The sequence below is a fragment of the Hypanus sabinus genome, unplaced genomic scaffold (genome assembly GCF_030144855.1).
Source record: "Hypanus sabinus isolate sHypSab1 unplaced genomic scaffold, sHypSab1.hap1 scaffold_1096, whole genome shotgun sequence".
Classification (NCBI taxonomy): Eukaryota; Metazoa; Chordata; class Chondrichthyes; order Myliobatiformes; family Dasyatidae; genus Hypanus; species Hypanus sabinus.
The window spans coordinates 16988-147973 of NW_026779153.1; the positions used below are offsets into that span (position 1 = coordinate 16988).

Here is a 130986-nt window from a genome sequence, read left to right on the forward strand (position 1 = left end):
GCGATGTTATTGAGGGGAATGGCCGCCAATTCCCTTTCCCTCTGACAGCCATCTAGGTACCTGTCCCCGACAACTTAGAGTGACTACCTCTCTCTGTTTCATATCTATCACCTCCTCATTCTCCCGTATGAGCCAAAGATATCAAGCTGCAGCTCCCGTTCCTTAACACAGCCTCTTGGTGAACTTTGTGCAAATGTAGGTATCATACGACAGGAAGTCCCATATCTCACAAGGAACGTACCACTACCTCTGGATGTGTGATTAGCATACTGGCTATGTACTAACAGAAAAGAAAATTTACTAGAAATTTTCTTACTTGCTTACTTACCCCCACCCCGGCTTGCCCAAGCTAGACCACTCTAACAATGCCCCTCTCCAACAATGGCCACTCTGCTCACACTTCCGTGCTGAAAAGGAGCTAAAAGCTCCAGAACTCTTTTTACACCTTGTGCTGTGTCACGAACAAACAATTTCTTGCACTGATTTCAGCCAGTGAAAAAGAAACTGAAAGCTCCCGAGCTCTTTTAAAGCCTCAAGCTGGTTCACCAACGACCAAACTCACTGATGAACCCTCCCCATCAAGCTGGTAATTCCAGAGCTCTTTTAAAGCCTCAAGCTGGTTCACTAAAGAACAACTTCCCGTGCTGATTTCAGCTTTCTGAGGAGGCGGGCTCCAGATCAGGCCCCAGTGCAAGGCAACGGCCAGTGAGAGTAGGTCTGGTTGCCAGGATTGGAGCAGGAACAGCCATTGAAACGTCATTCATTTCAGCACTCAAGGCTTAACCGTTAGGGAGGGTGAACACGATGCGCTTTGCATCTGGGCACTGAGGGAAGGCCGGGACTGGTAGCTCAGTGTTCGACTGTACGGTGTGGGTCAGCAAGAAGGGGCAGTTGCCCTCTTACATAGAGAGGATGTAACGGTGGTGCTTAGGGTCAATGTTCCCAGGGAAATCGTTCAGTGACGCCACATGGGCAGAACTAACACACAAGCAGGGGAGGGTCTCTGATGAGAGGTGTCACAGTAGTCAGAGTACATCGAATACTACTGTCCAGTACATGTTGTGCCAACCCTCCAACCTACTCCAAAATCATTCTAACCCCTGCCTCCATTTTTCTATCATCTACATGCCCATCTAAGAGTCTCTTAAATGTCCCTGGTGAGTCTATGTCAACTCCAGTCCTGGCAGCACATTCCATGCACCCATCTCGCCTAGACATCTGCCTAGATCTTCCTCCAATCACCCTCAAATTCATTTCCACCCTGGGAAAATGTCTCTCCCTGTCCACTCGATCTATGTCTCTTATTATGCTGTGCACCTTATCAAGTCACTTCTCGTCCTCCTTCGCTCCAGAGAAAAGCCCAGCTCCCCCATCCTTTCCTCATAAGTCGTTCTCCTTAATCCAGGCAGATGCTGCCGACTCGCCTCTGCAACCTCTCTAAGGCTTCCACGTCCATCCGATAATGAGGCGACCAGAACTAAACACAATACTCCAAGTGTGATCTGCCAGGGCTTTATAGAGCTGTAACGTTACCTCACAGCTCTTGAATTCAATCCCCTGACGAATGAAGGCCAACACATCATACTCCTTAACAGCCCCATCAACGTGTGTGGTAGCTTTGAGAGATCTATGGATGTGGACCCCAAGACACTAATTAAGAGTAAAAGGATGGTCATGGAGAGAGCAGGGTCCTGTCAAGGGATCAGCAGAGCTACCGATGTTTTGAGCTAAAGGTGAACGTTTTGCCTCTGAGTTTAGTGAGGAAAAAACCTCAGTTGCTCAGTCGATGAGGGGAAGATGATTTGGAGGACACTCATATTACCCCAGAGGAGGTATGTGCAGCATTAAAGTGGCCAGGGCCTGACTGAGTGCACCCTTGGATGTTGGGAGGCTGAAGAAGGAATTGTGGAGCCCCGTGCATAGACCTTGGCTTCACTGCCAGCCCCTGAAGACCGGAAGGTGGTTGGTGTTGTTCTATGTTTAGCAAGTGTAGCAAGAACAAACCAGATCAGTCAGATCGACCTCAATGGTGAAGAAGTTACAGAGGGAATTCTATGGAACAGGATCTAGCAGCCTTTGGGTGGACGACTTCCCACACGCAAAGCCATGCTGACTCCTGCTAATGAGATCAGAATGCTGAATCCATCTGGGTCGGGATTAGGAATAGTACAGGGAAATAAAATCACTGATGGGAGTTGTGTGTCGGCCACTGAATAATAACATTATAGTGGCACAGGCATTAATCAGAGAAATATCTGAGGCATGTAAGAATGGAACAGCAGTTATCGTGGGGGACTTTAAGTTGCACATAGATTGGGTGAATCAAGTTGGTTGAAGCAGTCTTGAGGAAGACTTAATAGAATGCATCCGTGATGGCTTTCCTGAACAGCCTGTTACTGAACCTACAAGGGAACGTGCTATCGTAGATCTGGTCCTGTGCAATGAGGCAGGTAAAATCAGCAATCTGGTCATTGGGGATCCTCTTGGGAAGAGTGACCATGATTTCTCATACAATTGAAGGGTGCAATAGTTCGAACTAAACCCTTCTTCTTCCACTGTCCGTCGATTTTCGATGATGACTGAGGCCGCCTGGGCAAGGTTTATGGAAGACTGGCAGTTGCCCATGCTGCAAGTCTCCCCTCTCCACGCCACCGATGTTGTCCAAGGGAAGGGCACTAGGCCAATACAGCTTGGCACCAGTGTCGTCGCAGAGCAATGTGTGGTTAAGTGCCTTGCTGAGGCTTGAACTAGCGACTTTCAGATCACTAGGCCAACGCCTTAACCATTTGGCCACGTGCCAAGTGGGTCTAAAACCAGTGTGTTATGTATAAAAAATGGAGACTACAATGGGATGAGGGAGGATTGGCTAATGTAGACTGGGAACACGGGCTATATGGTGGTGCAGTTGAGGAACAGTAGAAGAGATTTTTCACGGTGCTCAACAAAAGTATATTCCAGTTAAAAGCAGGGACAGTAAGGGTGGGGAGAGCCAGCCATCGACAACCAAGGAAATAAAGGAAGGCATCAAACTAAAAGCTCGTGCGTACAAAGTCGCCAAGAGTAGTGGGAAACTTGAAGATTGAGAAAACTTTAAGAAGTAACAAAGAACCACTACTAAAGAAAGGGAAGACAGATTATGAAAATAAACTAGCACAAATATAAAAATGAATTTGAAAAGTTTTTATCATTACATAAAGCAGAAAAGGGCGGCCAAAGTGAATGTAGGTCTCTTGGAGGATGACAAGCGGGAATTGATATTGGATTCAGAAAAGGATGTAGGCAAAAGGCAGGTAACTATAGGCCAGTTAGTTTAACATCTGTAGTTGGGAAAATGCTTGAAGCTATCATTAAAGAAGAAATAATGAGGCATCTGGAAAGAAATAGACCCATCAAGCAGATGCAGATGGACTCAGCAAAGGCAAACTTACTGGAGTTCTTTGAGGACATAAGGAGCACAGTGCATACAGGGGAACAGATGTACATTGTTTACTTCGATTTCCAGAAGGCGTTTGATAAGTTGCCACATAAAAGACTTATTCATAGAAAGGGTTGCACAGATTTGGCGGTGATGTATTCACACGGATAGAGGATTGGTTAACCAATAGAAAGCAGAGAGTTGGGGTGATGTATTAGCATGGATAGAGGATTGGTTAACCAATAGAAAGCAGAGAGTTGGGGTGATGTATTAGCATGGATAGAGGACTGGTTAACCAATAGAAAGCAGAGAGTTGGGGTGATGTATTCACACGGATAGAGGATTGGTTAACCAATAGAAAGCAGAGAGTTGGGGTGATGTATTAGCATGGATAGAGGACTGGTTAACCAATAGAAAGCAGAGAGTTGGGGTGATGTATTCACACGGATAGAGGATTGGTTAACCAATAGAAAGCAGAGAGTTGGGGTGATGTATTAGCATGGATAGAGGATTGGTTAACCAATAGAAAGCAGAGAGTTGGGGTGATGTATTCACACGGATAGAGGATTGGTTAACCAATAGAAAGCAGAGAGTTGGGGTGATGTATTAGCATGGATAGAGGATTGGTTAACCAATAGAAAGCAGAGAGTTGGGGTGATGTATTAGCATGGATAGAGGACTGGTTAACCAATAGAAAGCAGAGAGTTGGGGTGATGTATTCACACGGATAGAGGATTGGTTAACCAATAGAAAGCAGAGAGTTGAGGTGATGTATTAGCATGGATAGAGGACTGGTTAACCAATAGAAAGCAGAGAGTTGAGGTGATGTATTAGCATGGATAGAGGATTGGTTAACCAATAGAAAGCAGAGAGTTGGGGTGATGTATTAGCATGGATAGAGGACTGGTTAACCAATAGAAAGCAGAGAGTTGGGGTGATGTATTAGCATGGATAGAGGACTGGTTAACCAATAGAAAGCAGAGAGTTGGGGTGATGTATTAGCATGGATAGAGGATTGGTTAACCAATAGAAAGCAGAGAGTTGGGGTGATGAATTAGCATGGATAGAGGACTGGTTAACCAATAGAAAGCAGAGAGTTGGGGTGATGTATTAGCATGGATAGAGGGATTGGTTAACCAATAGAAAGCAGAGAGTTGGGGTGATGTATTAGCATGGATAGAGGACTGGTTAACCAATAGAAAGCAGAGAGTTGGGGTGATGTATTAGCATGGATAGAGGACTGGTTAACCAATAGAAAGCAGAGAGTTGGGATACATGGGTGTTTCTCTGGTTGGCAATCAGTGGTGAGTGGTGTGTCACAGGGGTCGGAGCTGGGCCTGCAACTGCTCACGATACTCATTAACGATCTGAAAGAGGGGACTGAGTGTACTGTATTTAAGTTTACTGATGATACTAAATTGAGAGGAAATTGTGCAGAAGATACGGAGAGTTTGCAAAGAGGTAGGTTAAGAGAATGGCAAAGGTCTGACAGATTGAGTACAATGTTGGTAAATGCAAAATCATCCACTCTGGAGGGAAAAATGGAAGATGATTATTATTTAAATGGTGAAAGACTGCAGCATGCTGCTGTGCAGAGGGACTTGTGCATGAATTACAGAAGTTTGGTTTGCGGGTGCAGCGGGTTATCAAGAAGACAAATGGGACATTGGCCTTCATTGCTGGGGGAGATTGAATTCAAGAGCAGGGAGGTCATGCTGCAACTATACAGGGTACTGGTGAGGCCGCACCTGGAGTACTGTGTGCAGTTCCGGTCTCCGTACTAGAGGAGGGATATACTGGCTTTGGAGGCGGTGCAGAGGAGGCTCACCAGGTTGATTCCAGGGATGAAGGGGTTAGACTATGAGGAGAGATTGAGTTGCCTGGGACTGTACTCACTGGAATTCAGAAGAAGCAGAGGGCATCTTATAGAAAAGTATAAAGTTATGAAAGGGTTATAAGATTAAGGCAGGAAAGTTGTTTCCACTGGTGGGTGAGACGAACTGGGGGACATGGCCTCAGGATTTGGGGGAGCAGATTTAGGATGGAGATGAGGAGGAACTGCTTTTCCCAGAGAGTGGTGACTCTGTGGAATTCTCTGTCTAACCAATCAGTGGAGGCTAAACTCATAAAATCTTAGCTAGAGTTTGCCAGAAGGCGTGTGGGAGACTCAAGTCAGCTGGAAGAAGGTTCTATGCTCTGATGAAACCAAAATTGAGCTTTCTGGCCATCGGACTAAATGCTATGTTTGGTGTAAGCCAAGCACCACACATCAGCAAAAACACCAACCCCTACTGTGAAGCACGGTGGTGTCTGCATCATGCTGTGGGGATGCTTCACTCTAGCTGGCCCTGGAAGAGGGTAAAATGAATTCAGCAAAGTACAGGGAAATCCTGGAGGAAAACCTGATGCAGTCGGCAGGAGAACTGCGAATTGAGAGAAGATTACTTTTCCAGGAAGACAATTACCCCAAGCATAAAGCCAAAGCTACACAGGAATGGCTTAAAAACAACAAAATTAATGTCCTGGAGTGCCCAAGTCAGAGACCAGACCTCAATCCAATTGAGAATTTGTGGTTGGACTTGAAAAGGGCTGTTCACTCACGATCCCCAAGCAACCTGACAGAACTTGGGCAGTTTTGTAAAGAAGAATGGGGAAAATTTCAGTGTCCAGATTTGCAAAGCTGGGAGAGACCTATCCACACAATCTCAAGGAATCAATTATTTTATGTTTTAGATTTGTAATTAATTTAGATCACTTTGTAAAGATCTGTTTTCACTTTGACATGGAAGAGTATGTTCCTGTTGATCAGTGTCAAAAAAAGCCAAATTAAATCTGTTGTGATTCAATGTTTTAAAACAATAAAACGTGAAAACTTCCAAGGCGGGGTGTGGGTGTGGGGGGGGAATGAATAAGCTTTGTGGGCACTGTATATGGCTGATAAAGCTGTTTAGTATACTGGTGTCCTTCTACTCCAGTGGTCAACAACCCGTCGATCGCAATCGACTGGTCCATCTTTGAGACTTTCCCAGTAGATCCCGAGAAAAAAAAGAAAAATAAATACACAAATACCGTTGAGAGATTGTTTCCGGGTTGTGGAGTTTTGCTTCAGGTCTTTTCAGCCCCGGTGCGCATGCGTGTAACTAACCGATCTGGGGTCGATCTCGCCTTTCACTAAGGCCGAGGTAGGGGATCTTGGGCTTAAAATGGTTGGTGACCACTACACTACTCTGGTCCCAGACTCTCTCACGATAGGAGACATCGTCTCCACATCGGCATAGGAGTTATACTGTGAATGTAACCAGCAATGTCAGCACAATTGGTCGACAAAGCTCTGGTTTGAGCCTTGATGCAGGGGCAGGGGAGAACCAGAGGGAGATGCATAACAGGCAGAGTGATGGGCAGAGAGAAAAAAAGATACATCATATATATTGGTGAGACCCGACGCAGACTGGGAGACCGTTTCGCTGAACACCAACGCTCGGTCCGCCAGAGAAAGCAGGATCTCCCAGTGGCCACACATTTTAATTCCACATCCTATTCCCATTCTGATTTGTCTATCCATGGCCTCCTGTACTGTCAAGATGAAGCCACACTCAGGTTGGAGGAACAACACCTTATATACCGGCTGGGTAGCCTCCAAACTGATGGCATGAACATTGACTTGTCTAACTTCCATTAATGCCCCTCCTCCCGCTCTTACCCCATCCCATATGGATGAAGATTCCCATATTGAAAGTTGATGAGAGTGACGTAAGAGAAGGCTGAGACTGTGCAATGGGAAATGGGGCTTGGACTGAGGGGAGAACGGGGTTCGACTGGGTGGGAGATCAGCGCTCGAGGGAAGGAACATCGAGCACAGAACAGCACAGGAACAGGCCCTTCCGACCAGCATGAAACTGCTGACCAGGATGCCAGACTGACCGATGGCAGCTGCCCACACACTCTCCATTTTCCTCAACACCAGCTTTGACATGGACCTGTCGAAATGTTTTATACACTGACGTCGTAACTGCTGACACAACCTCCCCTGGCAGTGGTTTCCAGGCAGCCACCACTGTCTGCATGAAATAACCTTCCTGATAAATCTCCTCTACACATTCGCCTCCAGTGCCCTGTGGTATTTGACATTTCCATCCTGGGAAAAACACTCTGAACCATCTGCCCTGTCCGTGCCTCGAATCAGTGGATGAATCTACTTCAGGTCTCCCCCAAGCAACATTCCTCTAGTGCAATGGCCACTTTGCTTTATTTTTGCCTTGACCACGTTCCTAATCACCTGCAGCCTGTCGAATGACTGGCCCCACTGGCTTTTTCAAAACTGCCGCTAACATCCACAGGCCAACGGATCTGCTGACTTCAGTAGGGCCGAGAAGGTTAAACATGCTTGAGTTGCTCCCAGACAGCATCAGATTCTGAGGGGAGACTTACACCATCCGACAAGCGAGCAGATTTAGGCCATTTGGCACATCGAGTCGGATCTGACATTCGCATGGCTGATTAATTATCTTAATCAACTGCATTCTGCCTTCTCCTCGACATCCTGATTGATCAAGAACCTATGAAACTCTGCTTCAAATATCCCCGATCACTTGGCCTCCGCATCCACTCGTGTAAACGAATTCCACAGATCCACCACGTACTTGCTGATAAATATTCTTCCTCATCTGTAAAGAGATGACCTTCTATTCTGAGGATGTGCCCTCGGTGGTAATTCCCTTAACCTCCCAGTCTCACCCCAATATCCCCTCACGTTTTCATAGTCTACATCTATCCTGGTGAAGCTCAATCCAAAAATCCCAACCCGGCAACGGGACAGGGCCTCTAATTGCTGGGAGCGAGGGAAATGCTCCTCCACCCTTTAACCGTTCAGACTCTGCAGGGATTTGGACAGCCTGCACTACAATCCGACTCTCTCCCAGCACCTGCAGCTGGACCTGACAACCAGGAACCACGGAGGATCAGGACCTTGAGAAGGACAGTGATGCAGTCAGGGCAACAATCTGCTCAACACTGGAGTTCACTCAATAGCACAGCAGAGGTTTCAGTGTAAAGCACACACTCGCTGCCCACCCACACTTACCTGTGCAGGAGACGCCAGCGTCCTGTGCGTGGGAGCAGTTATTCACCCCCCATGGGCTGGCCGGGCACTGGTCGAGAGCAGGCTCTGTTCCTTTACACTTCACCCCATCCAGCCAGATCTTCCCAGTGCCCTCTCCGTAGGAGGCATCTGTTGTTACCGACTCAGATGTCCCACAGTTCAAAATCCTGCAGACCACGTCCGCTTCACTCCTATTCCAGCTCCTGCCACAGACGGTGCCCCAGGTAGAGTTATGATAGACCTCGACTCTCCCAGAGCACATGTTGTTCCCGTTCACCAGCCGGACGGGGACCGGGCCTGAAACAGATCGGGGAGAGGGGAGGGTGGTGTGGGGGAGGGGATTCCAGTTAGTTCACTCCTGGTAATGTACCTATTTTGCCTCAGGGTGGCCACTCGGTTCCCTCGAACAAACAATATTACAGCACACTTCACACACTTGGCCCATAATGTTAAGCTCCTCCAAGATCAATCTCACGTAACCCTCCATTTTTCAGTCATTCCTGTGAAGTCCCTAATGTGTCTGTCTCTACCACCACCTCTGACAGCACATTCTAGACATCCTCCACTCTCTGTGTAAAACCTGACCTCTGACTACACCCCAGCCCACCCCAATACCCACCCTGTACCCTCCTCCATCACCTTAAAATTATTCCCTCACGTGAGCCACTTCTGTCCTGGGACTGTTGCCTCCCCCGGAGGGTCGTTCCTCCCATTACAGCCCGCACCAGTATCCAAGGCGGAATGCTTATTATTTAACGGGACAACCACAGTGGTACACTCACTGTCTACCTACTCCCTTTCCCTCTCCTCACAGACACCCAGGTACCTGCCTCCTGCAACTTAGGGGCTTCTATCCATCATCTCCTCATTCTCCCGTACACACCAAAGGCCATCCAGATTCAACTCCAGTTCTTCAACGCACGACTCTGAGGAGCTGACACTCAGAGCCCGTATACTTATCAGAGAGACTGCAGGTCTCCCAAAGTTCCCACATCTCCCATGAAGAACCCTGGCCCCATTCTCACTGTAATACTCGACAGAAATAGACCAAGAGAAAAGGAAATTCACCTCGGCCTCCACCTCTACTTACTGATTCTCATGGCAGACAGACAGACAGACATACTTTATTGATCCCGAGGGAAATTGGGTTTTGTTACAGCCGCACCAAGAACAGTGAAGAAATATAGCAATATAAAACCATAAATAATTAAACCATAATAAGTTATTCATGCCAAGTGGAAGTGAGTAAGTGCATCCAACTATGGCAGAGTAATCAGAAAACTTCCGAAGAAGGCAAGACTCTGTGTTGTAGTTGAGGAACTCGAGAAGGACAGAGATGCAGTCAGGGGAACAATCCGTTCAACATCGGAGTTCACTTAATTGCACACCGAAGGTTTCAGTGTAAAGCACACACTCGCTGCCCACCCACACTCACCTGTGCAGGAGACTCCAGCGTCCTCTGCGTGGGAGCAGTTATTCACCCCCCATGGGCTGGCAGGGCACTGGTCGAGAGCAGGCTCTGTCCCGTTACACTTCACCCCATCCAGCCAGATCTTCCCAGTCCCCTCTCCGTAGGAGGCATCTGTTGTTACCGACTCAGATGTCCCACAGTTCAAAATCCTGCAGACCACGTCCGCTTCACTCCTATTCCAGCTCCTGTCACAGACGGTGCCCCAGGTAGAGTTATGATAGACCTCGACTCTCCCAGAGCAAATGTTGTTCCCGTTCACCAGCCGGATGGGGACCGGGCCTGGAACCGAGAAGGGAATGAGGTTAAAATGAGGATTCCCATATTGAAAGTTGATGAGAGTGACATGAGAGAAGGCTGAGACTCTGCAATGTGAAACGGGGATTGGACTGAGGGGCAATGGGGTTAGACTGGGTGGGGTATGAATGATTGAGGGAAGGAACATCGAGCTCAGAGAACAGACAGGAACAGGCCCTTCGGACCAACCTGATTCTGCTGACCAGGATGCCAGAGGGTCTAATGCCAGCTGCCCAGACTCTGTCCATTTACCTCCGTACCCGCCAGTGAAATGTTAGTCTTTGATACCTGGTTTTTAAACACTGATCCTGTGATTACTGACACAACCTCCCCTGAAATTGTTTTAAGACACCACTGTCTGTATGAAAGAACTTGCCCCATAAATCTCCTCTACACATTCCCCCTCCAGTGCCCTGTGGTATTTGACATTTCCATCTTGGGAAAAACACTCTGAAGCATCTGCCCTGTCCGTGCCTCAAATCAGTGGATGAATTTATTTCAGGTCTCCCCCAAGCAACATTCCTCTCCTGCAATGGCCACTTTGCTTTATTTTTGCCTTGACCACGTTCCTAATCACCTGCAGCCTGTCGAATGACTGGCCCCACTGGCTTTTTCAAAACTGCCGCTAACATCCACAGGCCAACGGATCTGCTGACTGAAGTAGGGCCGAGAAGGTTAAACATGCTTGAATCGTTCCCCGACATAACCAGAGGCTGAGAGGAGACTTACACCATCAGACAAACGAGCAGATTTAGGCCATTTGGCACATCGAGTCAGATCTGACATTCGCATGGCTGATTAATTATCTTAATCAACTGCATTCTGCCTTCTCCTCGACATCCTGATTGATCAAGAACCTATGAAACTCTGCTTCAAATATCCCCGATCACTTGGCCTCCGCATCCACTCGTGTAAACGAATTCCACAGATCCACCACGTACTTGCTGATAAATATTCTTCCTCATCTGTAAAGAGATGACCTTCTATTCTGTGGTTGTGCCCTCGGTGGTAATTCCATTAACCTCCCAGTCTCACTCCACTATCCCCTCACGTTTTCACAGTCTACCTCCTCTATCCTGGTGAAGCTCAAACCAAAAATCCCAACTGGGCAACGGGACAGGGCCTCTAATTGCTGGGAGCGAGGGAAATGCTCCTCCACCCTTTAACCGTTCAGACTCTGCAGTGATTTGGACAGCCTGCACTACAATCCGACTCTCTCCCAGCACCTGCAGCTGGACCTGACAACCAGGAACCATGGAGGATCAGGACCTTGAGAAGGACAGTGATGCAGTCAGGGCAACAATCTGCTCAACACTGGAGTTCACTCAATAGCACAGCAGATGTTTCAGTGTAAAGCACACACTCGCTGCCCACACACACTCACCTGTGCAGGAGACTCCAGCGTCCTCTGTGTGGGAGCAGTTATTCACCCCCCATGGGCTGGCAGGGCACTGGTTGAGAGCAGGCTCTGTCCCCTTACACTTCACCCCATCCAGCCAGATCTTCCCAGTGCCCTCTCCGTAGGAGGCATCTGTTGTTACCGACTCAGATGTCCCACAGTTCAACATCCTGCAGACCACGTCCGCTTCACTCCTATTCCAGCTCCTTCCACAGACGGTGCCCCAGGTAGAGTTATGATAGACCTCGACTCTCCCAGAGCACATGCTGTTCCCGTTCACCAGCCGGACGGGGACCGGGCCTGGAACAGATCAGAGAGAGGGGAGGGTGGTGTGGGGGAGGTGGGGGGTTCCAGTTAGTTCAATCCTGGTAATGTACCTATTTTGCCTCAGAGTGGAGACTCGTTTCCCTCGAACAAACAATATTACAGCACACTACACACACTTGGCCCATGATGTTAACATCTTACAAGATCAATCCCACATCAATCTCCATTTTTCGGTCATTCCTGTGAAGTCCCTAATGTGTCTGTCTCGGCCACCACCCCTGACAGCACATTCTATACATCCTCCACTCTCAGTGTAAAACCTGACCTCTGACTACACCCCAGCCCACCCCAATACCCACCCTGTATCCTCATCCATCACCTTAAAATTATTCCCTCATGTGAGTCATTTCTGTCCTGGGACTGTTGCCTCCCCCGGAGGGTCGTTCCTCCCATTAGAGCCCGCACCAGAATCCAAGGCGGAATGCTTATTATTTAACGGGACAACCACAGTGGTACACTCACTGTCTACCTATTCCCTTTCCCTCTCCTCACAGACACCCAGGTACCTGCCTCCTGCAACTTAGGGGCTTCTATCCATCATCTCCTCATTCTCCCGTACGCACCAAAGGCCATCCAGATCCAACTCCAGTTCTTCAACGCACGACTCTCAGGAGCTGACACTCAGAGCCCGTATAGTTATCAGAGAGACTGCAGGTCTCCCAAAGTTCCCACATCTCCCATGAAGAACCCTGGCCCCATTCTCACTGTAATACTCGACAAAAATAGACCAAGAGAAAAGGAAATTTACCTCGGCCTCCACCTCTACTTACTGATTCTCATGGCAGACAGACAGACAGACATACTTTATTGATCCCGAGGGAAATTGGGTATTGTTACAGCCGCAACAAGAACAGAAAGAAATAGAGCAATATAAAACCATAAATGATCAAATAATAATAAGTTAATCATGCCAAGTGGAAGTGAGTAAGTGCATCCAACTATGGCAGAGTCATCAGAAAACTTCCGAAGAAGGCAAGACTCTGTGTTGTAGTTGAGGAACTCGAGAAGGACAGAGATGCAGTCAGGTGACCAATCCGTTCAACATCGGAGTTCACTTAATTGCACACCGAAGGTTTCAGTGTAAAGCACACACTCGCTGCCCACCCACACTCACCTGTGCAGGAGACTCCAGCGTCCTCTGCGTGGGAGCAGTTATTCACCCCCCATGGGCTGGCAGGGCACTGGTCGAGAGCAGGCTCTGTCCCGTTACACTTCACCCCATCCAGCCAGATCTTCCCAGTGCCCTCTCCGTAGGAGGCATCTGTTGTTACCGACTCAGATGTCCCACAGTTCAAAATCCTGCAGACCACGTCCGCTTCACTCCTATTCCAGCTCCTGCCACAGACGGTGCCCCAGGTAGAGTTATGATAGACCTCGACTCTCCCAGAGCAAATGTTGTTCCCGTTCACCAGCCGGACGGGGACCGGGCCTGGAACCGAGAAGGGAATGAGGTGAAAATGAGGATTCCCATATAGAAAGTTGAAGAGAGTGACATGAGAGAAGGCTGAGACTCTGTAATGTGAAACGGGGATTGGACTGAGGGGCAATGGGGTTAGACTGGGTGGGGTATGAATGATTGAGAGAAGGAACATCGAGCTCAGAGAACAGCACAGGAACAGGCCCTTCGGACCAACCTGTTTCTGCTGACCAGGATGCCAGAGGGTCTAATGCCAGCTGCCCACACACTGTCCATTTACCTCCATACCTGCCAGTAAAATGTTAGTATTTGATACCTGGTTTTTAAACATTGATGCTGTGATTACTGACACAACCTCCCCTGAAAGTGGTTTCCAGACACCACTAGCTGCATGAAAGAACTTGCCCCATAAATCTCCTCTACACATTCCCCCTCCAGTGCCCTGTGGTATTTGACATTTCCATCCTGGGAAAAACACTCTGAAGCATCTGCCCTGTCCGTGCCTCGAATCAGTGGATGAATTTACTTCAGGTCTCCCCCAAGCAACATTCCTCTCCTGCAATGGCCACTTTGCTTTATTTTTGCCTTGACCACGTTCCTAATCACCTGCAACCTGTCGAATGACTGGCCCCACTGGCTTTTTCAAAACTTCGCTAACATCCACAGGCCAACGGATCTGCTGACTGTAATATGGCCGAGAAGGTTAAATATTCTTGAGATAGATAGATAGATAGATAGATACTTTATTCATCCCCAAGGGGAAATTCAACATTTTTCCAGTGTCCCATACAGTTATTGTAGCAAAACTAATTACATACAGTATCTAACTCAGTATAAATATGATATGCATCTAAAATCACCCTCTCAAAAAGCATTAATAAATAGCTTTTAAAGTGTTCTTAAATAGTTTACTACAGTGCATTGAGTGGTAACTTAAGCTCAGTCCTAACCCCGGCACTTGAACATGTCTTGCCCCTGGTGGTTGAATTGTAGAGCCGAATGGCGTCGGGGAGTAATGATCTCTTCATCCTGTCTGAGGAGCATTGCATTGACAGCAACCTGCCGCTGAAGCTGCTTCTCTGTCTCTGGATGGTGCTGTGCAGAGGATGTTCAGGGTTTTCCATGATTGACCGTAGCCTACTCAGCACCCTCCGCTCTGCCACCGATGTCATACTCTCCAGTTCTGTGCCCACGACAGAGGCAGCCTTCATTACCAGCTTATTAAGACGTGAGGCGTCCCTCTTCTTAATGCTGCCTCCCCAGCACGCCACCACAAAGAAGAGGGTGCTCTCCACAACTGACCGATAGAACATCTTCAGCATCTCACTACAAACATTGAATGACGCCAGCCTTCTGAGGAAGTACAGTCGACTCTGTGCTTTCCTGCACAGGGCATCTGTGTTGGCAGTCCAGTCTAGCTTCTCGTCTAACTGCACTCCCAGATACTTGTAGGTCTTAACCTGCTCCGCACATTCTCCATTAATGATCACTGGCTCCATATGAGGCCTAGATCTCCTACAGTCTACCACCATCTCCTTGGTCTTGGTGATATTGAGACGCAGGTAGTTTGAGTTGCACCATATCACAAAGTCCTGTATCAGTTTCCTATACTCTTCCTCCTGACCATTCCTGACACACCCCACTATGGCCGTGTCATCAGCGAACTTCTGCACATGGCAGGACTCCCAGACAGCAAAAGACTCTGAGGGGAGACTTACACCATCAATCAAACGAGCAGATTTAGGCCATTTGGCACTTCGAGTCAGATCTGACATTTGCAAGGCTGGTTATCTTAATCAACCCCATTCTGCCTCCTCCCTGTAATCTTTGACATCCTGATTGATCAAGAACCTATGAAACTCTGCTTCAAATATCCCCGATCACTTGGCCTCCGCATCCACTCGTGGAAATGAATTCCACAGATTCACCACGTACTTGCTGATAAATATTCTTCCTCATCTGTAAAGAGAAGACCTTCTATCCTGAGGATGTGCCCTCGGTGGTAATTCCATTAACCTCCCAGTCTCACCCCAATATCCCCTCACGTTTTCACAGTCTACATCTATCCTGGTGAAGCTCAATCCAAAAATCCCAACCGGGCAACGGGACAGGGCCTCTAATTGCTGGGAGCGAGGGAAATGCTCCTCCACCCTTTAACCGTTCGGACTCTGCAGTGATTTGGACAGCCTGCACTACAATCCGACTCTCTCCCAGCACCTGCAGCTGGACCTGACAACCAGGAACCACGGAGGATCAGGACCTTGAGAAGGACAGTGATGCAGTCAGGGCAACAATCTGCTCAACACTGGAGTTCACTCAATAGCACAGCAGAGGTTTCAGTGTAAAGCACACACTCGCTGCCCACCCACACTCACCTGTGCAGGAGACTCCAGCGTCCTCTGCGTGGGAGCAGTTATTCACCCCCCATGGGCTGGCTGGGCACTGGTCGAGAGCAGGCTCTGTCCCCTTACACTTCACCCCATCCAGCCAGATCTTCCCAGTGCCCTCTCTGTAGGAGGCATCTGTTGTTACCGACTCAGATGTCCCACAGTTCAAAATCCTGCAGACCACGTCCGCTTCACTCCTATTCCAGCTCCTGCCACAGACGGTACCCCAGGTAGAGTTATGATAGACCTCGACTCTCCCAGAGCAGATGTTGTTCCCGTTCACCAGCCGGATGGGGACCGGGCCTGGAAACGAGAAGGGAATGAGGATAAAATGAGGATTCCCATATTGAAAGTTGGTGAGAGTGACGTGAGAGAAGGCTGAGACAGTGCAATGTGAAACGGGGATTGGACTGAGGGGCAATGGGGTTAGACTGGGTGGGGTATGAATGACTGAGGGAAGGAACATCGAGCTCAGAGAACAGCACAGGAACAGGCCCTTCGGACCAACCTGATTCTGCTGACCAGGATGCCAGAGGGACTAATGCCAGCTGCCCAGCCTCTGTCCATTTACCTCCATACCTGCCAGTAAAATGTTAGTGTTTGATACCTGGTTTTTAAACATTGATGCTGTGATTACTGACACAACCTCCCCTGAAAGTGGTTTCCAGACACCACTAGCTGCATGAAAGAACTTGCCCCATAAATCTCCTTTACACATTCCCCCTCCAGTGCCCTGTGGTATTTGACATTTCCATCCTGGGAAAAACACTCTGAACCATCTGCCCTGTCCGTGCCTCGAATCAGTGGATGAATTTACTTCAGGTCTCCCCCAAGCAACATTCCTCTCCTGCAATGGCCACTTTGCTTTATTTTTGCCTTGACCACGTTCCTAATCACCTGCAGCCTGTCGAATGACTGGCCCCACTGGCTTTTTCAAAACTGCCACACAGATCCACAGGCCAACAGATCTGCCGACTGTAATCGGCCGAGAAGGTTAAACATGCTTGAGTTGCTCCCAGACAGCATCAGATTCTGAGGGGAGACTTACACCATCCGACAAACGAGCAGATTTAGGCCATTTGGCACATCGAGTCGGATCGAACATTCGCATGGCTGATTAATTATCTTAATCAACTGCATTCTGCCTTCTCCTCGACATCCTGATTGATCAAGAACCTATGAAACTCTGCTTCAAATATCCCCGATCACTTGGCCTCCGCATCCACCCGTGGAAATGAATTCCACAGATTCACCACGTACTTGCTGATAAATATTCTTCCTCATCTGTAAAGAAATGTCCTTCTATTCTGAGGATGTGCCCTCGGTGGTAATTCCCTTAACCTCCCAGTCTCACCCCAATATCCCGTCACGTTTTCACAGTCTACATCTATCCTGGTGAAGCTCAATCCAAAAATCCCAACCCGGCAACGGGACAGGGCCTCTAATTGCTGGGAGCGAGGGAAATGCTCCTCCACCCTTTAACCGTTCGGACTCTGCAGTGATTTGGACAGCCTGCACTACAATCCGACTCTCTCCCAGCACCTGCAGCTGGACCTGACAACCAGGAACCACGGAGGATCAGGACCTTGAGAAGGACAGTGATGCAGTCAGGGCAACAATCTGCTCAACACTGGAGTTCACTCAATAGCACAGCAGAGGTTTCAGTGTAAAGCACACACTCGCTGCCCACACACACTCACCTGTGCAGGAGACTCCAGCGTCCTCTGCGTGGGAGCAGTTATTCACCCCCCATGGGCTGGCCGGGCACTGGTCGAGAGCAGGCTCTGTCCCCTTACACTTCACCCCATCCAGCCAGATCTTCCCAGTGCCCTCTCCGTAGGAGGCATCTGTTGTTACCGACTCAGATGTCCCACAGTTCAAAATCCTGCAGACCACGTCCGCTTCACTCCTATTCCAGCTCCTGCCACAGACGGTACCCCAGGTAGAGTTATGATAGACCTCGACTCTCCCAGAGCAAATGTTGTTCCCGTTCACCAGCCGGATGGGGACCGGGCCTGGAACCGAGAAGGGAATGAGGATTAAATGAGGATTCCCATATTGAAAGTTGATGAGAGTGACGTGCCAGAAGGCTGAGACTCTACAATGTGAAACGGGGATTGGACTGAGGGGCAATGGGGTTAGACTGGGTGGGGTATGAATGACTGAGGGAAGGAACATCGAGCTCAGAGAACAGCACAGGAACAGGCCCTTCGGACCAACCTGATTCTGCTGACCAGGATGCCAGAGGGACTAATGCCAGCTGCCCAGACTCTGTCCATTTACCTCCATACCTGCCAGTAAAATGTTAGTGTTTGATACCTGGTTTTTAAACATTGATGCTGTGATTACTGACACAACCTCCCCTGAAAGTGGTTTCCAGACACCACTAGCTGCATGAAAGAACTTGCCCCATAAATCTCTTTTTACACATTCGCCCTCCAGTGCCCTGTGGTATTTGACATTTCCATCCTGGGAAAAACACTCTGAACCATCTGCCCTGTCCGTGCCTCGAATCAGTGGATGAATTTGCTTCAGGTCTCCCCCAAGCAACATTCCTCTCCTGCAATGGCCACTTTGCTTTATTTTTGTCTTGACCACGTTCCTAATCACCTGCAGCCTGTCGAATGACTGGCCCCACTGGCTTTTTCAAAACTGCCACACAGATCCACAGGCCAACAGATCTGCCGACTGTAATCGGCCGAGAAGGTTAAACATGCTTGAGTTGCTCCCAGACAGCATCAGATTCTGAGGGGAGACTTACACCAACAGACAAACGAGCAGATTTAGGCCATTTGGCACATCGAGTCGGATCGAACATTCGCATGGCTGATTAATTATCTTAATCAACTGCATTCTGCCTTCTCCTCGACATCCTGATTGATCAAGAACCTATGAAACTCTGCTTCAAATATCCCCGATCACTTGGCCTCCGCATCCACCCGTGGAAATGAATTCCACAGATTCACCACGTACTTGCTGATAAATATTCTTCCTCATCTGTAAAGAAATGTCCTTCTATTCTGAGGATGTGCCCTCGGTGGTAATTCCCTTAACCTCCCAGTCTCACCCCAATATCCCGTCACGTTTTCACAGTCTACATCTATCCTGGTGAAGCTCAATCCAAAAATCCCAACCCGGCAACGGGACAGGGCCTCTAATTGCTGGGAGCGAGGGAAATGCTCCTCCACCCTTTAACCGTTCAGACTCTGCAGTGATTTGGACAGCCTGCACTACAATCCGACTCTCTCCCAGCACCTGCAGCTGGACCTGACAACCAGGAACCACGGAGGATCAGGACCTTGAGAAGGACAGTGATGCAGTCAGGGCAACAATCTGCTCAACACTGGAGTTCACTCAATAGCACAGCAGAGGTTTCAGTGTAAAGCACACACTCGCTGCCCACACACACTCACCTGTGCAGGAGACTCCAGCGTCCTCTGCGTGGGAGCAGTTATTCACCCCCCATGGGCTGGCAGGGCACTGGTCGAGAGCAGGCTCTGTCCCCTTACACTTCACCCCATCCAGCCAGATCTTCCCAGTGCCCTCTCCGTAGGAGGCATCTGTTGTTACCGACTCAGATGTCCCACAGTTCAAAATCCTGCAGACCACGTCTGCCGCCATCTTATTCCAGCTCCTGCCACAGACGGTGCCCCAGGTAGAGTTATGATAGACCTCGACTCTCCCAGAGCACATGTTGTTCCCGTTCACCAGCCGGACGGGGACTGGGCCTGAAACAGATCGGGGAGAGGGGAGGGTGGTGTGGGGGGGGGTTCCAGTTAGTTCACTCCTGGTAATGTACCTATTTTGCCTCAGATTGGCCATTCGATTCCCTAGAATAAATAATATTACAGCACATTAAACACACTTGGCCCATGATGTTAATCTCTTCCAAGATCAATCTCACGTAACCCTCCATTTTTCGGTCATTCCTGTGAAGTCCCTAATGTGTCTGTCTCGACCACCACCTCTGACAGCACATTCTATACATCCTCCACTCTCTGTGTAAAACCTGACCTCTGACTACACCCCAGCCCACACCAATACCCACCCTGTAGACTCCTCCATCACCTTAAAATTATTCCCTCATGTGAGTCATTTCTGTCCTGGGACTGTTGCCTCCCCCGGAGGGTCGTTCCTCCCATTACAGCCCGCACCAGTATCCAAGGCGGAATGCTTATTATTTAACGGGACAACCACAGTGGTACACTCACTGTCTACCTATTCCCTTTCCCTCTCCTCACAGACACCCAGGTACCTGCCTCCTGTAACTTAGGGGCTTCTATCCATCATCTCCTCATTCTCCCGTACGCACCAAAGGTCATCCAGATTCAACTCCAGTTCTTCAACGCACGACTCTGAGGAGCTGACACTCAGAGCCCGTATAGTTATCAGAGAGACTGCAGGTCTCCCAAAGTTCCCACATCTCCCATGAAGAACACACCACTGACCCTGGCCCCATTCTCATTGTAATACTCGACAGAAATAGACCAAGAGAAAAGGAAATTTACCTCGGCCTCCACCTCTACTTACTGATTCTCATGGCAGACAGACAGACAGACATACATACTTTATTGATCCCGAGGGAAATTGGGTATTGTTACAGCCGCAACAAGAACAGAAAGAAATAGAGCAATATAAAACCATAAATGATCAAATAATAATAAGTTAATCATGCCAAGTGGAAGTGAGTAAGTGCATCCAACTATGGCAGAGTCATCAGAAAACTTCCGAAGAAGGCAAGACTCTGTGTTGTAGTTGAGGAACTCGAGAAGGACAGAGATGCAGTCAGGTGACCAATCCGTTCAACATCGGAGTTCACTTAATTGCACACCGAAGGTTTCAGTGTAAAGCACACACTCGCTGCCCACACACACTCACCTGTGCAGGAGACTCCAGCGTCCTCTGCGTGGGAACAGTTATTCACATCCCATGGGCTGGCAGGGCACTGGTCGAGAGCAGGCTCTGTCCCCTTACACTTCACCCCATCCAGCCAGATCTTCCCAGTGCCCTCTCCGTAGGAGGCATCTGTTGTTACCGACTCAGATGTCCCACAGTTCAAAATCCTGCAGACCACGTCCGCTTCATTCTTATTCCAGTTCCTGCCACAGACGGTGCCCCAGGTAGAGTTATGATAGACCTCGACTCTCCCAGAGCACACGTTCCCGTTCACCAGCCGGACAGGGACCGGGCCTGGAACCGAGAAGGGAATGAGGTGAAAATGAGGATTCCCATATAGAAAGTTGAAGAGAGTGACATGAGAGAAGGCTGAGACTCTGTAATGTGAAACGGGGATTGGACTGAGGGGCAATGGGGTTAGACTGGGTGGGGTATGAATGATTGAGAGAAGGAACATCGAGCTCAGAGAACAGCACAGGAACAGGCCCTTCGGACCAACCTGATTCTGCTGACCAGGATGCCAGAGGGACTAATGCCAGCTGCCCACACACTGTCCATTTACCTCCGTACCTGCCAGTGAAATGTTAGTGTTTGATACCTGGTTTTTAAACATTGATGCTGTGATTACTGACACAACCTCCCCTGAAAGTGGTTTCCAGACACCACTAGCTGCATGAAAGAACTTGCCCCATAAATCTCCTTTACACATTCCCCCTCCAGTGCCCTGTGGTATTTGACATTTCCATCCTGGGAAAAACACTCGGAACCATCTGCCCTGTCCGTGCCTTGAATCAGTGGATGAATTTACTTCAGGTCTCCCCCAAGCAACATTCCTCTCCGGCAATGGCCACTTTGCTTTATTTTTGCCTTGACCACGTTCCTAATCACCTGCAGCCTGTCGAATGACTGGCCCCACTGGCTTTTTCAAAACTGCCACACAGATCCACAGGCCAACAGATCTGCTGACTGTAATCAGCCGAGAAGGTTAAACATGCTTGAGTTGCTCCCAGACAGCATCAGATTCTGAGGGGAGACATACACCATCTGACAAACAAGCAGATTTAGGCCATTTGGCACATCGAGTCGGATCTGACATTCGCATGGCTGATTAATTATCTTAATCAACTCCATTCTGCCTTCTCCTCGACATCCTGATTGATCAAGAACCTATGAAACTCTGCTTCAAATATCCCCGATCACTTGGCCTCCGCATCCACTCGTGTAAATGAATTCCACAGATCCACCACGTACTTGCTGATAAATATTCTTCCTCATCTGTAAAGAGATGACCTTCTATTCTGTGGTTGTGCCCTCGGTGGTAATTCCCTTAACCTCCCAGTCTCACCCCAATATCCCCTCACGTTTTCACAGTCTACATCTATCCTGGTGAAGCTCAAACCAAAAATCCCAACCGGGCAACGGGACAGGGCCTCTAATTGCTGGGAGCGAGGGAAATGCTCCTCCACCCTTTAACCGTTCGGACTCTGCAGTGATTTGGACAGCCTGCACTACAATCCGACTCTCTCCCAGCACCTGCAGCTGGACCTGACAACCAGGAACCACGGAGGATCAGGACCTTGAGAAGGACAGTGATGCAGTCAGGGCAACAATCTGCTCAACACTGGAGTTCACTCAATAGCACAGCAGAGGTTTCAGCGTAAAGCACACACTCGCTGCCCACCCACACTCACCTGTGCAGGAGACTCCAGCGTCCTCTGCGTGGGAACAGTTATTCACCCCCCATGGGCTGGCCGGGCACTGGTCGAGAGCAGGCTCTGTCCCCTTACACTTCACCCCATCCAGCCAGATCTTCCCAGTGCCCTCTCCGTAGGAGGCATCTGTTGTTACCGACTCAGATGTCCCACAGTTCAAAATCCTGCAGACCACGTCCGCTTCACTCCTATTCCAGCTCCTGCCACAGACGGTGCCCCAGGTAGAGTTATGATAGAGCTCGACTCTCCCAGAGCACATGTTGTTCCCGTTCACCAGCCGGACGGGGACTGGGCCTGGAACCGAGAAGGGAATGAGGTTAAAACAGGGATTCTCATATTGAAAGTTGATGAGAGTGACGTGCGAGAAGGCTGCGACTCTCCAATGTGAAACGGGGATTGGACTGAGGGGCAATGGGGTTACACTGGGTGGGGTATGAATGACTGAGGGAAGGAACATCGAGCTCAGAGAACAGCACAGGAACAGGCCTTTCGGACCAACCTGATTCTGCTGACCAGGATGCCAGAGGGACTAATGCCAGCTGCCCACACACTGTCCATTTACCACCATACCTGCCAGTGAAATGTTAGTGTTTGATACCTGGTTTTTAAACATTGATGCTGTGATTACTGACACAACCTCCCCTGAAAGTGGTTTCCAGACACCACTAGCTGCATGAAAGAACTTGCCCCATAAATCTCCTCTACGCATTCCCTCTCAAGTGCTCTGTGGTATTTGACATTTCCATCCTGGGAAAAACACTCTGAACCATCTGCCCTGTCCGTGCCTCGAATCAGTGGATGAATTTACTTCAGGTCTTCCCCAAGCAACATTCCTCTCCTGCAATGGCCACTTTGCTTTATTTTTGCCTTGACCACGTTCCTAATCACCTGCAGCCTGTCGAATGACTGGCCCCACTGGCTTTTTCAAAACTGCCACACAGATCCACAGGCCAACAGATCTGCCGACTGTAATCGGCCGAGAAGGTTAAACATGCTTGAGTTGCTCCCAGACAGCATCAGATTCTGAGGGGAGACTTACACCATCCGACAAACGAGCAGATTTAGGCCATTTGGCACATCGAGTCGGATCGAACATTCGCATGGCTGATTCATTATCTTAATCAACTGCATTCTGCCTTCTCCTCGACATCCTGATTGATCAAGAACCTATGAAACTCTGCTTCAAATATCCCCGATCACTTGGCCTCCGCATCCACCCGTGGAAATGAATTCCACAGATTCACCACGTACTTGCTGATAAATATTCTTCCTCATCTGTAAAGAAATGTCCTTCTATTCTGAGGATGTGCCCTCGGTGGTAATTCCCATAACCTCCCAGTCTCACCCCAATATCCTGTCACGTTTTCACAGTCTACATCTATCCTGGTGAAGCTCAAACCAAAAATCCCAACCGGGCAACGGGACAGGGCCTCTAATTGCTGGGAGCGAGGGAAATGCTCCTCCACCCTTTAACCGTTCGGACTCTGCAGTGATTTGGACAGCCTGCACTACAATCCGACTCTCTCCCAGCACCTGCAGCTGGACCTGACAACCAGGAACCACGGAGGATCAGGACCTTGAGAAGGACAGTGATGCAGTCAGGGCAACAATCCGTTCAACACTGGAGTTCACTTAATTGCACACCGAAGGTTTCAGTGTAAAGCACACACTCGCTGCCCACCCACACTCACCTGTGCAGGAGACTCCAGCGTCCTCTGCGTGGGAACAGTTATTCACCCCCCATGGGCTGGCCGGGCACTGGTCGAGAGCAGGCTCTGTCCCCTTACACTTCACCCCATCCAGCCAGATCTTCCCAGTGCCCTCTCCGTAGGAGGCATCTGTTGTTACCGACTCAGATGTCCCACAGTTCAAAATCCTGCAGACCACGTCCGCTTCACTCCTATTCCAGCTCCTGCCACAGACGGTGCCCCAGGTAGAGTTATGATAGACCTCGACTCTCCCAGAGCACATGTTGTTCCCGTTCACCAGCCGGACGGGGACCGGGCCTGAAACAGATCAGGGAGAGGGGAGGGTGGTGTGGGGGGAGGGGGGGTTCCAGTTAGTTCACTCCTGGTAATGTCCCTATTTTGCCTCAGAGTGGCCACTCGGTTCCCTCGAATAAACAATATTACAGCACACTTCACACACTTGGCCCATGATGTTAATCTCTTCCAAGATCAATCTCACGTAAACCTCCATTTTTCGGTCATTCCTGTGAAGTCCCTAATGTGTCTGTCTCGGCCACCACCTCTGACAGCACATTCTAGACTTCCTCCACTCTCTGTGTAAAACCTGACCTCTGACTACACCCCAGCCCACCCCAATACCCACCCTGTACCCTCCTCCATCACCTTAAAATTATTCCCTCATGTGAGTCATTTCTGTCCTGGGACTGATGCCTCCCCCGGAGGGTCGTTCCTCCCATTACAGCCCGCACCAGTATCCAAGGCGGAATGCTTATTATTTAACGGGACAACCACAGTGGTACACTCACTGTCTACCTATTCCCTTTCCCTCTCCTCACAGACACGCAGGTACCTGCCTCCTGTAACTTAGGGGCTTCTATCCATCATCTCCTCATTCTCCCGTACGCACCAAAGGCCATCCAGATCCAACTCCAGTTCTTCAACGCACGACTCTCAGGAGCTGACACTCAGAGCCCGTATAGTTATCAGAGAGACTGCAGGTCTCCCAAAGTTCCCACATCTCCCATGAAGAACACACCACTGACCCTGGCCCCATTCTCACTGTAATACTCGACAGAAATAGACCAAGAGAAAAGGAAATTTACCTCGGCCTCCACCTCTACTTACTGATTCTCATGGCAGACAGACAGACAGACATACTTTATTGATCCCGAGGGAAATTGGGTATTGTTACAGCCGCAACAAGAACAGAAAGAAATAGAGCAATATAAAACCATAAATGATTAAATAATAATAAGTTAATCATGCCAAGTGGAAGTGAGTACGTGCATCCAACTATGGCAGAGTCATCAGAAAACTTCCGAAGAAGGCAAGACTCTGTGTTGTAGTTGAGGAACTCGAGAAGGACAGAGATGCAGTCAGGTGAACAATCCGTTTAACATCGGAGTTCACTTAATTGCACACCGAAGGTTTCAGTGTAAAGCACACACTCACTGCCCACCCACACTCACCTGTGCAGGAGACTCCAGCGTCCTCTGCGTGGGAGCAGTTATTCACCCCCCATGGGCTGGCAGGGCACTGGTCGAGAGCAGGCTCTGTCCCCTTACACTTCACCCCATCCAGCCAGATCTTCCCAGTGCCCTCTCTGTAGGAGGCATCTGTTGTTACCGACTCAGATGTCCCACAGTTCAAAATCCTGCAGACCACGTCCGCTTCACTCTTATTCCAGTTCCTGCCACAGACGGTGCCCCAGGTAGAGTTATGATAGACCTCGACTCTCCCAGAGCACACGTTCCCGTTCACCAGCCGGACGGGGACCGGGCCTGGAACCGAGAAGGGAATGAGGTGAAAATGAGGTGAAAGTTGAAGAGAGTGACATGAGAGAAGGCTCAGACTCTGTAATGTGAAACGGGGATTGGACTGAGGGTCAATGGGGTTAGACTGGGTGGGGTATGAATGATTGAGAGAAGGAACATCGAGCTCAGAGAACAGCACAGGAACAGGCTCTTCGGACCAACCTGATTCTGCTGACCAGGATGCCAGAGGGACTAATGTCAGCTGCCCACACACTGTCCATTTACCACCATACCTGCCAGTGAAATGTTAGTGTTTGATACCTGGTTTTTAAACACTGATCCTGTGATTACTGACACAACCTCCCCTGAAAGTGGTTTCCAGACACCACTAGCTGCATGAAAGAACTTGCCCCATAAATCTCCTTTACACATTCCCCCTCCAGTGCCCTGTGGTATTTGACATTTCCATCCTGGGAAAAACACTCTGAACCATCTGCCCTGTCCGTGCCTCGAATCAGTGGATGAATTTACTTCAGGACTCCCCCAAGCAACATTCCTCTCCTGCAATGGCCACTTTGCTTTATTTTTGTCTTGACCACGTTCCTAATCACCTGCAGCCTGTCGAATGACTGGCCCCACTGGCTTTTTCAAAACTGCCACACAGATCCACAGGCCAACAGATCTGCCGACTGTAATCGGCCGAGAGGGTTAAACATGCTTGAGTTGCTCCCAGACAGCATCAGATTCTGAGGGGAGACTTACACCAACAGACAAACGAGCAGATTTAGGCCATTTGGCACATCGAGTCGGATCTGACATTCGCATGGCTGATTAATTATCTTAATCAACTCCATTCTGCCTTCTCCTCGACATCCTGATTGATCAAGAACCTATGAAACTCTGCTTCAAATATCCCCGATCACTTGGCCTCCGCATCCACTCGTGTAAATGAATTCCACAGATCCACCACGTACTTGCTGATAAATATTCTTCCTCATCTGTAAAGAGATGACCTTCTATTCTGTGGTTGTGCCCTCGGTGGTAATTCCCTTAACCTCCCAGTCTCACCCCACTATCCCCTCACGTTTTCACAGTCTACATCTATCCTGGTGAAGCTCAAACCAAAAATCCCAACCCGGCAACGGGACAGGGCCTCTAATTGCTGGGAGCGAGGGATCTACTCCTCCACCCTTTAAACATTCGGACTCTGCAGGGATTTGGACAGCCTGCACTACAATCCGACTCTCTCCCAGCACCTGCAGCTGGACCTGACAACCAGGAACCACGGAGGATCAGGACCTTGAGAAGGACAGTGATGCAGTCAGGGCAACAATCTGCTCAACACTGGAGTTCACTCAATAGCACAGCAGAGGTTTCAGCGTAAAGCACACACTCGCTGCCCACCCACACTCACCTGTGCAGGAGACTCCAGCGTCCTCTGCGTGGGAACAGTTATTCACCCCCCATGGGCTGGCAGGGCACTGGTCGAGAGCAGGCTCTGTCCCGTTACACTTCACCCCATCCAGCCAGATCTTCCCAGTGCCCTCTCCGTAGGAGGCATCTGTTGTTACCGACTCAGATGTCCCACAGTTCAAAATCCTGCAGACCACGTCTGCCGCCATCTTATTCCAGCTCCTGCCACAGACGGTGCCCCAGGTAGAGTTATGATAGACCTCGACTCTCCCAGAGCACATGTTGTTCCCGTTCACCAGCCGGACGGGGACTGGGCCTGAAACAGATCGGGGAGAGGGGAGGGTGGTGTGGGGGGGGGGGGTTCCAGTTAGTTCACTCCTGGTAATGTACCTATTTTGCCTCAGATTGGCCATTCGATTCCCTAGAATAAATAATATTACAGCACATTAAACACACTTGGCCCATGATGTTAATCTCTTCCAAGATCAATCTCACGTAACCCTCCATTTTTCGGTCATTCCTGTGAAGTCCCTAATGTGTCTGTCTCGACCACCACCTCTGACAGCACATTCTATACATCCTCCACTCTCTGTGTAAAACCTGACCTCTGACTACACCCCAGCCCACACCAATACCCACCCTGTACCCTCCTCCATCACATTAAAATTATTCCCTCATGTGAGTCATTTCTGTTCTGTGACTTTTGCCTCCCCCGGAGGGTCGTTCCTCCCATTACAGCCCGCACCAAAATCCAAGGCGGAATGCTTATTATTTAACGGGACAACCACAGTGATACACTCACTGTCTACCTATTCCCTTTCCCTCTCCTCACAGACACCCAGGTACCTGCCTCCTGTAACTTAGGGGCTTCTATCCATCATCTCCTCATTCTCCCGTACGCACCAAAGGCCATCCAGATTCAACTCCAGTTCTTCAACGCACGACTCTGAGGAGCTGACACTCAGAGCCCGTCTAGTTATCAGAGAGACTGCAGGTCTCCCAAAGTTCCCACATCTCCCATGAAGAACACACCACTGACCCTGGCCCCATTCTCATTGTAATACTCGACAGAAATAGACCAAGAGAAAAGGAAATTTACCTCGGCCTCCACCTCTACTTACTGATTCTCATGGCAGACAGACAGACAGACATACTTTATTGATCCCGAGGGAAATTGGGTATTGTTACAGCCGCAACAAGAACAGAAAGAAATATAGCAATATAAAACCAGAAATGATCAAATAATAATAAGTTAATCATGCCAAGTGGAAGTGAGTAAGTGCATCCAACTATGGCAGAGTCATCAGAAAACTTCCGAAGAAGGCAAGACTCTGTGTTGTAGTTGAGGAACTCGAGAAGGACAGAGATGCAGTCAGGTGACCAATCCGTTCAACATCGGAGTTCACTTAATTGCACACCGAAGGTTTCAGTGTAAAGCACACACTCGCTGCCCACACACACTCACCTGTGCAGGAGACTCCAGCGTCCTCTGCGTGGGAGCAGTTATTCACCCCCCATGGGCTGGCAGGGCACTGGTCGAGAGCAGGCTCTGTCCCGTTACACTTCACCCCATCCAGCCAGATCTTCCCAGTGCCCTCTCCGTAGGAGGCATCTGTTGTTACCGACTCAGATGTCCCACAGTTCAAAATCCTGCAGACCACGTCTGCCGCCATCTTATTCCAGCTCCTGCCACAGACAGTGCCCCAGGTAGAGTTATGATAGACCTCGACTCTCCCAGAGCACATGTTGTTCCCCTTCACCAGCCGGACGGGGACTGGGCCTGAAACAGATCGGGGAGAGGGGAGGGTGGTGTGGGGGGGAGGGTTCCAGTTAGTTCACTCCTGGTAATGTACCTATTTTGCCTCAGATTGGCCATTCGATTCCCTAGAATAAATAATATTACAGCACATTAAACACACTTGGCCCATGATGTTAATCTCTTCCAAGATCAATCTCACGTAACCCTCCATTTTTCGGTCATTCCTGTGAAGTCCCTAATGTGTCTGTCTCGACCACCACCTCTGACAGCACATTCTATACATCCTCCACTCTCTGTGTAAAACCTGACCTCTGACTACACCCCAGCCCACACCAATACCCACCCTGTACCCTCCTCCATCACATTAAAATTATTCCCTCATGTGAGTCATTTCTGTTCTGTGACTTTTGCCTCCCCCGGAGGGTCGTTCCTCCCATTACAGCCCGCACCAAAATCCAAGGCGGAATGCTTATTATTTAACGGGACAACCACAGTGATACACTCACTGTCTACCTATTCCCTTTCCCTCTCCTCACAGACACCCAGGTACCTGCCTCCTGTAACTTAGGGGCTTCTATCCATCATCTCCTCATTCTCCCGTACGCACCAAAGGCCATCCAGATTCAACTCCAGTTCTTCAACGCACGACTCTGAGGAGCTGACACTCAGAGCCCGTCTAGTTATCAGAGAGACTGCAGGTCTCCCAAAGTTCCCACATCTCCCATGAAGAACACACCACTGACCCTGGCCCCATTCTCATTGTAATACTCGACAGAAATAGACCAAGAGAAAAGGAAATTTACCTCGGCCTCCACCTCTACTTACTGATTCTCATGGCAGACAGACAGACAGACATACTTTATTGATCCCGAGGGAAATTGGGTATTGTTACAGCCGCAACAAGAACAGAAAGAAATATAGCAATATAAAACCAGAAATGATCAAATAATAATAAGTTAATCATGCCAAGTGGAAGTGAGTAAGTGCATCCAACTATGGCAGAGTCATCAGAAAACTTCCGAAGAAGGCAAGACTCTGTGTTGTAGTTGAGGAACTCGAGAAGGACAGAGATGCAGTCAGGTGACCAATCCGTTCAACATCGGAGTTCACTTAATTGCACACCGAAGGTTTCAGTGTAAAGCACACACTCGCTGCCCACACACACTCACCTGTGCAGGAGACTCCAGCGTCCTCTGCGTGGGAGCAGTTATTCACCCCCCATGGGCTGGCAGGGCACTGGTCGAGAGCAGGCTCTGTCCCGTTACACTTCACCCCATCCAGCCAGATCTTCCCAGTGCCCTCTCCGTAGGAGGCATCTGTTGTTACCGACTCAGATGTCCCACAGTTCAAAATCCTGCAGACCACATCCGCTTCACTCCTATTCCAGCTCCTGCCACAGACGGTGCCCCAGGTAGAGTTATGATAGACCTCGACTCTCCCAGAGCACATGTTGTTCCCGTTCACCAGCCGGACGGGGACCGGGCCTGGAAACGAGAAGGGAATGAGGTTAAAATGAGGATTCCCATATTGAAAGTTGATGAGAGTGACGTGAGAGAAGGCTGAGACTCTGCAATGTGAAACGGGGATTGGACTGGGGGGCAATGGGGTTAGACTGAGTGGGGTATGAATGACTGAGGGAAGGAACATCGAGCTCAGAGAACAGCACAGGAACAGGCCCTTCGGACCAACCTGATTCTGCTGACCAGGATGCCAGAGGGACTAATGCCAGCTGCCCACACACTGTCCATTTACCTCCATACCTGCCAGTGAAATGTTAGTGTTTGATACCTGGTTTTTAAACATTGATGCTGTGATTACTGACACAACCTCCCCTGAAAGTGGTTTACAGACACCACTGTCTGTATGAAAGAACTTGCCCCATAAATCTCCTCTACACATTCCCCCTCCAGTGCCCTGTGGTATTTGACATTTCCATCCTGGGAAAAACACTCTGAACCATCTGCCCTGTCCGTGCCTCGAATCAGTGGATGAATTTACTTCAGGTCTCCCCCAAGCAACATTCCTCTCCTGCAATGGCCACTTTGCTTTATTTTTGCCTTGACCACGTTCCTAATCACCTGCAGCCTGTCGAATGACTGGCCCCACTGGCTTTTTCAAAACTGCCACACAGATCCACAGGCCAACAGATCTGCTGACTGAAGTAGGGCCGAGAAGGTTAAACATGCTTGAGTTGCTCCCAGACAGCATCAGATTCTGAGGGGAGACTTACACCATCCGATAAACGAGCAGATTTAGGCCATTTGGCACATCGAGTCGGATCTGACATTCGCATGGCTGATTAATTATCTTAATCAACTGCATTCTGCCTTCTCCTCGACATCCTGATTGATCAAGAACCTATGAAACTCTGCTTCAAATATCCCCGATCACTTGGCCTCCGCATCCACTCGTGTAAATGAATTCCACAGATTCACCACGTACTTGCTGATAAATATTCTTCATCTGTAAAGAGATGTCCTTCTATTCTGAGGATGTGCCCTCGGTGGTAATTCCCTTAACCTCCCAGTCTCACTCCACTATCCCCTCACGTTTTCACAGTCTACATCTATCCTGGTGAAGCTCAATCCAAAAATCCCAACCCGGCAACGGGACAGGGCCTCTAATTGCTGGGAGCGAGGGAAATGCTCCTCCGCCCTTTAACCGTTCGGACTCTGCAGTGATTTGGACAGCCTGCACTACAATCCGACTCTCTCCCAGCACCTGCAGCTGGACCTGACAACCAGGAACCACGGAGGATCAGGACCTTGAGAAGGACAGTGATGCAGTCAGGGCAACAATCCGTTCAACATCGGAGTTCACTTAATTGCACACCGAAGGTTTCAGTGTAAAGCACACACTCGCTGCCCACCCACACTCACCTGTGCAGGAGACTCCAGCGTCCTCTGCGTGGGAGCAGTTATTCACCCCCCATGGGCTGGCAGGGCACTGGTCGAGAGCAGGCTCTGTCCCCTTACACTTCACCCCATCCAGCCAGATCTTCCCAGTGCCCTCTCCGTAGGAGGCATCTGTTGTTACCGACTCAGATGTCCCACAGTTCAAAATCCTGCAGACCACGTCCGCTTCACTCCTATTCCAGCTCCTGCCACAGACGGTGCCCCAGGTAGAGTTATGATAGACCTCGACTCTCCCAGAGCACATGTTGTTCCCGTTCACCAGCCGGACGGGGACTGGGCCTGGAACAGATCGGGGAGAGGGGAGGGTGGTGTGGGGGGGGGGGGGTCCAGTTAGTTCACTCCTGGTAATGTCCCTATTTTGCCTCAGAGTGGCCACTCGGTTCCCTCGAATAAACAATATTACAGCACACTTCACACACTTGGCCCATGATGTTAATCTCTTCCAAGATCAATCTCACGTAAACCTCCATTTTTCGGTCATTCCTGTGAAGTCCCTAATGTGTCTGTCTCAACCACCACCTCTGACAGCACATTCTAGACATCCTCCACTCTCTGAGTAAAACCTGACCTCTGACTACACCCCAGCCCACCCCAATACCCACCCTGTACACTCCTCCATCACCTTAAAATTATTCCCTCATGTGAGTCATTTCTGTCCTGGGACTGTTGCCTCCCCCGGAGGGTCGTTCCTCCCATTACAGCCCGCACCAGTATCCAAGGCGGAATGCTTATTATTTAACGGGACAACCACAGTGGTACACTCACTGTCTACCTATTCCCTTTCCCTCTCCTCACAGACACCCAGGTACCTGCCTCCTGTAACTTAGGGGCTTCTATCCATCATCTCCTCATTCTCCCGTACGCACCAAAGGTCATCCAGATTCAACTCCAGTTCTTCAACGCACGACTCTGAGGAGCTGACACTCAGAGCCCGTATAGTTATCAGAGAGACTGCAGGTCTCCCAAAGTTCCCACATCTCCCATGAAGAACACACCACTGACCCTGGCCCCATTCTCACTGTAATACTCGACAGAAATAGACCAAGAGAAAAGGAAATTTACCTCGGCCTCCACCTCTACTTACTGATTCTCATGGCAGACAGACAGACAGACATACATACTTTATTGATCCCGAGGGAAATTGGGTATTGTTACAGCCGCAACAAGAACAGAAAGAAATAGAGCAATATAAAACCATAAATGATCAAATAATAATAAGTTAATCATGCCAAGTGGAAGTGAGTAAGTGCATCCAACTATGGCAGAGTCATCAGAAAACTTCCGAAGAAGGCAAGACTCTGTGTTGTAGTTGAGGAACTCGAGAAGGACAGAGATGCAGTCAGGTGAACAATCCGTTCAACATCGGAGTTCACTTAATTGCACACCGAAGGTTTCAGTGTAAAGCACACACTCACTGCCCACCCACACTCACCTGTGCAGGAGACTCCAGCGTCCTCTGCGTGGGAGCAGTTATTCACCCCCCATGGGCTGGCAGGGCACTGGTCGAGAGCAGGCTCTGTCCCCTTACACTTCACCCCATCCAGCCAGATCTTCCCAGTGCCCTCTCCGTAGGAGGCATCTGTTGTTACCGACTCAGATGTCCCACAGTTCAAAATCCTGCAGACCACGTCCGCTTCACTCTTATTCCAGCTACTGCCACAGACGGTGCCCCAGGTAGAGTTATGATAGACCTCGACTCTCCCAGAGCACACGTTCCCGTTCACCAGCCGGACGGGGACCGGGCCTGGAACCGAGAAGGGAATGAGGTGAAAATGAGGATTCCCATATAGAAAGTTGAAGAGAGTGACATGAGAGAAGGCTGAGACTCTGTAATGTGAAACGGGGATTGGACTGAGGGGCAATGGGGTTAGACTGGGTGGGGTATGAATGATTGAGAGAAGGAACATCGAGCTCAGAGAACAGCACAGGAACAGGCCCTTCGGACCAACCTGTTTCTGCTGACCAGGATGCCAGAGGGTCTAATGCCAGCTGCCCACACACTGTCCATTTACCTCCATACCTGCCAGTAAAATGTTAGTATTTGATACCTGGTTTTTAAACATTGATGCTGTGATTACTGACACAACCTCCCCTGAAAGTGGTTTCCAGACACCACTCGCTGCATGAAAGAACTTGCCCCATAAATCTCCTCTACACATTCCCCCTCCAGTGCCCTGTGGTATTTGACATTTCCATCCTGGGAAAAACACTCTGAAGCATCTGCCCTGTCCGTGCCTCGAATCAGTGGATGAATTTACTTCAGGTCTCCCTCAAGCAACATTCCTCTCCTGCAATGGCCACTTTGCTTTATTTTTGCCTTGACCACGTTCCTAATCACCTGCAACCTGTCGAATGACTGGCCCCACTGGCTTTTTCAAAACTTCGCTAACATCCACAGGCCAACGGATCTGCTGACTGTAATATGGCCGAGAAGGTTAAATATTCTTGAGATAGATAGATAGATAGATAGATACTTTATTCATCCCCAAGGGGAAATTCAACATTTTTCCAGTGTCCCATACAGTTATTGTAGCAAAACTAATTACATACAGTATTTAACTCAGTATAAATATGATATGCATCTAAAATCACCCTCTCAAAAAGCATTAATAAATAGCTTTTAAAGTGTTCTTAAATAGTTTACTACAGTGCATTGAGTGGTAACTTAAGCTCAGTCCTAACCCCGGCACTTGAACATGTCTTGCCCCTGGTGGTTGAATTGTAGAGCCGAATGGCGTCGGGGAGTAATGATCTCTTCATCCTGTCTGAGGAGCATTGCATTGACAGCAACCTGCCGCTGAAGCTGCTTCTCTGTCTCTGGATGGTGCTGTGCAGAGGATGTTCAGGGTTTTCCATGATTGACCGTAGCCTACTCAGCACCCTCCGCTCTGCCACCGATGTCATACTCTCCAGTTCTGTGCCCACGACAGAGGCAGCCTTCATTACCAGCTTATTAAGACGTGAGGCGTCCCTCTTCTTAATGCTGCCTCCCCAGCACGCCACCACAAAGAAGAGGGTGCTCTCCACAACTGACCGATAGAACATCTTCAGCATCTCACTACAAACATTGAATGACGCCAGCCTTCTGAGGAAGTACAGTCGACTCTGTGCTTTCCTGCACAGGGCATCTGTGTTGGCAGTCCAGTCTAGCTTCTCGTCTAACTGCACTCCCAGATACTTGTAGGTCTTAACCTGCTCCGCACATTCTCCATTAATGATCACTGGCTCCATATGAGGCCTAGATCTCCTACAGTCTACCACCATCTCCTTGGTCTTGGTGATATTGAGACGCAGGTAGTTTGAGTTGCACCATATCACAAAGTCCTGTATCAGTTTCCTATACTCTTCCTCCTGACCATTCCTGACACACCCCACTATGGCCGTGTCATCAGCGAACTTCTGCACATGGCAGGACTCCCAGACAGCAAAAGACTCTGAGGGGAGACTTACACCATCAATCAAACGAGCAGATTTAGGCCATTTGGCACTTCGAGTCAGATCTGACATTTGCAAGGCTGGTTATCTTAATCAACCCCATTCTGCCTCCTCCCTGTAATCTTTGACATCCTGATTGATCAAGAACCTATGAAACTCTGCTTCAAATATCCCCGATCACTTGGCCTCCGCATCCACTCGTGGAAATGAATTCCACAGATTCACCACGTACTTGCTGATAAATATTCTTCCTCATCTGTAAAGAGAAGACCTTCTATCCTGAGGATGTGCCCTCGGTGGTAATTCCCTTAACCTCCCAGTCTCACCCCACTATCCCCTCACGTTTTCACAGTCTACATCTATCCTGGTGAAGTTCAATCCAAAAATCCCAACCCGGCAACGGGACAGGGCCTCTAATTGCTGGGAGCGAGGGAAATGCTCCTCCACCCTTTAACCGTTCAGACTCTGCAGGGATTTGGACAGCCTGCACTACAATCCGACTCTCTCCCAGCACCTGCAGCTGGACCTGACAACCAGGAACCACGGAGGATCAGGACCTTGAGAAGGACAGTGATGCAGTCAGGGCAACAATCTGCTCAACACTGGAGTTCACTCAATAGCACAGCAGAGGTTTCAGTGTAAAGCACACACTCGCTGCCCACCCACACTTACCTGTGCAGGAGACGCCAGCGTCCTGTGCGTGGGAGCAGTTATTCACCCCCCATGGGCTGGCCGGGCACTGGTCGAGAGCAGGCTCTGTTCCTTTACACTTCACCCCATCCAGCCAGATCTTCCCAGTGCCCTCTCCGTAGGAGGCATCTGTTGTTACCGACTCAGATGTCCCACAGTTCAAAATCCTGCAGACCACGTCCGCTTCACTCCTATTCCAGCTCCTGCCACAGACGGTGCCCCAGGTAGAGTTATGATAGACCTCGACTCTCCCAGAGCACATGTTGTTCCCGTTCACCAGCCGGACGGGGACCGGGCCTGAAACAGATCGGGGAGAGGGGAGGGTGGTGTGGGGGAGGGGATTCCAGTTAGTTCACTCCTGGTAATGTACCTATTTTGCCTCAGGGTGGCCACTCGGTTCCCTCGAACAAACAATATTACAGCACACTTCACACACTTGGCCCATAATGTTAAGCTCCTCCAAGATCAATCTCACGTAACCCTCCATTTTTCAGTCATTCCTGTGAAGTCCCTAATGTGTCTGTCTCTACCACCACCTCTGACAGCACATTCTAGACATCCTCCACTCTCTGTGTAAAACCTGACCTCTGACTACACCCCAGCCCACCCCAATACCCACCCTGTACCCTCCTCCATCACCTTAAAATTATTCCCTCACGTGAGCCACTTCTGTCCTGGGACTGTTGCCTCCCCCGGAGGGTCGTTCCTCCCATTACAGCCCGCACCAGTATCCAAGGCGGAATGCTTATTATTTAACGGGACAACCACAGTGGTACACTCACTGTCTACCTACTCCCTTTCCCTCTCCTCACAGACACCCAGGTACCTGCCTCCTGCAACTTAGGGGCTTCTATCCATCATCTCCTCATTCTCCCGTACACACCAAAGGCCATCCAGATTCAACTCCAGTTCTTCAACGCACGACTCTGAGGAGCTGACACTCAGAGCCCGTATACTTATCAGAGAGACTGCAGGTCTCCCAAAGTTCCCACATCTCCCATGAAGAACCCTGGCCCCATTCTCACTGTAATACTCGACAGAAATAGACCAAGAGAAAAGGAAATTCACCTCGGCCTCCACCTCTACTTACTGATTCTCATGGCAGACAGACAGACAGACATACTTTATTGATCCCGAGGGAAATTGGGTTTTGTTACAGCCGCACCAAGAACAGTGAAGAAATATAGCAATATAAAACCATAAATAATTAAACCATAATAAGTTATTCATGCCAAGTGGAAGTGAGTAAGTGCATCCAACTATGGCAGAGTAATCAGAAAACTTCCGAAGAAGGCAAGACTCTGTGTTGTAGTTGAGGAACTCGAGAAGGACAGAGATGCAGTCAGGGGAACAATCCGTTCAACATCGGAGTTCACTTAATTGCACACCGAAGGTTTCAGTGTAAAGCACACACTCGCTGCCCACCCACACTCACCTGTGCAGGAGACTCCAGCGTCCTCTGCGTGGGAGCAGTTATTCACCCCCCATGGGCTGGCAGGGCACTGGTCGAGAGCAGGCTCTGTCCCGTTACACTTCACCCCATCCAGCCAGATCTTCCCAGTCCCCTCTCCGTAGGAGGCATCTGTTGTTACCGACTCAGATGTCCCACAGTTCAAAATCCTGCAGACCACGTCCGCTTCACTCCTATTCCAGCTCCTGTCACAGACGGTGCCCCAGGTAGAGTTATGATAGACCTCGACTCTCCCAGAGCAAATGTTGTTCCCGTTCACCAGCCGGATGGGGACCGGGCCTGGAACCGAGAAGGGAATGAGGTTAAAATGAGGATTCCCATATTGAAAGTTGATGAGAGTGACATGAGAGAAGGCTGAGACTCTGCAATGTGAAACGGGGATTGGACTGAGGGGCAATGGGGTTAGACTGGGTGGGGTATGAATGATTGAGGGAAGGAACATCGAGCTCAGAGAACAGACAGGAACAGGCCCTTCGGACCAACCTGATTCTGCTGACCAGGATGCCAGAGGGTCTAATGCCAGCTGCCCAGACTCTGTCCATTTACCTCCGTACCCGCCAGTGAAATGTTAGTCTTTGATACCTGGTTTTTAAACACTGATCCTGTGATTACTGACACAACCTCCCCTGAAATTGTTTTAAGACACCACTGTCTGTATGAAAGAACTTGCCCCATAAATCTCCTCTACACATTCCCCCTCCAGTGCCCTGTGGTATTTGACATTTCCATCTTGGGAAAAACACTCTGAAGCATCTGCCCTGTCCGTGCCTCAAATCAGTGGATGAATTTATTTCAGGTCTCCCCCAAGCAACATTCCTCTCCTGCAATGGCCACTTTGCTTTATTTTTGCCTTGACCACGTTCCTAATCACCTGCAGCCTGTCGAATGACTGGCCCCACTGGCTTTTTCAAAACTGCCGCTAACATCCACAGGCCAACGGATCTGCTGACTGAAGTAGGGCCGAGAAGGTTAAACATGCTTGAATCGTTCCCCGACATAACCAGAGGCTGAGAGGAGACTTACACCATCAGACAAACGAGCAGATTTAGGCCATTTGGCACATCGAGTCAGATCTGACATTCGCATGGCTGATTAATTATCTTAATCAACTGCATTCTGCCTTCTCCTCGACATCCTGATTGATCAAGAACCTATGAAACTCTGCTTCAAATATCCCCGATCACTTGGCCTCCGCATCCACTCGTGTAAACGAATTCCACAGATCCACCACGTACTTGCTGATAAATATTCTTCCTCATCTGTAAAGAGATGACCTTCTATTCTGTGGTTGTGCCCTCGGTGGTAATTCCATTAACCTCCCAGTCTCACTCCACTATCCCCTCACGTTTTCACAGTCTACCTCCTCTATCCTGGTGAAGCTCAAACCAAAAATCCCAACTGGGCAACGGGACAGGGCCTCTAATTGCTGGGAGCGAGGGAAATGCTCCTCCACCCTTTAACCGTTCAGACTCTGCAGTGATTTGGACAGCCTGCACTACAATCCGACTCTCTCCCAGCACCTGCAGCTGGACCTGACAACCAGGAACCATGGAGGATCAGGACCTTGAGAAGGACAGTGATGCAGTCAGGGCAACAATCTGCTCAACACTGGAGTTCACTCAATAGCACAGCAGATGTTTCAGTGTAAAGCACACACTCGCTGCCCACACACACTCACCTGTGCAGGAGACTCCAGCGTCCTCTGTGTGGGAGCAGTTATTCACCCCCCATGGGCTGGCAGGGCACTGGTTGAGAGCAGGCTCTGTCCCCTTACACTTCACCCCATCCAGCCAGATCTTCCCAGTGCCCTCTCCGTAGGAGGCATCTGTTGTTACCGACTCAGATGTCCCACAGTTCAACATCCTGCAGACCACGTCCGCTTCACTCCTATTCCAGCTCCTTCCACAGACGGTGCCCCAGGTAGAGTTATGATAGACCTCGACTCTCCCAGAGCACATGCTGTTCCCGTTCACCAGCCGGACGGGGACCGGGCCTGGAACAGATCAGAGAGAGGGGAGGGTGGTGTGGGGGAGGTGGGGGGTTCCAGTTAGTTCAATCCTGGTAATGTACCTATTTTGCCTCAGAGTGGAGACTCGTTTCCCTCGAACAAACAATATTACAGCACACCACACACACTTGGCCCATGATGTTAACATCTTACAAGATCAATCCCACATCAATCTCCATTTTTCGGTCATTCCTGTGAAGTCCCTAATGTGTCTGTCTCGGCCACCACCCCTGACAGCACATTCTATACATCCTCCACTCTCAGTGTAAAACCTGACCTCTGACTACACCCCAGCCCACCCCAATACCCACCCTGTATCCTCATCCATCACCTTAAAATTATTCCCTCATGTGAGTCATTTCTGTCCTGGGACTGTTGCCTCCCCCGGAGGGTCGTTCCTCCCATTAGAGCCCGCACCAGAATCCAAGGCGGAATGCTTATTATTTAACGGGACAACCACAGTGGTACACTCACTGTCTACCTATTCCCTTTCCCTCTCCTCACAGACACCCAGGTACCTGCCTCCTGCAACTTAGGGGCTTCTATCCATCATCTCCTCATTCTCCCGTACGCACCAAAGGCCATCCAGATCCAACTCCAGTTCTTCAACGCACGACTCTCAGGAGCTGACACTCAGAGCCCGTATAGTTATCAGAGAGACTGCAGGTCTCCCAAAGTTCCCACATCTCCCATGAAGAACCCTGGCCCCATTCTCACTGTAATACTCGACAAAAATAGACCAAGAGAAAAGGAAATTTACCTCGGCCTCCACCTCTACTTACTGATTCTCATGGCAGACAGACAGACAGACATACTTTATTGATCCCGAGGGAAATTGGGTATTGTTACAGCCGCAACAAGAACAGAAAGAAATAGAGCAATATAAAACCATAAATGATCAAATAATAATAAGTTAATCATGCCAAGTGGAAGTGAGTAAGTGCATCCAACTATGGCAGAGTCATCAGAAAACTTCCGAAGAAGGCAAGACTCTGTGTTGTAGTTGAGGAACTCGAGAAGGACAGAGATGCAGTCAGGTGACCAATCCGTTCAACATCGGAGTTCACTTAATTGCACACCGAAGGTTTCAGTGTAAAGCACACACTCGCTGCCCACCCACACTCACCTGTGCAGGAGACTCCAGCGTCCTCTGCGTGGGAGCAGTTATTCACCCCCCATGGGCTGGCAGGGCACTGGTCGAGAGCAGGCTCTGTCCCGTTACACTTCACCCCATCCAGCCAGATCTTCCCAGTGCCCTCTCCGTAGGAGGCATCTGTTGTTACCGACTCAGATGTCCCACAGTTCAAAATCCTGCAGACCACGTCCGCTTCACTCCTATTCCAGCTCCTGCCACAGACGGTGCCCCAGGTAGAGTTATGATAGACCTCGACTCTCCCAGAGCAAATGTTGTTCCCGTTCACCAGCCGGATGGGGACTGGGCCTGGAAACGGGAAGGGAATGAGGTTAAAATGAGGATTCCCATATTGAAAGTTGATGAGAGTGACATGAGAGAAGGCTGAGACAGTGCAATGTGAAACGGGGATTGGACTGAGGGGCAATGGGGTTAGACTGGGTGGGGTATGAATGACTGAGGGAAGGAACATCGAGCTCAGAGAACAGCACAGGAACAGGCCATTCGGACCAACCTGATTCTGCTGACCAGGATGCCAGAGGGACTAATGCCAGCTGCCCACACAGAGTCCATTTACCTCCATACCTGCCAGTAAAATGTTAGTGTTTGATACCTGGTTTTTAAACATTGATGCTGTGATTACTGACACAACCTCCCCTGAAAGTGGTTTCCAGACACCACTAGCTGCATGAAAGAACTTGCCCCATAAATCTCCTTTACACATTCCCCCTCCAGTGCCCTGTGGTATTTGACATTTCCATCCTGGGAAAAACACTCTGAACCATCCGCCCTGTCCGTGCCTCGAATCAGTGGATGAATTTGCTTCAGGTCTCCCCCAAGCAAAATTCCTCTCCTGCAATGGCCACTTTGCTTTATTTTTGCCTTGACCACGTTCCTAATCACCCGCAGCCTGTCGAATGACTGGCCCCACTGGCTTTTTCAAAACTGCCACACAGATCCACAGGCCAACAGATCTGCCGACTGTAATCGGCCGAGAAGGTTAAACATGCTTGAGTTGCTCCCAGACAGCATCAGATTCTGAGGGGAGACATACACCATCCGACAAGCGAGCAGATTTAGGCCATTTGGCACATCGAGTCGGATCTGACATTCGCATGGCTGATTAATTATCTTAATCAACTGCATTCTGCCTTCTCCTCGACATCCTGATTGATCAAGAACCTATGAAACTCTGCTTCAAATATCCCCGATCACTTGGCCTCCGCATCCACTCGTGTAAATGAATTCCACAGATTCACCACGTACTTGCTGATAAATAATCTTCCTCATCTGTAAAGAGAAGACCTTCTATTCTGTGGTTGTGCCCTCGGTGGTAATTCCCATAACCTCCCAGTCTCACCCCAATATCCCCTCACGTTTTCACAGTCCACATCTATCCTGGTGAAGCTCAAACCAAAAATCCCAACCGGGCAACGGGACAGGGCCTCTAATTGCTGGGAGCGAGGGAAATGCTCCTCCACCCTTTAACCGCTCGGACTCTGCAGTGATTTGGACAGCCTGCACTACAATCCGACTCTCTCCCAGCACCTGCAGCTGGACCTGACAACCAGGAACCACGGAGGATCAGGACCTTGAGAAGGACAGTGATGCAGTCAGGGCAACAATCTGCTCAACACTGGAGTTCACTCAATAGCACAGCAGAGGTTTCAGTGTAAAGCACACACTCGCTGCCCAGACACACTAACCTGTGCAGGAGACTCCAGCGTCCTCTGCGTGGGAGCAGTTATTCACCCCCCATGGGTTGGCCGGGCACTGGTCGAGAGCAGGCTCTGTCCCCTTACACTTCACCCCATCCAGCCAGATCTTCCCAGTGCCCTCTCCGTAGGAGGCATCTGTTGTTACCGACTCAGATGTCCCACAGTTCAACATCCTGCAGACCACGTCCGCTTCACTCCTATTCCAGCTCCTTCCACAGACGGTGCCCCAGGTAGAGTTATGATAGACCTCGACTCTCCCAGAGCACATGTTGTTCCCGTTCACCAGCCGGACGGGGACCGGGCCTGGAACAGAGAAGGGAGAGGGGAGGGTGGTGTGGGGGAGGGGATTCCAGTTAGTTCACTCCTGGTAATGTACCTATTGTGCCTCAGAGTGGAGACTCGTTTCCCTCGAACAAACAATATTACAGCACACTACACACACTTGGCCCATGATGTTAACATCTTACAAGATCAATCCCACATCAATCTCCATTCTTCGGTCATTCCTGTGAAGTCCCTAATGTGTCTGTCTCGACCACCACCTCTGACAGCACATTCTATACATCCTCCACTCTCTGTGTGAAACCTGACCTCTGACAACACCCCAGCCCACCCCAATACCCACCCTGTACCCTCCTCCATCACCTTAAAATTATTCCCTCATGTGAGTCATTTCTGTCCTGGGACTGTTGCCTCCCCCGGAGGGTCGTTCCTCCCATTACAGCCCGCACCAGAATCCAAGGCGGAATGCTTATTATTTAACGGGACAACCACAGTGGTACACTCACTGTCTACCTATTCCCTTTCCCTCTCCTCACAGACAAGCAGGTACCTGCCTCCTGCAACTTAGGGGCTTCTATCCATCATCTCCTCATTCTCCCGTACGCACCAAAGGCCATCCAGATCCAACTCCAGTTCTTCAACGCACGACTCTCAGGAGCTGACACTCAGAGCCCGTCTAGTTATCAGAGAGACTGCAGGTCTCCCAAAGTTCCCACATCTCCCATGAAGAACCCTGGCCCCATTCTCACTGTAATACTCGACAGAAATAGACCAAGAGAAAAGGAAATTTACCTCGGCCTCCACCTCTACTTACTGATTCTCATGGCAGACAGACAGACAGACATACTTTATTGATCCCGAGGGAAATTGGGTATTGTTACAGCCGCAACAAGAACAGAGAAGAAATAGAGCAATATAAAACCATAAATGATTAAATAATAATAAGTTAATCATGCCAAGTGGAAGTGAGTAAGTGCATCCAACTATGGCAGAGTCATCAGAAAACTTCCGAAGAAGGCAAGACTCTGTGTTGTAGTTGAGGAACTCGAGAAGGACAGAGATGCAGTCAGGTGACCAATCCGTTCAACATCGGAGTTCACTTAATTGCACACCGAAGGTTTCAGTGTAAAGCACACACTCGCTGCCCACACACACTCACCTGTGCAGGAGACTCCAGCGTCCTCTGCGTGGGAGCAGTTATTCACCCCCCATGGGCTGGCAGGGCACTGGTCGAGAGCAGGCTCTGTCCCGTTACACTTCACCCCATCCAGCCAGATCTTCCCAGTGCCCTCTCCGTAGGAGGCATCTGTTGTTACCGACTCAGATGTCCCACAGTTCAAAATCCTGCAGACCACGTCCGCTTCACTCCTATTCCAGCTCCTGCCACAGACGGTGCCCCAGGTAGAGTTATGATAGACCTCGACTCTCCCAGAGCAAATGTTGTTCCCGTTCACCAGCCGGATGGGGACCGGGCCTGGAAACGGGAAGGGAATGAGGTTAAAATGAGGATTCCCATATTGAAAGTTGATGAGAGTGACATGAGAGAAGGCTGAGACAGTGCAATGTGAAACGGGGATTGGACTGAGGGGCAATGGGGTTAGACTGGGTGGGGTATGAATGACTGAGGGAAGGAACATCGAGCTCAGAGAACAGCACAGGAACAGGCCATTCGGACCAACCTGATTCTGCTGACCAGGATGCCAGAGGGTCTAATGCCAGCTGCCCACACAGAGTCCATTTACCACCATACCTGCCAGTGAAATGTTAGTGTTTGATACCTGGTTTTTAAACATTGATGCTGTGATTACTGACACAACCTCCCCTGAAAGTGGTTTCCAGACACCACTAGCTGCATGAAAGAACTTGCCCCATAAATCTCCTCTACACATTCCCCCTCCAGTGCCCTGTGGTATTTGACATTTCCATCCTGGGAAAAACACTCTGAACCATCCGCCCTGTCCGTGCCTCGAATCAGTGGATGAATTTGCTTCAGGTCTCCCCCAAGCAAAATTCCTCTCCTGCAATGGCCACTTTGCTTTATTTTTGCCTTGACCACGTTCCTAATCACCCGCAGCCTGTCGAATGACTGGCCCCACTGGCTTTTTCAAAACTGCCACACAGATCCACAGGCCAACAGATCTGCCGACTGTAATCGGCCGAGAAGGTTAAACATGCTTGAGTTGCTCCCAGACAGCATCAGATTCTGAGGGGAGACTTACACCATCCGACAAGCGAGCAGATTTAGGCCATTTGGCACATCGAGTCGGATCTGACATTCGCATGGCTGATTAATTATCTTAATCAACTGCATTCTGCCTTCTCCTCGACATCCTGATTGATCAAGAACCTATGAAACTCTGCTTCAAATATCCCCGATCACTTGGCCTCCGCATCCACTCGTGTAAATGAATTCCACAGATTCACCACGTACTTGCTGATAAATAATCTTCCTCATCTGTAAAGAGAAGACCTTCTATTCTGTGGTTGTGCCCTCGGTGGTAATTCCCATAACCTCCCAGTCTCACCCCAATATCCCCTCACGTTTTCACAGTCTACATCTATCCTGGTGAAGCTCAAACCAAAAATCCCAACCGGGCAACGGGACAGGGCCTCTAATTGCTGGGAGCGAGGGAAATGCTCCTCCACCCTTTAACCGCTCGGACTCTGCAGTGATTTGGACAGCCTGCACTACAATCCGACTCTCTCCCAGCACCTGCAGCTGGACCTGACAACCAGGAACCACGGAGGATCAGGACCTTGAGAAGGACAGTGATGCAGTCAGGGCAACAATCTGCTCAACACTGGAGTTCACTCAATAGCACAGCAGAGGTTTCAGTGTAAAGCACACACTCGCTGCCCAGACACACTAACCTGTGCAGGAGACTCCAGCGTCCTCTGCGTGGGAGCAGTTATTCACCCCCCATGGGTTGGCCGGGCACTGGTCGAGAGCAGGCTCTGTCCCCTTACACTTCACCCCATCCAGCCAGATCTTCCCAGTGCCCTCTCCGTAGGAGGCATCTGTTGTTACCGACTCAGATGTCCCACAGTTCAACATCCTGCAGACCACGTCCGCTTCACTCCTATTCCAGCTCCTTCCACAGACGGTGCCCCAGGTAGAGTTATGATAGACCTCGACTCTCCCAGAGCACATGTTGTTCCCGTTCACCAGCCGGACGGGGACCGGGCCTGGAACAGAGAAGGGAGAGGGGAGGGTGGTGTGGGGGAGGGGATTCCAGTTAGTTCACTCCTGGTAATGTACCTATTGTGCCTCAGAGTGGAGACTCGTTTCCCTCGAACAAACAATATTACAGCACACTACACACACTTGGCCCATGATGTTAACATCTTACAAGATCAATCCCACATCAATCTCCATTCTTCGGTCATTCCTGTGAAGTCCCTAATGTGTCTGTCTCGACCACCACCTCTGACAGCACATTCTATACATCCTCCACTCTCTGTGTGAAACCTGACCTCTGACAACACCCCAGCCCACCCCAATACCCACCCTGTACCCTCCTCCATCACCTTAAAATTATTCCCTCATGTGAGTCATTTCTGTCCTGGGACTGTTGCCTCCCCCGGAGGGTCGTTCCTCCCATTACAGCCCGCACCAGAATCCAAGGCGGAATGCTTATTATTTAACGGGACAACCACAGTGGTACACTCACTGTCTACCTATTCCCTTTCCCTCTCCTCACAGACAAGCAGGTACCTGCCTCCTGCAACTTAGGGGCTTCTATCCATCATCTCCTCATTCTCCCGTACGCACCAAAGGCCATCCAGATCCAACTCCAGTTCTTCAACGCACGACTCTCAGGAGCTGACACTCAGAGCCCGTCTAGTTATCAGAGAGACTGCAGGTCTCCCAAAGTTCCCACATCTCCCATGAAGAACCCTGGCCCCATTCTCACTGTAATACTCGACAGAAATAGACCAAGAGAAAAGGAAATTTACCTCGGCCTCCACCTCTACTTACTGATTCTCATGGCAGACAGACAGACAGACATACTTTATTGATCCCGAGGGAAATTGGGTATTGTTACAGCCGCAACAAGAACAGAGAAGAAATAGAGCAATATAAAACCATAAATGATTAAATAATAATAAGTTAATCATGCCAAGTGGAAGTGAGTAAGTGCATCCAACTATGGCAGAGTCATCAGAAAACTTCCGAAGAAGGCAAGACTCTGTGTTGTAGTTGAGGAACTCGAGAAGGACAGAGATGCAGTCAGGTGACCAATCCGTTCAACATCGGAGTTCACTTAATTGCACACCGAAGGTTTCAGTGTAAAGCACACACTCGCTGCCCACCCACACTCACCTGTGCAGGAGACTCCAGCGTCCTCTGCGTGGGAGCAGTTATTCACCCCCCATGGGCTGGCAGGGCACTGGTCGAGAGCAGGCTCTGTCCCCTTACACTTCACCCCATCCAGCCAGATCTTCCCAGTGCCCTCTCCGTAGGAGGCATCTGTTGTTACCGACTCAGATGTCCCACAGTTCAAAATCCTGCAGACCACGTCCGCTTCACTCCTATTCCAGCTCCTGCCACAGACGGTGCCCCAGGTAGAGTTATGATAGACCTCGACTCTCCCAGAGCAAATGTTGTTCCCGTTCACCAGCCGGATGGGGACCGGGCCTGGAAACGGGAAGGGAATGAGGTTAAAATGAGGATTCCCATATTGAAAGTTGATGAGAGTGACATGAGAGAAGGCTGAGACAGTGCAATGTGAAACGGGGATTGGACTGAGGGGCAATGGGGTTAGACTGGGTGGGGTATGAATGACTGAGGGAAGGAACATCGAGCTCAGAGAACAGCACAGGAACAGGCCATTCGGACCAACCTGATTCTGCTGACCAGGATGCCAGAGGGACTAATGCCAGCTGCCCACACAGAGTCCATTTACCTCCATACCTGCCAGTAAAATGTTAGTGTTTGATACCTGGTTTTTAAACATTGATGCTGTGATTACTGACACAACCTCCCCTGAAAGTGGTTTCCAGACACCACTAGCTGCATGAAAGAACTTGCCCCATAAATCTCCTTTACACATTCCCCCTCCAGTGCCCTGTGGTATTTGACATTTCCATCCTGGGAAAAACACTCTGAACCATCCGCCCTGTCCGTGCCTCGAATCAGTGGATGAATTTGCTTCAGGTCTCCCCCAAGCAAAATTCCTCTCCTGCAATGGCCACTTTGCTTTATTTTTGCCTTGACCACGTTCCTAATCACCCGCAGCCTGTCGAATGACTGGCCCCACTGGCTTTTTCAAAACTGCCACACAGATCCACAGGCCAACAGATCTGCCGACTGTAATCGGCCGAGAAGGTTAAACATGCTTGAGTTGCTCCCAGACAGCATCAGATTCTGAGGGGAGACTTACACCATCCGACAAGCGAGCAGATTTAGGCCATTTGGCACATCGAGTCGGATCTGACATTCGCATGGCTGATTAATTATCTAAATCAACTGCATTCTGCCTTCTCCTCGACATCCTGATTGATCAAGAACCTATGAAACTCTGCTTCAAATATCCCCGATCACTTGGCCTCCGCATCCACTCGTGTAAACGAATTCCACAGATCCACCACGTACTTGCTGATAAATAATCTTCCTCATCTGTAAAGAGAAGACCTTCTATTCTGTGGTTGTGCCCTCGGTGGTAATTCCCATAACCTCCCAGTCTCACCCCAATATCCCCTCACGTTTTCACAGTCTACATCTATCCTGGTGAAGCTCAAACCAAAAATCCCAACCCGGCAACGGGACAGGGCCTCTAATTGCTGGGAGCGAGGGAAATGCTCCTCCACCCTTTAACCGCTCGGACTCTGCAGTGATTTGGACAGCCTGCACTACAATCCGACTCTCTCCCAGCACCTGCAGCTGGACCTGACAACCAGGAACCACGGAGGATCAGGACCTTGAGAAGGACAGTGATGCAGTCAGGGCAACAATCTGCTCAACACTGGAGTTCACTCAATAGCACAGCAGAGGTTTCAGTGTAAAGCACACACTCGCTGCCCAGACACACTAACCTGTGCAGGAGACTCCAGCGTCCTCTGCGTGGGAGCAGTTATTCACCCCCCATGGGTTGGCCGGGCACTGGTCGAGAGCAGGCTCTGTCCCCTTACACTTCACCCCATCCAGCCAGATCTTCCCAGTGCCCTCTCCGTAGGAGGCATCTGTTGTTACCGACTCAGATGTCCCACAGTTCAACATCCTGCAGACCACGTCCGCTTCACTCCTATTCCAGCTCCTTCCACAGACGGTGCCCCAGGTAGAGTTATGATAGACCTCGACTCTCCCAGAGCACATGTTGTTCCCGTTCACCAGCTGGACGGGGACCGGGCCTGGAACAGAGAAGGGAGAGGGGAGGGTGGTGTGGGGGAGGGGATTCCAGTTAGTTCACTCCTGGTAATGTACCTATTGTGCCTCAGAGTGGAGACTCGTTTCCCTCGAACAAACAATATTACAGCACACTACACACACTTGGCCCATGATGTTAACATCTTACAAGATCAATCCCACATCAATCTCCATTCTTCGGTCATTCCTGTGAAGTCCCTAATGTGTCTGTCTCGACCACCACCTCTGACAGCACATTCTATACATCCTCCACTCTCTGTGTGAAACCTGACCTCTGACAACACCCCAGCCCACCCCAATACCCACCCTGTACCCTCCTCCATCACCTTAAAATTATTCCCTCATGTGAGTCATTTCTGTCCTGGGACTGTTGCCTCCCCCGGAGGGTCGTTCCTCCCATTACAGCCCGCACCAGAATCCAAGGCGGAATGCTTATTATTTAACGGGACAACCACAGTGGTACACTCACTGTCTACCTATTCCCTTTCCCTCTCCTCACAGACAAGCAGGTACCTGCCTCCTGCAACTTAGGGGCTTCTATCCATCATCTCCTCATTCTCCCGTACGCACCAAAGGCCATCCAGATCCAACTCCAGTTCTTCAACGCACGACTCTCAGGAGCTGACACTCAGAGCCCGTCTAGTTATCAGAGAGACTGCAGGTCTCCCAAAGTTCCCACATCTCCCATGAAGAACCCTGGCCCCATTCTCACTGTAATACTCGACAGAAATAGACCAAGAGAAAAGGAAATTTACCTCGGCCTCCACCTCTACTTACTGATTCTCATGGCAGACAGACAGACAGACATACTTTATTGATCCCGAGGGAAATTGGGTATTGTTACAGCCGCAACAAGAACAGAGAAGAAATAGAGCAATATAAAACCATAAATGATTAAATAATAATAAGTTAATCATGCCAAGTGGAAGTGAGTAAGTGCATCCAACTATGGCAGAGTCATCAGAAAACTTCCGAAGAAGGCAAGACTCTGTGTTGTAGTTGAGGAACTCGAGAAGGACAGAGATGCAGTCAGGTGACCAATCCGTTCAACATCGGAGTTCACTTAATTGCACACCGAAGGTTTCAGTGTAAAGCACACACTCGCTGCCCACCCACACTCACCTGTGCAGGAGACTCCAGCGTCCTCTGCGTGGGAGCAGTTATTCACCCCCCATGGGCTGGCAGGGCACTGGTCGAGAGCAGGCTCTGTCCCATTACACTTCACCCCATCCAGCCAGATCTTCCCAGTGCCCTCTCCGTAGGAGGCATCTGTTGTTACCGACTCAGATGTCCCACAGTTCAAAATCCTGCAGACCACGTCCGCTTCACTCCTATTCCAGCTCCTGCCACAGACGGTGCCCCAGGTAGAGTTATGATAGACCTCGACTCTCCCAGAGCAAATGTTGTTCCCGTTCACCAGCCGGATGGGGACCGGGCCTGGAAACGAGAAGGGAATGAGGATAAAATGAGGATTCCCATATTGAAAGTTGATGAGAGTGACGTGAGAGAAGGCTGAGACTCTGCAATGGGAAACGGGGATTGGACTGAGGGGCAATGGGGTTAGACTGGGTGGGGTATGAATGACTGAGGGAAGGAACATCGAGCTCAGAGAACAGCACAGGAACAGGCCATTCGGACCAACCTGATTCTGCTGACCAGGATGCCAGAGGGTCTAATGCCAGCTGCCCACACAGAGTCCATTTACCACCATACCTGCCAGTGAAATGTTAGTCTTTGATACCTGGTTTTTAAACACTGATCCTGTGATTACTGACACAACCTCCCCTGAAATTGTTTTAAGACACCACTGTCTGTATGAAAGAACTTGCCCCATAAATCTCCTCTACACATTCCCCCTCCAGTGCCCTGTGGTATTTGACATTTCCATCTTGGGAAAAACACTCTGAAGCATCTGCCCTGTCCGTGCCTCAAATCAGTGGATGAATTTATTTCAGGTCTCCCCCAAGCAACATTCCTCTCCTGCAATGGCCACTTTGCTTTATTTTTGCCTTGACCACGTTCCTAATCACCTGCAGCCTGTCGAATGACTGGCCCCACTGGCTTTTTCAAAACTGCCGCTAACATCCACAGGCCAACGGATCTGCTGACTGAAGTAGGGCCGAGAAGGTTAAACATGCTTGAATCGTTCCCCGACATAACCAGAGGCTGAGAGGAGACTTACACCATCAGACAAACGAGCAGATTTAGGCCATTTGGCACATCGAGTCAGATCTGACATTCGCATGGCTGATTAATTATCTTAATCAACTGCATTCTGCCTTCTCCTCGACATCCTGATTGATCAAGAACCTATGAAACTCTGCTTCAAATATCCCCGATCACTTGGCCTCCGCATCCACTCGTGTAAATGAATTCCACAGATCCACCACGTACTTGCTGATAAATATTCTTCCTCATCTGTAAAGAGATGACCTTCTATTCTGTGGTTGTGCCCTCGGTGGTAATTCCATTAACCTCCCAGTCTCACCCCAATATCCCCTCACGTTTTCACAGTCTACATCTATCCTGGTGAAGCTCAAACCAAAAATCCCAACCCGGCAACGGGACAGGGCCTCTAATTGCTGGGAGCGAGGGAAATGCTCCTCCACCCTTTAACCGTTCAGACTCTGCAGGGATTTGGACAGCCTGCACTACAATCCGACTCTCTCCCAGCACCTGCAGCTGGACCTGACAACCAGGAACCACGGAGGATCAGGACCTTGAGAAGGACAGTGATGCAGTCAGGGCAACAATCTGCTCAACACTGGAGTTCACTCAATAGCACAGCAGAGGTTTCAGTGTAAAGCACACACTCGCTGCCCACCCACACTTACCTGTGCAGGAGACTCCAGCGTCCTGTGCGTGGGAGCAGTTATTCACCCCCCATGGGCTGGCCGGGCACTGGTCGAGAGCAGGCTCTGTTCCTTTACACTTCACCCCATCCAGCCAGATCTTCCCAGTGCCCTCTCCGTAGGAGGCATCTGTTGTTACCGACTCAGATGTCCCACAGTTCAAAATCCTGCAGACCACGTCCGCTTCACTCCTATTCCAGCTCCTGCCACAGACGGTGCCCCAGGTAGAGTTATGATAGACCTCGACTCTCCCAGAGCACATGTTGTTCCCGTTCACCAGCCGGACGGGGACCGGGCCTGAAACAGATCGGGGAGAGGGGAGGGTGGTGTGGGGGGGGGGTTCCAGTTAGTTCACTGCTGGTAATGTACCTATTTTGCCTCAGGGTGGCCACTCGGTTCCCTCGAACAAACAATATTACAGCACACTTCACACACTTGGCCCATGATGTTAAGCTCCTCCAAGATCAATCTCACGTAACCCTCCATTTTTCAGTCATTCCTGTGAAGTCCCTAATGTGTCTGTCTCTACCACCACCTCTGACAGCACATTCTAGACATCCTCCACTCTCTGTGTAAAACCAGACCTCTGACTACACCCCAGCCCACCCCAATACCCACCCTGTACCCTCCTCCATCACCTTAAAATTATTCCCTCACGTGAGCCACTTCTGTCCTGGGACTGTTGCCTCCCCCGGAGGGTCGTTCCTCCCATTACAGCCCGCACCAGTATCCAAGGCGGAATGCTTATTATTTAACGGGACAACCACAGTGGTACACTCACTGTCTACCTATTCCCTTTCCCTCTCCTCACAGACACCCAGGTACCTGCCTCCTGTAACTTAGGGGCTTCTATCCATCATCTCCTCATTCTCCCGTACACACCAAAGGCCATCCAGATTCAACTCCAGTTCTTCAACGCACGACTCTCAGGAGCTGACACTCAGAGCCCGTATAGTTATCAGAGAGACTGCAGGTCTCCCAAAGTTCCCACATCTCCCATGAAGAACACACCACTGACCCTGGCCCCATTCTCACTGTAATACTCGACAGAAATAGACCAAGAGAAAAGGAAATTCACCTCGGCCTCCACCTCTACTTACTGATTCTCATGGCAGACAGACAGACAGACATACTTTATTGATCCCGAGGGAAATTGGGTTTTGTTACAGCCGCAACAAGAACAGAAAGAAATAGAGCAATATAAAACCATAAATGATCAAATAATAATAAGTTATTCATGCCAAGTGGAAGTGAGTAAGTGCATCCAACTATGGCAGAGTAATCAGAAAACTTCCGAAGAAGGCAAGACTCTGTGTTGTAGTTGAGGAACTCGAGAAGGACAGAGATGCAGTCAGGTGAACAATCCGTTTAACATCGGAGTTCACTTAATTGCACACCGAAGGTTTCAGTGTAAAGCACACACTCGCTGCCCACCCACACTCACCTGTGCAGGAGACTCCAGCGTCCTCTGCGTGGGAGCAGTTATTCACCCCCCATGGGCTGGCAGGGCACTGGTCGAGAGCAGGCTCTGTCCCGTTACACTTCACCCCATCCAGCCAGATCTTCCCAGTGCCCTCTCCGTAGGAGGCATCTGTTGTTACCGACTCAGATGTCCCACAGTTCAAAATCCTGCAGACCACGTCCGCTTCACTCCTATTCCAGCTCCTGTCACAGACGGTGCCCCAGGTAGAGTTATGATAGACCTCGACTCTCCCAGAGCAAATGTTGTTCCCGTTCACCAGCCGGATGGGGACCGGGCCTGGAACCGAGAAGGGAATGAGGTTAAAATGAGGATTCCCATATTGAAAGTTGATGAGAGTGACATGAGAGAAGGCTGAGACTCTGCAATGTGAAACGGGGATTGGACTGAGGGGCAATGGGGTTAGACTGGGTGGGGTATGAATGATTGAGGGAAGGAACATCGAGCTCAGAGAACAGACAGGAACAGGCCCTTCGGACCAACCTGATTCTGCTGACCAGGATGCCAGAGGGTCTAATGCCAGCTGCCCAGACTCTGTCCATTTACCTCCGTACCTGCCAGTGAAATGTTAGTCTTTGATACCTGGTTTTTAAACACTGATCCTGTGATTACTGACACAACCTCCCCTGAAATTGTTTTAAGACACCATTGTCTGTATGAAAGAACTTGCCCCATAAATCTCCTCTACACATTCCCCCTCCAGTGCCCTGTGGTATTTGACATTTCCATCTTGGGAAAAACACTCTGAAGCATCTGCCCTGTCCGTGCCTCAAATCAGTGGATGAATTTATTTCAGGTCTCCCCCAAGCAACATTCCTCTCCTGCAATGGCCACTTTGCTTTATTTTTGCCTTGACCACGTTCCTAATCACCTGCAGCCTGTCGAATGACTGGCCCCACTGGCTTTTTCAAAACTGCCGCTAACATCCGCAGGCCAACGGATCTGCTGACTGAAGTAGGGCCGAGAAGGTTAAACATGCTTGAATCGTTCCCCGACATAACCAGAGGCTGAGGGGAGACTTACACCATCCGACAAACGAGCAGATTTAGGCCATTTGGCACATCGAGTCAGATCTGACATTCGCATGGCTGATTAATTATCTTAATCAACTGCATTCTGCCTTCTCCTCGACATCCTGATTGATCAAGAACCTATGAAACTCTGCTTCAAATATCCCCGATCACTTGGCCTCCGCATCCACTCGTGTAAACGAATTCCACAGATCCACCACGTACTTGCTGATAAATATTCTTCCTCATCTGTAAAGAGATGACCTTCTATTCTGTGGTTGTGCCCTCGGTGGTAATTCCATTAACCTCCCAGTCTCACTCCACTATCCCCTCACGTTTTCACAGTCTACCTCCTCTATCCTGGTGAAGCTCAAACCAAAAATCCCAACTGGGCAACGGGACAGGGCCTCTAATTGCTGGGAGCGAGGGAAATGCTCCTCCACCCTTTAACCGTTCGGACTCTGCAGTGATTTGGACAGCCTGCACTACAATCCGACTCTCTCCCAGCACCTGCAGCTGGACCTGACAACCAGGAACCACGGAGGATCAGGACCTTGAGAAGGACAGTGATGCAGTCAGGGCAACAATCTGCTCAACACTGGAGTTCACTCAATAGCACAGCAGAGGTTTCAGTGTAAAGCACACACTCGCTGCCCAGACACACTAACCTGTGCAGGAGACTCCAGCATCCTCTGCGTGGGAGCAGTTATTCACCCCCCATGGGCTGGCCGGGCACTGGTCGAGAGCAGGCTCTGTCCCCTTACACTTCACCCCATCCAGCCAGATCTTCCCAGTGCCCTCTCCGTAGGAGGCATCTGTTGTTACCGACTCAGATGTCCCACAGTTCAACATCCTGCAGACCACGTCCGCTTCACTCCTATTCCAGCTCCTTCCACAGACGGTGCCCCAGGTAGAGTTATGATAGATCTCAACTCTCCCAGAGCACATGTTGTTCCCGTTCACCAGCCGGACGGGGACCGGGCCTGGAACAGAGAAGGGAGAGGGGAGGGTGGTGTTGGGGAGGGGATTCCAGTTAGTTCACTCCTGGTAATGTACCTATTGTGCCTCAGAGTGGAGACTCGTTTCCCTCGAACAAACAATATTACAGCACACTACACACACTTGGCCCATGATGTTAACCTCTTACAAGATCAATCCCACATCAATCTCCATTCTTCGGTCATTCCTGTGAAGTCCCTAATGTGTCTGTCTCGACCACCACCTCTGACAGCACATTCTAGACATCCTCCACTCTCTGTGTAAAACCAGACCTCTGACTACACCCCAGCCCACCCCAATACCCACCCTGTACCCTCCTCCATCACCTTAAAATTATTCCGTCACGTGAGCCACTTCTGTCCTGGGACTGTTGCCTCCCCCGGAGGGTCGTTCCTCCCATTACAGCCCGCACCAGTATCCAAGGCGGAATGCTTATTATTTAACGGGACAACCACAGTGGTACACTCACTGTCTACCTATTCCCTTTCCCTCTCCTCACAGACACCCAGGTACCTGCCTCCTGTAACTTAGGGGCTTCTATCCATCATCTCCTCATTCTCCCGTACACACCAAAGGCCATCCAGATTCAACTCCAGTTCTTCAACGCACGACTCTGAGGAGCTGACACTCAGAGCCCGTCTAGTTATCAGAGAGACTGCAGGTCTCCCAAAGTTCCCACATCTCCCATGAAGAACACACCACTGACCCTGGCCCCATTCTCACTGTAATACTCGACAGAAATAGACCAAGAGAAAAGGAAATTCACCTCGGCCTCCACCTCTACTTACTGATTCTCATGGCAGACAGACAGACAGACATACTTTATTGATCCCGAGGGAAATTGGGTTTTGTTACAGCCGCACCAAGAACAGTGAAGAAATATAGCAATATAAAACCATAAATGATTAAATAATAATAAGTTATTCATGCCAAGTGGAAGTGAGTAAGTGCATCCAACTATGGCAGAGTCATCAGAAAACTTCCGAAGAAGGCAAGACTCTGTGTTGTAGTTGAGGAACTCGAGAAGGACAGAGATGCAGTCAGGGGAACAATCCGTTCAACATCGGAGTTCACTTAATTGCACACCGAAGGTTTCAGTGTAAAGCACACACTCGCTGCCCACCCACACTCACCTGTGCAGGAGACTCCAGCGTCCTCTGCGTGGGAGCAGTTATTCACCCCCCATGGGCTGGCAGGGCACTGGTCGAGAGCAGGCTCTGTCCCGTTACACTTCACCCCATCCAGCCAGATCTTCCCAGTGCCCTCTCCGTAGGAGGCATCTGTTGTTACCGACTCAGATGTCCCACAGTTCAAAATCCTGCAGACCACGTCCGCTTCACTCCTATTCCAGCTCCTGCCACAGACGGTGCCCCAGGTAGAGTTATGATAGACCTCGACTCTCCCAGAGCAAATGTTGTTCCCGTTCACCAGCCGGATGGGGACCGGGCCTGGAACCGAGAAGGGAATGAGGTTAAAATGAGGATTCCCATATTGAAAGTTGATGAGAGTGACATGAGAGAAGGCTGAGACTCTGCAATGTGAAACGGGGATTGGACTGAGGGGCAATGGGGTTAGACTGGGTGGGGTATGAATGACTGAGGGAAGGAACATCGAGCTCAGAGAACAGACAGGAACAGGCCCTTCGGACCAACCTGATTCTGCTGACCAGGATGCCAGAGGGTCTAATGCCAGCTGCCCAGACTCTGTCCATTTACCTCCGTACCTGCCAGTGAAATGTTAGTCTTTGATACCTGGTTTTTAAACACTGATCCTGTGATTACTGACACAACCTCCCCTGAAATTGTTTTAAGACACCACTGTCTGTATGAAAGAACTTGCCCCATAAATCTCCTCTACACATTCCCCCTCCAGTGCCCTGTGGTATTTGACATTTCCATCTTGGGAAAAACACTCTGAAGCATCTGCCCTGTCCGTGCCTCAAATCAGTGGATGAATTTATTTCAGGTCTCCCCCAAGCAACATTCCTCTCCTGCAATGGCCACTTTGCTTTATTTTTGCCTTGACCACGTTCCTAATCACCTGCAGCCTGTCGAATGACTGGCCCCACTGGCTTTTTCAAAACTGCCGCTAACATCCACAGGCCAACGGATCTGCTGACTGAAGTAGGGCCGAGAAGGTTAAACATGCTTGAATCGTTCCCCGACATAACCAGAGGCTGAGAGGAGACTTACACCATCAGACAAACGAGCAGATTTAGGCCATTTGGCACATCGAGTCAGATCTGACATTCGCATGGCTGATTAATTATCTTAATCAACTGCATTCTGCCTTCTCCTCGACATCCTGATTGATCAAGAACCTATGAAACTCTGCTTCAAATATCCCCGATCACTTGGCCTCCGCATCCACTCGTGTAAATGAATTCCACAGATCCACCACGTACTTGCTGATAAATATTCTTCCTCATCTGTAAAGAGATGACCTTCTATTCTGTGGTTGTGCACTCGGTGGTAATTCCATTAACCTCCCAGTCTCACTCCACTATCCCGTCACGTTTTCACAGTCTACATCTATCCTGGTGAAGTTCAATCCAAAAATCCCAACCGGGCAACGGGACAGGGCCTCTAATTGCTGGGAGCGAGGGAAATGCTCCTCCACCCTTTAACCGTTCGGACTCTGCTGTGATTTGGACAGCCTGCACTACAATCCGACTCTCTCCCAGCACCTGCAGCTGGACCTGACAACCAGGAACCACGGAGGATCAGGACCTTGAGAAGGACAGTGATGCAGTCAGGGCAACAATCTGCTCAACACTGGAGTTCACTCAATAACACAGCAGAGGTTTCAGTGTAAAGCACACACTCGCTGCCCACACACACTCACCTGTGCAGGAGACTCCAGCGTCCTCTGCGTGGGAGCAGTTATTCACCCCCCATGGGCTGGCAGGGCACTGGTCGAGAGCAGGCTCTGTCCCCTTACACTTCACCCCATCCAGCCAGATCTTCCCAGTGCCCTCTCCGTAGGAGGCATCTGTTGTTACCGACTCAGATGTCCCACAGTTCAAAATCCTGCAGACCACGTCCGCTTCACTCCTATTCCAGCTCCTTCCACAGACGGTGCCCCAGGTAGAGTTATGATAGACCTCGACTCTCCCAGAGCACATGTTGTTCCCGTTCACCAGCCGGACGGGGACTGGGCCTGGAACAGATCAGGGAGTGGGGAGGGTGGTGCGGGGGTGGGGGGGGGGTTTCCAGTTAGTTCACTCCTGGTAATGTACCTATTTTGCCTCAGAGTGGCCACTCGGTTCCCTCGAACAAACAATATTACAGCATACTTCACACACTTGGCCAATGATGTTAATCTCTTCCAAGATCAATCCCACGTAAACCTCCATTTTTCGGTCATTCCTGTGAAGTCCCTAATGTGTCTGTCTCGACCACCACCTCTGACAGCACATTCTAGACATCCTCCACTGTCTGTGTAAAACCTGACCTCTGACTACACCCCAGCCCACCCCAATACCCACCCTATACCCTCCTCCATCACCTTCAAATTATTCCCTCATGTGAGTCATTTCTGTCCTGGGACTGTTGCCTCCCCCGGAGGGTCATTCCTCCCATTACAGCCCGCACCAGAATCCAAGGCGGAATGCTTATTATTTAACGGGACAACCACAGTGGTACACTCACTGTCTACCTATTCCCTTTCCCTCTCCTCACAGACACGCAGGTACCTGCCTCCTGTAACTTAGGGGCTTCTATCCATCATCTCCTCATTCTCCCGTACGCACCAAAGGCCATCCAGATTCAACTCCAGTTCTTCAACGCACGACTCTGAGGAGCTGACACTCAGAGCCCGTCTAGTTATCAGAGAGACTGCAGGTCTCCCAAAGTTCCCACATCTCCCATGAAGAACACACCACTGACCCTGGCCCCATTCTCACTGTAATACTCGACAGAAATAGACCAAGAGAAAAGGAAATTTACCTCGGCCTCCACCTCTACTTACTGATTCTCATGGCAGACAGACAGACAGACATACATACTTTATTGATCCCGAGGGAAATTGGGTATTGTTACAGCCGCAACAAGAACAGAGAAGAAATAGAGCAATATAAAACCATAAATGATCAAATAATAATAAGTTAATCATGCCAAGTGGAAGTGAGTAAGTGCATCCAACTATGGCAGAGTCATCAGAAAACTTCCGAAGAAGGCAAGACTCTGTGTTGTAGTTGAGGAACTCGAGAAGGACAGAGATGCAGTCAGGTGACCAATCCGTTCAACATCGGAGTTCACTTAATTGCACACCGAAGGTTTCAGTGTAAAGCACACACTCGCTGCCCACACACACTCACCTGTGCAGGAGACTCCAGCGTCCTCTGCGTGGGAACAGTTATTCACCCCCCATGGGCTGGCAGGGCACTGGTCGAGAGCAGGCTCTGTCCCGTTACACTTCACCCCATCCAGCCAGATCTTCCCAGTGCCCTCTCCGTAGGAGGCATCTGTTGTTACCGACTCAGATGTCCCACAGTTCAAAATCCTGCAGACCACATCCGCTTCACTCCTATTCCAGTTCCTGCCACAGACGGTGCCCCAGGTAGAGTTATGATAGACCTCGACTCTCCCAGAGCAGATGTTGTTCCCGTTCACCAGCCGGACGGGGACCGGGCCTGGAAACGAGAAGGGAATGAGGATAAAATGAGGATTCCCATATTGAAAGTTGATGAGAGTGACGTGAGAGAAGGCTGAGACTCTGCAATGTGAAACGGGGATTGGACTGAGGGGCAATGGGGTTAGACTGGGTGGGGTATGAATGACTGAGGGAAGGAACATCGAGCTCAGAGAACAGCACAGGAACAGGCCCTTCGGACCAACCTGATTCTGCTGACCAGGATGCCAGAGGGACTAATGCCAGCTGCCCACACACTGTCCATTTACCTCCGTACCTGCCAGTGAAATGTTAGTATTTGATACCTGGTTTTTAAACATTGATGCTGTGATTACTGACACAACCTCCCCTGAAAGTGGTTTCCAGACACCACTAGCTGCATGAAAGAACTTGCCCCATAAATCTCTTTTTACACATTCCCCCTCCAGTGCCCTGTAGTATTTGACATTTCCATCCTGGGAAAAACACTCTGAAGCATCTGCCCTGTCCGTGCCTCGAATCAGTGGATGAATTTACTTCAGGTCTTCCCCAAGCAACATTCCTCTCCTGCAATGGCCACTTTGCTTTATTTTTGCCTTGACCACGTTCCTAATCACCTGCAGCCTGTCGAATGACTGGCCCCACTGGCTTTTTCAAAACTGCCACACAGATCCACAGGCCAACAGATCTGCTGACTGTAATCGGCCGAGAAGGTTAAACATGCTTGAGTTGCTCCCAGACAGCATCAGATTCTGAGGGGAGACTTACACCAACAGACAAACGAGCAGATTTAGGCCATTTGGCACATCGAGTCGGATCGAACATTCGCATGGCTGATTAATTATCTTAATCAACTCCATTCTGCCTTCTCCTCGACATCCTGATTGATCAAGAACCTATGAAACTCTGCTTCAAATATCCCCGATCACTTGGCCTCCGCATCCACTCATGTAAATGAATTCCACAGATTCACCACGTACTTGCTGATAAATATTCTTCCTCATCTGTAAAGAAATGTCCTTCTATTCTGAGGATGTGCCCTCGGTGGTAATTCCCTTAACCTCCCAGTCTTACCCCAATATCCCGTCACGTTTTCACAGTCTACATCTATCCTGGTGAAGCTCAATCCAAAAATCCCAACCGGGCAACGGGACAGGGCCTCTAATTGCTGGGAGCGAGGGAAATGCTCCTCCACCCTTTAACCGTTCGGACTCTGCAGTGATTTGGACAGCCTGCACTACAATCCGACTCTCTCCCAGCACCTGCAGCTGGACCTGACAACCAGGAACCACGGAGGATCAGGACCTTGAGAAGGACAGTGATGCAGTCAGGGCAACAATCTGCTCAACACTGGAGTTCACTCAATAGCACAGCAGAGGTTTCAGTGTAAAGCACACACTCGCTGCCCACACACACTCACCTGTGCAGGAGACTCCAGCGTCCTCTGCGTGGGAGCAGTTATTCACCCCCCATGGGCTGGCAGGGCACTGGTCGAGAGCAGGCTCTGTCCCCTTACACTTCACCCCATCCAGCCAGATCTTCCCAGTGCCCTCTCCGTAGGAGGCATCTGTTGTTACCGACTCAGATGTCCCACAGTTCAAAATCCTGCAGACCACGTCTGCCGCCATCTTATTCCAGCTCCTGTCACAGACGGTGCCCCAGGTAGAGTTATGATAGACCTCGACTCTCCCAGAGCAAATGTTGTTCCCGTTCACCAGCCGGATGGGGACCGGGCCTGGAACTGAGAAGGGAATGAGGATAAAATGAGGATTCCCATATTGAAAGTTGATGAGAGTGACGTGAGAGAAGGCTGAGACTCTGCAATGTGAAACGGGGATTGGACTGAGGGGCAATGGGGTTAGACTGGGTGGGGTATGAATGATTGAGGGAAGGAACATCGAGCTCAGAGAACAGCACAGGAACAGGCCCTTCGGACCAACCTGATTCTGCTGACCAGGATGCCAGAGGGACTAATGCCAGCTGCCCACACAGAGTCCATTTACCACCATACCTGCCAGTAAAATGTTAGTGTTTGATACCTGGTTTTTAAACATTGATGCTGCGATTACTGACAAAACCTCCCCTGAAAGTGGTTTCCAGACACCACTGTCTGCATGAAATAACCTTCCTGATAAAGCTCCTCTACACATTCCCCCTCCAGTGCCCTGTGGTATTTGACATTTCCATCCTGGGAAAAACACTCTGAAGCATCTGCCCTGTCCGTGCCTCAAATCAGTGGATGAATTTACTTCAGGTCTCCCCCAGGCAACATTCCTCTCCTGCAATGGCCACTTTGCTTTATTTTTGCCTTGACCACGTTCCTAATCACCCGCAGCCTGTCGAATGACTGGCCCCACTGGCTTTTTCAAAACTGCCACACAGATCCACAGGCCAACAGATCTGCTGACTGAAGTAGGGCCGAGAAGGTTAAACATGCTTGAGTTGCTCCCAGACAGCATCAGATTCTGAGGGGAGACTTACACCATCCGATAAACGAGCAGATTTAGGCCATTTGGCACTTCGAGTCGGATCTGACATTTGCAAGGCTGGTTATCTTAATCAACCCCATTCTGCCTCCTCCCTGTAATCTTTGACATCCTGATTGATGAAGAACCTATGAAACTCTGCTTCAAATATCCCCGATCACTTGGCCTCCGCATCCACTCGTGTAAATGTATTCCACAGATCCACCACGTACTTGCTGATAAATATTCTTCCTCATCTGTAAAGAAATGTCCTTCTATTCTGAGGATGTGCCCTCGGTGGTAATTCCCTTAACCTCCCAGTCTCACTCCACTATCCCCTCACGTTTTCACAGTCTACATCTATCCTGGTGAAGCTCAATCCAAAAATTCCAACCCGGCAACGGGACAGGGCCTCTAATTGCTGGGAGCGAGGGAAATGCTCCTCCACCCTTTAACCGTTCGGACTCTGCAGTGATTTGGACAGCCTGCACTACAATCCGACTCTCTCCCAGCACCTGCAGCTGGACCTGACAACCAGGAACCACGGAGGATCAGGACCTTGAGAAGGACAGTGATGCAGTCAGGGCAACAATCTGCTCAACACTGGAGTTCACTCAATAGCACAGCAGAGGTTTCAGTGTAAAGCACACACTCGCTGCCCACACACACTCACCTGTGCAGGAGACTCCAGCGTCCTCTGCGTGGGAGCAGTTATTCACCCCCCATGGGCTGGCAGGGCACTGGTCGAGAGCAGGCTCTGTCCCCTTACACTTCACCCCATCCAGCCAGATCTTCCCAGTGCCCTCTCCGTAGGAGGCATCTGTTGTTACCGACTCAGATGTCCCACAGTTCAAAATCCTGCAGACCACGTCCGCTTCACTCCTATTCCAGCTCCTGCCACAGACGGTGCCCCAGGTAGAGTTATGATAGACCTCGACTCTCCCAGAGCACATGTTGTTCCCGTTCACCAGCCGGACGGGGACTGGGCCTGGAACAGATCAGGGAGAGGGGAGGGTGGTGCGGGGGGGGGGCGGGGGGTTTCCAGTTAGTTCACTCCTGGTAATGTCCCTATTTTGCCTCAGAGTGGCCACTCGGTTCCCTCGAATAAACAATATTACAGCACACTTCACACACTTGGCCCATGATGTTAATCTCTTCCAAGATCAATCTCACGTAAACCTCCATTTTTCGGTCATTCCTGTGAAGTCCCTAATGTGTCTGTCTCGGCCACCACCTCTGACAGCACATTCTAGACTTCCTCCACTCTCTGTGTAAAACCTGACCTCTGACTACACCCCAGCCCACCCCAATACCCACCCTGTACCCTCCTCCATCACCTTAAAATTATTCCCTCATGTGAGTCATTTCTGTCCTGGGACTGATGCCTCCCCCGGAGGGTCGTTCCTCCCATTACAGCCCGCACCAGTATCCAAGGCGGAATGCTTATTATTTAACGGGACAACCACAGTGGTACACTCACTGTCTACCTATTCCCTTTCCCTCTCCTCACAGACACGCAGGTACCTGCCTCCTGTAACTTAGGGGCTTCTATCCATCATCTCCTCATTCTCCCGTACGCACCAAAGGCCATCCAGATCCAACTCCAGTTCTTCAACGCACGACTCTGAGGAGCTGACACTCAGAGCCCGTATAGTTATCAGAGAGACTGCAGGTCTCCCAAAGTTCCCACATCTCCCATGAAGAACACACCACTGACCCTGGCCCCATTCTCACTGTAATACTCGACAGAAATAGACCAAGAGAAAAGGAAATTTACCTCGGCCTCCACCTCTACTTACTGATTCTCATGGCAGACAGACAGACAGACATACTTTATTGATCCCGAGGGAAATTGGGTATTGTTACAGCCGCAACAAGAACAGAAAGAAATAGAGCAATATAAAACCATAAATGATTAAATAATAATAAGTTAATCATGCCAAGTGGAAGTGAGTAAGTGCATCCAACTATGGCAGAGTCATCAGAAAACTTCCGAAGAAGGCAAGACTCTGTGTTGTAGTTGAGGAACTCGAGAAGGACAGAGATGCAGTCAGGTGAACAATCCGTTTAACATCGGAGTTCACTTAATTGCACACCGAAGGTTTCAGTGTAAAGCACACACTCACTGCCCACCCACACTCACCTGTGCAGGAGACTCCAGCGTCCTCTGCGTGGGAGCAGTTATTCACCCCCCATGGGCTGGCAGGGCACTGGTCGAGAGCAGGCTCTGTCCCCTTACACTTCACCCCATCCAGCCAGATCTTCCCAGTGCCCTCTCCGTAGGAGGCATCTGTTGTTACCGACTCAGATGTCCCACAGTTCAAAATCCTGCAGACCACGTCCGCTTCACTCCTATTCCAGCTACTGCCACAGACGGTGCCCCAGGTAGAGTTATGATAGACCTCGACTCTCCCAGAGCACACGTTCCCGTTCACCAGCCGGACGGGGACCGGGCCTGGAACCGAGAAGGGAATGAGGTGAAAATGAGGTGAAAGTTGAAGAGAGTGACATGAGTGAAGGCTGAGACTCTGTAATGTGAAACGGGGATTGGACTGAGGGTCAATGGGGTTAGACTGGGTGGGGTATGAATGATTGAGAGAAGGAACATCGAGCTCAGAGAACAGCACAGGAACAGGCTCTTCGGACCAACCTGATTCTGCTGACCAGGATGCCAGAGGGACTAATGTCAGCTGCCCACACACTGTCCATTTACCACCATACCTGCCAGTGAAATGTTAGTGTTTGATACCTGGTTTTTAAACACTGATCCTGTGATTACTGACACAACCTCCCCTGAAAGTGGTTTCCAGACACCACTAGCTGCATGAAAGAACTTGCCCCATAAATCTCCTTTACACATTCCCCCTCCAGTGCCCTGTGGTATTTGACATTTCCATCCTGGGAAAAACACTCTGAACCATCTGCCCTGTCCGTGCCTCGAATCAGTGGATGAATTTACTTCAGGACTCCCCCAAGCAACATTCCTCTCCTGCAATGGCCACTTTGCTTTATTTTTGTCTTGACCACGTTCCTAATCACCTGCAGCCTGTCGAATGACTGGCCCCACTGGCTTTTTCAAAACTGCCACACAGATCCACAGGCCAACAGATCTGCCGACTGTAATCGGCCGAGAGGGTTAAACATGCTTGAGTTGCTCCCAGACAGCATCAGATTCTGAGGGGAGACTTACACCAACAGACAAACGAGCAGATTTAGGCCATTTGGCACATCGAGTCGGATCTGACATTCGCATGGCTGATTAATTATCTTAATCAACTGCATTCTGCCTTCTCCTCGACATCCTGATTGATCAAGAACCTATGAAACTCTGCTTCAAATATCCCCGATCACTTGGCCTCCGCATCCACTCGTGTAAATGAATTCCACAGATCCACCACGTACTTGCTGATAAATATTCTTCCTCATCTGTAAAGAGATGACCTTCTATTCTGTGGTTGTGCCCTCGGTGGTAATTCCCTTAACCTCCCAGTCTCACCCCAATATCCCCTCACGTTTTCACAGTCTACATCTATCCTGGTGAAGCTCAAACCAAAAATCCCAACCGGGCAACGGGACAGGGCCTCTAATTGCTGGGAGCGAGGGAAATGCTCCTCCACCCTTTAACCGTTCGGACTCTGCAGTGATTTGGACAGCCTGCACTACAATCCGACTCTCTCCCAGCACCTGCAGCTGGACCTGACAACCAGGAACCACGGAGGATCAGGACCTTGAGAAGGACAGTGATGCAGTCAGGGCAACAATCTGCTCAACACTGGAGTTCACTCAATAGCACAGCAGAGGTTTCAGCGTAAAGCACACACTCGCTGCCCACCCACACTCACCTGTGCAGGAGACTCCAGCGTCCTCTGCGTGGGAACAGTTATTCACCCCCCATGGGCTGGCAGGGCACTGGTCGAGAGCAGGCTCTGTCCCGTTACACTTCACCCCATCCAGCCAGATCTTCCCAGTGCCCTCTCCGTAGGAGGCATCTGTTGTTACCGACTCAGATGTCCCACAGTTCAAAATCCTGCAGACCACGTCTGCCGCCATCTTATTCCAGCTCCTGCCACAGACGGTGCCCCAGGTAGAGTTATGATAGACCTCGACTCTCCCAGAGCACATGTTGTTCCCGTTCACCAGCCGGACGGGGACTGGGCCTGAAACAGATCGGGGAGAGGGGAGGGTGGTGTGGGGGGGGGGTTCCAGTTAGTTCACTCCTGGTAATGTACCTATTTTGCCTCAGATTGGCCATTCAATTCCCTAGAATAAATAATATTACAGCACATTAAACACACTTGGCCCATGATGTTAATCTCTTCCAAGATCAATCTCACGTAACCCTCCATTTTTCGGTCATTCCTGTGAAGTCCCTAATGTGTCTGTCTCGACCACCACCTCTGACAGCACATTCTATACATCCTCCACTCTCTGTGTAAAACCTGACCTCTGACTACACCCCAGCCCACACCAATACCCACCCTGTACCCTCCTCCATCACATTAAAATTATTCCCTCATGTGAGTCATTTCTGTTCTGTGACTTTTGCCTCCCCCGGAGGGTCGTTCCTCCCATTACAGCCCGCACCAAAATCCAAGGCGGAATGCTTATTATTTAACGGGACAACCACAGTGATACACTCACTGTCTACCTATTCCCTTTCCCTCTCCTCACAGACACCCAGGTACCTGCCTCCTGTAACTTAGGGGCTTCTATCCATCATCTCCTCATTCTCCCGTACGCACCAAAGGCCATCCAGATTCAACTCCAGTTCTTCAACGCACGACTCTGAGGAGCTGACACTCAGAGCCCGTCTAGTTATCAGAGAGACTGCAGGTCTCCCAAAGTTCCCACATCTCCCATGAAGAACACACCACTGACCCTGGCCCCATTCTCATTGTAATACTCGACAGAAATAGACCAAGAGAAAAGGAAATTTACCTCGGCCTCCACCTCTACTTACTGATTCTCATGGCAGACAGACAGACAGACATACTTTATTGATCCCGAGGGAAATTGGGTATTGTTACAGCCGCAACAAGAACAGAAAGAAATATAGCAATATAAAACCAGAAATGATCAAATAATAATAAGTTAATCATGCCAAGTGGAAGTGAGTAAGTGCATCCAACTATGGCAGAGTCATCAGAAAACTTCCGAAGAAGGCAAGACTCTGTGTTGTAGTTGAGGAACTCGAGAAGGACAGAGATGCAGTCAGGTGACCAATCCGTTCAACATCGGAGTTCACTTAATTGCACACCGAAGGTTTCAGTGTAAAGCACACACTCGCTGCCCACACACACTCACCTGTGCAGGAGACTCCAGCGTCCTCTGCGTGGGAGCAGTTATTCACCCCCCATGGGCTGGCAGGGCACTGGTCGAGAGCAGGCTCTGTCCCGTTACACTTCACCCAATCCAGCCAGATCTTCCCAGTGCCCTCTCCGTAGGAGGCATCTGTTGTTACCGACTCAGATGTCCCACAGTTCAAAATCCTGCAGACCACGTCTGCCGCCATCTTATTCCAGCTCCTGCCACAGACGGTGCCCCAGGTAGAGTTATGATAGACCTCGACTCTCCCAGAGCACATGTTGTTCCCGTTCACCAGCCGGACGGGGACTGGGCCTGAAACAGATCGGGGAGAGGGGAGGGTGGTGTGGGGGGGGGGGTTCCAGTTAGTTCACTCCTGGTAATGTACCTATTTTGCCTCAGATTGGCCATTCGATTCCCTAGAATAAATAATATTACAGCCCATTAAACACACTTGGCCCATGATGTTAATCTCTTCCAAGATCAATCTCACGTAACCCTCCATTTTTCGGTCATTCCTGTGAAGTCCCTAATGTGTCTGTCTCGACCACCACCTCTGACAGCACATTCTATACATCCTCCACTCTCTGTGTAAAACCTGACCTCTGACTACACCCCAGCCCACACCAATACCCACCCTGTACCCTCCTCCATCACATTAAAATTATTCCCTCATGTGAGTCATTTCTGTTCTGTGACTTTTGCCTCCCCCGGAGGGTCGTTCCTCCCATTACAGCCCGCACCAAAATCCAAGGCGGAATGCTTATTATTTAACGGGACAACCACAGTGATACACTCACTGTCTACCTATTCCCTTTCCCTCTCCTCACAGACACCCAGGTACCTGCCTCCTGTAACTTAGGGGCTTCTATCCATCATCTCCTCATTCTCCCGTACGCACCAAAGGCCATCCAGATTCAACTCCAGTTCTTCAACGCACGACTCTGAGGAGCTGACACTCAGAGCCCGTCTAGTTATCAGAGAGACTGCAGGTCTCCCAAAGTTCCCACATCTCCCATGAAGAACACACCACTGACCCTGGCCCCATTCTCATTGTAATACTCGACAGAAATAGACCAAGAGAAAAGGAAATTTACCTCGGCCTCCACCTCTACTTACTGATTCTCATGGCAGACAGACAGACAGACATACTTTATTGATCCCGAGGGAAATTGGGTTTTGTTACAGCCGCAACAAGAACAGAAAGAAATATAGCAATATAAAACCAGAAATGATCAAATAATAATAAGTTAATCATGCCAAGTGGAAGTGAGTAAGTGCATCCAACTATGGCAGAGTCATCAGAAAACTTCCGAAGAAGGCAAGACTCTGTGTTGTAGTTGAGGAACTCGAGAAGGACAGAGATGCAGTCAGGTGACCAATCCGTTCAACATCGGAGTTCACTTAATTGCACACCGAAGGTTTCAGTGTAAAGCACACACTCGCTGCCCACACACACTCACCTGTGCAGGAGACTCCAGCGTCCTCTGCGTGGGAGCAGTTATTCACCCCCCATGGGCTGGCAGGGCACTGGTCGAGAGCAGGCTCTGTCCCCTTACACTTCACCCCATCCAGCCAGATCTTCCCAGTGCCCTCTCCGTAGGAGGCATCTGTTGTTACCGACTCAGATGTCCCACAGTTCAAAATCCTGCAGACCACATCCGCTTCACTCCTATTCCAGCTCCTGCCACAGACGGTGCCCCAGGTAGAGTTATGATAGACCTCGACTCTCCCAGAGCACATGTTGTTCCCGTTCACCAGCCGGACGGGGACCGGGCCTGGAAACGAGAAGGGAATGAGGTTAAAATGAGGATTCCCATATTGAAAGTTGATGAGAGTGACGTGAGAGAAGGCTGAGACTCTGCAATGTGAAACGGGGATTGGACTGGGGGGCAATGGGGTTAGACTGAGTGGGGTATGAATGACTGAGGGAAGGAACATCGAGCTCAGAGAACAGCACAGGAACAGGCCCTTCGGACCAACCTGATTCTGCTGACCAGGATGCCAGAGGGACTAATGCCAGCTGCCCACACACTGTCCATTTACCTCCATACCTGCCAGTGAAATGTTAGTGTTTGATACCTGGTTTTTAAACATTGATGCTGTGATTACTGACACAACCTCCCCTGAAAGTGGTTTACAGACACCACTGTCTGTATGAAAGAACTTGCCCCATAAATCTCCTCTACACATTCCCCCTCCAGTGCCCTGTGGTATTTGACATTTCCATCCTGGGAAAAACACTCTGAACCATCTGCCCTGTCCGTGCCTCGAATCAGTGGATGAATTTACTTCAGGTCTCCCCCAAGCAACATTCCTCTCCTGCAATGGCCACTTTGCTTTATTTTTGCCTTGACCACGTTCCTAATCACCTGCAGCCTGTCGAATGACTGGCCCCACTGGCTTTTTCAAAACTGCCACACAGATCCACAGGCCAACAGATCTGCTGACTGAAGTAGGGCCGAGAAGGTTAAACATGCTTGAGTTGCTCCCAGACAGCATCAGATTCTGAGGGGAGACTTACACCATCCGATAAACGAGCAGATTTAGGCCATTTGGCACATCGAGTCGGATCTGACATTCGCATGGCTGATTAATTATCTTAATCAACTGCATTCTGCCTTCTCCTCGACATCCTGATTGATCAAGAACCTATGAAACTCTGCTTCAAATATCCCCGATCACTTGGCCTCCGCATCCACTCGTGTAAATGAATTCCACAGATTCACCACGTACTTGCTGATAAATATTCTTCATCTGTAAAGAGATGTCCTTCTATTCTGAGGATGTGCCCTCGGTGGTAATTCCCTTAACCTCCCAGTCTCACTCCACTATCCCCTCACGTTTTCACAGTCTACATCTATCCTGGTGAAGCTCAATCCAAAAATCCCAACCCGGCAACGGGACAGGGCCTCTAATTGCTGGGAGCGAGGGAAATGCTCCTCCACCCTTTAACCGTTCGGACTCTGCAGTGATTTGGACAGCCTGCACTACAATCCGACTCTCTCCCAGCACCTGCAGCTGGACCTGACAACCAGGAACCACGGAGGATCAGGACCTTGAGAAGGACAGTGATGCAGTCAGGGCAACAATCCGTTCAACATCGGAGTTCACTTAATTGCACACCGAAGGTTTCAGTGTAAAGCACACACTCGCTGCCCACCCACACTCACCTGTGCAGGAGACTCCAGCGTCCTCTGCGTGGGAGCAGTTATTCACCCCCCATGGGCTGGCAGGGCACTGGTCGAGAGCAGGCTCTGTCCCCTTACACTTCACCCCATCCAGCCAGATCTTCCCAGTGCCCTCTCCGTAGGAGGCATCTGTTGTTACCGACTCAGATGTCCCACAGTTCAAAATCCTGCAGACCACGTCCGCTTCACTCCTATTCCAGCTCCTGCCACAGACGGTGCCCCAGGTAGAGTTATGATAGACCTCGACTCTCCCAGAGCACATGTTGTTCCCGTTCACCAGCCGGACGGGGACTGGGCCTGGAACAGATCGGGGAGAGGGGAGGGTGGTGTGGGGGGGGGGGGGTCCAGTTAGTTCACTCCTGGTAATGTCCCTATTTTGCCTCAGAGTGGCCACTCGGTTCCCTCGAATAAACAATATTACAGCACACTTCACACACTTGGCCCATGATGTTAATCTCTTCCAAGATCAATCTCACGTAAACCTCCATTTTTCGGTCATTCCTGTGAAGTCCCTAATGTGTCTGTCTCAACCACCACCTCTGACAGCACATTCTAGACATCCTCCACTCTCTGAGTAAAACCTGACCTCTGACTACACCCCAGCCCACCCCAATACCCACCCTGTACACTCCTCCATCACCTTAAAATTATTCCCTCATGTGAGTCATTTCTGTCCTGGGACTGTTGCCTCCCCCGGAGGGTCGTTCCTCCCATTACAGCCCGCACCAGTATCCAAGGCGGAATGCTTATTATTTAACGGGACAACCACAGTGGTACACTCACTGTCTACCTATTCCCTTTCCCTCTCCTCACAGACACCCAGGTACCTGCCTCCTGTAACTTAGGGGCTTCTATCCATCATCTCCTCATTCTCCCGTACGCACCAAAGGTCATCCAGATTCAACTCCAGTTCTTCAACGCACGACTCTGAGGAGCTGACACTCAGAGCCCGTATAGTTATCAGAGAGACTGCAGGTCTCCCAAAGTTCCCACATCTCCCATGAAGAACACACCACTGACCCTGGCCCCATTCTCACTGTAATACTCGACAGAAATAGACCAAGAGAAAAGGAAATTTACCTCGGCCTCCACCTCTACTTACTGATTCTCATGGCAGACAGACAGACAGACATACATACTTTATTGATCCCGAGGGAAATTGGGTATTGTTACAGCCGCAACAAGAACAGAAAGAAATAGAGCAATATAAAACCATAAATGATCAAATAATAATAAGTTAATCATGCCAAGTGGAAGTGAGTAAGTGCATCCAACTATGGCAGAGTCATCAGAAAACTTCCGAAGAAGGCAAGACTCTGTGTTGTAGTTGAGGAACTCGAGAAGGACAGAGATGCAGTCAGGTGAACAATCCGTTCAACATCGGAGTTCACTTAATTGCACACCGAAGGTTTCAGTGTAAAGCACACACTCACTGCCCACCCACACTCACCTGTGCAGGAGACTCCAGCGTCCTCTGCGTGGGAGCAGTTATTCACCCCCCATGGGCTGGCAGGGCACTGGTCGAGAGCAGGCTCTGTCCCCTTACACTTCACCCCATCCAGCCAGATCTTCCCAGTGCCCTCTCCGTAGGAGGCATCTGTTGTTACCGACTCAGATGTCCCACAGTTCAAAATCCTGCAGACCACGTCCGCTTCACTCTTATTCCAGCTACTGCCACAGACGGTGCCCCAGGTAGAGTTATGATAGACCTCGACTCTCCCAGAGCACACGTTCCCGTTCACCAGCCGGACGGGGACCGGGCCTGGAACCGAGAAGGGAATGAGGTGAAAATGAGGATTCCCATATAGAAAGTTGAAGAGAGTGACATGAGAGAAGGCTGAGACTCTGTAATGTGAAACGGGGATTGGACTGAGGGGCAATGGGGTTAGACTGGGTGGGGTATGAATGATTGAGAGAAGGAACATCGAGCTCAGAGAACAGCACAGGAACAGGCCCTTCGGACCAACCTGTTTCTGCTGACCAGGATGCCAGAGGGTCTAATGCCAGCTGCCCACACACTGTCCATTTACCTCCATACCTGCCAGTAAAATGTTAGTATTTGATACCTGGTTTTTAAACATTGATGCTGTGATTACTGACACAACCTCCCCTGAAAGTGGTTTCCAGACACCACTCGCTGCATGAAAGAACTTGCCCCATAAATCTCCTCTACACATTCCCCCTCCAGTGCCCTGTGGTATTTGACATTTCCATCCTGGGAAAAACACTCTGAAGCATCTGCCCTGTCCGTGCCTCGAATCAGTGGATGAATTTACTTCAGGTCTCCCCCAAGCAACATTCCTCTCCTGCAATGGCCACTTTGCTTTATTTTTGCCTTGACCACGTTCCTAATCACCTGCAACCTGTCGAATGACTGGCCCCACTGGCTTTTTCAAAACTTCGCTAACATCCACAGGCCAACGGATCTGCTGACTGTAATATGGCCGAGAAGGTTAAATATTCTTGAGATAGATAGATAGATAGATAGATACTTTATTCATCCCCAAGGGGAAATTCAACATTTTTCCAGTGTCCCATACAGTTATTGTAGCAAAACTAATTACATACAGTATCTAACTCAGTATAAATATGATATGCATCTAAAATCACCCTCTCAAAAAGCATTAATAAATAGCTTTTAAAGTGTTCTTAAATAGTTTACTACAGTGCATTGAGTGGTAACTTAAGCTCAGTCCTAACCCCGGCACTTGAACATGTCTTGCCCCTGGTGGTTGAATTGTAGAGCCGAATGGCGTCGGGGAGTAATGATCTCTTCATCCTGTCTGAGGAGCATTGCATTGACAGCAACCTGCCGCTGAAGCTGCTTCTCTGTCTCTGGATGATGCTGTGCAGAGGATGTTCAGGGTTTTCCATGATTGACCGTAGCCTACTCAGCACCCTCCGCTCTGCCACCGATGTCATACTCTCCAGTTCTGTGCCCACGACAGAGGCAGCCTTCATTACCAGCTTATTAAGACGTGAGGCGTCCCTCTTCTTAATGCTGCCTCCCCAGCACGCCACCACAAAGAAGAGGGTGCTCTCCACAACTGACTGATAGAACATCTTCAGCATCTCACTACAAACATTGAATGACGCCAGCCTTCTGAGGAAGTACAGTCGACTCTGTGCTTTCCTGCACAGGGCATCTGTGTTGGCAGTCCAGTCTAGCTTCTCGTCTAACTGCACTCCCAGATACTTGTAGGTCTTAACCTGCTCCGCACATTCTCCATTAATGATCACTGGCTCCATATGAGGCCTAGATCTCCTACAGTCTACCACCATCTCCTTGGTCTTGGTGATATTGAGACGCAGGTAGTTTGAGTTGCACCATATCACAAAGTCCTGTATCAGTTTCCTATACTCTTCCTCCTGACCATTCCTGACACACCCCACTATGGCCGTGTCATCAGCGAACTTCTGCACATGGCAGGACTCCCAGACAGCAAAAGACTCTGAGGGGAGACTTACACCATCAATCAAACGAGCAGATTTAGGCCATTTGGCACTTCGAGTCAGATCTGACATTTGCAAGGCTGGTTATCTTAATCAACCCCATTCTGCCTCCTCCCTGTAATCTTTGACATCCTGATTGATCAAGAACCTATGAAACTCTGCTTCAAATATCCCCGATCACTTGGCCTCCGCATCCACTCGTGGAAATGAATTCCACAGATTCACCACGTACTTGCTGATAAATATTCTTCCTCATCTGTAAAGAGAAGACCTTCTATTCTGAGGATGTGCCCTCGGTGGTAATTCCCTTAACCTCCCAGTCTCACTCCACTATCCCCTCACGTTTTCACAGTCTACATCTATCCTGGTGAAGCTCAATCCAAAAATCCCAACCCGGCAACGGGACAGGGCCTCTAATTGCTGGGAGCGAGGGAAATGCTCCTCCACCCTTTAACCGTTCGGACTCTGCAGTGATTTGGACAGCCTGCACTACAATCCGACTCTCTCCCAGCACCTGCAGCTGGACCTGACAACCAGGAACCACGGAGGATCAGGACCTTGAGAAGGACAGTGATGCAGTCAGGGCAACAATCCGTTCAACATCGGAGTTCACTTAATTGCACACCGAAGGTTTCAGTGTAAAGCACACACTCCCTGCCCACCCACACTCACCTGTGCAGGAGACTCCAGCGTCCTCTGCGTGGGAGCAGTTATTCACCCCCCATGGGCTGGCAGGGCACTGGTCGAGAGCAGGCTCTGTCCCCTTACACTTCACCCCATCCAGCCAGATCTTCCCAGTGCCCTCTCCGTAGGAGGCATCTGTTGTTACCGACTCAGATGTCCCACAGTTCAAAATCCTGCAGACCACGTCCGCTTCACTCTTATTCCAGCTACTGCCACAGACGGTGCCCCAGGTAGAGTTATGATAGACCTCGACTCTCCCAGAGCACACGTTCCCGTTCACCAGCCGGACGGGGACCGGGCCTGGAACCGAGAAGGGAATGAGGTGAAAATGAGGATTCCCATATAGAAAGTTGAAGAGAGTGACATGAGAGAAGGCTGAGACTCTGTAATGTGAAACGGGGATTGGACTGAGGGGCAATGGGGTTAGACTGGGTGGGGTATGAATGATTGAGAGAAGGAACATCGAGCTCAGAGAACAGCACAGGAACAGGCCCTTCGGACCAACCTGTTTCTGCTGACCAGGATGCCAGAGGGTCTAATGCCAGCTGCCCACACACTGTCCATTTACCTCCATACCTGCCAGTAAAATGTTAGTATTTGATACCTGGTTTTTAAACATTGATGCTGTGATTACTGACACAACCTCCCCTGAAAGTGGTTTCCAGACACCACTAGCTGCATGAAAGAACTTGCCCCATAAATCTCCTCTACACATTCCCCCTCCAGTGCCCTGTGGTATTTGACATTTCCATCCTGGGAAAAACACTCTGAAGCATCTGCCCTGTCCGTGCCTCGAATCAGTGGATGAATTTACTTCAGGTCTCCCCCAAGCAACATTCCTCTCCTGCAATGGCCACTTTGCTTTATTTTTGCCTTGACCACGTTCCTAATCACCTGCAACCTGTCGAATGACTGGCCCCACTGGCTTTTTCAAAACTTCGCTAACATCCACAGGCCAACGGATCTGCTGACTGTAATATGGCCGAGAAGGTTAAATATTCTTGAGATAGATAGATAGATAGATAGATACTTTATTCATCCCCAAGGGGAAATTCAACATTTTTCCAGTGTCCCATACAGTTATTGTAGCAAAACTAATTACATACAGTATCTAACTCAGTATAAATATGATATGCATCTAAAATCACCCTCTCAAAAAGCATTAATAAATAGCTTTTAAAGTGTTCTTAAATAGTTTACTACAGTGCATTGAGTGGTAACTTAAGCTCAGTCCTAACCCCGGCACTTGAACATGTCTTGCCCCTGGTGGTTGAATTGTAGAGCCGAATGGCGTCGGGGAGTAATGATCTCTTCATCCTGTCTGAGGAGCATTGCATTGACAGCAACCTGCCGCTGAAGCTGCTTCTCTGTCTCTGGATGGTGCTGTGCAGAGGATGTTCAGGGTTTTCCATGATTGACCGTAGCCTACTCAGCACCCTCCGCTCTGCCACCGATGTCATACTCTCCAGTTCTGTGCCCACGACAGAGGCAGCCTTCATTACCAGCTTATTAAGACGTGAGGCGTCCCTCTTCTTAATGCTGCCTCCCCAGCACGCCACCACAAAGAAGAGGGTGCTCTCCACAACTGACCGATAGAACATCTTCAGCATCTCACTACAAACATTGAATGACGCCAGCCTTCTGAGGAAGTACAGTCGACTCTGTGCTTTCCTGCACAGGGCATCTGTGTTGGCAGTCCAGTCTAGCTTCTCGTCTAACTGCACTCCCAGATACTTGTAGGTCTTAACCTGCTCCGCACATTCTCCATTAATGATCACTGGCTCCATATGAGGCCTAGATCTCCTACAGTCTACCACCATCTCCTTGGTCTTGGTGATATTGAGACGCAGGTAGTTTGAGTTGCACCATATCACAAAGTCCTGTATCAGTTTCCTATACTCTTCCTCCTGACCATTCCTGACACACCCCACTATGGCCGTGTCATCAGCGAACTTCTGCACATGGCAGGACTCCCAGACAGCAAAAGACTCTGAGGGGAGACTTACACCATCAATCAAACGAGCAGATTTAGGCCATTTGGCACTTCGAGTCAGATCTGACATTTGCAAGGCTGGTTATCTTAATCAACCCCATTCTGCCTCCTCCCTGTAATCTTTGACATCCTGATTGATCAAGAACCTATGAAACTCTGCTTCAAATATCCCCGATCACTTGGCCTCCGCATCCACTCGTGGAAATGAATTCCACAGATTCACCACGTACTTGCTGATAAATATTCTTCCTCATCTGTAAAGAGAAGACCTTCTATTCTGAGGATGTGCCCTCGGTGGTAATTCCCTTAACCTCCCAGTCTCACCCCACTATCCCCTCACGTTTTCACAGTCTACATCTATCCTGGTGAAGCTCAATCCAAAAATCCCAACCGGGCAACGGGACAGGGCCTCTAATTGCTGGGAGCGAGGGAAATGCTCCTCCACCCTTTAACCGTTCGGACTCTGCTGTGATTTGGACAGCCTGCACTACAATCCGACTCTCTCCCAGCACCTGCAGCTGGACCTGACAACCAGGAACCACGGAGGATCAGGACCTTGAGAAGGACAGTGATGCAGTCAGGGCAACAATCTGCTCAACACTGGAGTTCACTCAATAGCACAGCAGAGGTTTCAGTGTAAAGCACACACTCGCTGCCCACCCACACTCACCTGTGCAGGAGACTCCAGCGTCCTCTGCGTGGGAGCAGTTATTCACCCCCCATGGGCTGGCTGGGCACTGGTCGAGAGCAGGCTCTGTCCCCTTACACTTCACCCCATCCAGCCAGATCTTCCCAGTGCCCTCTCTGTAGGAGGCATCTGTTGTTACCGACTCAGATGTCCCACAGTTCAAAATCCTGCAGACCACGTCCGCTTCACTCCTATTCCAGCTCCTGCCACAGACGGTACCCCAGGTAGAGTTATGATAGACCTCGACTCTCCCAGAGCAGATGTTGTTCCCGTTCACCAGCCGGATGGGGACCGGGCCTGGAAACGAGAAGGGAATGAGGATAAAATGAGGATTCCCATATTGAAAGTTGGTGAGAGTGACGTGAGAGAAGGCTGAGACAGTGCAATGTGAAACGGGGATTGGACTGAGGGGCAATGGGGTTAGACTGGGTGGGGTATGAATGACTGAGGGAAGGAACATCGAGCTCAGAGAACAGCACAGGAACAGGCCCTTCGGACCAACCTGATTCTGCTGACCAGGATGCCAGAGGGACTAATGCCAGCTGCCCAGCCTCTGTCCATTTACCTCCATACCTGCCAGTAAAATGTTAGTGTTTGATACCTGGTTTTTAAACATTGATGCTGTGATTACTGACACAACCTCCCCTGAAAGTGGTTTCCAGACACCACTAGCTGCATGAAAGAACTTGCCCCATAAATCTCCTTTACACATTCCCCCTCCAGTGCCCTGTGGTATTTGACATTTCCATCCTGGGAAAAACACTCTGAACCATCTGCCCTGTCCGTGCCTCGAATCAGTGGATGAATTTACTTCAGGTCTCCCCCAAGCAACATTCCTCTCCTGCAATGGCCACTTTGCTTTATTTTTGCCTTGACCACGTTCCTAATCACCTGCAGCCTGTCGAATGACTGGCCCCACTGGCTTTTTCAAAACTGCCACACAGATCCACAGGCCAACAGATCTGCCGACTGTAATCGGCCGAGAAGGTTAAACATGCTTGAGTTGCTCCCAGACAGCATCAGATTCTGAGGGGAGACTTACACCATCCGACAAACGAGCAGATTTAGGCCATTTGGCACATCGAGTCGGATCGAACATTCGCATGGCTGATTAATTATCTTAATCAACTGCATTCTGCCTTCTCCTCGACATCCTGATTGATCAAGAACCTATGAAACTCTGCTTCAAATATCCCCGATCACTTGGCCTCCGCATCCACCCGTGGAAATGAATTCCACAGATTCACCACGTACTTGCTGATAAATATTCTTCCTCATCTGTAAAGAAATGTCCTTCTATTCTGAGGATGTGCCCTCGGTGGTAATTCCCTTAACCTCCCAGTCTCACCCCAATATCCCGTCACGTTTTCACAGTCTACATCTATCCTGGTGAAGCTCAATCCAAAAATCCCAACCCGGCAACGGGACAGGGCCTCTAATTGCTGGGAGCGAGGGAAATGCTCCTCCACCCTTTAACCGTTCGGACTCTGCAGTGATTTGGACAGCCTGCACTACAATCCGACTCTCTCCCAGCACCTGCAGCTGGACCTGACAACCAGGAACCACGGAGGATCAGGACCTTGAGAAGGACAGTGATGCAGTCAGGGCAACAATCTGCTCAACACTGGAGTTCACTCAATAGCACAGCAGAGGTTTCAGTGTAAAGCACACACTCGCTGCCCACACACACTCACCTGTGCAGGAGACTCCAGCGTCCTCTGCGTGGGAGCAGTTATTCACCCCCCATGGGCTGGCCGGGCACTGGTCGAGAGCAGGCTCTGTCCCCTTACACTTCACCCCATCCAGCCAGATCTTCCCAGTGCCCTCTCCGTAGGAGGCATCTGTTGTTACCGACTCAGATGTCCCACAGTTCAAAATCCTGCAGACCACGTCCGCTTCACTCCTATTCCAGCTCCTGCCACAGACGGTACCCCAGGTAGAGTTATGATAGACCTCGACTCTCCCAGAGCAAATGTTGTTCCCGTTCACCAGCCGGATGGGGACCGGGCCTGGAACCGAGAAGGGAATGAGGATTAAATGAGGATTCCCATATTGAAAGTTGATGAGAGTGACGTGCCAGAAGGCTGAGACTCTACAATGTGAAACGGGGATTGGACTGAGGGGCAATGGGGTTAGACTGGGTGGGGTATGAATGACTGAGGGAAGGAACATCGAGCTCAGAGAACAGCACAGGAACAGGCCCTTCGGACCAACCTGATTCTGCTGACCAGGATGCCAGAGGGACTAATGCCAGCTGCCCAGACTCTGTCCATTTACCTCCATACCTGCCAGTAAAATGTTAGTGTTTGATACCTGGTTTTTAAACATTGATGCTGTGATTACTGACACAACCTCCCCTGAAAGTGGTTTCCAGACACCACTAGCTGCATGAAAGAACTTGCCCCATAAATCTCTTTTTACACATTCGCCCTCCAGTGCCCTGTGGTATTTGACATTTCCATCCTGGGAAAAACACTCTGAACCATCTGCCCTGTCCGTGCCTCGAATCAGTGGATGAATTTGCTTCAGGTCTCCCCCAAGCAACATTCCTCTCCTGCAATGGCCACTTTGCTTTATTTTTGTCTTGACCACGTTCCTAATCACCTGCAGCCTGTCGAATGACTGGCCCCACTGGCTTTTTCAAAACTGCCACACAGATCCACAGGCCAACAGATCTGCCGACTGTAATCGGCCGAGAAGGTTAAACATGCTTGAGTTGCTCCCAGACAGCATCAGATTCTGAGGGGAGACTTACACCAACAGACAAACGAGCAGATTTAGGCCATTTGGCACATCGAGTCGGATCGAACATTCGCATGGCTGATTAATTATCTTAATCAACTGCATTCTGCCTTCTCCTCGACATCCTGATTGATCAAGAACCTATGAAACTCTGCTTCAAATATCCCCGATCACTTGGCCTCCGCATCCACCCGTGGAAATGAATTCCACAGATTCACCACGTACTTGCTGATAAATATTCTTCCTCATCTGTAAAGAAATGTCCTTCTATTCTGAGGATGTGCCCTCGGTGGTAATTCCCTTAACCTCCCAGTCTCACCCCAATATCCCGTCACGTTTTCACAGTCTACATCTATCCTGGTGAAGCTCAATCCAAAAATCCCAACCCGGCAACGGGACAGGGCCTCTAATTGCTGGGAGCGAGGGAAATGCTCCTCCACCCTTTAACCGTTCAGACTCTGCAGTGATTTGGACAGCCTGCACTACAATCCGACTCTCTCCCAGCACCTGCAGCTGGACCTGACAACCAGGAACCACGGAGGATCAGGACCTTGAGAAGGACAGTGATGCAGTCAGGGCAACAATCTGCTCAACACTGGAGTTCACTCAATAGCACAGCAGAGGTTTCAGTGTAAAGCACACACTCGCTGCCCACACACACTCACCTGTGCAGGAGACTCCAGCGTCCTCTGCGTGGGAGCAGTTATTCACCCCCCATGGGCTGGCAGGGCACTGGTCGAGAGCAGGCTCTGTCCCCTTACACTTCACCCCATCCAGCCAGATCTTCCCAGTGCCCTCTCCGTAGGAGGCATCTGTTGTTACCGACTCAGATGTCCCACAGTTCAAAATCCTGCAGACCACGTCTGCCGCCATCTTATTCCAGCTCCTGCCACAGACGGTGCCCCAGGTAGAGTTATGATAGACCTCGACTCTCCCAGAGCACATGTTGTTCCCGTTCACCAGCCGGACGGGGACTGGGCCTGAAACAGATCGGGGAGAGGGGAGGGTGGTGTGGGGGGGGGTTCCAGTTAGTTCACTCCTGGTAATGTACCTATTTTGCCTCAGATTGGCCATTCGATTCCCTAGAATAAATAATATTACAGCACATTAAACACACTTGGCCCATGATGTTAATCTCTTCCAAGATCAATCTCACGTAACCCTCCATTTTTCGGTCATTCCTGTGAAGTCCCTAATGTGTCTGTCTCGACCACCACCTCTGACAGCACATTCTATACATCCTCCACTCTCTGTGTAAAACCTGACCTCTGACTACACCCCAGCCCACACCAATACCCACCCTGTAGACTCCTCCATCACCTTAAAATTATTCCCTCATGTGAGTCATTTCTGTCCTGGGACTGTTGCCTCCCCCGGAGGGTCGTTCCTCCCATTACAGCCCGCACCAGTATCCAAGGCGGAATGCTTATTATTTAACGGGACAACCACAGTGGTACACTCACTGTCTACCTATTCCCTTTCCCTCTCCTCACAGACACCCAGGTACCTGCCTCCTGTAACTTAGGGGCTTCTATCCATCATCTCCTCATTCTCCCGTACGCACCAAAGGTCATCCAGATTCAACTCCAGTTCTTCAACGCACGACTCTGAGGAGCTGACACTCAGAGCCCGTATAGTTATCAGAGAGACTGCAGGTCTCCCAAAGTTCCCACATCTCCCATGAAGAACACACCACTGACCCTGGCCCCATTCTCATTGTAATACTCGACAGAAATAGACCAAGAGAAAAGGAAATTTACCTCGGCCTCCACCTCTACTTACTGATTCTCATGGCAGACAGACAGACAGACATACATACTTTATTGATCCCGAGGGAAATTGGGTATTGTTACAGCCGCAACAAGAACAGAAAGAAATAGAGCAATATAAAACCATAAATGATCAAATAATAATAAGTTAATCATGCCAAGTGGAAGTGAGTAAGTGCATCCAACTATGGCAGAGTCATCAGAAAACTTCCGAAGAAGGCAAGACTCTGTGTTGTAGTTGAGGAACTCGAGAAGGACAGAGATGCAGTCAGGTGACCAATCCGTTCAACATCGGAGTTCACTTAATTGCACACCGAAGGTTTCAGTGTAAAGCACACACTCGCTGCCCACACACACTCACCTGTGCAGGAGACTCCAGCGTCCTCTGCGTGGGAACAGTTATTCACATCCCATGGGCTGGCAGGGCACTGGTCGAGAGCAGGCTCTGTCCCCTTACACTTCACCCCATCCAGCCAGATCTTCCCAGTGCCCTCTCCGTAGGAGGCATCTGTTGTTACCGACTCAGATGTCCCACAGTTCAAAATCCTGCAGACCACGTCCGCTTCATTCTTATTCCAGTTCCTGCCACAGACGGTGCCCCAGGTAGAGTTATGATAGACCTCGACTCTCCCAGAGCACACGTTCCCGTTCACCAGCCGGACAGGGACCGGGCCTGGAACCGAGAAGGGAATGAGGTGAAAATGAGGATTCCCATATAGAAAGTTGAAGAGAGTGACATGAGAGAAGGCTGAGACTCTGTAATGTGAAACGGGGATTGGACTGAGGGGCAATGGGGTTAGACTGGGTGGGGTATGAATGATTGAGAGAAGGAACATCGAGCTCAGAGAACAGCACAGGAACAGGCCCTTCGGACCAACCTGATTCTGCTGACCAGGATGCCAGAGGGACTAATGCCAGCTGCCCACACACTGTCCATTTACCTCCGTACCTGCCAGTGAAATGTTAGTGTTTGATACCTGGTTTTTAAACATTGATGCTGTGATTACTGACACAACCTCCCCTGAAAGTGGTTTCCAGACACCACTAGCTGCATGAAAGAACTTGCCCCATAAATCTCCTTTACACATTCCCCCTCCAGTGCCCTGTGGTATTTGACATTTCCATCCTGGGAAAAACACTCGGAACCATCTGCCCTGTCCGTGCCTTGAATCAGTGGATGAATTTACTTCAGGTCTCCCCCAAGCAACATTCCTCTCCGGCAATGGCCACTTTGCTTTATTTTTGCCTTGACCACGTTCCTAATCACCTGCAGCCTGTCGAATGACTGGCCCCACTGGCTTTTTCAAAACTGCCACACAGATCCACAGGCCAACAGATCTGCTGACTGTAATCAGCCGAGAAGGTTAAACATGCTTGAGTTGCTCCCAGACAGCATCAGATTCTGAGGGGAGACATACACCATCTGACAAACAAGCAGATTTAGGCCATTTGGCACATCGAGTCGGATCTGACATTCGCATGGCTGATTAATTATCTTAATCAACTCCATTCTGCCTTCTCCTCGACATCCTGATTGATCAAGAACCTATGAAACTCTGCTTCAAATATCCCCGATCACTTGGCCTCCGCATCCACTCGTGTAAATGAATTCCACAGATCCACCACGTACTTGCTGATAAATATTCTTCCTCATCTGTAAAGAGATGACCTTCTATTCTGTGGTTGTGCCCTCGGTGGTAATTCCCTTAACCTCCCAGTCTCACCCCAATATCCCCTCACGTTTTCACAGTCTACATCTATCCTGGTGAAGCTCAAACCAAAAATCCCAACCGGGCAACGGGACAGGGCCTCTAATTGCTGGGAGCGAGGGAAATGCTCCTCCACCCTTTAACCGTTCGGACTCTGCAGTGATTTGGACAGCCTGCACTACAATCCGACTCTCTCCCAGCACCTGCAGCTGGACCTGACAACCAGGAACCACGGAGGATCAGGACCTTGAGAAGGACAGTGATGCAGTCAGGGCAACAATCTGCTCAACACTGGAGTTCACTCAATAGCACAGCAGAGGTTTCAGCGTAAAGCACACACTCGCTGCCCACCCACACTCACCTGTGCAGGAGACTCCAGCGTCCTCTGCGTGGGAACAGTTATTCACCCCCCATGGGCTGGCCGGGCACTGGTCGAGAGCAGGCTCTGTCCCCTTACACTTCACCCCATCCAGCCAGATCTTCCCAGTGCCCTCTCCGTAGGAGGCATCTGTTGTTACCGACTCAGATGTCCCACAGTTCAAAATCCTGCAGACCACGTCCGCTTCACTCCTATTCCAGCTCCTGCCACAGACGGTGCCCCAGGTAGAGTTATGATAGAGCTCGACTCTCCCAGAGCACATGTTGTTCCCGTTCACCAGCCGGACGGGGACTGGGCCTGGAACCGAGAAGGGAATGAGGTTAAAACAGGGATTCTCATATTGAAAGTTGATGAGAGTGACGTGCGAGAAGGCTGCGACTCTCCAATGTGAAACGGGGATTGGACTGAGGGGCAATGGGGTTACACTGGGTGGGGTATGAATGACTGAGGGAAGGAACATCGAGCTCAGAGAACAGCACAGGAACAGGCCTTTCGGACCAACCTGATTCTGCTGACCAGGATGCCAGAGGGACTAATGCCAGCTGCCCACACACTGTCCATTTACCACCATACCTGCCAGTGAAATGTTAGTGTTTGATACCTGGTTTTTAAACATTGATGCTGTGATTACTGACACAACCTCCCCTGAAAGTGGTTTCCAGACACCACTAGCTGCATGAAAGAACTTGCCCCATAAATCTCCTCTACGCATTCCCTCTCAAGTGCTCTGTGGTATTTGACATTTCCATCCTGGGAAAAACACTCTGAACCATCTGCCCTGTCCGTGCCTCGAATCAGTGGATGAATTTACTTCAGGTCTTCCCCAAGCAACATTCCTCTCCTGCAATGGCCACTTTGCTTTATTTTTGCCTTGACCACGTTCCTAATCACCTGCAGCCTGTCGAATGACTGGCCCCACTGGCTTTTTCAAAACTGCCACACAGATCCACAGGCCAACAGATCTGCCGACTGTAATCGGCCGAGAAGGTTAAACATGCTTGAGTTGCTCCCAGACAGCATCAGATTCTGAGGGGAGACTTACACCATCCGACAAACGAGCAGATTTAGGCCATTTGGCACATCGAGTCGGATCGAACATTCGCATGGCTGATTCATTATCTTAATCAACTGCATTCTGCCTTCTCCTCGACATCCTGATTGATCAAGAACCTATGAAACTCTGCTTCAAATATCCCCGATCACTTGGCCTCCGCATCCACCCGTGGAAATGAATTCCACAGATTCACCACGTACTTGCTGATAAATATTCTTCCTCATCTGTAAAGAAATGTCCTTCTATTCTGAGGATGTGCCCTCGGTGGTAATTCCCATAACCTCCCAGTCTCACCCCAATATCCTGTCACGTTTTCACAGTCTACATCTATCCTGGTGAAGCTCAAACCAAAAATCCCAACCGGGCAACGGGACAGGGCCTCTAATTGCTGGGAGCGAGGGAAATGCTCCTCCACCCTTTAACCGTTCGGACTCTGCAGTGATTTGGACAGCCTGCACTACAATCCGACTCTCTCCCAGCACCTGCAGCTGGACCTGACAACCAGGAACCACGGAGGATCAGGACCTTGAGAAGGACAGTGATGCAGTCAGGGCAACAATCCGTTCAACACTGGAGTTCACTTAATTGCACACCGAAGGTTTCAGTGTAAAGCACACACTCGCTGCCCACCCACACTCACCTGTGCAGGAGACTCCAGCGTCCTCTGCGTGGGAACAGTTATTCACCCCCCATGGGCTGGCCGGGCACTGGTCGAGAGCAGGCTCTGTCCCCTTACACTTCACCCCATCCAGCCAGATCTTCCCAGTGCCCTCTCCGTAGGAGGCATCTGTTGTTACCGACTCAGATGTCCCACAGTTCAAAATCCTGCAGACCACGTCCGCTTCACTCCTATTCCAGCTCCTGCCACAGACGGTGCCCCAGGTAGAGTTATGATAGACCTCGACTCTCCCAGAGCACATGTTGTTCCCGTTCACCAGCCGGACGGGGACCGGGCCTGAAACAGATCAGGGAGAGGGGAGGGTGGTGTGGGGGGAGGGGGGGTTCCAGTTAGTTCACTCCTGGTAATGTCCCTATTTTGCCTCAGAGTGGCCACTCGGTTCCCTCGAATAAACAATATTACAGCACACTTCACACACTTGGCCCATGATGTTAATCTCTTCCAAGATCAATCTCACGTAAACCTCCATTTTTCGGTCATTCCTGTGAAGTCCCTAATGTGTCTGTCTCGGCCACCACCTCTGACAGCACATTCTAGACTTCCTCCACTCTCTGTGTAAAACCTGACCTCTGACTACACCCCAGCCCACCCCAATACCCACCCTGTACCCTCCTCCATCACCTTAAAATTATTCCCTCATGTGAGTCATTTCTGTCCTGGGACTGATGCCTCCCCCGGAGGGTCGTTCCTCCCATTACAGCCCGCACCAGTATCCAAGGCGGAATGCTTATTATTTAACGGGACAACCACAGTGGTACACTCACTGTCTACCTATTCCCTTTCCCTCTCCTCACAGACACGCAGGTACCTGCCTCCTGTAACTTAGGGGCTTCTATCCATCATCTCCTCATTCTCCCGTACGCACCAAAGGCCATCCAGATCCAACTCCAGTTCTTCAACGCACGACTCTCAGGAGCTGACACTCAGAGCCCGTATAGTTATCAGAGAGACTGCAGGTCTCCCAAAGTTCCCACATCTCCCATGAAGAACACACCACTGACCCTGGCCCCATTCTCACTGTAATACTCGACAGAAATAGACCAAGAGAAAAGGAAATTTACCTCGGCCTCCACCTCTACTTACTGATTCTCATGGCAGACAGACAGACAGACATACTTTATTGATCCCGAGGGAAATTGGGTATTGTTACAGCCGCAACAAGAACAGAAAGAAATAGAGCAATATAAAACCATAAATGATTAAATAATAATAAGTTAATCATGCCAAGTGGAAGTGAGTACGTGCATCCAACTATGGCAGAGTCATCAGAAAACTTCCGAAGAAGGCAAGACTCTGTGTTGTAGTTGAGGAACTCGAGAAGGACAGAGATGCAGTCAGGTGAACAATCCGTTTAACATCGGAGTTCACTTAATTGCACACCGAAGGTTTCAGTGTAAAGCACACACTCACTGCCCACCCACACTCACCTGTGCAGGAGACTCCAGCGTCCTCTGCGTGGGAGCAGTTATTCACCCCCCATGGGCTGGCAGGGCACTGGTCGAGAGCAGGCTCTGTCCCCTTACACTTCACCCCATCCAGCCAGATCTTCCCAGTGCCCTCTCTGTAGGAGGCATCTGTTGTTACCGACTCAGATGTCCCACAGTTCAAAATCCTGCAGACCACGTCCGCTTCACTCTTATTCCAGTTCCTGCCACAGACGGTGCCCCAGGTAGAGTTATGATAGACCTCGACTCTCCCAGAGCACACGTTCCCGTTCACCAGCCGGACGGGGACCGGGCCTGGAACCGAGAAGGGAATGAGGTGAAAATGAGGTGAAAGTTGAAGAGAGTGACATGAGAGAAGGCTGAGACTCTGTAATGTGAAACGGGGATTGGACTGAGGGTCAATGGGGTTAGACTGGGTGGGGTATGAATGATTGAGAGAAGGAACATCGAGCTCAGAGAACAGCACAGGAACAGGCTCTTCGGACCAACCTGATTCTGCTGACCAGGATGCCAGAGGGACTAATGTCAGCTGCCCACACACTGTCCATTTACCACCATACCTGCCAGTGAAATGTTAGTGTTTGATACCTGGTTTTTAAACACTGATCCTGTGATTACTGACACAACCTCCCCTGAAAGTGGTTTCCAGACACCACTAGCTGCATGAAAGAACTTGCCCCATAAATCTCCTTTACACATTCCCCCTCCAGTGCCCTGTGGTATTTGACATTTCCATCCTGGGAAAAACACTCTGAACCATCTGCCCTGTCCGTGCCTCGAATCAGTGGATGAATTTACTTCAGGACTCCCCCAAGCAACATTCCTCTCCTGCAATGGCCACTTTGCTTTATTTTTGTCTTGACCACGTTCCTAATCACCTGCAGCCTGTCGAATGACTGGCCCCACTGGCTTTTTCAAAACTGCCACACAGATCCACAGGCCAACAGATCTGCCGACTGTAATCGGCCGAGAGGGTTAAACATGCTTGAGTTGCTCCCAGACAGCATCAGATTCTGAGGGGAGACTTACACCAACAGACAAACGAGCAGATTTAGGCCATTTGGCACATCGAGTCGGATCTGACATTCGCATGGCTGATTAATTATCTTAATCAACTCCATTCTGCCTTCTCCTCGACATCCTGATTGATCAAGAACCTATGAAACTCTGCTTCAAATATCCCCGATCACTTGGCCTCCGCATCCACTCGTGTAAATGAATTCCACAGATCCACCACGTACTTGCTGATAAATATTCTTCCTCATCTGTAAAGAGATGACCTTCTATTCTGTGGTTGTGCCCTCGGTGGTAATTCCCTTAACCTCCCAGTCTCACCCCACTATCCCCTCACGTTTTCACAGTCTACATCTATCCTGGTGAAGCTCAAACCAAAAATCCCAACCCGGCAACGGGACAGGGCCTCTAATTGCTGGGAGCGAGGGATCTACTCCTCCACCCTTTAAACATTCGGACTCTGCAGGGATTTGGACAGCCTGCACTACAATCCGACTCTCTCCCAGCACCTGCAGCTGGACCTGACAACCAGGAACCACGGAGGATCAGGACCTTGAGAAGGACAGTGATGCAGTCAGGGCAACAATCTGCTCAACACTGGAGTTCACTCAATAGCACAGCAGAGGTTTCAGCGTAAAGCACACACTCGCTGCCCACCCACACTCACCTGTGCAGGAGACTCCAGCGTCCTCTGCGTGGGAACAGTTATTCACCCCCCATGGGCTGGCAGGGCACTGGTCGAGAGCAGGCTCTGTCCCGTTACACTTCACCCCATCCAGCCAGATCTTCCCAGTGCCCTCTCCGTAGGAGGCATCTGTTGTTACCGACTCAGATGTCCCACAGTTCAAAATCCTGCAGACCACGTCTGCCGCCATCTTATTCCAGCTCCTGCCACAGACGGTGCCCCAGGTAGAGTTATGATAGACCTCGACTCTCCCAGAGCACATGTTGTTCCCGTTCACCAGCCGGACGGGGACTGGGCCTGAAACAGATCGGGGAGAGGGGAGGGTGGTGTGGGGGGGGGGGGTTCCAGTTAGTTCACTCCTGGTAATGTACCTATTTTGCCTCAGATTGGCCATTCGATTCCCTAGAATAAATAATATTACAGCACATTAAACACACTTGGCCCATGATGTTAATCTCTTCCAAGATCAATCTCACGTAACCCTCCATTTTTCGGTCATTCCTGTGAAGTCCCTAATGTGTCTGTCTCGACCACCACCTCTGACAGCACATTCTATACATCCTCCACTCTCTGTGTAAAACCTGACCTCTGACTACACCCCAGCCCACACCAATACCCACCCTGTACCCTCCTCCATCACATTAAAATTATTCCCTCATGTGAGTCATTTCTGTTCTGTGACTTTTGCCTCCCCCGGAGGGTCGTTCCTCCCATTACAGCCCGCACCAAAATCCAAGGCGGAATGCTTATTATTTAACGGGACAACCACAGTGATACACTCACTGTCTACCTATTCCCTTTCCCTCTCCTCACAGACACCCAGGTACCTGCCTCCTGTAACTTAGGGGCTTCTATCCATCATCTCCTCATTCTCCCGTACGCACCAAAGGCCATCCAGATTCAACTCCAGTTCTTCAACGCACGACTCTGAGGAGCTGACACTCAGAGCCCGTCTAGTTATCAGAGAGACTGCAGGTCTCCCAAAGTTCCCACATCTCCCATGAAGAACACACCACTGACCCTGGCCCCATTCTCATTGTAATACTCGACAGAAATAGACCAAGAGAAAAGGAAATTTACCTCGGCCTCCACCTCTACTTACTGATTCTCATGGCAGACAGACAGACAGACATACTTTATTGATCCCGAGGGAAATTGGGTATTGTTACAGCCGCAACAAGAACAGAAAGAAATATAGCAATATAAAACCAGAAATGATCAAATAATAATAAGTTAATCATGCCAAGTGGAAGTGAGTAAGTGCATCCAACTATGGCAGAGTCATCAGAAAACTTCCGAAGAAGGCAAGACTCTGTGTTGTAGTTGAGGAACTCGAGAAGGACAGAGATGCAGTCAGGTGACCAATCCGTTCAACATCGGAGTTCACTTAATTGCACACCGAAGGTTTCAGTGTAAAGCACACACTCGCTGCCCACACACACTCACCTGTGCAGGAGACTCCAGCGTCCTCTGCGTGGGAGCAGTTATTCACCCCCCATGGGCTGGCAGGGCACTGGTCGAGAGCAGGCTCTGTCCCGTTACACTTCACCCCATCCAGCCAGATCTTCCCAGTGCCCTCTCCGTAGGAGGCATCTGTTGTTACCGACTCAGATGTCCCACAGTTCAAAATCCTGCAGACCACGTCTGCCGCCATCTTATTCCAGCTCCTGCCACAGACAGTGCCCCAGGTAGAGTTATGATAGACCTCGACTCTCCCAGAGCACATGTTGTTCCCCTTCACCAGCCGGACGGGGACTGGGCCTGAAACAGATCGGGGAGAGGGGAGGGTGGTGTGGGGGGGGGGGTTCCAGTTAGTTCACTCCTGGTAATGTACCTATTTTGCCTCAGATTGGCCATTCGATTCCCTAGAATAAATAATATTACAGCACATTAAACACACTTGGCCCATGATGTTAATCTCTTCCAAGATCAATCTCACGTAACCCTCCATTTTTCGGTCATTCCTGTGAAGTCCCTAATGTGTCTGTCTCGACCACCACCTCTGACAGCACATTCTATACATCCTCCACTCTCTGTGTAAAACCTGACCTCTGACTACACCCCAGCCCACACCAATACCCACCCTGTACCCTCCTCCATCACATTAAAATTATTCCCTCATGTGAGTCATTTCTGTTCTGTGACTTTTGCCTCCCCCGGAGGGTCGTTCCTCCCATTACAGCCCGCACCAAAATCCAAGGCGGAATGCTTATTATTTAACGGGACAACCACAGTGATACACTCACTGTCTACCTATTCCCTTTCCCTCTCCTCACAGACACCCAGGTACCTGCCTCCTGTAACTTAGGGGCTTCTATCCATCATCTCCTCATTCTCCCGTACGCACCAAAGGCCATCCAGATTCAACTCCAGTTCTTCAACGCACGACTCTGAGGAGCTGACACTCAGAGCCCGTCTAGTTATCAGAGAGACTGCAGGTCTCCCAAAGTTCCCACATCTCCCATGAAGAACACACCACTGACCCTGGCCCCATTCTCATTGTAATACTCGACAGAAATAGACCAAGAGAAAAGGAAATTTACCTCGGCCTCCACCTCTACTTACTGATTCTCATGGCAGACAGACAGACAGACATACTTTATTGATCCCGAGGGAAATTGGGTATTGTTACAGCCGCAACAAGAACAGAAAGAAATATAGCAATATAAAACCAGAAATGATCAAATAATAATAAGTTAATCATGCCAAGTGGAAGTGAGTAAGTGCATCCAACTATGGCAGAGTCATCAGAAAACTTCCGAAGAAGGCAAGACTCTGTGTTGTAGTTGAGGAACTCGAGAAGGACAGAGATGCAGTCAGGTGACCAATCCGTTCAACATCGGAGTTCACTTAATTGCACACCGAAGGTTTCAGTGTAAAGCACACACTCGCTGCCCACACACACTCACCTGTGCAGGAGACTCCAGCGTCCTCTGCGTGGGAGCAGTTATTCACCCCCCATGGGCTGGCAGGGCACTGGTCGAGAGCAGGCTCTGTCCCCTTACACTTCACCCCATCCAGCCAGATCTTCCCAGTGCCCTCTCCGTAGGAGGCATCTGTTGTTACCGACTCAGATGTCCCACAGTTCAAAATCCTGCAGACCACATCCGCTTCACTCCTATTCCAGCTCCTGCCACAGACGGTGCCCCAGGTAGAGTTATGATAGACCTCGACTCTCCCAGAGCACATGTTGTTCCCGTTCACCAGCCGGACGGGGACCGGGCCTGGAAACGAGAAGGGAATGAGGTTAAAATGAGGATTCCCATATTGAAAGTTGATGAGAGTGACGTGAGAGAAGGCTGAGATTCTGCAATGTGAAACGGGGATTGGACTGGGGGGCAATGGGGTTAGACTGAGTGGGGTATGAATGACTGAGGGAAGGAACATCGAGCTCAGAGAACAGCACAGGAACAGGCCCTTCGGACCAACCTGATTCTGCTGACCAGGATGCCAGAGGGACTAATGCCAGCTGCCCACACACTGTCCATTTACCTCCATACCTGCCAGTGAAATGTTAGTGTTTGATACCTGGTTTTTAAACATTGATGCTGTGATTACTGACACAACCTCCCCTGAAAGTGGTTTACAGACACCACTGTCTGTATGAAAGAACTTGCCCCATAAATCTCCTCTACACATTCCCCCTCCAGTGCCCTGTGGTATTTGACATTTCCATCCTGGGAAAAACACTCTGAACCATCTGCCCTGTCCGTGCCTCGAATCAGTGGATGAATTTACTTCAGGTCTCCCCCAAGCAACATTCCTCTCCTGCAATGGCCACTTTGCTTTATTTTTGCCTTGACCACGTTCCTAATCACCTGCAGCCTGTCGAATGACTGGCCCCACTGGCTTTTTCAAAACTGCCACACAGATCCACAGGCCAACAGATCTGCTGACTGAAGTAGGGCCGAGAAGGTTAAACATGCTTGAGTTGCTCCCAGACAGCATCAGATTCTGAGGGGAGACTTACACCATCCGATAAACGAGCAGATTTAGGCCATTTGGCACATCGAGTCGGATCTGACATTCGCATGGCTGATTAATTATCTTAATCAACTGCATTCTGCCTTCTCCTCGACATCCTGATTGATCAAGAACCTATGAAACTCTGCTTCAAATATCCCCGATCACTTGGCCTCCGCATCCACTCGTGTAAATGAATTCCACAGATTCACCACGTACTTGCTGATAAATATTCTTCATCTGTAAAGAGATGTCCTTCTATTCTGAGGATGTGCCCTCGGTGGTAATTCCCTTAACCTCCCAGTCTCACTCCACTATCCCCTCACGTTTTCACAGTCTACATCTATCCTGGTGAAGCTCAATCCAAAAATCCCAACCCGGCAACGGGACAGGGCCTCTAATTGCTGGGAGCGAGGGAAATGCTCCTCCACCCTTTAACCGTTCGGACTCTGCAGTGATTTGGACAGCCTGCACTACAATCCGACTCTCTCCCAGCACCTGCAGCTGGACCTGACAACCAGGAACCACGGAGGATCAGGACCTTGAGAAGGACAGTGATGCAGTCAGGGCAACAATCCGTTCAACATCGGAGTTCACTTAATTGCACACCGAAGGTTTCAGTGTAAAGCACACACTCGCTGCCCACCCACACTCACCTGTGCAGGAGACTCCAGCGTCCTCTGCGTGGGAGCAGTTATTCACCCCCCATGGGCTGGCAGGGCACTGGTCGAGAGCAGGCTCTGTCCCCTTACACTTCACCCCATCCAGCCAGATCTTCCCAGTGCCCTCTCCGTAGGAGGCATCTGTTGTTACCGACTCAGATGTCCCACAGTTCAAAATCCTGCAGACCACGTCCGCTTCACTCCTATTCCAGCTCCTGCCACAGACGGTGCCCCAGGTAGAGTTATGATAGACCTCGACTCTCCCAGAGCACATGTTGTTCCCGTTCACCAGCCGGACGGGGACTGGGCCTGGAACAGATCGGGGAGAGGGGAGGGTGGTGTGGGGGGGGGGGGGTCCAGTTAGTTCACTCCTGGTAATGTCCCTATTTTGCCTCAGAGTGGCCACTCGGTTCCCTCGAATAAACAATATTACAGCACACTTCACACACTTGGCCCATGATGTTAATCTCTTCCAAGATCAATCTCACGTAAACCTCCATTTTTCGGTCATTCCTGTGAAGTCCCTAATGTGTCTGTCTCAACCACCACCTCTGACAGCACATTCTAGACATCCTCCACTCTCTGAGTAAAACCTGACCTCTGACTACACCCCAGCCCACCCCAATACCCACCCTGTACACTCCTCCATCACCTTAAAATTATTCCCTCATGTGAGTCATTTCTGTCCTGGGACTGTTGCCTCCCCCGGAGGGTCGTTCCTCCCATTACAGCCCGCACCAGTATCCAAGGCGGAATGCTTATTATTTAACGGGACAACCACAGTGGTACACTCACTGTCTACCTATTCCCTTTCCCTCTCCTCACAGACACCCAGGTACCTGCCTCCTGTAACTTAGGGGCTTCTATCCATCATCTCCTCATTCTCCCGTACGCACCAAAGGTCATCCAGATTCAACTCCAGTTCTTCAACGCACGACTCTGAGGAGCTGACACTCAGAGCCCGTATAGTTATCAGAGAGACTGCAGGTCTCCCAAAGTTCCCACATCTCCCATGAAGAACACACCACTGACCCTGGCCCCATTCTCACTGTAATACTCGACAGAAATAGACCAAGAGAAAAGGAAATTTACCTCGGCCTCCACCTCTACTTACTGATTCTCATGGCAGACAGACAGACAGACATACATACTTTATTGATCCCGAGGGAAATTGGGTATTGTTACAGCCGCAACAAGAACAGAAAGAAATAGAGCAATATAAAACCATAAATGATCAAATAATAATAAGTTAATCATGCCAAGTGGAAGTGAGTAAGTGCATCCAACTATGGCAGAGTCATCAGAAAACTTCCGAAGAAGGCAAGACTCTGTGTTGTAGTTGAGGAACTCGAGAAGGACAGAGATGCAGTCAGGTGAACAATCCGTTCAACATCGGAGTTCACTTAATTGCACACCGAAGGTTTCAGTGTAAAGCACACACTCACTGCCCACCCACACTCACCTGTGCAGGAGACTCCAGCGTCCTCTGCGTGGGAGCAGTTATTCACCCCCCATGGGCTGGCAGGGCACTGGTCGAGAGCAGGCTCTGTCCCCTTACACTTCACCCCATCCAGCCAGATCTTCCCAGTGCCCTCTCCGTAGGAGGCATCTGTTGTTACCGACTCAGATGTCCCACAGTTCAAAATCCTGCAGACCACGTCCGCTTCACTCTTATTCCAGCTACTGCCACAGACGGTGCCCCAGGTAGAGTTATGATAGACCTCGACTCTCCCAGAGCACACGTTCCCGTTCACCAGCCGGACGGGGACCGGGCCTGGAACCGAGAAGGGAATGAGGTGAAAATGAGGATTCCCATATAGAAAGTTGAAGAGAGTGACATGAGAGAAGGCTGAGACTCTGTAATGTGAAACGGGGATTGGACTGAGGGGCAATGGGGTTAGACTGGGTGGGGTATGAATGATTGAGAGAAGGAACATCGAGCTCAGAGAACAGCACAGGAACAGGCCCTTCGGACCAACCTGTTTCTGCTGACCAGGATGCCAGAGGGTCTAATGCCAGCTGCCCACACACTGTCCATTTACCTCCATACCTGCCAGTAAAATGTTAGTATTTGATACCTGGTTTTTAAACATTGATGCTGTGATTACTGACACAACCTCCCCTGAAAGTGGTTTCCAGACACCACTCGCTGCATGAAAGAACTTGCCCCATAAATCTCCTCTACACATTCCCCCTCCAGTGCCCTGTGGTATTTGACATTTCCATCCTGGGAAAAACACTCTGAAGCATCTGCCCTGTCCGTGCCTCGAATCAGTGGATGAATTTACTTCAGGTCTCCCTCAAGCAACATTCCTCTCCTGCAATGGCCACTTTGCTTTATTTTTGCCTTGACCACGTTCCTAATCACCTGCAACCTGTCGAATGACTGGCCCCACTGGCTTTTTCAAAACTTCGCTAACATCCACAGGCCAACGGATCTGCTGACTGTAATATGGCCGAGAAGGTTAAATATTCTTGAGATAGATAGATAGATAGATAGATACTTTATTCATCCCCAAGGGGAAATTCAACATTTTTCCAGTGTCCCATACAGTTATTGTAGCAAAACTAATTACATACAGTATTTAACTCAGTATAAATATGATATGCATCTAAAATCACCCTCTCAAAAAGCATTAATAAATAGCTTTTAAAGTGTTCTTAAATAGTTTACTACAGTGCATTGAGTGGTAACTTAAGCTCAGTCCTAACCCCGGCACTTGAACATGTCTTGCCCCTGGTGGTTGAATTGTAGAGCCGAATGGCGTCGGGGAGTAATGATCTCTTCATCCTGTCTGAGGAGCATTGCATTGACAGCAACCTGCCGCTGAAGCTGCTTCTCTGTCTCTGGATGGTGCTGTGCAGAGGATGTTCAGGGTTTTCCATGATTGACCGTAGCCTACTCAGCACCCTCCGCTCTGCCACCGATGTCATACTCTCCAGTTCTGTGCCCACGACAGAGGCAGCCTTCATTACCAGCTTATTAAGACGTGAGGCGTCCCTCTTCTTAATGCTGCCTCCCCAGCACGCCACCACAAAGAAGAGGGTGCTCTCCACAACTGACCGATAGAACATCTTCAGCATCTCACTACAAACATTGAATGACGCCAGCCTTCTGAGGAAGTACAGTCGACTCTGTGCTTTCCTGCACAGGGCATCTGTGTTGGCAGTCCAGTCTAGCTTCTCGTCTAACTGCACTCCCAGATACTTGTAGGTCTTAACCTGCTCCGCACATTCTCCATTAATGATCACTGGCTCCATATGAGGCCTAGATCTCCTACAGTCTACCACCATCTCCTTGGTCTTGGTGATATTGAGACGCAGGTAGTTTGAGTTGCACCATATCACAAAGTCCTGTATCAGTTTCCTATACTCTTCCTCCTGACCATTCCTGACACACCCCACTATGGCCGTGTCATCAGCGAACTTCTGCACATGGCAGGACTCCCAGACAGCAAAAGACTCTGAGGGGAGACTTACACCATCAATCAAACGAGCAGATTTAGGCCATTTGGCACTTCGAGTCAGATCTGACATTTGCAAGGCTGGTTATCTTAATCAACCCCATTCTGCCTCCTCCCTGTAATCTTTGACATCCTGATTGATCAAGAACCTATGAAACTCTGCTTCAAATATCCCCGATCACTTGGCCTCCGCATCCACTCGTGGAAATGAATTCCACAGATTCACCACGTACTTGCTGATAAATATTCTTCCTCATCTGTAAAGAGAAGACCTTCTATTCTGAGGATGTGCCCTCGGTGGTAATTCCCTTAACCTCCCAGTCTCACCCCAATATCCTGTCACGTTTTCACAGTCTACATCTATCCTGGTGAAGCTCAAACCAAAAATCCCAACCCGGCAACGGGACAGGGCCTCTAATTGCTGGGAGCGAGGGAAATGCTCCTCCACCCTTTAACCGTTCGGACTCTGCAGTGATTTGGACAGCCTGCACTACAATCCGACTCTCTCCCAGCACCTGCAGCTGGACCTGACAACCAGGAACCACGGAGGATCAGGACCTTGAGAAGGACAGTGATGCAGTCAGGGCAACAATCTGCTCAACACTGGAGTTCACTCAATAGCACAGCAGAGGTTTCAGTGTAAAGCACACACTCGCTGCCCACCCACACTCACCTGTGCAGGAGACTCCAGCGTCCTCTGCGTGGGAGCAGTTATTCACCCCCCATGGGCTGGCTGGGCACTGGTCGAGAGCAGGCTCTGTCCCCTTACACTTCACCCCATCCAGCCAGATCTTCCCAGTGCCCTCTCCGTAGGAGGCATCTGTTGTTACCGACTCAGATGTCCCACAGTTCAAAATCCTGCAGACCACGTCCGCTTCACTCCTATTCCAGCTCCTGCCACAGACGGTACCCCAGGTAGAGTTATGATAGACCTCGACTCTCCCAGAGCAAATGTTGTTCCCGTTCACCAGCCGGATGGGGACCGGGCCTGGAAACGAGAAGGGAATGAGGATAAAATGAGGATTCCCATATTGAAAGTTGGTGAGAGTGACGTGAGAGAAGGCTGAGACAGTGCAATGTGAAACGGGGATTGGACTGAGGGGCAATGGGGTTAGACTGGGTGGGGTATGAATGACTGAGGGAAGGAACATCGAGCTCAGAGAACAGCACAGGAACAGGCCCTTCGGACCAACCTGATTCTGCTGACCAGGATGCCAGAGGGACTAATGCCAGCTGCCCAGCCTCTGTCCATTTACCTCCATACCTGCCAGTAAAATGTTAGTGTTTGATACCTGGTTTTTAAACATTGATGCTGTGATTACTGACACAACCTCCCCTGAAAGTGGTTTCCAGACACCACTAGCTGCATGAAAGAACTTGCCCCATAAATCTCCTTTACACATTCCCCCTCCAGTGCCCTGTGGTATTTGACATTTCCATCCTGGGAAAAACACTCTGAACCATCTGCCCTGTCCGTGCCTCGAATCAGTGGATGAATTTACTTTAGGTCTCCCCCAAGCAACATTCCTCTCCTGCAATGGCCACTTTGCTTTATTTTTGCCTTGACCACGTTCCTAATCACCTGCAGCCTGTCGAATGACTGGCCCCACTGGCTTTTTCAAAACTGCCACACAGATCCACAGGCCAACAGATCTGCCGACTGTAATCGGCCGAGAAGGTTAAACATGCTTGAGTTGCTCCCAGACAGCATCAGATTCTGAGGGGAGACTTACACCATCCGACAAACGAGCAGATTTAGGCCATTTGGCACATCGAGTCGGATCGAACATTCGCATGGCTGATTAATTATCTTAATCAACTGCATTCTGCCTTCTCCTCGACATCCTGATTGATCAAGAACCTATGAAACTCTGCTTCAAATATCCCCGATCACTTGGCCTCCGCATCCACCCGTGGAAATGAATTCCACAGATTCACCACGTACTTGCTGATAAATATTCTTCCTCATCTGTAAAGAAATGTCCTTCTATTCTGAGGATGTGCCCTCGGTGGTAATTCCCTTAACCTCCCAGTCTCACCCCAATATCCCGTCACGTTTTCACAGTCTACATCTATCCTGGTGAAGCTCAATCCAAAAATCCCAACCCGGCAACGGGACAGGGCCTCTAATTGCTGGGAGCGAGGGAAATGCTCCTCCACCCTTTAACCGTTCGGACTCTGCAGTGATTTGGACAGCCTGCACTACAATCCGACTCTCTCCCAGCACCTGCAGCTGGACCTGACAACCAGGAACCACGGAGGATCAGGACCTTGAGAAGGACAGTGATGCAGTCAGGGCAACAATCTGCTCAACACTGGAGTTCACTCAATAGCACAGCAGAGGTTTCAGTGTAAAGCACCCACTCGCTGCCCACACACACTCACCTGTGCAGGAGACTCCAGCGTCCTCTGCGTGGGAGCAGTTATTCACCCCCCATGGGCTGGCCGGGCACTGGTCGAGAGCAGGCTCTGTCCCCTTACACTTCACCCCATCCAGCCAGATCTTCCCAGTGCCCTCTCCGTAGGAGGCATCTGTTGTTACCGACTCAGATGTCCCACAGTTCAAAATCCTGCAGACCACGTCCGCTTCACTCCTATTCCAGCTCCTGCCACAGACGGTACCCCAGGTAGAGTTATGATAGACCTCGACTCTCCCAGAGCAAATGTTGTTCCCGTTCACCAGCCGGATGGGGACCGGGCCTGGAACCGAGAAGGGAATGAGGATTAAATGAGGATTCCCATATTGAAAGTTGATGAGAGTGACGTGCCAGAAGGCTGAGACTCTACAATGTGAAACGGGGATTGGACTGAGGGGCAATGGGGTTAGACTGGGTGGGGTATGAATGACTGAGGGAAGGAACATCGAGCTCAGAGAACAGCACAGGAACAGGCCCTTCGGACCAACCTGATTCTGCTGACCAGGATGCCAGAGGGACTAATGCCAGCTGCCCAGACTCTGTCCATTTACCTCCATACCTGCCAGTAAAATGTTAGTGTTTGATACCTGGTTTTTAAACATTGATGCTGTGATTACTGACACAACCTCCCCTGAAAGTGGTTTCCAGACACCACTAGCTGCATGAAAGAACTTGCCCCATAAATCTCTTTTTACACATTCCCCCTCCAGTGCCCTGTGGTATTTGACATTTCCATCCTGGGAAAAACACTCTGAACCATCTGCCCTGTCCGTGCCTCGAATCAGTGGATGAATTTGCTTCAGGTCTCCCCCAAGCAACATTCCTCTCCTGCAATGGCCACTTTGCTTTATTTTTGTCTTGACCACGTTCCTAATCACCTGCAGCCTGTCGAATGACTGGCCCCACTGGCTTTTTCAAAACTGCCACACAGATCCACAGGCCAACAGATCTGCCGACTGTAATCGGCCGAGAAGGTTAAACATGCTTGAGTTGCTCCCAGACAGCATCAGATTCTGAGGGGAGACTTACACCAACAGACAAACGAGCAGATTTAGGCCATTTGGCACATCGAGTCGGATCGAACATTCGCATGGCTGATTAATTATCTTAATCAACTGCATTCTGCCTTCTCCTCGACATCCTGATTGATCAAGAACCTATGAAACTCTGCTTCAAATATCCCCGATCACTTGGCCTCCGCATCCACCCGTGGAAATGAATTCCACAGATTCACCACGTACTTGCTGATAAATATTCTTCCTCATCTGTAAAGAAATGTCCTTCTATTCTGAGGATGTGCCCTCGGTGGTAATTCCCTTAACCTCCCAGTCACACCCCAATATCCCGTCACGTTTTCACAGTCTACATCTATCCTGGTGAAGCTCAATCCAAAAATCCCAACCCGGCAACGGGACAGGGCCTCTAATTGCTGGGAGCGAGGGAAATGCTCCTCCACCCTTTAACCGTTCAGACTCTGCAGTGATTTGGACAGCCTGCACTACAATCCGACTCTCTCCCAGCACCTGCAGCTGGACCTGACAACCAGGAACCACGGAGGATCAGGACCTTGAGAAGGACAGTGATGCAGTCAGGGCAACAATCTGCTCAACACTGGAGTTCACTCAATAGCACAGCAGAGGTTTCAGTGTAAAGCACACACTCGCTGCCCACACACAGTCACCTGTGCAGGAGACTCCAGCGTCCTCTGCGTGGGAGCAGTTATTCACCCCCCATGGGCTGGCAGGGCACTGGTCGAGAGCAGGCTCTGTCCCCTTACACTTCACCCCATCCAGCCAGATCTTCCCAGTGCCCTCTCCGTAGGAGGCATCTGTTGTTACCGACTCAGATGTCCCACAGTTCAAAATCCTGCAGACCACGTCTGCCGCCATCTTATTCCAGCTCCTGCCACAGACGGTGCCCCAGGTAGAGTTATGATAGACCTCGACTCTCCCAGAGCACATGTTGTTCCCGTTCACCAGCCGGACGGGGACTGGGCCTGAAACAGATCGGGGAGAGGGGAGGGTGGTGTGGGGGGGGGTTCCAGTTAGTTCACTCCTGGTAATGTACCTATTTTGCCTCAGATTGGCCATTCGATTCCCTAGAATAAATAATATTACAGCACATTAAACACACTTGGCCCATGATGTTAATCTCTTCCAAGATCAATCTCACGTAACCCTCCATTTTTCGGTCATTCCTGTGAAGTCCCTAATGTGTCTGTCTCGACCACCACCTCTGACAGCACATTCTATACATCCTCCACTCTCTGTGTAAAACCTGACCTCTGACTACACCCCAGCCCACACCAATACCCACCCTGTACACTCCTCCATCACCTTAAAATTATTCCCTCATGTGAGTCATTTCTGTCCTGGGACTGTTGCCTCCCCCGGAGGGTCGTTCCTCCCATTACAGCCCGCACCAGTATCCAAGGCGGAATGCTTATTATTTAACGGGACAACCACAGTGGTACACTCACTGTCTACCTATTCCCTTTCCCTCTCCTCACAGACACCCAGGTACCTGCCTCCTGTAACTTAGGGGCTTCTATCCATCATCTCCTCATTCTCCCGTACGCACCAAAGGTCATCCAGATTCAACTCCAGTTCTTCAACGCACGACTCTGAGGAGCTGACACTCAGAGCCCGTATAGTTATCAGAGAGACTGCAGGTCTCCCAAAGTTCCCACATCTCCCATGAAGAACACACCACTGACCCTGGCCCCATTCTCATTGTAATACTCGACAGAAATAGACCAAGAGAAAAGGAAATTTACCTCGGCCTCCACCTCTACTTACTGATTCTCATGGCAGACAGACAGACAGACATACATACTTTATTGATCCCGAGGGAAATTGGGTATTGTTACAGCCGCAACAAGAACAGAAAGAAATAGAGCAATATAAAACCATAAATGATCAAATAATAATAAGTTAATCATGCCAAGTGGAAGTGAGTAAGTGCATCCAACTATGGCAGAGTCATCAGAAAACTTCCGAAGAAGGCAAGACTCTGTGTTGTAGTTGAGGAACTCGAGAAGGACAGAGATGCAGTCAGGTGACCAATCCGTTCAACATCGGAGTTCACTTAATTGCACACCGAAGGTTTCAGTGTAAAGCACACACTCGCTGCCCACACACACTCACCTGTGCAGGAGACTCCAGCGTCCTCTGCGTGGGAACAGTTATTCACATCCCATGGGCTGGCAGGGCACTGGTCGAGAGCAGGCTCTGTCCCCTTACACTTCACCCCATCCAGCCAGATCTTCCCAGTGCCCTCTCCGTAGGAGGCATCTGTTGTTACCGACTCAGATGTCCCACAGTTCAAAATCCTGCAGACCACGTCCGCTTCATTCTTATTCCAGTTCCTGCCACAGACGGTGCCCCAGGTAGAGTTATGATAGACCTCGACTCTCCCAGAGCACACGTTCCCGTTCACCAGCCGGACAGGGACCGGGCCTGGAACCGAGAAGGGAATGAGGTGAAAATGAGGATTCCCATATAGAAAGTTGAAGAGAGTGACATGAGAGAAGGCTGAGACTCTGTAATGTGAAACGGGGATTGGACTGAGGGGCAATGGGGTTAGACTGGGTGGGGTATGAATGATTGAGAGAAGGAACATCGAGCTCAGAGAACAGCACAGGAACAGGCCCTTCGGACCAACCTGATTCTGCTGACCAGGATGCCAGAGGGACTAATGCCAGCTGCCCACACACTGTCCATTTACCTCCGTACCTGCCAGTGAAATGTTAGTGTTTGATACCTGGTTTTTAAACATTGATGCTGTGATTACTGACACAACCTCCCCTGAAAGTGGTTTCCAGACACCACTAGCTGCATGAAAGAACTTGCCCCATAAATCTCCTTTACACATTCCCCCTCCAGTGCCCTGTGGTATTTGACATTTCCATCCTGGGAAAAACACTCGGAACCATCTGCCCTGTCCGTGCCTTGAATCAGTGGATGAATTTACTTCAGGTCTCCCCCAAGCAACATTCCTCTCCGGCAATGGCCACTTTGCTTTATTTTTGCCTTGACCACGTTCCTAATCACCTGCAGCCTGTCGAATGACTGGCCCCACTGGCTTTTTCAAAACTGCCACACAGATCCACAGGCCAACAGATCTGCTGACTGTAATCAGCCGAGAAGGTTAAACATGCTTGAGTTGCTCCCAGACAGCATCAGATTCTGAGGGGAGACATACACCATCTGACAAACAAGCAGATTTAGGCCATTTGGCACATCGAGTCGGATCTGACATTCGCATGGCTGATTAATTATCTTAATCAACTCCATTCTGCCTTCTCCTCGACATCCTGATTGATCAAGAACCTATGAAACTCTGCTTCAAATATCCCCGATCACTTGGCCTCCGCATCCACTCGTGTAAATGAATTCCACAGATCCACCACGTACTTGCTGATAAATATTCTTCCTCATCTGTAAAGAGATGACCTTCTATTCTGTGGTTGTGCCCTCGGTGGTAATTCCCTTAACCTCCCAGTCTCACCCCAATATCCCCTCACGTTTTCACAGTCTACATCTATCCTGGTGAAGCTCAAACCAAAAATCCCAACCGGGCAACGGGACAGGGCCTCTAATTGCTGGGAGCGAGGGAAATGCTCCTCCACCCTTTAACCGTTCGGACTCTGCAGTGATTTGGACAGCCTGCACTACAATCCGACTCTCTCCCAGCACCTGCAGCTGGACCTGACAACCAGGAACCACGGAGGATCAGGACCTTGAGAAGGACAGTGATGCAGTCAGGGCAACAATCTGCTCAACACTGGAGTTCACTCAATAGCACAGCAGAGGTTTCAGCGTAAAGCACACACTCGCTGCCCACCCACACTCACCTGTGCAGGAGACTCCAGCGTCCTCTGCGTGGGAACAGTTATTCACCCCCCATGGGCTGGCCGGGCACTGGTCGAGAGCAGGCTCTGTCCCCTTACACTTCACCCCATCCAGCCAGATCTTCCCAGTGCCCTCTCCGTAGGAGGCATCTGTTGTTACCGACTCAGATGTCCCACAGTTCAAAATCCTGCAGACCACGTCCGCTTCACTCCTATTCCAGCTCCTGCCACAGACGGTGCCCCAGGTAGAGTTATGATAGAGCTCGACTCTCCCAGAGCACATGTTGTTCCCGTTCACCAGCCGGACGGGGACTGGGCCTGGAACCGAGAAGGGAATGAGGTTAAAACAGGGATTCTCATATTGAAAGTTGATGAGAGTGACGTGCGAGAAGGCTGCGACTCTCCAATGTGAAACGGGGATTGGACTGAGGGGCAATGGGGTTACACTGGGTGGGGTATGAATGACTGAGGGAAGGAACATCGAGCTCAGAGAACAGCACAGGAACAGGCCTTTCGGACCAACCTGATTCTGCTGACCAGGATGCCAGAGGGACTAATGCCAGCTGCCCACACACTGTCCATTTACCACCATACCTGCCAGTGAAATGTTAGTGTTTGATACCTGGTTTTTAAACATTGATGCTGTGATTACTGACACAACCTCCCCTGAAAGTGGTTTCCAGACACCACTAGCTGCATGAAAGAACTTGCCCCATAAATCTCCTCTACGCATTCCCTCTCAAGTGCTCTGTGGTATTTGACATTTCCATCCTGGGAAAAACACTCTGAACCATCTGCCCTGTCTGTGCCTCGAATCAGTGGATGAATTTACTTCAGGTCTTCCCCAAGCAACATTCCTCTCCTGCAATGGCCACTTTGCTTTATTTTTGCCTTGACCACGTTCCTAATCACCTGCAGCCTGTCGAATGACTGGCCCCACTGGCTTTTTCAAAACTGCCACACAGATCCACAGGCCAACAGATCTGCCGACTGTAATCGGCCGAGAAGGTTAAACATGCTTGAGTTGCTCCCAGACAGCATCAGATTCTGAGGGGAGACTTACACCATCCGACAAACGAGCAGATTTAGGCCATTTGGCACATCGAGTCGGATCGAACATTCGCATGGCTGATTAATTATCTTAATCAACTGCATTCTGCCTTCTCCTCGACATCCTGATTGATCAAGAACCTATGAAACTCTGCTTCAAATATCCCCGATCACTTGGCCTCCGCATCCACTCGTGTAAATGAATTCCACAGATCCACCACGTACTTGCTGATAAATAATCTTCCTCATCTGTAAAGAGATGACCTTCTATTCTGTGGTTGTGCCCTCGGTGGTAATTCCCTTAACCTCCCAGTCTCACCCCAATATCCCCTCACGTTTTCACAGTCTACATCTATCCTGGTGAAGCTCAAACCAAAAATCCCAACCGGGCAACGGGACAGGGCCTCTAATTGCTGGGAGCGAGGGAAATGCTCCTCCAGCCTTTAACCGTTCGGACTCTGCAGGGATTTGGACAGCCTGCACTACAATCCGACTCTCTCCCAGCACCTGCAGCTGGACCTGACAACCAGGAACCACGGAGGATCAGGACCTTGAGAAGGACAGTGATGCAGTCAGGGCAACAATCTGCTCAACACTGGAGTTCACTCAATAGCACAGCAGAGGTTTCAGCGTAAAGCACACACTCGCTGCCCACCCACACTCACCTGTGCAGGAGACTCCAGCGTCCTCTGCGTGGGAACAGTTATTCACCCCCCATGGGCTGGCCGGGCACTGGTCGAGAGCAGGCTCTGTCCCCTTACACTTCACCCCATCCAGCCAGATCTTCCCAGTGCCCTCTCCGTAGGAGGCATCTGTTGTTACCGACTCAGATGTCCCACAGTTCAAAATCCTGCAGACCACGTCCGCTTCACTCCTATTCCAGCTCCTGCCACAGACGGTGCCCCAGGTAGAGTTATGATAGAGCTCGACTCTCCCAGAGCACATGTTGTTCCCGTTCACCAGCCGGACGGGGACTGGGCCTGGAACCGAGAAGGGAATGAGGTTAAAACAGGGATTCTCATATTGAAAGTTGATGAGAGTGACGTGCGAGAAGGCTGCGACTCTCCAATGTGAAACGGGGATTGGACTGAGGGGCAATGGGGTTACACTGGGTGGGGTATGAATGACTGAGGGAAGGAACATCGAGCTCAGAGAACAGCACAGGAACAGGCCTTTCGGACCAACCTGATTCTGCTGACCAGGATGCCAGAGGGACTAATGCCAGCTGCCCACACACTGTCCATTTACCTCCATAACTGCCAATAAAATGTTAGTGTTTGATACCTGGTTTTTAAACATTGATGCTGTGATTACTGACACAACCTCCCCTGAAAGTGGTTTCCAGACACCACTAGCTGCATGAAAGAACTTGCCCCATAAATCTCCTCTACGCATTCCCTCTCAAGTGCCCTGTGGTATTTGACATTTCCATCCTGGGAAAAACACTCTGAACCATCTGCCCTGTCCGTGCCTCGAATCAGTGGATGAATTTACTTTAGGTCTCCCCCAAGCAACATTCCTCTCCTGCAATGGCCACTTTGCTTTATTTTTGCCTTGACCACGTTCCTAATCACCTGCAGCCTGTCGAATGACTGGCCCCACTGGCTTTTTCAAAACTGCCACACAGATCCACAGGCCAACAGATCTGCCGACTGTAATCGGCCGAGAAGGTTAAACATGCTTGAGTTGCTCCCAGACAGCATCAGATTCTGAGGGGAGACTTACACCATCCGACAAACGAGCAGATTTAGGCCATTTGGCACATCGAGTCGGATCGAACATTCGCATGGCTGATTAATTATCTTAATCAACTGCATTCTGCCTTCTCCTCGACATCCTGATTGATCAAGAACCTATGAAACTCTGCTTCAAATATCCCCGATCACTTGGCCTCCGCATCCACCCGTGGAAATGAATTCCACAGATTCACCACGTACTTGCTGATAAATATTCTTCCTCATCTGTAAAGAAATGTCCTTCTATTCTGAGGATGTGCCCTCGGTGGTAATTCCCATAACCTCCCAGTCTCACCCCAATATCCTGTCACGTTTTCACAGTCTACATCTATCCTGGTGAAGCTCAAACCAAAAATCCCAACCCGGCAACGGGACAGGGCCTCTAATTGCTGGGAGCGAGGGAAATGCTCCTCCACCCTTTAACCGTTCGGACTCTGCAGTGATTTGGACAGCCTGCACTACAATCCGACTCTCTCCCAGCACCTGCAGCTGGACCTGACAACCAGGAACCACGGAGGATCAGGACCTTGAGAAGGACAGTGATGCAGTCAGGGCAACAATCTGCTCAACACTGGAGTTCACTCAATAGCACAGCAGAGGTTTCAGCGTAAAGCACACACTCGCTGCCCACCCACACTCACCTGTGCAGGAGACTCCAGCGTCCTCTGCGTGGGAACAGTTATTCACCCCCCATGGGCTGGCCGGGCACTGGTCGAGAGCAGGCTCTGTCCCCTTACACTTCACCCCATCCAGCCAGATCTTCCCAGTGCCCTCTCCGTAGGAGGCATCTGTTGTTACCGACTCAGATGTCCCACAGTTCAAAATCCTGCAGACCACGTCCGCTTCACTCCTATTCCAGCTCCTGCCACAGACGGTGCCCCAGGTAGAGTTATGATAGACCTCGACTCTCCCAGAGCACATGTTGTTCCCGTTCACCAGCCGGACGGGGACCGGGCCTGAAACAGATCAGGGAGAGGGGAGGGTGGTGTGGGGGGAGGGGGGGTTCCAGTTAGTTCACTCCTGGTAATGTCCCTATTTTGCCTCAGAGTGGCCACTCGGTTCCCTCGAACAAACAATATTACAGCACACTACACTCACTTGGCCCATGATGTTAATCTCTTCCAAGATCAATCCCACATCAACCTCCATTTTTCGGTCATTCCTGTGAAGTCCCTAATGTGTCTGTCTCGGCCACCACCCCTGACAGCACATTCTATACATCCTCCACTCTCTGTGTGAAACCTGACCTCTGACTGCACCCCAGCCCACCCCAATACCCACCCTATACCTTCCTCCATCATTTTCAAATTATTCCCTCATGTGAGTCATTTCTGTCCTGGGACTGTTGCCTCCCCCGGAGGGTCGTTCCTCCCATTACAGCCCGCACCAGTATCCAAGGCGGAATGCTTATTATTTAACGGGACAACCACAGTGGTACACTCACTGTCTCCCTATTCCCTTTCCCTCTCCTCATAGACACCCAGGTACCTGCCTCCTGCAACTTAGGGGCTTCTATCCATCATCTCCTCATTCTCCCGTACGCACCAAAGGCCATCCAGATTCAACTCCAGTTCTTCAACGCACAACTCTGAGGAGCTGACACTCAGAGCCCGTATAGTTATCAGAGAGACTGCAGGTCTCCCAAAGTTCCCACACCTCCCATGAAGAACACACCACTGACCCTGGCCCCATTCTCACTGTAATACTCGACAGAAATAGACCAAGAGAAAAGGAAATTTACCTCGGCCTCCACCTCTACTTACTGATTCTCATGGCAGACAGACAGACAGACATACTTTATTGATCCCGAGGGAAATTGGGTTTTGTTACAGCCGCACCAAGAACAGTGAAGAAATATAGCAATATAAAACCATAAATGATTAAATAATAATAAGTTAATCATGCCAAGTGGAAGTGAGTAAGTGCATCCAACTATGGCAGAGTCATCAGAAAACTTCCGAAGAAGGCAAGACTCTGTGTTGTAGTTGAGGAACTCGAGAAGGACAGAGATGCAGTCAGGTGAACAATCCGTTCAACATCGGAGTTCACTTAATTGCACACCGAAGGTTTCAGTGTAAAGCACACACTCGCTGCCCACCCACACTCACCTGTGCAGGAGACTCCAGCGTCCTCTGCGTGGGAGCAGTTATTCACCCCCCATGGGCTGGCAGGGCACTGGTCGAGAGCAGGCTCTGTCCCCTTACACTTCACCCCATCCAGCCAGATCTTCCCAGTGCCCTCTCCGTAGGAGGCATCTGTTGTTACCGACTCAGATGTCCCACAGTTCAAAATCCTGCAGACCACGTCCGCTTCACTCCTATTCCAGCTCCTGTCACAGACGGTGCCCCAGGTAGAGTTATGATAGACCTCGACTCTCCCAGAGCACATGTTGTTCCCGTTCACCAGCCGGACGGAGACCGGGCCTGGAACCGAGAAGGGAATGAGGATTAAATGAGGATTCCCATATTGAAAGTTGATGAGAGTGACGTGCCAGAAGGCTGAGACTCTACAATGTGAAACGGGGATTTGACTGAGGGGCAATGGGGTTACAATGGGTGGGGTATGAATGACTGAGGGAAGGAACCTCAAGCTCAGAGAACAGCACAGGAACAGGCCCTTCGGACCAACCTGATTCTGCTGACCAGGATGCCAGAGGGACTAATGCCAGCTGCCCACACACTGTCCATTTACCTCCGTACCTGCCAGTGAAATGTTAGTGTTTGATACCTGGTTTTTAAACATTGATGCTGTGATTACTGACACAACCTCCCCTGAAAGTGGTTTCCAGACACCACTAGCTGCATGAAAGAACTTGCCCCATAAATCTCGTTTTACACATTCCCCCTCCAGTGCCCTGTGGTATTTGACATTTCCATCTTGGGAAAAACACTCTGAAGCATCTGCCCTGTCCGTGCCTCAAATCAGTGGATGAATTTACTTCAGGTCTCCCCCAAGCAACATTCCTCTCCTGCAATGGCCACTTTGCTTTATTTTTGCCTTGACCACGTTCCTAATCACCTGCAGCCTGTCGAATGACTGGCCCCACTGGCTTTTTCAAAACTGCCACACAGATCCACAGGCCAACAGATCTGCTGACTGAAGTAGGGCCGAGAAGGTTAAACATGCTTGAGTTGCTCCCAGACAGCATCAGATTCTGAGGGGAGACTTACACCAACAGACAAGCGAGCAGATTTAGGCCATTTGGCACATCGAGTCGGATCTGACATTCGCATGGCTGATTAATTATCTTAATCAACTGCATTCTGCCTTCTCCTCGACATCCTGATTGATCAAGAACCTATGAAACTCTGCTTCAAATATCCCCGATCACTTGGCCTCCGCATCCACCCGTGGAAATGAATTCCACAGATTCACCACGTACTTGCTGATAAATATTCTTCCTCATCTATAAAGAAATGTCCTTCTATTCTGAGGATGTGCCCTCGGTGGTAATTCCCTTAACCTCCCAGTCTCACCCCAATATCCCCTCACGTTTTCACAGTCTACATCTATCCTGGTGAAGCTCAATCCAAAAATCCCAACCAGGCAACGGGACAGGGCCTCTAATTGCTGGGAGCGAGGGAAATGCTCCTCCACCCTTTAACCGTTCGGACTCTGCAGTGATTTGGACAGCCTGCACTACAATCCGACTCTCTCCCAGCACCTGCAGCTGGACCTGACAACCAGGAACCACGGAGGATCAGGACCTTGAGAAGGACAGTGATGCAGTCAGGGCAACAATCTGCTCAACACTGGAGTTCACTCAATAGCACAGCAGAGGTTTCAGTGTAAAGCACACACTCGCTGCCCACACACACTCACCTGTGCAGGAGACTCCAGCGTCCTCTGCGTGGGAGCAGTTATTCACCCCCCATGGGCTGGCAGGGCACTGGTCGAGAGCAGGCTCTGTTCCTTTACACTTCACCCCATCCAGCCAGATCTTCCCAGTGCCCTCTCCGTAGGAGGCATCTGTTGTTACCGACTCAGATGTCCCACAGTTCAAAATCCTGCAGACCACGTCCGCTTCACTCCTATTCCAGCTCCTGCCACAGACGGTGCCCCAGGTAGAGTTATGATAGACCTCGACTCTCCCAGAGCAAATGTTGTTCCCGTTCACCAGCCGGACGGGGACCGGGCCTGGAAACGAGAAGGGAATGAGGTTAAAATGAGGATTCCCATATTGAAAGTTGATGAGAGTGACGTGAGAGAAGGCTGAGACTCTGCAATGTGAAACGGGGATTGGACTGGGGGGCAATGGGGTTAGTCTGGGTGGGGTATGAATGACTGAGGGAAGGAACATCGAGCTCAGAGAACAGCACAGGAACAGGCCCTTCGGACCAACCTGATTCTGCTGACCAGGATGCCAGAGGGACTAATGCCAGCTGCCCACACACTGTCCATTTACCTCCGTACCTGCCAGTGAAATGTTAGTGTTTGATACCTGGTTTTTAAACATTGATGCTGTGATTACTGACACAACCTCCCCTGAAAGTGGTTTCCAGACACCACTAGCTGCATGAAAGAACTTGCCCCATAAATCTCCTCTACACATTCCCCCTCCAGTGCCCTGTAGTATTTGACATTTCCATCCTGGGAAAAACACTCTGAAGCATCTGCCCTGTCCGTGCCTCGAATCTGTGGATGAATTTACTTCAGGTCTCCCCCAAGCAACATTCCTCTCCTGCAATGGCTACTTTGCTTTATTTTTGCCTTGACCACGTTCCTAATCACCTGCAGCCTGTCGAATGACTGGCCCCACTGGCTTTTTCAAAACTGCCACACAGATCCACAGGCCAACAGATCTGCCGACTGTAATCGGCCGAGAAGGTTAAACATGCTTGAGTTGCTCCCAGACAGCATCAGATTCTGAGGGGAGACTTACACCAACAGACAAACGAGCAGATTTAGGCCATTTGGCACATCGAGTCAGATCTGACATTCGCATGGCTGATTAATTATCTTAATCAACTGCATTCTGCCTTCTCCTCGACATCCTGATTGACCAAGAACCTATGAAACTCTGCTTCAAATATCCCCGATCACTTGGCCTCCGCATCCACTCATGTAAATGAATTCCACAGATTCACCACGTACTTGCTGATAAATATTCTTCCTCATCTGTAAAGAAATGTCCTTCTATTCCGAGGTTGTGCCCTCGGAGGTAATTCCCTTAACCTCCCAGTTTCACCCCACTATCCCCTCACGTTTTCACAGTCTACCTCCTCTATCCTGGTCAAGGTCAATCCAAAAATCCCAACCCGGCAACGGGACAGGGCCTCTAATTGCTGGGAGCGAGGGAAATGCTCCTCCACCCTTTAACCGTTCGGACTCTGCAGTGATTTGGACAGCCTGCACTACAATCCGACTCTCTCCCAGCACCTGCAGCTGGACCTGACAACCAGGAACCACGGAGGATCAGGACCTTGAGAAGGACAGTGATGCAGTCAGGGCAACAATCTGCTCAACACTGGAGTTCACTCAATAGCACAGCAGAGGTTTCAGTGTAAAGCACACACCCGCTGCCCACACACACTCACCTGTGCAGGAGACGCCAGCGTCCTGTGCGTGGGAGCAGTTATTCACCCCCCATGGGCTGGCAGGGCACTGGTCGAGAGCAGGCTCTGTCCCCTTACACTTCACCCCATCCAGCCAGATCTTCCCAGTGCCCTCTCCGTAGGAGGCATCTGTTGTTACCGACTCAGATGTCCCACAGTTCAACACCCTGCAGACCACGTCTGCTTCACTCCTATTCCAGCTCCTGCCACAGACGGTGCCCCAGGTAGAGTTATGATAGACCTCGACTCTCCCAGAGCACATGTTGTTCCCGTTCACCAGCCGGACGGGGACCGGGCCTGAAACAGATCAGAGAGAGGGGAGGGTGGTGTGGGGGGAGGGGGGGTTCCAGTTAGTTCACTCCTGGTAATGTACCTATTGTGCCTCAGAGTGGCCACTCGGTTCCCTGGAACAAACAATATTACAGCACACTACACTCACTTGGCCCATGATGTTAATCTCTTCCAAGATCAATCCCAGAAAACCCTCCATTTTTCGGTCATTCCTGTGAACTCCTGAATGTGTCTGTCTCTACCACCACCTCTGACAGCACATTCTATACATCCTCCACTCTGTGTGTAAAACCAGACCTCTGACTACACCCCAGCCCACCCCAATACCCACCCTGTACCCTCCTCCATCACCTTAAAATTATTCCCTCATGTGAGTCATTTCTGTCCTGGGACTGTTGCCTCCCCCGGAGGGTCGTTCCTCCCATTACAGCCCGCACCAGTATCCAAGACGGAATGCTTATTATTTAACGGGACAACCACAGTGGTACACTCACTGTCTACCTATTCCCTTTCCCTCTCCTCACAGACACGCAGGTACCTGCCTCCTGTAACTTAGGGGCTTCTATCCATCATCTCCTCATTCACCCGTACGCACCAAAGGTCATCCAGATTCAACTCCAGTTCTTCAACGCACGACTCTGAGGAGCTGACACTCAGAGCCCGTATAGTTATCAGAGAGACTGCAGGTCTCCCAAAGTTCCCACATCTCCCATGAAGAACACACCACTGACCCTGGCCCCATTCTCACTGTAATACTCGACAGAAATAGACCAAGAGAAAAGGAAATTTACCTCGGCCTCCACCTCTACTTACTGATTCTCATGGCAGACAGACAGACAGACATACATACTTTATTGATCCCGAGGGAAATTCGGTTTTGTTACAGCCGCAACAAGAACAGAAAGAAATATAGCAATATAAAACCAGAAATGATCAAATAATAATAAGTTAATCATGCCAAGTGGAAGTGAGTAAGTGCATCCAACTATGGCAGAGTAATCAGAAAACTTCTGAAGAAGGCAAGACTCTGTGTTGTAGTTGAGGAACTCGAGAAGGACAGAGATGCAGTCAGGTGACCAATCCGTTTAACATCGGAGTTCACTTAATTGCACACCGAAGGTTTCAGTGTAAAGCACACACTCGCTGCCCACCCACACTCACCTGTGCAGGAGACTCCAGCGTCCTCTGTGTGGGAGCAGTTATTCACCCCCCATGGGCTGGCAGGGCACTGGTCGAGAGCAGGCTCTGTCCCGTTACACTTCACCCCATCCAGCCAGATCTTCCCAGTGCCCTCTCCGTAGGAGGCATCTGTTGTTACCGACTCAGATGTCCCACAGTTCAAAATCCTGCAGACCACGTCCGCTTCACTCCTATTCCAGCTCCTGCCACAGACGGTGCCCCAGGTAGAGTTATGATAGACCTCGACTCTCCCAGAGCACATGTTGTTCCCGTTCACCAGCCGGATGGGGACCGGGCCTGGACAGAGGTGGGAATGAGGGTTCAGTCTCTGAAAGGTGACAGGGAGAGGGGAATCATGGGGGGGGGGGGGGAAGTGAGAGGTGACGAGAGTGACGGGGAGAAGGGTTACACTGTACTTCCACTGCTTCTTCCGATAAGGCAACTGGAACTGAACGGGAGGGAGTTCAGGTGTTCGGGAGAGGGGAATCATGGTGGGAAAAGCTAATGGAAGAAGGGAGTGAGTGGGAAGCACCAGAAAGACCCACCCACTGCCCATGGCACTCCACCTCTGCCTCCTGTGCCAGGGCCGTCCCACAGCACTCCACCCTCTCCATTACCAACAGCCTTTGCTCCTGCCAGGTTTTCAAACTTGCTCCCTGCTGCAGGTTGACAAATACTGGACTGTGCTGAAGTCTTGGGCACGTGTGAGTGATGATTAACCTGACTCCAATATGGGTTTCCAGAGCGGGAAGGAGGCTGGCAAGGGGGAAATGAGAGGGGACGGAGCGGAGAGCACCAGTGAGATATCCTGTAATGATCAATGAACCGATTGACGTGGGTGGGCAGAGAGTCTGAGGCATGAGACAGAGAAGAGAGGGAGAGAGATAGAGAGAGAAAGTAAGTTAGAGAGTGGTGGAGAGAAGATAGAGGGAGCGGGATACAGAGGGAGAGAGGGGACAGAGAGGAGGGGGAGAGAGTTAGTGAGAGAGAGAGAAAGAGGGCGAAAGAGAAGGAGATAGAGAAATTGAGAGAGCGAGGACAGAGACAAGATAGAGGGAGGGAGATACAGAGAAAGAGAGAATGGTGAAGAGAGAGGAGAGAGAGGAGAGAGAGAAGGAGATTGAGAGGGAGGAAGATAGAGAAACGAGGTAGAGCAGTAGAGATAGGGAGAGGGGGAGGAAGGGAGGGAGAGAGAAAGTGAGTCAGAGAGCAGTGGAGATAGAAGATGGATAGAGGGTACAGAGGGAGAGATAGGGGTGAAGAGAGAGGGTGGGAGGGGGGTAGAGAGAGGGAGAGGGAGAGTGAGAGAAAGGGGAAAGGAGATAGTGAGGGAGGGAAATGGAGATAGAGAGAGAGAGGGAAGAGAAAGGGTGAGAGATAGAGGGAGAGAAAGAAGGCGAGAGAGAAGCAGATTGAGAGGGAGAGTGATAGAGACAGAAATCATAATAGAGGGCAGTGGAGATAGAGAGACGATTGAGGGGGGATAGAGAGGGAGAGAGACAGAGGGACAGAGTTAGAGAAATGAGAGAGGTAAAGATATAGAGGGGGGATATAGAGGGAGACAGAGGGGAGAGGGGACAGAGAGAGTGAGAGAGGAAGAGGGAGAGAGGGTGATAGAGAGAAAGCAAGTTAGAGAGCAGTGGGTGAGAGAGAGTAGATGGAGAAAGGGGCGTATAGAGAGAGAGGGGGACAGGGAGAGAGGGGTAGAGAGGGAGGAGGGGTGAGGAGGGTAGAGAGAGGGAGGGTGAGACAAACAGAAGGAGATTGAGAAGGAGGGAGATAGAGTGCAGTGTAGAGAGAAAATAGAGAGAGGGACAGGGAGAGAGGGAGAGGGGAGATAGAGAGAGGGAGAGAGGGGGAGAGAGAAAACGGGGAGAGAGGGAGGCAGGAGAGAGAGAGGGGAAACAAGATAAAAACCCTATCTAACAAAATCCTTTGCATAGGTTGTGCTGGAATGGTTTTGGGGTGTTCAACACTTGTGAAATCTGGAAGAGACTCTACAAAGCTGAACAAGGAAAAGAGACTGAACTACTGTCACAGTAAGATTTCCCAGCTCAGGATATGTTAGAGTTCCATGTTGTCTGTGTCTAGAGAACCTTCTGAATTCAGGCTCTTCTTTGTGGGAATTTTCATTTGTCATATCTTTTCTCATCAACACTTTATCACGTGCCTCTTTTTCTTGTTGAGTTGCAGACTGACTTGGGACTGACCATCTGCCATCAGCTAGGGTACGGTGATTACACACTTCCTCATTTCCCAGGCTTTTCTTCAGGGCGGACAGGCTTGTTACTTTCTGCAGTGGATTCCTCGGTATCAGGTAAGCAACTTGCATTTCTTTGGGATTCCTGCACTGGGTCTGCAACTGGAGTAGCTGTTAATGGCTGGTATGGGCTTGGGTTGGAGCCCACAATCCTTAGTTGTAACTGTTCACAGGTTTCTTGACTCTCAGTAGGTTCATCTACTATGTCAAGTCTTGGTCTGAGGTAATAAACCTCATCCTCTTCAGAGTCAACTGGATTTTCCTCCTCTTCAGCTAACTGTTCATTCTTAGTCAGAAGCGGGATATGACCACTAGTGGAGCTACAACCTGGCACTCAACGTCAGTAAGACAAAAGGGCTGATTGTGGACTTCAGGAAGGTTAAGATGAAGGAAGACATACCAATCCTCATAGAGGGATCAGAAGTGGAGAGAGTGAGCAGCTTCAAGTTCCTGGGTGTCAAGATCTCTGAGGATCTAACCTGGTCCCAAAATATCGATGTAGTCATGAAGAAGGCAAGACAGTGGCAGTGACAGTGACAGTGACAGTGACAGTGACTTCATTAGGAGTTTGAAGAGATTTGGTACTTCAACAAATACACTCAAAAACTTTTACTGATGTACTGTGGAGAACATTCTGACAGGCTGCATCACTGTCAGGTATGGGGTGTCTACTGCACAGGACCGAAAGAAGCTGCAGAGGTTGTAAATCTAGCCTTCAAAGTACCCAGGACACCTTCAAGGAGTGGTGTCTCAGAAAAGCAGCGTCCATTATTAAGGACCTGCAGCACCCAGTGCAAGCCCTTTTCTCACTGTTACCATCAGGTAGGAGGTACAGAAGCCTGAAGGCACACACTCAGAGATTCAGGAACAGCTTCTTCTCTTCTGCCATCCGATTCCTAAATGGACATTGAACCTGTGAACACTACCTCATATTTTTAATATATATTATTTCTGGTTTTTGCACGATTTTAATCTATTCAATTTACATATGTTGTTATTTATTTATTTTTCTTCTATATTATGTATTGCATTGAACTGCTGCTGCTAAGTTAACAAATTTCACATCACATACTGGTGATAATAAATTGGATTCTGATTCTGACCATATCTGGTCTTGTTTCAATCTGCCATTTCCCATGAGTACTCCCGAGCAGCTGCATCACTGCCTGGTTTGGAAATTGCACTGTCTCGGATCACAAGACACTGCAACGGATAGTGAGGTCAGCTGAGAAGATCATCGGGGTCTCTCTTCCCGCCATCACGGACATTTACACTACACAAAGCAAACAGCATTATGAAGGACCCCACACACCCCTCATACAAACTCTTCTCCCTCCTGTCATCTGGGAAAAGGCACCGGAGCATTTGGGCTCTCACGACCAGACTATGCAACAGTTTCTTCCCCCAAGCTATCACACTCCTCAATACCCAGAGTCTGGACTGACACCAACTTACTGTCCTCCACTGTGCCTGTTGTCCTGCTTATTATTTATTGGGTTGTCATCCAAACATCAATTCACATGGACTACAGCCATTCATCTCATTCTTAGTACAATTATAAGTATGGACGGGTTTCACAAATTCTCGCCAGTGATTTTTGTCTTTTGTCCCCAGGGTTCCCAACGTATTTAAGAGGGTCCTGTTAAACCTCTTGACAGGGTTTCCTCTGGGATGATATGGTGTAGTTCTGACTTTTTGAATTCCAGCTATCTCACAATTCTCTAATCAAGTAGGTTTCTAAATCAGGCCTCTAATTGCTGTGTAGGTGCTTGGGATAATCATAATGCAAGGTGAAATGCTCCCATAGGCACTTTGAAACCAACTTGGGTTTTTGATTAGGTGTAGCAAGTAATAATTGTATTGTTAATAAATGTAGTAATTGTACAAGGCATTGGTAAGGCCAGATTTGGAGTACTGTGTACAGTTCTTGTCAACGAATTATAGGAACGATATCAACAAAATAGAGAAAGTACAGAGAAGATTTACCAGAATGTTACCTGGGTTTCAGCAGCTAAGTTACAGGGAAAGTTAGGTCTTTATTCTTTGGAGCGTAGAAGGTTGAGGGGGGACTTGATAGAGGTACTTAAAATAATGGGGGAGATAGATCGAATTGATGTGGATAGGCTTTTTCCACTTGTGTGATGAGCAAACCAGGTGGAGATGGGGTCCAGAGTTGACCCCCCCATGAACTGGGGGGAGGGGGAGGCTTTTTCCATTGAGAGAAGGGGAGAGGGCAATGCGACGCAGCTTGCAGTGGCCACTCTGGAGCTGATTATCTGTTGGGTGCCGTGCACAATCATAATCGATTGAAAATGGACATGGGAGCACGGAGGAACATCTCCAGGAAGACCTTCTTCGTTGCTGCTGCTGCTGTGAGGTCCAGGACTCTGCTGGGAAGAACAGGCCCCAGTCCTCGGGGTCGCGTTGCCGATGGCCGTTGGCGGGGGGGTCTTAATAGGCTCGGCACAGGATGGTGTTCAGAGAAGCTGTTCCGGAAGGGATGGTCGTCGGCTCGGAGGTGCGACAGACTCGGAATCTGCTGCGGTCAGGTCACTTTCAGCGTGTGCCGCGTCTGCGAGGCTGAGTCAGGCGGCGCCGTGGAAGTCCATAGCGGGGGTATTCCCTTCTGCCGCTGGCGTGGGATGGCGAGTCTGTCGGGACCCTGGGGACTTGTGGAAACTGTTTGGTGATTTCTTTTGAACTTATAGTCCTTTAACATCGTTGGACTATTTTTACTGTGCCTATGGTCTGTTTTTTTAAAATCAATTATGCTATTGTTTGCACTGTTGTAACTATGTGGTTTTGTGCAGGTCTTGTAGCTTTAGTTTTTGGTCTTGTTTATCTGGTAGATTTGGAGCTCCTTTCCGGGGAACACGCTAGACGGTAGCGCGATATTAATATGCAGCAGCCTCTCCGGACTCTGGATTGGGGATTGCCAAACATTATGTGGATTTTCTGGTGTAGTCTGTTTCGTCATGCGCTTTGTGATATCATTCTGGAGGAACGTTGTCTCATTTTTTAACTGAATTGCATTTGTGGTTTCTGAATGACTATAATCTGAATCTGAACCTGATTCAAACAAGATTTGAGAGTTTGGGACAAAAGTTCAAAGGGTAACACGAGGGAGAGTTTCTTTACTCAGAGAGTGGTAGCTGTGTGGAACGAGCTTCCAGTAGAAGTGGTAGAGGCAGGTTCGGTATTGTCATTTAAAGTAAAATTGGATAGGTATATGGACAGGAAAGGAATGGAGGGTTATGGGCTGAGTGCAGGTCGGTGGGACTAGGTGAGAGTAAGCGTCAGCACGGACTAGAAGGGCCGGGATGGGCTGTTTCTGTGCTGTAATTGTTATATGGTAGCAATATCCAAAACATATTTAGTGAAATGATCAGTTATTACTAACACATCTTTCGTGTTACTTTGATAAAGTCCATGCAGAGCAGCTTCAAGGACGAGTAGTCACTATATTCACTAACAGAGCAGATTTCTCAGGCAAAGTCTCTCTCCTTACGCATCTTGAAACCGCATGCTTTAATCTTGTGTTCCACATCAGCAGACATCTTGAGCCAATAGAACCAGCTTCTGACTAAATACGAAATACCCAAGCGACCAACGGCATCGTGAAGACTCTTTCGTACATCAGATTGAAACTTTTCAGGTAAATCAAGCTGGTATGTTGTTTTATCTCCGGTTCATCTTTGTCGTCTTTTAGCTGTAGGTGACCCCATTCTCAGGGTAGTCTGGGGATTGCGTTTCTCACTGAAGGGGATGATTTTTCTCCACTTTCCACCTGCTTGATGACTTCCCTAATACAGGATCTGCTAACTAGGAGTCTGTAATCTCAGCATCAGGGAGATGAGAAATGACTGGTAATCCCCCACACTCATCCTCTTGTGCGTAACTGTCTGGAATAACACTTGAATGTATCGTTAAGGATCGAACATCTGCGGCAGGTTTTCTTTGTTGGATAAGACAACCCTCATTTTCAGCTTATACAACATCAGCACTAACATCACCTGCATCACCCAAATTCAGCAGATGCTTCTCAGGAATCTTCAAGATGTGTTCCAACTCTTTGTTTCACCTTGTTTCACACCTTGGTGTGATGGGGGCATGCTCTGTCCCCATTTGCCCCACACAGGAATTGCTTTGGAGTGCCCTGGCACCACTCCCTCTCATTCCCTCTCTTTTCTGCTACGAGCACCGGATTGGGTTCAAAGCCGCAACAGCTGGCTCTGTGCCAATCTTCACCACATTTAAAACAGTACCAAGGGCTTTGTTTTACCCTTGGCTGTTTGTCAGTGGTTGTGGAATCTTGTTTATCCCGTGTGTCAGCCTTTCCTGTTGGTGACATCTCACTGGCTGCCTTCGAGCTGGCTTTTCCGTAGCTGTCCCGTAGCTTGTAGAGTCACTGGCTTTTCCGTAGCTGTCCCGTAGCATGTAGAGTCACTGGCTTTCACCGTCTGCTGTCCGGTAGCTTGTAGAGTCACTGGCTTTTACCGTCTGCTGTCCCGTAGCTTGTAGAGTCACTGGCTTTTACCGTCTGCTGTCCCGTAGCTTGTAGAGTCACTGGCTTTCACCGTCTGCTGTCCCGTAGCTTGTAGAGTCACTGGCTTTCACCGTCTGCTGTCCCGTAGCTTGTAGAGTCACTGGCTTTCACCGTCTGCTGTCCCGTAGCTTGTAGAGTCACTGGCTTTTACCGTCAGCTGTTCCGTAGCTTGTAGAGTCACTGGCTTTCACCGTCTGCTGTCCCGTAGCTTGTAGAGTCACTGGCTTTTACCGTCAGCTGCCCCGTAGCTTGTAGAGTCACTGGCTTTCACCGTCTGCTGTCCCGTAGCTTGTAGAGTCACTGGCTTTTACCGTCAGCTGTTCCGTAGCTTGTAGAGTCACTGGCTTTCACCGTCTGCTGTCCCGTAGCTTGTAGAGTCACTGGCTTTTACCGTCTGCTGTCCCGTAGCTTGTAGAGTCACTGGCTTTTACCGTCTGCTGTCCCGTAGCTTGTAGAGTCTCTGGCTTTCACCGTCTGCTGCCCCGTAGCTTGTAGAGTCACTGGCTTTCACCGTCTGCTGCCCCGTAGCTTGTAGAGTCACTGGCTTTTACCGTCTGCTGTCCTGTAGCTTGTAGAGTCTCTGGCTTTCACCATCTGCTGTCCCGTAGCTTGTAGAGTCACTGGCTTTTACCGTCTGCTGTCCCGTAGCTTGTAGGGTCACTGGCTTTTACTGTCTGCTGTCCCGTAGCTTGTAGAGTCACTGGCTTTCACCATCTGCTGTCCCGTAGCTTGTAGAGTCACTGGCTTTCACCATCTGCTGTCCCGTAGCTTGTAGAGTCACTGGCTTTTACCGTCAGCTGTCCCGTAGCTTGTAGAGTCACTGGCTTTTACCGTCAGCTGTCCCGTAGCTTGTAGAGTCACTGGCTTTTACCGTCTGCTGTCCCGTAGCTTGTAGAGTCTCTGGCTTTCACCATCTGCTGTCCCGTAGCTTGTAGAGTCACTGGCTTTTACCGTCAGCTGTCCCGTAGCTTGTAGAGTCACTGGCTTTCAGCGTCAGCTGTCCCGTAGCTTGTAGAGTCACTGGCTTTTACCGTCTGCTGTCCCGTAGCTTGTAGAGTCACTGGCTTTTACCGTCTGCTGTCCCGTAGCTTGTAGAGTCTCTGGCTTTCACCGTCTGCTGCCCCGTAGCTTGTAGAGTCACTGGCTTTCACCGTCTGCTGCCCCGTAGCTTGTAGAGTCACTGGCTTTTACCGTCAGCTGTCCCGTAGCTTGTAGAGTCACTGGCTTTCAGCGTCAGCTGTCCCGTAGCTTGTAGAGTCACTGACTTTTACCGTCTGCTGTCCCGTAGCTTGTAGAGTCACTGGCTTTTACCGTCTGCTGTCCCGTAGCTTGTAGAGTCTCTGGCTTTCACCGTCTGCTGCCCCGTAGCTTGTAGAGTCACTGGCTTTCACCGTCTGCTGCCCCGTAGCTTGTAGAGTCACTGGCTTTTACCGTCTGCTGTCCCGTAGCTTGTAGAGTCACTGGCTTTTACCGTCAGCTGTCCCGTAGCTTGTAGAGTCACTGGCTTTTACCGTCTGCTGCCCCGTAGCTTGTAGAGTCACTGGCTTTTACCGTCTGCTGTCCCGTAGCTTGTAGAGTCACTGGCTTTCACCATCTGCTGTCCCGTAGCTTGTAGAGTCTCTGGCTTTTACCGTCTGCTGTCCCGTAGCTTGTAGAGTCACTGGCTTTTATCGTCAGCTGTCCCGTAGCTTGTAGAGTCACTGGCTTTCACTGTCTGCTGTCCCGTAGCTTGTAGAGTCACTGGCTTTTACCGGCAGCTGTCCCGTAGCTTGTAGAGTCACTGGCTTTCAGCGTCAGCTGTCCCGTAGCTTGTAGAGTCACTGGCTTTTACCGTCTGCTGTCCCGTAGCTTGTAGAGTCACTGGCTTTTACCGTCAGCTGTCCCGTAGCTTGTAGAGTCACTGGCTTTTACCGTCAGCTGTCCCGTAGCTTGTAGAGTCACTGGCTTTCACTGTCTGCTGTCCCGTAGCTTGTAGAGTCACTGGCTTTTACCGTCAGCTGTCCCGTAGCTTGTAGAGTCACTGGCTTTTACCGTCTGCTGTCCCGTAGCTTGTAGAGTCTCTGGCTTTCACCATCTGCTGTCCCGTAGCTTGTAGAGTCACTGGCTTTTACCGTCAGCTGTCCCGTAGCTTGTAGAGTCACTGGCTTTTACCGTCAGCTGTCCCGTAGCTTGTAGAGTCACTGGCTTTTACCGTCAGCTGTCCCGTAGCTTGTAGAGTCACTGGCTTTTACCGTCAGCTGTCCCGTAGCTTGTAGAGTCACTGGCTTTCAGCGTCAGCTGTCCCGTAGCTTGTAGAGTCACTGGCTTTTACCGTCTGCTGTCCCGTAGCTTGTAGAGTCACTGGCTTTTACCGTCAGCTGTCCCGTAGCTTGTAGAGTCACTGGCTTTCAGCGTCAGCTGTCCCGTAGCTTGTAGAGTCACTGGCTTTTACCGTCTGCTGTCCCGTAGCTTGTAGAGTCACTGGCTTTTACCGTCTGCTGTCCCGTAGCTTGTAGAGTCTCTGGCTTTCACCGTCTGCTGCCCCGTAGCTTGTAGAGTCACTGGCTTTCACCGTCTGCTGCCCCGTAGCTTGTAGAGTCACTGGCTTTTACCGTCAGCTGTCCCGTAGCTTGTAGAGTCACTGGCTTTCAGCGTCAGCTGTCCCGTAGCTTGTAGAGTCACTGACTTTTACCGTCTGCTGTCCCGTAGCTTGTAGAGTCACTGGCTTTTACCGTCTGCTGTCCCGTAGCTTGTAGAGTCTCTGGCTTTCACCGTCTGCTGCCCCGTAGCTTGTAGAGTCACTGGCTTTCACCGTCTGCTGCCCCGTAGCTTGTAGAGTCACTGGCTTTTACCGTCTGCTGTCCCGTAGCTTGTAGAGTCACTGGCTTTTACCGTCAGCTGTCCCGTAGCTTGTAGAGTCACTGGCTTTTACCGTCTGCTGCCCCGTAGCTTGTAGAGTCACTGGCTTTTACCGTCTGCTGTCCCGTAGCTTGTAGAGTCACTGGCTTTCACCATCTGCTGTCCCGTAGCTTGTAGAGTCTCTGGCTTTTACCGTCTGCTGTCCCGTAGCTTGTAGAGTCACTGGCTTTTATCGTCAGCTGTCCCGTAGCTTGTAGAGTCACTGGCTTTCACTGTCTGCTGTCCCGTAGCTTGTAGAGTCACTGGCTTTTACCGTCAGCTGTCCCGTAGCTTGTAGAGTCACTGGCTTTCAGCGTCAGCTGTCCCGTAGCTTGTAGAGTCACTGGCTTTTACCGTCTGCTGTCCCGTAGCTTGTAGAGTCACTGGCTTTTACCGTCAGCTGTCCCGTAGCTTGTAGAGTCACTGGCTTTCAGCGTCAGCTGTCCCGTAGCTTGTAGAGTCACTGGCTTTTACCGTCTGCTGTCCCGTAGCTTGTAGAGTCACTGGCTTTTACCGTCAGCTGTCCCGTAGCTTGTAGAGTCACTGGCTTTTACTGTCTGCTGTTCTGTAGCTTGTAGAGTCACTGGCTTTCACCGTCTGCTGTCCCGTAGCTTGTAGGGTCACTGGCTTTTACTGTCTGCTGTTCTGTAGCTTGTAGAGTCACTGGCTTTCACCGTCTGCTGTCCCATAACTTGTAGAGTCACTGGCTTTTACCGTCTGCTGTCCCGTAGCTTGTAGAGTCACTAGCTTTTACCGTCTGCTGTCCCGTAGCTTGTAGAGTCACTGGCTTTCACCATCTGCTGTCCCGTAGCTTGTAGAGTCTCTGGCTTTTACCGTCTGCTGTCCCGTAGCTTGTAGAGTCACTGGCTTTTACCGTCAGCTGTCCCGTAGCTTGTAGAGTCACTGGCTTTCACTGTCTGCTGTCCCGTAGCTTGTAGAGTCACTGGCTTTTATCGTCAGCTGTCCCGTAGCTTGTAGAGTCACTGGCTTTCACTGTCTGCTGTCCCGTAGCTTGTAGAGTCACTGGCTTTTACCGTCAGCTGTCCCGTAGCTTGTAGAGTCACTGGCTTTCACTGTCTGCTGTCCCGTAGCTTGTAGAGTCACTGGCTTTCACCGTCTGCTGTCCCGTAGCTTGTAGAGTCACTGGCTTTCACCGTCTGCTGCCCCGTAGCTTGTAGAGTCACTGGCTTTTACCGTCTGCTGTCCCGTAGCTTGTAGAGTCACTGGCTTTTACCGTCAGCTGTCCCGTAGCTTGTAGAGTCACTGGCTTTTACCGTCTGCTGTCCCGTAGCTTGTAGAGTCACTGGCTTTTACCGTCAGCTGTCCCGTAGCTTGTAGAGTCACTGGCTTTCACCGTCTGCTGTCCCGTAGCTTGTAGAGTCACTGGCTTTCACCGTCTGCTGTCCCGTAGCTTGTAGAGTCTCTGGCTTTCACCGTCTGCTGTCCCGTAGCTTGTAGAGTCACTGGCTTTTACCGTCAGCTGTCCCGTAGCTTGTAGAGTCACTGGCTTTCACTGTCTGCTGTCCCGTAGCTTGTAGAGTCACTGGCTTTTACCGTCTGCTGTCCCGTAGCTTGTAGAGTCACTGGCTTTTACCGTCAGCTGTCCCGTAGCTTGTAGAGTCACTGGCTTTTACCGTCTGCTGTCCCGTAGCTTGTAGAGTCACTGGCTTTTACCGTCAGCTTTCCCGTAGCTTGTAGAGTCACTGGCTTTTACCATCTGCTGTTCCGTAGCTTGTAGAGTCACTGGCTTTCACTGTCTGCTGTCCCGTAGCTTGTAGAGTCACTGGCTTTTATCATCAGCTGTCCCGTAGCTTGTAGAGTCACTGGCTTTTACCGTCTGCTGTCCCGTAGCTTGTAGAGTCACTGGCTTTTACCGTCTGCTGTCCCGTAGCTTGTAGAGTCACTGGCTTTTACCGTCTGCTGTCCCGTAGCTTGTAGAGTCTCTGGCTTTTACCGTCTGCTGTCCCGTAGCTTGTAGAGTCACTGGCTTTCACTGTCTGCTGTCCCGTAGCTTGTAGAGTCACTGGCTTTCACCGTCTGCTGTCCCGTAGCTTGTAGAGTCACTGGCTTTCACCGTCTGCTGTCCCGTAGCTTGTAGAGTCACTGGCTTTCACCGTCTGCTGTCCCGTAGCTTGTAGAGTCACTGGCTTTCACCGTCTGCTGTCCCGTAGCTGGTAGAGTCACTGGCTTTTACCGTCAGCTGTCCCGTAGCTTGTAGAGTCACTGGCTTTCACCGTCTGCTGTCCCGTAGCTTGTAGAGTCACTGGCTTTTACCGTCTGCTGTCCCGTAGCTTGTAGAGTCACTGGCTTTTACCGTCTGCTGTCCCGTAGCTTGTAGAGTCACTGGCTTTCACCGTCTGCTGTCCCGTAGCTTGTAGAGTCACTGGCTTTTAGCGTGTGCCGTCTGTTGTGGTCTTGTTACATACATCTACAGCTGTTCCTGGCTGGGTAGTATCAGAGGAGCCTGCTCTGAATTGAAGAGTTGTGGTCTTGTTACATACATCTACAGCAGTTTGAACAGTGACTCTTTCCCAACTCTCGATCTGTGATAACATCTCACTCAGGATTTCCTCATAATCTTTCCCACAGTGCTCTTCACTAAGGTTTTCAATTCACCAAGGTCAGCTTAAGTGGTGTCTTTTCCAACTTTCTGAGTGTAAACACTGGCTAAAGTAACTACGTATTAGGAAACGTTTTGGTCACTGCTTGCCTGTTGAACGTACAGTAGCAAGGGCTGGAGATCTTGCAGGGCAAAACCAAAATTGCCCTCGACTATGAGGGACTTTGGAAATTCTGCACCAAAGAATCTCATTCAGTAACTTATGCAGTCTTTGAAAAAGTAATCAGTTCTGGCAGAAAATCAAATTCAGATCTTTCAAATGAAAATAAACATACATCCAACCCTATTGTGCTCTACATTGCTGAGCATTTCACTCCAACACTGGTTTGGCGGGTTGCCATCTGCTTCTTGCTTCTTCACATGAAATAGCTGATCATCCACAGAAAGTTGGTTCACAAACTTACACAAATAAAACCTGACCAAATCCCTTGGTGTGATTTAATGGAACTAATTCCCAGTTACACAGTAGAGATCTTCGACACTCGTCTCTGCCGATATTGTCTTGTCACAGCTGCTGCTGTAGCTTCATTAGATCTTTTATCACTATAGACTCCTCCAGGGCTTTCACTCTGAGGTTTTCAAGTAGTGAGGTAGAGATAGTTACTACTAATTCCCCTTTTAACAATTTACTTCTTTTGGTTCTAATAGTTTGTTGCGTTTCCCATGCTGCCATGCCTCATTCTTGCAAAGCTTTTTCTCCCCAAGTTCTTTTTATTTGGTAAACCTGGTTTTCATCCGTCCACAGGTGGAGCTTTGCAGCATTACATCTTGGGGTTTCATTAACCTGGGTTACACTTGGAAAGTTACACATCTTTAGAGAGAGGTGACATAGGGTCAAAGAATGTTGAATCTTTAGTGGGTGGAGTTATGAAACTGCAAGAGTAAAGAAAACCATTATGGCAATCAGAAATAGGCCTCCGAATAGTAGCCAAGAAGTGGGGTTGAGATTGCAATGGGAGCTGGAAAGGACATGTAATAAGAGTAATGAGACAATTGTAATGGAGACTTCAATATGCAAGGGGATTGGGGAAATCAGGTTCACAAGAGAGGGAATTTGTTGAAAGCCTACGAGACGGGTTTTTAGAGCAGCTTCTGCTTGAGCCCACGCAGGGAAAGACTATCATAGATGGGGTGTAATAATCCAGATCTTTTTAGGGAGCGTAATGTAAAGGAACCCTAAGGAATTAGTGACCATAATAGAGTTGAATTCATACTGCAGTTTGAGAGGGTGAAGCATAACTCAGATGCATCAGTATCACAATGTAATAAAGTGAATTCCAGATGTTCGAGAAAGGACCTTGACCAGGTGGACTGGAGGGTGATATTGGGGGTGGGATGACGGCAGAGCAGAGGTGGCTGAAGTTTCTGGGAATTCTTCACAAGGCGCAGGTCCCACAGAGGAACAAGGGCAGATGTAGGCAACCGTGACTGACGGGGAAGTTGAGGACTGCATAAAAGGCAAGATAAGAAAAATGAGTAGGAAGTTGGATAATTGAGAAGCTTTTAAAATACAACAAAAGGCAACTAAGAGAGCTATAAAAAGGGAAAAGATAAAATATGAGGGCAAATATGAGCCCTCGTAAAATATGAGCCAATAATATAGAGCAGGGTATTCAAAAGTTTTTTTTCAGTTATATAAAGAATAAAAGGGTGAGAGCTGATACTGCAGCACTGTAAAACAATGCTGGTGAGCTGGTAATACGGGACAAAGAAGTGTCAGGTGAACCTGATACTTTGCTTCATTCTCCCCTGTGAAAGACATTAGTGATGTCTGTGAGTGTCAGGGAGAAAGAGTGAGTGTCACCGCTATTACAAAGGCAAAACCGCAAGGCAAACTGAAAGGTCTGAAGGTGGATCAGACGGACGACATCCCAGAGTCCTTAGAGAGGCTGCTGAAGAGATAATGGATACAGTGGTCATGATCTTTCAAGAATCACTTGTTTCTGGCATGGTCCCGGAGGAATGGAAGATTGCAAATGTCACTGCACTCTTTAAGAGGAGAGGAAGGGAAAAGAGTGGAAATTAAGGACCAGTTATCTTAACCTCAGTGGTTAGGGAAGTGTTGAAGTCTATTATTAAGGACAAAGTTTCGGGGTACTTGGAGAATAATGATAAAATGTCAAAGTCAGAATGGTTTCTGTAAAGGGAAATCGGGCCTGCCAATCTGTTAGAATTCTTTGAGAAAATAACATACAAGGTGAAGAGGCAGTGGATATTATTTACTTAGATTTCCAGAATGCATTGATAGGGTGCCTCCTGTGAAGCTGCTTAAGAAGATAAAATCCTATGGCATTACAGGAAATATGCTGGCATGGACAGGGGAATGGTTGAGGCAGGAGGCATTGAGTGGGAATAAAAGGGGCCATTCTGGTTGGTTGTCTGTGACTAGTGGTGTTTCTTAGGAGTCAGTAATGGGACCACTACTTTTCACACTGTTTGTCAATGATTCCGATAGTGGAACTGATGGCTTTGTGGCAAAGTTTGCAGTGTATAAGATGATGAGGGGCATTGATTGTGTGGAGCCAGAGGCTTCTTTCCAGGGCTGAAATGGATAACATGAGGGGGCATAGTTTTAAGGTGCTTGAAAATAAGTAGCAAGGGGATGTCGAGGGTAAGTTTTCACACAGAGAGTGATGGGTCCGTGGAATGCACTGCCAGCAGTGGTGGTGGAAGTGGATACAACAGGGTCTTTTAAGAACCTCTTAGATAGGTACATGGAGCTTAGAAAAATGGAGGGCTAAGGAAATTCTAGGCAATTTCTGCAGTAGGTTACATGGTCAGTACAACATTGTGGGCCAAAGGGCCTGTAATGTGCTGTAAATTTCTATGTTCTATGATACGAAGATAGGTGGGGAAGGAATACGAATTGGAAGAATGGTCAAAGTGGAGGACAGTGTTGGGAAACGTATGATAATGCATTTTGGTAAAGGAACAATAGTGCAGAATATTATCTAAATGTCTAAACGGAGAGGAAATTTAAACATCAGAGGTGCAGAGAGACTTAAGAGTTCCTGTGCAAGACTCCCAGATGATTAATTTACAGGCTGAGTCTGTGGTAAAGAAGGCAAATACAATGTTGGCATTTATTTCAAGGGGAATAAAATATAAAAGCAAGGAGATAATGCTGAGGTTTCATAAGACACTCCCTGGCCCCACTTGATTATCAACAGTTTTGGTCTCAGAAAGGATGTGTTGTCATTGGAGAGAGTGCAGAGGAAGTTCACAAGGATGATTCTGGGAATCAAGGGGTTAACATACGTGAGCATTTGGCTGCTTTGGGCCTGTACTCACTGGAATTTAGACGGATATGTGGAGATCTCATTGAAACCTACCGAACAAAGAAAGGACTAGATACGGTGGATGTGCAGGGGATGTTTCCTCTGGTGCGATATCTAAAACTAGAGGGCACAGCCTCAAAATTGAGGGGCAACTTTTCAAAACTCAAGTAAGCAGGGGTTTTTTTTAACCAAAGAGTATTGAATATGTGGAATACTCTGCCACAGACTGCAGTGGAGGGTATATTAAAAGCATAAGTTGATAGTTTCCTGATTGTTTGGGGCATCGAGGGATATGGTGAGAGGGCAGCTGAATGGGATCAGTGGTCAGCAATGGTGAAATGGCACAGCAGACTTGATGGGCTGAATGGCCTAATTCTACTCCTATGTCTTATATAGCTCATATAAGGAAACCTCCTGCACACTTTCTAAAGGTCCCTTACCCTTCCTGTAATGTGGAGCCCAGAACTGCACACAATACTCCGAGTGTGGCCTGATCTGAGTTTCTTTTGATTCAAATTTTACGCCAATCCTCCAGGATGTTGTCTGGATGAGATCGTATCAGCTCCATTGTGAAAAGGAATATACTTGGAGCATTTTCCCTGGAATGTCAGAGAATGAGGAGCAACCTGATTCAGACTGGAATTGGAATTGTTATTGTGACACGTACTGAGGAGCGGAGAAGAACTTGCCTTGTCTACCGTTCAGACAGAGCAAAGCAATACACTGTGCATTGAGGCAAGCAGTAATAGAGTGTTACAGAGAAAGGGCAGTTCAGACATTACAGGTCAAATGTGAGGACAAGAATCCAATATATTTAACAAGGTAACCATTTCAGTGTCCTATAAAACTCTGAACCTGGCGGTACGTGCTTGAAGGGTTTTGTATCTTCTGTCTGATGGAAGTGAGAGAAGAGAGGAAATTTACATTGCTCAATGTCAAAGTCTTTCAGGTACCGGTTCAAGTGAGAAGTCACTCTTCAACC

The 130986-nt window shown here is 49.8% G+C and overlaps 7 protein-coding genes across 7 annotated transcripts; all 7 read right to left on the reverse strand.

The window, feature by feature from the left end:
- Positions 1-8495: 8495 nt before the first annotated feature.
- LOC132386328 (deleted in malignant brain tumors 1 protein-like) lies at positions 8496-19429 on the reverse strand (the record flags this gene model as incomplete). The annotated part of the gene is made up of 7 exons (XM_059958566.1): positions 19222-19429; positions 17509-17823; positions 15797-16111; positions 13119-13433; positions 11663-11977; positions 9949-10263; positions 8496-8810 (listed from the first exon to the last, which is right to left on the reverse strand). Coding segments are annotated over exons 1-7 (2098 nt in total), but the record flags the coding sequence as incomplete, so codon positions are not given.
- Positions 19430-20077: 648 nt separating this feature from the next.
- LOC132386329 (deleted in malignant brain tumors 1 protein-like) lies at positions 20078-32415 on the reverse strand. Its single transcript, XM_059958567.1, has 10 exons — positions 32349-32415; positions 31910-32224; positions 30200-30514; positions 28737-29051; positions 27273-27587; positions 25574-25885; positions 24108-24422; positions 22396-22710; positions 20687-20998; positions 20078-20163 (listed from the first exon to the last, which is right to left on the reverse strand). Exons 1-10 carry the CDS (start codon positions 32413-32415, stop codon positions 20078-20080), a joined length of 2667 nt encoding a protein of 888 aa, XP_059814550.1.
- A 353-nt stretch (positions 32416-32768) lies between these two features.
- LOC132386330 (deleted in malignant brain tumors 1 protein-like) lies at positions 32769-66515 on the reverse strand. The gene is made up of 22 exons (XM_059958568.1): positions 66308-66515; positions 64609-64920; positions 63139-63453; positions 61421-61735; positions 59708-60022; positions 58234-58548; positions 56523-56837; positions 55059-55373; positions 53345-53659; positions 51883-52197; positions 50171-50485; positions 48718-49032; positions 47006-47320; positions 45553-45867; positions 43841-44155; positions 42388-42702; positions 40676-40990; positions 39220-39534; positions 37506-37820; positions 36053-36367; positions 33378-33689; positions 32769-32854 (listed from the first exon to the last, which is right to left on the reverse strand). Exons 1-22 carry the CDS (start codon positions 66513-66515, stop codon positions 32769-32771), a joined length of 6588 nt encoding a protein of 2195 aa, XP_059814551.1.
- A 202-nt stretch (positions 66516-66717) lies between these two features.
- On the reverse strand, positions 66718-71448 carry LOC132386331 (deleted in malignant brain tumors 1 protein-like). The gene is made up of 5 exons (XM_059958570.1): positions 71382-71448; positions 70943-71257; positions 69233-69547; positions 67770-68084; positions 66718-66725 (listed from the first exon to the last, which is right to left on the reverse strand). The coding sequence occupies exons 1-5, from the start codon at positions 71446-71448 to the stop codon at positions 66718-66720; spliced, it is 1020 nt and encodes a 339-aa protein (XP_059814553.1).
- A 353-nt stretch (positions 71449-71801) lies between these two features.
- LOC132386332 (deleted in malignant brain tumors 1 protein-like) lies at positions 71802-90908 on the reverse strand. Its single transcript, XM_059958571.1, has 12 exons — positions 90701-90908; positions 89237-89551; positions 87538-87849; positions 86072-86386; positions 84360-84674; positions 82651-82962; positions 81186-81500; positions 79473-79787; positions 77761-78075; positions 75086-75397; positions 72411-72722; positions 71802-71887 (listed from the first exon to the last, which is right to left on the reverse strand). Exons 1-12 carry the CDS (start codon positions 90906-90908, stop codon positions 71802-71804), a joined length of 3432 nt encoding a protein of 1143 aa, XP_059814554.1.
- A 650-nt stretch (positions 90909-91558) lies between these two features.
- Positions 91559-101649, reverse strand: LOC132386333 (deleted in malignant brain tumors 1 protein-like). The gene is made up of 7 exons (XM_059958572.1): positions 101442-101649; positions 99729-100043; positions 98017-98331; positions 95342-95653; positions 93874-94188; positions 92164-92478; positions 91559-91644 (listed from the first exon to the last, which is right to left on the reverse strand). Exons 1-7 carry the CDS (start codon positions 101647-101649, stop codon positions 91559-91561), a joined length of 1866 nt encoding a protein of 621 aa, XP_059814555.1.
- Positions 101650-102297: 648 nt separating this feature from the next.
- LOC132386334 (deleted in malignant brain tumors 1 protein-like) lies at positions 102298-121120 on the reverse strand. Its single transcript, XM_059958573.1, has 11 exons — positions 121040-121120; positions 116714-116969; positions 114406-114720; positions 112936-113250; positions 111221-111535; positions 109507-109821; positions 108040-108354; positions 106328-106642; positions 104616-104930; positions 102907-103218; positions 102298-102383 (listed from the first exon to the last, which is right to left on the reverse strand). The coding sequence occupies exons 1-11, from the start codon at positions 121118-121120 to the stop codon at positions 102298-102300; spliced, it is 2940 nt and encodes a 979-aa protein (XP_059814556.1).
- Positions 121121-130986: the final 9866 nt, after the last annotated feature.

What these genes read in the sequence shown, in the direction of transcription:
- LOC132386333 (XM_059958572.1), bottom strand. Translation starts at nt 101,649, where the DNA reads ATGGCGGCAGACGTGGTCTGCAGGATTTTGAACTGTGGGACATCTGAG. An exon ending in CGCTGGAGTCTCCTGCACAG is followed by an intron (nt 92,479 to 93,873) that starts GTGAGTGTGGGT and finishes TCTCGTTTCCAG; the next exon opens with GCCCGGTCCCCGTCCGGCTG. An exon ending in CGCTGGAGTCTCCTGCACAG is followed by an intron (nt 91,645 to 92,163) that starts GTGAGTGTGTGT and finishes TCAGCTCCTCAG; the next exon opens with AGTCGTGCGTTGAAGAACTG.
- LOC132386331 (XM_059958570.1), bottom strand. Translation starts at nt 71,448, where the DNA reads ATGGAGGTTTACGTGAGATTGATCTTGGAAGAGATTAACATCATGGGC. An exon ending in CCAAGTGTGTGAAGTGTGCT is followed by an intron (nt 71,258 to 71,381) that starts GTAATATTGTTT and finishes GATCTGTTCCAG; the next exon opens with GCCCAGTCCCCGTCCGGCTG. An exon ending in CGCTGGAGTCTCCTGCACAG is followed by an intron (nt 68,085 to 69,232) that starts GTGAGTGTGTGT and finishes GATCTGTTTCAG; the next exon opens with GCCCAGTCCCCGTCCGGCTG.
- LOC132386329 (XM_059958567.1), bottom strand. Translation starts at nt 32,415, where the DNA reads ATGGAGGTTTACGTGAGATTGATCTTGGAAGAGATTAACATCATGGGC. An exon ending in CCAAGTGTGTGAAGTGTGCT is followed by an intron (nt 32,225 to 32,348) that starts GTAATATTGTTT and finishes GATCTGTTCCAG; the next exon opens with GCCCAGTCCCCGTCCGGCTG. An exon ending in CGCTGGAGTCTCCTGCACAG is followed by an intron (nt 27,588 to 28,736) that starts GTGAGTGTGTGT and finishes GATCTGTTTCAG; the next exon opens with GCCCAGTCCCCGTCCGGCTG.
- LOC132386334 (XM_059958573.1), bottom strand. Translation starts at nt 121,120, where the DNA reads ATGCTACGGGACAGCTACGGAAAAGCCAGTGACTCTACAAGCTACGGG. An exon ending in CGCTGGAGTCTCCTGCACAG is followed by an intron (nt 103,219 to 104,615) that starts GTGAGTGTGGGT and finishes TCTCGGTTCCAG; the next exon opens with GCCCGGTCCCTGTCCGGCTG. An exon ending in CGCTGGAGTCTCCTGCACAG is followed by an intron (nt 102,384 to 102,906) that starts GTGAGTGTGTGT and finishes TCAGCTCCTCAG; the next exon opens with AGTCGTGCGTTGAAGAACTG.
- LOC132386332 (XM_059958571.1), bottom strand. Translation starts at nt 90,908, where the DNA reads ATGGCGGCAGACGTGGTCTGCAGGATTTTGAACTGTGGGACATCTGAG. An exon ending in CGCTGGAGTCTCCTGCACAG is followed by an intron (nt 79,788 to 81,185) that starts GTGAGTGTGTGT and finishes TCTCGGTTCCAG; the next exon opens with GCCCGGTCCCCATCCGGCTG. An exon ending in CGCTGGAGTCTCCTGCACAG is followed by an intron (nt 72,723 to 75,085) that starts GTGAGTGTGGGT and finishes TCTCGGTTCCAG; the next exon opens with GCCCGGTCCCCGTCCGGCTG.
- LOC132386330 (XM_059958568.1), bottom strand. Translation starts at nt 66,515, where the DNA reads ATGGCGGCAGACGTGGTCTGCAGGATTTTGAACTGTGGGACATCTGAG. An exon ending in CGCTGGAGTCTCCTGCACAG is followed by an intron (nt 52,198 to 53,344) that starts GTGAGTGTGGGT and finishes GATCTGTTTCAG; the next exon opens with GCCCGGTCCCCGTCCGGCTG. An exon ending in CGCTGGAGTCTCCTGCACAG is followed by an intron (nt 40,991 to 42,387) that starts GTTAGTGTGTCT and finishes TCCCGTTTCCAG; the next exon opens with GCCCAGTCCCCATCCGGCTG.